The sequence below is a fragment of the Physeter macrocephalus genome, chromosome 21 (genome assembly GCF_002837175.3).
Source record: "Physeter macrocephalus isolate SW-GA chromosome 21, ASM283717v5, whole genome shotgun sequence".
NCBI classification, from domain to species: domain Eukaryota; kingdom Metazoa; phylum Chordata; class Mammalia; order Artiodactyla; family Physeteridae; genus Physeter; species Physeter macrocephalus.
The window spans coordinates 79,290,739-79,434,917 of record NC_041234.1 but is presented as its reverse complement, the minus strand read 5'-3'; the positions used below and the strand labels follow the sequence as shown (position 1 = coordinate 79,434,917).

At 41.4% G+C, this 144,179-nt stretch overlaps 6 protein-coding genes, 1 long non-coding RNA gene and 1 pseudogene across 12 annotated transcripts in view; 3 read left to right on the top strand and 5 right to left on the bottom strand.

The window, feature by feature from the left end:
* The window catches only part of LOC102977986 (glycine receptor subunit alpha-4), a 26,643-nt gene extending 18,496 nt beyond the window's left edge, over positions 1-8,147 (top strand). Inside the window, exons 8-9 of the mRNA XM_024117418.1 lie at positions 2,273-2,422; positions 7,857-8,147. Coding sequence (XP_023973186.1) covers positions 2,273-2,422; positions 7,857-8,147 — 441 coding nt within the window. The remainder of the gene's footprint in view (positions 1-2,272; positions 2,423-7,856) is intronic.
* Positions 8,148-25,845: 17,698 nt separating this feature from the next.
* Positions 25,846-38,990, top strand: MORF4L2 (mortality factor 4 like 2). 4 transcript variants are annotated; one of them, XM_007119893.4, is made up of 4 exons: positions 25,846-25,919; positions 28,663-28,751; positions 35,922-36,025; positions 37,441-38,990. In XM_007119893.4, exon 4 carries the CDS (start codon positions 37,465-37,467, stop codon positions 38,329-38,331), a length of 867 nt encoding a protein of 288 aa, XP_007119955.1. In that variant the 5' UTR covers positions 25,846-25,919; positions 28,663-28,751; positions 35,922-36,025; positions 37,441-37,464; the 3' UTR covers positions 38,332-38,990. The 4 variants fall into 4 exon arrangements, with proteins under 4 accessions (XP_007119955.1, XP_023973188.1, XP_007119956.1 ...); XM_024117420.1 differs by lacking the exon at positions 25,846-25,919 and adding an exon at positions 26,969-27,241; XM_007119894.4 differs by lacking the exon at positions 25,846-25,919 and adding an exon at positions 27,317-27,503.
* Positions 38,991-60,124: 21,134 nt separating this feature from the next.
* On the bottom strand, positions 60,125-62,179 carry LOC102973224 (adenosylhomocysteinase-like; annotated as a pseudogene).
* Positions 62,180-62,427: 248 nt separating this feature from the next.
* LOC112062599 (adenosylhomocysteinase-like) lies at positions 62,428-63,907 on the bottom strand. Its single transcript, XM_028482589.2, is given in 2 exon segments — positions 62,428-63,299; positions 63,301-63,907. Coding segments are annotated over 2 exon segments (1,329 nt in total). The 5' UTR covers positions 63,850-63,907; the 3' UTR covers positions 62,428-62,519.
* Positions 63,908-80,647: 16,740 nt separating this feature from the next.
* TCEAL1 (transcription elongation factor A like 1) lies at positions 80,648-82,122 on the bottom strand. Its single transcript, XM_007119898.4, has 2 exons — positions 82,061-82,122; positions 80,648-81,688 (listed from the first exon to the last, which is right to left on the bottom strand). Exons 1-2 carry the CDS (start codon positions 82,091-82,093, stop codon positions 81,197-81,199), a joined length of 525 nt encoding a protein of 174 aa, XP_007119960.1. The 5' UTR covers positions 82,094-82,122; the 3' UTR covers positions 80,648-81,196.
* On the top strand, positions 82,062-134,328 carry LOC102996972 (uncharacterized). Of its 3 annotated transcripts, XR_003677854.2 has the most exons (5): positions 82,062-82,151; positions 111,814-112,049; positions 112,177-112,244; positions 130,810-130,897; positions 134,150-134,328. It is a non-coding gene; the product is annotated as an uncharacterized lncRNA (long non-coding RNA). The 3 variants fall into 3 exon arrangements; XR_448593.3 differs by lacking the exons at positions 130,810-130,897; positions 134,150-134,328 and adding an exon at positions 114,019-114,649; XR_003677853.2 differs by lacking the exons at positions 82,062-82,151; positions 130,810-130,897; positions 134,150-134,328 and adding exons at positions 111,460-111,645; positions 114,019-114,649.
* Positions 112,080-114,015, bottom strand: LOC102996688 (transcription elongation factor A protein-like 3). Its single transcript, XM_007131169.3, is given in 4 exon segments — positions 112,080-112,109; positions 112,111-112,659; positions 113,028-113,097; positions 113,964-114,015. Coding segments are annotated over 4 exon segments (678 nt in total). The 5' UTR covers positions 113,993-114,015.
* TCEAL4 (transcription elongation factor A like 4) lies at positions 122,056-125,234 on the bottom strand. The gene is made up of 3 exons (XM_007119900.4): positions 125,078-125,234; positions 124,426-124,498; positions 122,056-124,063 (listed from the first exon to the last, which is right to left on the bottom strand). The coding sequence occupies exon 3, from the start codon at positions 124,035-124,037 to the stop codon at positions 123,372-123,374; it is 666 nt and encodes a 221-aa protein (XP_007119962.2). The 5' UTR covers positions 124,038-124,063; positions 124,426-124,498; positions 125,078-125,234; the 3' UTR covers positions 122,056-123,371.
* Positions 134,329-144,179: the final 9,851 nt, after the last annotated feature.

Genomic DNA, 144,179 nt, shown 5'->3' with positions numbered 1-144,179 from the left:
TTCTGCTGTCTGCCCTCTGGTGGATGAGGCTATCTAAGAGGCTTGTGTAAGTTTCCTCATGGGAGGGACTGGTGGTGGGTAGAGCTGTTGCTCTGGTGGGCAGAGCTCAATAAAACTTTAATCTGCTTGACTGTTGATGGGTGGGGCTGGGTTCCCTCCCTGTTGGTTGTTTTGCCTGAGGCAACCCAACACTGGAGCCTACCTGGACTCTTTGGTGGGGCTAATGACAGACTCTGGGAGGGCTCACGCCAAGGAGTACTTCCCAGCACCTCTGCTGCCAGTGTCCTTGTCCCCACGGTGAGCCACAGCGCCCCTCCCGCCTCTGCAGGAGACCCTCCAACACTAGCAAGTAGGTCTGGTTCAGTCTCCCTTGGGGTCACTGCTCCTTCGCCTGGGTCCCAGTGCACACACTACTTTGTGTGTGCCCTCCAAGAGTGGAGTCTGTTTCCCTCAGTCCTGTCAAAGTCCTGCAATCAATTCCCACTAGGCTTCAAAGTCTGATTCTCTAGGAATCCCTCCTCCTGTTGCCGGACCCCCAGGTTGGGAAGCCGGACGTGGGGCTCAGAACCTTCACTCCAGTGGGTGGACTTCTGTGGTATAAGTGTTCTGCAGTCTGTGAGTCACCCACCCACCAGTTATGGGATTTGATTTTACTGTGATTGCACCCCTCCTACTGTCTCATTGTGGCTTCTCCTTTGTCTTTGGATGTGGGGTATCTTTTTTGGTGAGTTCCAGTGTCTTCCTAGGGTTTCTCAATCTTAGCACTATCAACACTTTGGGTGAGATAATTTTTCTTTGATGTGTGGGTTGGGGGGGGTGTCCTGTGCACTGTAGGATATTTAGCAGCTTCCCTGGCCTCTACGCACTAGATGCCAGTTGCCAGCACCACCCCAAAATTGTGCAACCAAAAATGTCTCTAAACATTTTGAAAGGCCCCTGGTGGGGTGGGGTTGGGGGGAGTCAGCCTGGTTAAGAACCACTGAGGTGGAAGATTTCTCTAGTGAGACCTGCTCCTTACCTGGAGTATGCAGCAACCTCACTGTCCAACCCAGCAGAGGCTGATGAAAAAAGTTGCCTGTCATTAATCCTACTCCTGCTGGGGAGCCCCATAAGGTGAGCTCAGCTGCTCAAAACCATGTAGGGAGGTGATCTGATTGAGGAAGTGAAAGGACTTCATAAACCTGAGCTCTGGCCTCCCTTCTGGTCCCACCCAGCCACAACCCTGCTTCAGGAGAAGTGAGCATTCACTCTTCACAAGGGAAATGGGAGAGAAAAGTACAGTCATCCCTCAGTACCAGTGGGGGATTGCTTCCAGGACCCCCTGCAGATACCAAAATCAGCAGATGCTCAAGTCCCTTACATTTGGCCCTTCGTATCCTCAAATGCAGAACCCATGAATACAGAGGGCTGACTGTACTTAAAGGCTACCAAGGCAGGTAGTAGAGGAGAGCACTAAGGAATGGATAGGCGGAAGCCAGCAGTGCTTTGAAATGAGAGAAGCATCCATAGCAGGGGGTGGATTGTACACTCCATTGGGATCCCTGCCCTGTTCTGCTCTTCACTGTAAGACATGAGGCCCTCACTCACCACTCAGTTCAAATCCCCACCAGGGTCTCTCACAAAGAACAGCAGGAAAAAATCACAAGGTCAAAGAATAGGGTTGGAGGAAGGAAAGGAAGGAACTCCTAGTCTGATATTGAGACTACAGCCTAGGTAAAGGGCAGCACCACTGAATTGAAAGCCCAGGATCCCCAAGCCCTACTGCTATCTTCTCACTGGGTAATCTTGGCTAAGACTTTTCCCCTCTAGGCCTCCAATGTCCTCATGTGTCTCACATGGGAATAACGCACCCCACCCAATTACCACCACAGCTGTGGTGACCCTAGGAAAGAACAGAAGGCAAACAAATACAGCATTCATGTTCATTGCTTTTTATTGAAAGAAAAGAATCAGAAGACAAGAATGAAAATAATAAGAAGCAGAAGCAGAAGTATGGAAAGAAGAAAGAAAGAAAGGAAAAGAAGTGTAGGGAGGAAAGGCAGATGGAAGTGGAGGGTGGAGAGGGCAGAGAGGTGAAGGATGATGGGTAGCCCGATTTCTTTGACATGGGCCTTCAGACAATGGGACATATCATGGGAAGCTTCTTTAAAAACCAGAAGACATTCAGGATAAAACTGAAGAACAGCAGGCAGTTGATATGGGTTGGCAACTCAGTGGATAGGCCATGGAAGGACTCCTGGAAAGCTGACTGCTCCACTGGTGGGTGTTGCAGGTGTCCTACGTGAAGGCAATCGACATCTGGATGGCTGTGTGCCTCCTCTTTGTGTTCGCTGCCCTGCTGGAGTACGCTGCTGTCAATTTTGTCTCCCGTCAGCATAAGGAATTCATGCGACTTCGAAGAAGGCAGAGACGCCAACGCATGGTGAGTATAAATAGGGAGGGGCCCACTTCCTTTCTCCTTTGGACTCGTTCCTCCCTACTACTCCTCCCACAAACCAAGACTCGACCTAGGCTGCAAAGACTAGACAAGCAATCAGGACCCTGGATTCTAGTCCCAAGCTGGTCACAAATAAGCTAAGTACATTAACCTCTTTGATTCCATTTCTTTTTCTGTCCAATGGGACATTAATTCCTGTAGGGCAGTCTAGCAGACTGATTAAGAGCATGGGCATAGTAAGCACTGAAAAAATGTTAGCCAATATTAGAACCTTGTCAAGTTAGTTAACATGAGATTGCTTTGAGAATAAGTAGTGGTTGCTCCTGACTCTCCTCCCACCCAGGAGAAAGGTACCCCAAGTTGTCATATACTGTTTGGTGGTTAAGAATTCAGATCAGGCATTGTTGCCTTTCTAGGGGAGCACTATAAAAGGGTCCCCATAACTAAACTGGAATTGAAAAACCACCACTTGCCTCTTCTGGCTGTTGGATTTCTTCTCCTTGATCTTCATTGGGTGCATCAGAGTCGTTGGGCATGAGCTGTTGTTCTCCCTCGCTCTTGTTTGTTAACCCCATTTCTTCTACAGTAGAATGATCACCTGGGGAAATAGAGTAGGGATCTTGTCATCATGACAACAGAGGCAGTTCTTCCTCCCCACCATTGCCCAGACCATAGGTGCTAGGTACATTGCCATGACAACAGAGGTGCCTGGGCCACTCTCACAGAAGTCAGTGCCCAATTATGAGCAAAGCTAAAAGCCTTTGCTGAGCTACATACTGGTCACTTAATCATCAGACACACAGAGCTCTGGCCTGTCTTGAGCTCTGACTCCTTGTTTTCTGCCTTATCTGGAGGCTCCAAAGCCAAGCGGAAGGCACATATGACCTCTTGGGGGAGAGGAAACAATGTTCTATCTAAGCCCACTGGCTCTAGCGTGTCGGGGCCACTCTAGCACTAAGGTTCTTCTCTCAAGAATTCTTAACATCCCACCTCCCACTTCAGCTGCTCCTGGAGTACCCTTACCATATGTCTGCACTAAAATTATCCTCCGGGATTTCATGTTCCTTGCTAAGGTCCCTTTCTGCTGAGGGCAGGGCTCCTGCCTCACCTAGTGGTTTGTCGGAATTTATCAATTCTTGCCTGGCTTCAGTCCTTGAGTTGTGTCCTGGGAAACACGCCCTCTAGTGGATTGATCCATAACTACATCTCCTTGAGTAGGACCGATTCTTCAAGAGACCTAAAAGCCTTCGTATCCCATGCTGAGACTTAGAAAAAACACATGGACTTGGCAGAAGGGCAAGAAAAGCAGATGCACCCTTTTCTAAGCTAAATGTCCCCACCTCCTTTTTAGCTGTGTCAAGCCTGCCCGCAGGTACCAAAATCTTATCTTTATAGGGGTTTTGATCTTGATGCCTTCTCAATGCCTACCTTGGGAAAGAAGAGCAGGCTGCCAACCAGTCCCAGAGTCCTTTTGCCAGCTAGATTGCCTGTGTGGGTGCCCCAGCAACAGAAGACTGCTGCAGTTACTGTAGAGCTACTCCAGGTTGACACTAGTCCCACCCCCTTCCCTGGACCTCTCCAACCTCCAACTGCCCACGGCCTATCCCCTCCTGGTCATGTATAGGGTGATCCTGATCTCATAATGAAGTCTGTCATAACCAATGCTCAATAATTGCAAAGTTATAACATCAGCCTGGGCCCTGCTTAGGCACCTGGATCCTGCCTCAAAGTGGACTGGGCTTATGATTAATATAAATAAAACCTGCAAACCAAAACCTGTGCCATTAGTCCTGTCCCTTTTTGAGTTTCCTAAAGCCACTGCCATCCCAGAAGAAATGTAGCAGAATCCTAGAGGTCACTGAGCAGGCTGAAAAAGTTGATGCAGGGTTAATCCATTTCTAGAACCTCTCTCTGGACCCTGCTGTTCCAGCTAGAGGAGCAGTTTTTAGTCTTGAGAGGAGCCCTCTTAAGGGAGAGAGAGAATCCATATGATTTTCAGGAATCCCTTAGTCAAGAGCAAGTTAGGAGTATTCTAGAAGCCAGCCAGCTGTTCACCCAGCTCCAGACTTCATTCTGTTCTTCTCAAATCTCTCCTCAACCACCCATCTCCACAGCATGGTGATCTCCTTCCATGTCACGGTCTAAAATATTGGCTTGGCCAAAAACTTCGTTCGGGTTTTTGGGCGACCCAATAGCTCAATTTTTTTCCCCAGACATTTCCACTTTGTCTTCCCAACTAGTCTAGAAACCCTACAGGGAAGAGTCTGTCTCTCCTTTTTTATAATCTCAACAGGCCCTGGCACCAGGTTCTGGACACAGCAGCCACAGAATCTACTCCACCAACCTTTGCAGGCTGATTGGCAAGGGCTCTCTTTCAAGATGGAGAGAGAAAAAGCCTTACCATTATCAACAGAATAACTTGAGAAATGGAAGAAATTTCAAAATACTGCCAAATCCTCTCATGTGCTTGATCCCAGAATGCTGCTTGCCTCTTTCCATCCCCCAAGACCCTCCCCCATTCTCCAATTTCCTCTCTCACTTCAATATATATCACTCAATATCTATCCCTCCTTCCCATTTCCACATCTCATCTCCCACACCGTGCATTCCCACCCCAGCTTGGTTTTGGAATATCCTTCCTCTCTAGCTCCCCAGTCCTCCCCTATAGATATGTGCCACAGAAATGTTCTATTTCAACAGCCATGGAAGCCACAAAGTGGAGTTTAAGCCTCCATTGTCCCTCCCAAACACACACACACACACACACACACACACACACACACACACCTCTCAGAATTTGGCCTAAACAGGTAATACCCAAATCCAGGATCCCCACCCTTGAATTTTAGGCCACTCATGTTTGCTCCCCCAACTACAAGTGGTGCAACATGTTAAAATTAAAAAGAACCAAGGGTGACATTCTATTGGCCATATTTTCTCTCCTGTGTGAAATAGCTTTTTCCAGCCGAGGGATATTTCCCAATAATTCCCTTTAGATTTACTGTGATTGGAGAAAAGGGGAAATAATTAGATCTATAGAAACAGAAAGAGCAGTTGGATTCAACTCTTTCAGAGCTTTTTGCGAACAAGTATATTCCATGCTTGTATCTCTGGCTGGAGAGCTGAGAGGATGAGGAAGAGCGGCACGGAACAGGGAGTCTGAGGGGCTCTGAGCTGGAAAGCAAACGGAAAAATCATTTTATTTACCCCCTCATTCTTCACTTGTGTGGGAGATATTTTGTTTGCCTCTGGTTCTTCATCTATAAAATGGGTCCAGCACAACCTCTCTGGTGGAAACAGCGTGAAAATGAATTACAGAATACAGATGAGGTGAGCCAAGGCCTGTGGTGACAGGTTATGTAAAGAACTTTGAGAACTGAGGCTGCCTCACCACAACAACTCAGGGTCAAAGCATCACCACAGGAGTGAATTGCCTCTGGCCTACACATGTACAACTCTCTCCACAGAGACTGGCAAAATCGAGGATTGAATAGCAAGGCTCTCTGGTGGGCAAACTTAGAGAGACCCTTCCCTATGCCAAAGGTGCCACTCTTTCTAAAGGCCGAAGGGCATCACGCCCTTGTGCAGTGGTGGGGCAAGGAGTAATTGCTTTTTCTGCCAAGTACTCTGTAGCTAAGATTCTCTTCTGAGTAGACTCTTCAGTCTGAGATCCTGAGAGGAGGCTGGCTTCATGAGAACAAAGCCATTCCCTGTCCTGTACTCTGAGGCATGTGGTTCATCAGTCCATTCATTCATTCAACTAATGTCTACTGGGTGCCTATTGGATGCCAGCTCTGTGCTAGGCACTGGGGACACAGCAGTGAGCAAGACCGATGCCCTTTCCCACGTCTGTACTATGAGCCCACAGGAAGCAGAGAAAGAGGTGGGATCTGTTGATAAATCTCTGACCTGAGCTTGTCTGCCTCTGATGCCCAGTGACAGGCTAGGCCTTCTAGTGCTGTCATAATCAAGACTCACTGGGACCCACCACACCAACATCTTATCGATTAAACCACTTTTCAGTGGGTTACTATAGCTACAGAGATCTCATTATAAACACCCTATGATGTCCTTCTAACTGCATAGCATGTGTAAAATCCACTTTTATCTACACTTTATGTATATCTGTCACATCCATTCAACATACACGTGCCTTATTCTGTTTTAGTATTGAAAGCCCCTAGTCTCAGGAAGCCCCCAGCCTTGGACAAACTGAGAAGATAGTTGGCACCATCCCACAAGGGGGCATTTCACTTCAGGTTATTTCTTACATAGCTGAAGCTTTTACTCCTGTAAACATCAATACTTTACAAAATTATAACCATCTTTGAAAGAAGTATTTCTAAGTTTTGGCATATACTTACCTGTCCTCTGTCTAATTTCCAGGCTGTGAACCACCACTTTTGATAGTGGTATGTCCTTTAGAAGTAGCCAAAATTGGGCAGGTTTGGGTTATATAGAAACCAAGAGTAAATAGGCTCTGAGTGGGGCCCTGAAAGGCTCTTATATGAGTAAAGTTCTCTCTGTTGATCACTCAGGGGCTTTGGTTCTCTCTCTCTCTCTCTCTTTCTCTCACTCTCTCTCTCTCTCTCCTTTTCCCTCTCCTTCTCCCTCTCCATCTCTCTCTAGATCTCTATCTATCTTTGTGGCCTTACCTTCTGGCTCTCAGCTGTGTTATAGCTACTTAAGATTGTCAGCTGTCATTTATTAGACAAACTTTGTGTAGTCTGCTACATTGCTTAATGCTTATATAAAAGTTTACCTCTTCAGTGTTAATGTGTTCATCAGAATGCATATATTGTACATGAATGGAATGTGTATTGGGTAATAAATGTTACCCTAGAAGCTCACGTACCTGCAAGAGCATGATCAGCTTTACGATATTCAGATAGCCCACTAGGTTATTTGAAACTTTTGGAATTTTCAGCGTTAAGTCGAGATAAACATTTTTTTTAAGATACTATGTACAAGCAGAATTAATTTTGCAGCTTTTGGAAGTCATTAAAGTCAAGTTCCCAAGTCTAAATATCTCAGCTGTGCTTTCTAAAGGTTTCATTGTTCTGTTTATTCTGTTTATTACCAGTCAGAGATAACTTGACATTGAGATGTCCCTCTCGCGGTAAGGTGGCACTTCACTGGGTTTTAGATGGCTCTAAATGATGTTACGCATTTTTAAAAGGCCGCTCGGGGCTTATCTGCAAATGGAATCATAACATATACCATCCGTACCATGTATAGCTGCTTAACATACATCTATCTCATGAGTAGTTTTGTGGCCATAAAAAAACATGCAATGGGCCTGTGTACCCAGCCACCCTGTCTGCATAGCACCACCTGAGATATTTGTGTGGCCTGGTCTCTATTCCTCTGCCTTAGAGCTGTGACCTCAAATTCTGCCTTTTCTTCCATGTAATTCCAGGAGGAAGATATCACCCGAGAAAGTCGCCTTTATTTCCGTGGCTATGGCCTGGGCCACTGCCTGCAGCCAAGGGATGGAGGTCCAATGGAAGGTTCTGGCATTTATAGCCCCCAACCTCCAGCCCCTCTTCTAAGGGAAGGAGAAAACATGCGGAAACTCTACGTGGACCAGGCCAAGAGGATTGACACCATCTCCCGGGCTGTCTTCCCTTTCACTTTCCTCATCTTCAATATCTTCTACTGGGTTGTCTATAAAGTGCTACGGTCAGAAGATATCCACCAGGCACTGTGAATAGGAGCTAAAGAGTCCAGCTCTTGGCTTCCTGCTTCCTCCTGGGTGGGCTTTCCCCCTGCATTAGATTCCATCAAGGGCTTGAACAGTTCCTTCCTGATCTCCCACTCAGAACTTCAACAGCCAATCCCAAAGCTATGTGGGTCTACAATGCAGGGTGCCAATGGTGGCTTTACTTAGAAAGATGGATTACCTACCCTAATTCAGATTTTCTCCATACTATCCCATTTCTCATGCAAGTAAGGTTTGGCCATGTTCTTGGGGCCAGGATGACCTTCTTCCCTGACTGGAGCTTCTCTGTTTTTCAGTTCTCTGGTGGAGACTATTCAGACCACTGCTACTAGATTCTGGCATTTGTCATCTTAATCTGCACCAATCTTTGCCCTGCCACCTCCCACCCAGGGCCTGACCATTACTGTGCCCTCTGTACCTTTTACCACAGGCTCAAACAGGGAGTCTTTCCCATCCACAAGTGCTACCCTGTGTGACCCAGTCAGGTTTCCTTGACTGTGGGAGGAAGGCAAGGGGATAGATTCCCCACCTCTCAGCAAGGTTGGAACAGTCATCGGCTGCACTGGGGTAGGGCATTGCTATATGACCCAACAGAGAGGTCTTCAAGCTTCCTTGGAAGCTCAACACTGTCAGAATGAGGTCAGAAATCTTGGACTCTCAGAGAGACCACCCTTCCAGATCTACCTGAATTTCCTGGTCTCAGAAATATTTGTTTTATTCCCTAACTAACTAACATGGCGGCAGGGTGTGTTTGACTGCTATGGAGTGTAAAAAGAGAAAAATGCTTAGTCTTCAAGAAAGTGACTCAGCGATGCTAGAAACCTTTTAAGAAAAGTGAGATCCAAAGCAGTAGGACCTAGGAGGAGTACAGTACAGAAACTATCCTCAGAGAGTCTTCTGTTAGCTGTGCTTTTATTTGTTTCTTCTTCTTCTCCAAAGTCTCTTTATTTCCCAGGACCCCTCATTTCCAACTTGCTCCTTTTAGTGAGAAAATAATAGTGCCATGTAACCTAGTCTGGGATAAAGTGGGCTTCAAGCTTCCTAAAGGAGGGAGGAACTAGGTATATAGAGGACCCCTATCCTGGACAAATATTGACTTGGCCCATCTCAGCATGGAGTTGTAGAAGTTAGAAAAACATAAGTTGGAGTTATTTCTTAATCCTTCTCTTGCTTCCTTTCTCCTTCCACAGTGAGGAGGGGAAGCAGTCAGTTGAAGCTACCAGAAATGTCAGAATAGAGGGGGTGTGAAGGGCTCATCTCAGGCCTGACATACCACTGGGACACGGGGAAGCATGGGCGTGGTACTCTGAGTCCTCTGAAATGACCCACTGTGAAGAACTGAAAAAGGGAAGATTAAAGTGCTGAGCTAAACAACTGGAAGACGGACGTGATCAAATGATCTCTAACATCTTGACTTTTTCTCTGGACCTACAATAATTAACTATGTGAGTCTAATCTCTCTCGCGCGCATGCTCTTGCTCTCTTTTACTCCCTCTCATCTTCCTCCTTTCCCCTCCCTCCTTTACTCCCTTTCTCAAAACGGTGTTCAAAATGGAAAGTCAATAAATCCAATGACCAAAGCAAATCCTATAGTCAAACCAAGAGCTCAGTTTCTCTCCCCCTTTTTTCCTTTTGAGCTTGGCTGCTCTTTCCTGTTCACTGAGATACTCTTCTTGTCTCTTGGCTTTGAGGAGAGCATTCTGGGCTGATCAGGGTAGCTGGACCAGAAATTAACCTTATTGAAAATATTAATTATGACTCTGGTGGCCAAGGAGATTCAAAACTAAAGGACTGGCTAAAGAAAGGAGATTAAATTGAGAGGGCAGAGAATCCCTGTTTTCCCATTTCTGCCCAGGTAGTGCCAATCAATGAGAGGCCACAAGCAATACCCCTTTGAAAGGAGCAGAGAGTATCTCTTTGATACTCTCTATGGTGGGGCTGGGGTGTCAGGCTGCTGCAGCCCGAAGGCGGGGGTAGCGGGGGGGGGGTGGACTATGGAGATGAGCTTATTGCACAGAGCTCTACTTGTTATAGATCTTGTCCAGATGGGCCAACTGCACAAATCTGCCCTGTTGGAAGTCTCAAGAACAATGCTGTGGAGACAGCTACAGCACTGAGCAATAGAGCCTGCCCAACTGGGACTCAGCTCAGGGCATCAGCTGGTGCTGGGAGCCAAAGAAGCCAAAGTACCAGCCAACATAATAGCCCAAAGGAGTTCACAAAGCTACTCAGAAGCAATGCCAGGTGGAAGGTACTCTCCCACCCCATCGGAGCTGGCAAGTGGAGAAGGGAGACACAGGATGTCAGAATTCGGTGCAAATAGCTTTCATTCTCCTCACCCTTCCCACACAAGTTTGGGGGCGGGGGGTGGATGCGGGTCTCACTAGAAGTGTCTGACACCTAGCAATCCATTCCAATCATGGAATTCTTGAACTTGGACCCTTCTTACAGTGAGTTGGCAGGAGGCAATATAAGAGACTCATTTGGAGGTCATTTCCATCTACCGTCATTCTGATAGTACTCATCGCTAGAGATCCACACTGCTTTCTCCCTGGATCACGTAGGAAATTACTTTCAGTTTTAAAATAGCATATTTCCTAAAGGGGAAAAAAACTTCCTACATAAATAAAGTGTTTTCATTAATTCTTAATATTTAATGTCAGTTAAATATTTTATACATATGTTTTTTCCAGAGAAGGGGCTTTATTTCTTCAGTTGTTGTTGAGGCTATCAGCACCTTCATCTTCTCTTCAGTTTGCTCTGCTCTTTGGAGAGCCAGTGGTCTGTCTTCCTCTTTCCTCTCAATCCACTAGCAGGGCCACTTGCTCTCCCAAATTTCACAGTCATACTTCTTTAAATTTTCTATGTTGAAGAAAGGTAGTGAATAAAATGTATTCCTTTTACTTTCTCCCATAAGCCTCTTTCCCCACCTGTCACCAAAGAATTGACACTCTTCTAGCTGAAATGCTGACTGTTAACATTATTTTTCCTTTTCACTGAGCCATGCAAATATCCCAACTTAGTCCAGAACATATCACCTCCTAGGAACCTTTATATGTGTCCCCACTTGCCTCTCTCCATTCTCAGTTTACTATTATCAATGTTGTAATTATTATTAATATCTTGTCATTTCGGGCTGTCAAAATCTTAAATTCAAATTCACTATGTTGGGATTAAAGATCTTCCCAGGCTGCTTTGCTGGTGAAAAACAAATCAGCCAAACATGGGAACCACCAAGGGGTTAGGAACCCAGCTAGTATTATCCCTTGCTCAATGGAAGAAATGTAGAACAAGCTCTTTGAGGGCAGGGACTGCATCTTACACAACTTTCTAACCCACACAGATCCTGGTACATAGCAATGCTCAGTATGTATATGTAGAATGAAAGCATGACTTTTCATATGACCTATTATATACCACATTTCTATTCATTTGCTTTCCATTAACCTGTTGACCACAGAAAAATAGACTTGGAAGGGAACTTATAAAATCAAATAAAATTTACACACACGTGTGCATGCACACACACATAACCAAGCTGGTCCTTGGGTATAACAGAACCAAAGTTCAGAAGACATCAAAACCTGGTAAATTGCATTACTGAATAAAGAATGATAACGATCTGAATAAACATTAATAATATTCTAAATAGGAAGACCAGTATCAAGCTATATTTCAAAACCAATCACCAAATGAAAACTCTGGTAGTGACAAGAGAGTACAGGAGCAGAGATTCTGGCAGTACAAGCATCTGCCTCTCCCTGCTCCATATGCTGTCCCACCAGAGAGCCAGTCATCCCTGAAGGGATGGCAATTAGGCTGTTCTTTCCCACCTCACATTCCTTGCTTCATTATACTTCACATCTAGGATAGTGTTTATTTACAGTCTACAAACTTGGACTGGTGGCATCAGAACAACTTGTTATCAAATCTTAGGCCAGGAGGAGGAAGGACATCTGAGCCAGGGGCTTTCTTGCTCACAGAGCATTCTCTTCATGGAAGAACAAAGTACTACTGCTGTCATAAAGCCACCTGAAAAAGTCACATGAGAACTCAGCTATTGCTGCCCCACCTGAGTAGCTCTGTTTTTCTGTCTCTCCTTTCACCATGACGCTTTCTACAAATGCCCTGGCTGCATTATACCATGTACATAACCAAGGAAGTACATGCTCTCGCTAACAGCTCCCTGGAATAAGGGCAAGTTTTACTATTACTTAAGTTCAGGGAACATTTCGCCTTACAGAGCTGGATCTAGAAAAATGTGCACGTATTGTCTATTTTAATAGCTACCATTCATGACAGTGTAGTGATTAAGAGCGTGGCTTTGGTACCAGACAGAGCCTGGGCTTACATTACAACTCACTAGATATGGGTTCTTGGACAAATGGCTTCATCTCCTTCAGCATCAGTTTCCTCCTCTAAGGGGTCACTTGAAGGCTCTGAAAGATCCAGCACACAACAACTATGTGGCCTTGAATAAATCATTGAACACTTCTCTGATTCAATTCTCACATCTGTTCAATGAAGGCGATAACAGTACCTACCTCATAGGGTTGTTGTGGGAATTATATGTGTTAATGCAGATAAAGTGCTTAACTCAGTGCCTGGCACGTAGTAACTGCTCAACGAAGATTAGCTATTATATGACCAGACCAATCATCGTAGTCTGTCAGACTTTTAGTACATGGACCTGGTTGGAACTTCAGATTGCCATTTTGTGTGTCTCATCTTGCTGAGTCCACACTCACAAAAAAGGTCAAGTGAAAATCACCTCTCTTTTATATTTTCAGTCTCTCTGCTGTAACTGGGTTCTTCCTGCTGGCATATAACATGCTTATAAACTATGTAACCATGGCAAGTGGCTGAATCTCTCTGAACCTCAGCTTTTTCAGAGAAAGAGAAGGAGAAGGAAGAGGAGAAGGGGAGAGGGGGAGAGGGAGGAACAAAAGGGGAGGAGAGGGGAGAGAGGGAAAGTCTCCCCCATTCAAAATGAAAAATAAAAGTAAAAACTACCCTCTATTTGACCCTGAAGTTCTCTCTAGCTATTGATTTACTGCCCTCCTTCCATTCATCATCAAGTTTCTTAAAGGGATGTCCTTATTAGACATTTACACACCTCACAGCTACCATTTACTCCATAACACACTGCAGTCTATCCTCTGCCTTCTTCCCCCTCATTCCATCTCATGTTCCTCACACTGCCTTCCTATTTGCTGTATCAGGTCAACATTTTTCTGTCCTAATCTTTCATAACTTCCTGTAACATCTGTCAGAGCTGTCACACCTTCTTTGAAATTTTCTTCTCCCTTGGCTTTAATTCTCCAGTTTCCTCTCTCAGCCCTCTGGTCATTGCTTCTTGCTGTTCTCATACTCCAGTATTTCATCTTTGGCTGTTTGCACGCCTACTGCTTGGCTGTTCTCAACTATTTCCGTGGCTGTGATAACCTGTATGCTGATGATTCTCAAATTTCTATCTTCAGTTCTGAATCTCCACAGCTCTAGTCCTATTTTCCAATTCTCTGTTGAACATTCCGACCTGCGTGCCCACAAGGACCTCAAACTCAACATGTCAAGAGCCAAGCAGCTCACAATCTCCTTCAAACTTCCTCCTCCATTCTTCCCAATCTTCGTGAGTGGCACTTCCACCTACCCAGTCACCTAAGCCAGAAACCTGGGAGTCAGCCTTGACAACTCCTTCTTCCACGACCCTCAGATCAAATCAATCGCCAAGTCCTGTTGAGTCTACCTTTCAAATATTTCTGAAATCTGTCCCTCCTTTTCTATCCTCCCGGATCTCATTTTGGCTCAGCTTTTGATTCCAGTATGATTTCCTATCCTCCACACTAGTGCCAATTTGACCTAAAACAGAAATCTTTGGGAAACTCTTCCTTGCTTTTCATCCTTCAATAGCTTCCTATTATCTTCAGGAAAGAAGCCACATTCCTTACACTGACCTCCCAGAGATTTTCTGCTCTGGCCCCGACCAGCGCCTCCAGCCTCTTCTCTCGTCACTCCCTCACCCCTTTAAATGCAAGCTGCATTTGACCAAGCTGGTCCACCCACAGATCTCTGAACCCAATGACTCATCCTGTCTAATGCTCTGTGCCTTTGTACATGCTGTTCCCTAGTCTTTAAATGCCCTCCTCTGACCTCTTCCACCTGAGGTACCCCTACTCATCCATCAAGACTCTAACCAGATATCACATTTTCACTCAAACTCTGGTGACAACCCCAACATCCAGCCAGATTTGGGTTCTCCAATAATGCCTTCTACATAGCTCTATATTTGTACTTGAGAGATTATATAGAGTTTTTTTTCTGTTTCCCTCACACACAAATGTGAGTTTTAAGTAAAGAATTATAATGTATTTATCTTCCAATTCCTCATATCAAGCTCACATCATGAAATGAATTAGTTATTGCTAGCTAATTTTTCAAGTAGTGAGCACTTAAAGTTTTAAATTAAAAATTTTTTTTAAATTTTTCAACCATTCAATTGCAGCATTAGTGCAATATACTATATTGCACTAAATAACTATACTTACTTTGCAAGGGTTGTGTCATGAGGGACTATACTATCAAGGTAAAAAGCATCTTTGTAATCTTTTCCTTTTCAAAGCACTTAAGTGGCATGTCATCCCCAGAGCAACCTTTTAGGGAAAATAACTATGTATTCATGCAAGCGATGAGGAAATGAGGCTCAAAGATACCAAGTGACTTACCCAAGTCTCTCAACGAGTTAGTGACAAAACCAAACCCCCTATTTCTCAGCTTTCCTATTTCTCAGTTTAATGTCTTATTTACTGGGCCAGGAATTTTTTTTTTTTTTTTTTTTTTTTTTTTTTTTAAGGTACGCGGGCTTCTCACCGCTGTGGCCTCTCCCGTTGCGGAGCACAGGCTCCGGACGCGCAGGCTCAGCGGCCGTGGCTCTCTGGCCCAGCCGCTCCGCGGCACGTGGGATCCTCCCGGACCGGGGCACGAACCCGTGTCCCCTACATGGGCAGGCGGACTCTCAACCACTGCGCCACCAGGGAAGCCCTGGGCCAGGAATTTTTAAAGTCAGCTTCAAGGAGTCCTAGAACAGGTAACCACCTCCTCTCCTCCCCTCACATACACACTATTTGCACATTCCGTCAGAGTAACTCTACTTTCAGCTGATATACCTACTTCACCATAATACGGTAGGAGTGGGGGGGGAAAGAGAGTTTACTGCTGCTTTTATAATTTGGGGGAAAAAAACTGCATTATCTAAATACAAATTTCAGAGGTAATCCATTTAACAGGTCAATGGGTGTTACAACTGTTATTATTTGGATACTAGTATAGAAAGACCTTGCGTCTTAAAAATAAGCCAAAATGAAGGGCAGTCATGACAAAGGAATCTAACATTTGGGCATCTTTCTGACTCTAAGCTCCTCCTCAAATTATCAACTTACAGAAGTCCAGAATTCGTATTAGCCTCTCTTCCCTTACACTTACTAACAATGCCTTGTTGACTGATCCGTCTTATCAGTCCTCAATTTAACACTAATCATTAACTATTTCAGGCAGTGAGAATCATTGTTATAAAGACAGCCTTGACTATCAGGAGGGCAAGAATGCTTGGGAACTTTGGTCACAGCAGCACATTTGCTATCCTGACTGCATTTACCACTATTCCCACACAGAGAAACAAACAATTGGCTCTTTTAGAAAACTAATCTCTCATGGGATTTCCCATAAGGCAACTGGGTCAATGGATCACAATGTCTTGGAATTCTAGATGCTGGCACAATAGAGCTGGAAGGGCCTTCCCAGATCATTTTGTCTTGTCTGCTCATCAGACAACATGGGGACACTGAGAGCCTGATAGGATAAAGTCCAGGCCCTAAGTGTAACTCCCTTTTTTTTTTTTTTTCAAATTAGTTGAAACTGTTAAGGGAAAGGATGGAATAGAAGGTGAGGGACCAAAGTGTGTCATAATTTATTAGCTCCAGAGACTCATTTCTGAGACTGCTCTGACAAGCTGACTACAGCAGATTCAAGGCCAAATGGAATCTGTAGCTGAGGAAACTGTCCCTGTGATACCATTCAGTCCCCAACCTCTTCCATGTTAATCTATTTGCTGATACCCACATTAGATGTCCAAAGTCCCCATAGAAAGAGGATAGCACAAATCTTGCCAACACTTAGCATGGTACAGGTGTAAAACGGTGATGCCAAGCTCCAAATTCTACAAACTCAGGGTATCCTTCCTTGTCCAGGGTTCTTTTGTGAATTTGTGAAGCCCTTAGTCTTACACTTCTTTTACACTCTCCCTAATGGAAACATACCTATTATCGCCCATTTGATTAGCCTAAGCTTCAAGCTGTCCTTTAAGGAAGGAAATAATGTGACTTTTCACTAATACATCATTATCCTTCTTTGAAAAATACTCCATTGATTTTGGAGTTAACCTTTCCTGTCCCATCTCTTAGAATTTCAAATTTCAGGTGTATGAACCCTATTCACATAAGGTCACCTAACAGAGTAGAGTAATGAGTCATGGAAATTAATCTCATTCATGTCTATCTGCTACTTATATATTCCTCTCTCTCTGATATCCTGGTGGTGGATTCATTTTCAAGGTAAAGGATTCAAGGGAGAGAGAAAGGGTAAAAACTAATGAATATATCTTCAAAACTTCACTGGCACTATGTTTGATGTTATCCCTCAACCAAGAGATAACCAGTTAAGACTGTATCTACAAAACAGTATCCATTGCTTCCCTTTACTCTCCCTTGGGGTGGGGTCAGGGGCAGGAGTGCACTGCCTCTCTGACATTCCCATTTGTTATGTTCCTAACCACCTGGGAACCAAATCTAAGATGAAAAGGAACCATCCCCTGGCATTAACCTCTACCCCAGGGTGAAGGTGGGTGCTTTATGATGATCTTTGGAAGGTTTCTTGGAGCCACATTTTTGTTTCAGCTCACTTCAGGGGGCAGGCCAGCTCCTCAATTTTTATTGGGAAATCTAATTGCTTTTCCTGTGATTCCTTGAGCTCCTTCACTCTGTTTCACTCAAGGGGTGTACACTGGAGGCCCGTTTGCCTTATTAGGTACAACCACATAAGGTTAAAGAATGGCTACTGCCTGACTGCCCTTCCAGACATTCTTCACCCTGCTACTTAGCCTCCTCCTGGAAGGGTGAAAATCTAGTGTGGATTGGCATCCATTCTTTGTGTCTCACTGAGTCCCCAGTTTCGCAGAGGACCAACACCTGAGATTCAGCTCGTTTGCAGGCTCTTAGTGCCCTAAAAAATCTCCCAAATTGAGCACAGGTAAGGCAAAGTTCTTCACTCAGCAATTTGAAGGTATCAACTGAGTGATCAGTATGAGAGGTTCACTCAACTGTGAACCCCATTAAGGTAGGACTAAGGCCTTCTTCATCTGTAGCTAAGAGCACAGTGTTTGAAACAACCGAGATGGGCAATAAATGCCAGCCCAATGAACAACTGCACCTGTGAAAGTAAGTGCATTTGGCCCTACCACTAAATCTCTCTGTTTGGAAGGACCAATGAGTAAGTTTTCTTGTGTTTTAGGAGGAGGGAGTGGTGTAGGGGAGCAGGTAAGGAGGGAGTATGAGTCCACAAGATAATTGGGAGGATAGGGTTCAGGGTAAGCTGAGGTTGGAGTTCTCTGGGTATTGTTAGTTTGAACTGGCTTTTTATTTGCTTTGTTTTCTTCAAAAGTCAGTGTTGGACTTCCCTGGTGGTCCAGTGTTAAGACTCCATGCTCCCAACGCAGGGGGCACGGTTCAATCCCTGGTTGGGGAACTAAGACCCTGCATGCTGCATGGCACGGCCTTAAAAAAAAAAAAAGTCAGTGTTGTCTAATGATTTCTTCATCCCATAATCAAAAGCACTGAAAGTTTTTTACTTTGCCCATAGATGTGAGAACAATCCCTTCAGCTGGCTTTCATCTATGAATATTGCCTCATCCCCCTTGGATTCATTCATAAATTTTTGTGGAGCACCCACCACAATATGCCAGGCACTGTACTAACTATGAGGGCAACACAGTGAAGAAGAAACATAGCCCCTGCCCTCAGAGGGCTTATATTCTGGTGGAGGAGACAAACTGTAGTAAGTTAGTGGAGAATAGTAAAAGGGAAAAAGTATTATGAAAATATATGAGGGAGAATTGACCTGATTATGGTAAAAGCTGGGGGAAGAGGTGTCATGGAATGCTTCCCTGAGACAGAGACATTTAAGATATGACCTGAGGGGAAAGTGAGAGGGAGGGAAGCAGAAAGGACATAAAAGGAGGGAAAAGAGAACAAAGGGAGTTTTTTTTTTTGTTTTTTTTTTTTTTGTTTTTTGTGGTACGCGGGCCTCTCACTGTTGCGGCCTCTCCCGTTGCGGAGCACAGGCTCCGGACGCGCAGGCTCAGCGGCCGTGGCTCACGGGCCCAGCCGCTCCGCGGCATGTGGGATCTTCCCGGACCGGGGCACGAACCCGTATCCCCTGCATCGGCAGGCGGATTCTCAACCACTGCGCCACCAGGGAAGCCCAAAGGGAGTTTTTAAAAGGAAAAAAAATTGAAACAGATTTGCATTTTGCCAAGAACATTCTGAGTCACAGTGTGGGAAACAAATTGTAGGGAGACAAGAGTAGGACATTACATGAAGATGGCGATGGAAAAAGGGGAATGTAGTGGGTCCGAGGGGAACATAAAGCAAGGGCACTTCACCTGGTCCTGGAGGTCAAAGAAGGCCTCTGTGAAGAAGTGACATTTCATGTGAGACTTGAAGGCTGGGTTAGGCATGGTGAGGAGCTGGAGGGGGTGAGGAGTTGAAGAGAATTTCCATCACAATAATCTTCTGCTTTAGCCAAAGCAGTCCTCCTTTTTGCTAATGCTTTGGTCTCAACCTGGAATGCCAAGTGCCTTTTCTTTCTAGTCAAATCATGTCTATCTTTCTAGGCCCACTCAAATCCCACCTTTTCTTTCTTTTTTTTTTAACATCTTTATTGAAGTATAACTGTTTTACAATAGTGTGTTAGTTTCTCCTTTACAACAAAGTGAATCAGTTATACATATACATATGTTCCCATATCTCTTCCCTCTTGCGTCTCCCTCCCTCCCACCCTCCCTATCCCACCCCTCTCGTGGTCACAAAGCACAGAGGTGATCTCCCTGTGCTATGCGGCAGCTTCCCACTAGCTATCTAATTTACATTTGGTAGTGCATATATGTCCCTGCCACTCTCTCACTTCGTCACAGCTTACCCTTCCCCCTCCCCATGTCCTCAAGTCCATGCTCTAGTAGGTCTGTGTTTTATTCCTGTCCTACCATTAATCTCTTCATGACATTTTTTTTTTCTTAGATTCCATATATATGTGTTAGCATATGGTATTTGTTTTTCTCCTTCTGACTTACTTCACTCTGTATGACAGACTCCAGGTTCATCCACTTCACTACAAATAACTCAGTTTCATTTTTTTATGGCTGAATAATATTCCATTGTATTTATGTGCCATATCCTGCCATATCTTCTTTATCCATTCATCTGTTGTTGGACACTTAGGTTGCTTCCATGTCCTGGCTATTGTAAATAGAGCTGCAATGAACATTTTGGTACATGACTCTTTTTGAATTATGGTTTTCTCAGGGTATATGCCCAGTAGTGGGATTGCTGGGTCGTATGGTAGTTCTATTTTTAGAAAAAAATGGTCATGAATAACCTAGGGGCAAGATGGGAATAAAGACACAGACCTACTAGAGAATGGACTTGAGGATACAGGGAGGGGGAAGGGTAAGCTGGGACAAAGTGAGAGAGTGGTATGGACATATATACTACCAAACGTAAAATAGATATCTTTTCTATCTTTCTAGGCCCTCTCAAATCCCACCTTTTCTGATCACACCAAGATATGGCTTCTCTTGCTTCTAAACTCCTATTCCATGTTTGTCACTTAGCGTTTAAAGATACACTATTTAGTGTTGTTATTTAACTTTACACATAACCACAAACTCTTTGTAAGCTCCTTAAACTTATGAACTGTCTTCAATTACTTTGGCATCACCCAGGGTACCTAGCTCAGTGATGGGCACATACGGTACTCACTGAATGAATGAATGAATGAATGAGGCACTAGAGCCCCTGCAGGCCTCCTTTAGTAATTCACTATTATCTGTGAAGCTGACAAGGAAAAGGTTTTCTTTCCCTACAAGATTTCTGCTACTTGCATCCAAAGACCTAAGATTCGAAATCAACAGCTCCTTCCCACTGGTCACTGCTTCTCACCCCCCTTCCAATCCTGCGCCCTCTCCCACCACCACCTTCTATTGTTTCTTCTGTCTTCTGGTTGTCAGCCAGGATGAGAAAATGGTCTAGCTGTCCTCAGAGACTTACACCAGCCTGGACTGCTCTGCAGTGCCATGAAGGGCCAGGACTTTTGTTTACAGCTGGGACCATGGTGAGGCGGTGAGCACAGCTGACAGCCCCACGCTGGAGCAAACATCAATCTTCTTCTGTCCTCTCAGCCAAGTTTCACAGACCAGCTCTATTGAAAACTGGCTGCACCCGCCTGGGTCTCACTGACATCCCACCCACAACTCTGGCCTGGGAGCTGCTGGGTGAATCTTGGCTTTGTACCTTTTAGGCACTGCTCTTGCTCTCTTCTCTGGTCCCAGCTTCTAATCATGCTACCTCAACTTTAGGGCTTTGAAAGAACTTGTCCTCCTAGGTCCCCACACTCCAAACAGTGCCCCATCTCTCCAACCACATCTTCTGACTCCCACCAGTGTACCAACACCCTCGTTTGCTCAGTCGAAGTAAAAAAAAAAAAAACAACAAAGAACCAAACCACCCAGTTTTCAAAGTGTACTTTTATTGAGCCTGCCTTCCCAAGCTGAGCAGACAAGGTTGCAGGCCCTTGGACGCTCGCGTGCGTATGTAATCTTTGCCTTCAGACGGCTTTCCCACTTGTTTTAAAACTGCAAATCAGATGGGGCCTGGAGCCTTCAAAGACTAGCCTTTGAGATCCCAAGTGAGGGCCTCTTTGCCACATATTCTGCTCCCTGGTCTCCTCCTTCCCTAGCACCTTTGCCCTCTCCAGCACTCACCTGGGGTGAGAATGAAGCCCCTTCTCTTGCCCCCAGGTTCTTTTTGCCTGTGTTTCTCTGCCTACTGGCTAACAGTTTTCACCAGTTAGCTGAGGCCTGTTTCCTGGTTTTCACCCTCTCCCCACTCCCAAAAGCCCGAGAGAGATGATTCACTTCTCTCACTTGCAGTAGCTCATTATAGCAACACTTCTTCAGGGATCCGGTAGAGAGGGACTGCAGACCGGAGGAGTCTCCCCTTCTAGGAGCCCTTCTCAGGATTTCCAGCACAGAGGCTTTTTCAATCCAAAATACCCCCCTCCCCATATTTTTACATGGTACCTTCCTACTAAATGTTATCACCCAAGCCCTTGGTTAATAGAAGAGAATCCCATGTGTGTTCTTCCCAGGACTGATGAAGCACTTTTAACTTTTCTTTTTTTTTTGTCTTTTTTAACTGTTTTATTATGGAAACCTTCAAAAAACACACAAAAGTAGGAAGACTAGTATAATGAACCCCCATGTGCCCATCATTAAACTTCGACAATTTAAAGACACAGCACTTTAAGTGCTACTGGTTTGTCCTCTTTAATACGACAGCTGAAATTTTCAAAAGGCATAGCTTTTATCATTCCCAGTAAAATGGGGACTGTGAGTGCAGGTTATAAGCACGAACATAGTTATCTCTGAAAAAGGGCTCAAGGCATCCTCTCGAGGCAATGCTCAGATTGTAGGAGTCAGCACACACTGGGGGAAATCAGTGCTCATCTCTGTTGGTTGATGTGTACTATGGGATGAGTTGGCATGATGATTCCAAGTGAGGTGTGTGGTTCACAAAGCCACACATTTTGGTGAAATGCATGCTAAACTACTGACTCAGGAAGGGGAAACCAAGGGATTGTGTGCAAGTCTGGCATCCCAAGGCCACTCAAGGACTACACTGATTAGATTCAGGTTCTCAGTCATTTGAAGTAACCTCTTTCTGCCACATGGATGGGTCAGTTGGAGCAGGGCGGGGGTTGATTACAGAAGAGGAGAGGAGCTAGAAGAGAATAGATACCCCTAAAAGGATAAAACTTTCCCATGACTAGTTCCATCGTTGGCCCTGTCTATCATGGGCTAGCAAACTAGACTGATCCAGACTAATTTGCTGAACTGGTTTTATGAAATCCCTATAGAACAAGGCAGGTACAAATAGAAAAAACATCATTATTAAAGAAATACCATTTTGCTTAGCCTTGAAATATTAGGTTTTTAAAAAAACTTTTAAATTAACCAAGCATTCTTTTAAAAATCATCCAATAAGCTAGTCAGAACCAAATGAAAAAATATCAAATTAATCTTAGAATGGAGCAATTTCATCTACTACCCAGAAGCCATGGGAAGACACTGGTGTCCCTCTCCACCCTCCAGAAGACACTGACCACTACCTTCCAGACCTAGCCACGAGGTAAGACAAGCAAGGCCAGCAGATACTGTTGGGCAGGGCAGGTTGTACCCTGCACAAGGGTACCCAACTGAGACGGAACAAGTGGAGGCTGAAATTCATTCTTCAACTGCCCTGGCGGAGCTCCAATATACCTGAGAAAGAAAACATTTTTCTCATTGTTCCACTAGAGTGGACACTTCTCTGCAATTTGTCTGCCCCCAGGTGGCACATGTTTCTAATTAGCACAAAGGCAACATATGAGCAAATGGTGGCCTTGAAAATTAACTTAGAGATCTTAGAGCCATCAGGTGTTCTGTGAAGGCTGCGACCATAAATAGCCTGTTTGGCCTTGGGCCTTGAAACCAAACATTGACCAAAGCTATATTTCCCTTCCAGTTGACACAGATTGTGAAGACACTGATTCAGCTGTAAAATCAAAGGGAAGAAGAGTAACTCACATTTTCTGAGGATCTAATAAGAGTCAGGAATCTGCTGAAGCTTCATCCCACTAGTAAGTGGAAGGGGCAGGAGAGTATTCACATTTGAGAGGGTTCCATGGCATAATGGGAAAAAAACATGGGCTCTGAAGTCACAGAGAAGTCTGAATCTTTGGTCTGCTGTTTACTAGTTGGCAACTTGAGTAAATATTTAACTTCTCTGGGCTTCAGTGAGGAGTCACTAAGACAAATGATGTAAAGAGTTGAGCACAGTGCTGCCTGGCACACAGGAGGCATTCAGTTCCTATGTCTTTTTCTGCTACTAACCTGACTCCAAATTTAATTCACGTTATTCACACCCGTGGCCTTAGGACCTCACTCAGTAGAGCATAAGGACAGGTCTACCAGACAGAATATTGGAGGGAGAGTCAGGAGACGTGGGTCCCAATGCCAGATATATCCCCTGTTATATAGTATATTGGGTAAGTTACTCCCCTCTCCGGACCCCATCAATAAAACAGGAGAATATACCTAGCTCTGACACTGAAAGGCAAGAGCAGAGGAAATTACTTTTCTTGGGCACCTGCCATGAAACATACACTAAGCTAGGCCCTTTTACATACCTTCTATACACTAAATCAGCACTGTCCCATAAAACTTTCTGATGGTGGGAATGTTCTATATTTGCTGATATCTAATTTGGTACTAACACTAGCCATAAGTAGCTACTGAGCCCTTGAAATGTGGTTAGTGCAACTGAGGAACTAAATTTTTAATTTTACTTAAATTTAACTAATTCAAATTTAAATACCTATGTGTCTAGTGGTTACTGTATTGGATACTGCAGCTCTAAGATTATGAAGCAGGAATATTTGTTCCCATTTACTATATGTTGAAACTGAGGCTCAGAAAAATTAAAGAACTTGCTGAAAGTCACATAAATAGTAAATAACTAAATCAGATTCAAAACAAGGAGTAGAAAGTTTAGCAGGGTAATACTGTCAGATACACCAGGAATTACCTAGGCTCTACTACTTACAAGTTACATAACCAAAGAGAAATAATTATAGTCTCTAGAACTCACTTTCATCATCTATAAAATAAGGATAATTATCACCTAATTTATAGGCTTATTGTTGAGATAAAGGGGTTAGAGCTATATAGAGAGTGTCGCTTTCAACAACTGTCTTTCCTCACCATCCTTTTTCCTCCCCCACACATAGAAGAGGTTTAGACATAAACTAAAAAAGATAACTGTAGGGTAGAGAGAATTTGGGAAACATAAAAGCAAGAAAGGAAACACTTACGAGCTTTCATGTGATATTTTATTATAGAATGGAGATGAGGGAAGGTATGAAATCATGAAAATACTTCCATTTATTTGGTTTGCTTCCCTGACCTCTTCTTGATGCTCTAGTCAACGTTAGCCAAGGCAGGGAACAAGGTGTCGGTGATGCATTTTGAGGCCCAGAAAGACAAGCTACTGTGGCTGAACAACAAAGTACTGTCAAAGGCTTGGGCTCAAAGGACAGTTAAAGTTCAATTCTGGTTCCCAAACTTTTGTATGCACTGTGAAACGGGACAGATAACACACAGAGTGTCTCAATAAAACATATACAGCATTTATTATTTTCCTTTACATTCTGTAGTACCCTCTAGTGGAGTGTACAAAAATAAGCATTGTATTTCTGCCCTCTAAAGCAGTGCTTTTAACTTCAGTGTGCATTGGGATCACCAGAACAGTTTGTTATAACAGATAGTCAAACCCTACCTACTCCTAGAATGTCTGATTAATTAGGTTGGAGGTGAGAATCTAAATTTCTGACAGCTTCCCAAAAGGTGATAATGATGCTATTGGTGTGTCTGGGAAACACTTTGAGAACTTCTACTCTAAATCCTGCCCTTTCCAGGTGTGTGCTTGTGTGTGTGTGTTCATGAGCACACACGTGCATGCATGCACACATGTGTAAGATCTATAACTGAAAGAGGTATAACTTTTGTTGTTTGATGTTCATTTATTAGTATGCATCTAATAAGGATTTTGTGAAGAATAAAAGAATATCCATGTGAATGATATGACACAGCATCTAAAATACAGAAAGCATGAAAAAACCTGAGGATCACAGAACATTAATCCCAGGTTCTCCAAACTAGTAAGTGTAGAATGGGGTTTAAAATTAGGCCTCTGACTCCAAAAACATAATAGTTTAACAGGACCACTACAGAAAATAGGGTGAAAACACACATATCTAATCATAATTTCAAAAGTAAAAAGATCAGTTTTCAATACCAGGGTCCAAGTCCAATAAAGAGAAACGTCTTTACTGACAAAACAGCCATCTACATTTTCCCTTTGGGGAGGCAGCATTTGAAGAGAAGATCTTAACCCCACAGAAAGGGTTAGAATCTCATCAGCATTAGTGTCTGGGGTCATTTATCATTTCTGATCCCCCCACCCGCAAAAGGCAAGTAGGAAAGAAGAGAGAGATGGGGGGAGGATTTTTTTAAGGAGGAAAGAAGAAAAGAAATGAGGTAAAACATTTGAATCAAGGGCCATAGTCCCCTGCCTTGTAGGGCTAGTAACACAAGTTAATTTGATTTTTCCCTAGCAATGAAAGATATATATGATCTCTATAGATTGGAGAGTTCAACAAATCAGAAAAGGGGGGGAATCCCATAATTCCAGGGACCAAACAGCCAATCCTTTGCTGGAATTTGGCGGCATCTAGTGGCAAACTCAAAAGGTATAAACCTCACCCAGAGAACTTTCTGGAAATTTAAGAGTGCGTACTTGCCTGAAGAGCACTCTGCCTGGAGATCAGGACAAAAAGGTAAGAGAACCTCAGCCCCCACAGAAATTCGGAGTCCCTAGTGGAGGGGAAGTCTGTCGTATATAGATATTCTCAGCAGAAAATTGTTTGTGCCAGGAGAATTGGAAGCAACTTGAGAAGGGGAGGGCGGAGGGAGAGGGAGTTGGGGGCGAAGGCTATTAGGGAACAGCAAAGAAGCTGCTTCTTAGAATTGCTAATATGAGAATGGGAGGGTTTGGCTCTTCACCGCTGGAGGGCTACGGTTTAGAACAGGATTTTGGCATGGAGAAAGATGCGGGAAGAAAGTGTATTTTTAGGGTCTAAAATTAAATCGATAGGGGACACCGAAATACTTCTAGCTAAGACCCTTTATCTCAGTTACGGTCGCCTTGCCTTAATTACTTAATTTTCCTTTTCCTGAGAATAATTTTCAAACATACACAAATGTAGAAAACGATCCGTAGAGCGCGCGCACCTACGCGCGCACACACGCACATGCACCCGCTTCGGACACACACCGGCCCCAACGCTAGGGGCGCACGCCTGCGCACACCAGCTACCTCCAGCGCCACGAGGCCTGGCGTTCACGCACACGTCAACCCCAAGGCCACGTGGGCTCGCCTGTGCGCAGACGCCCTGACACTGCGCGCCCGCAGCGCCTTCCCGCACCCCAACTCGCACACACATCAAAACCACCACTCTACCTTATTTTTTTTTCCTCCAAGAGTTGTGCAACAGGTTCGGGGGCGTGGCCCCAGATTTGACCTAGCGCTTCTCCACTCGCGGGAACCTTAGCTCATTTCCGCCCATCCTGTTTCCGCAGGCCACGTAGACACTTCCTTTCCCAGTGGAAAAAAAAAAAACCCATAATGCCTCCCTGCAGGAAAAAAAAAATACCTCTGGTCTGGGGAACTCTGGGTCGTGAAAGTAGGCCACGTGAACACCCTGCCCTATAGACTTATGACCCAACTACTGTCGCGCTTTTGGAGGGCGGGCTAAGAACCTAAGAGGGCGAACATCATTGGCCAGAGCCCGCACTAAAGGAGGAAGGTGATTGGTTTGCTTCAAGCCTTAACCGTGAAGAAGCAGGCTGCTAGCACCCGCCTTTACTGCGGCGAAGTGTCATTGTTGACGTGGTGGGCTTCGTCCAATCATTTGGTTATAGAACATTCTAAAACTTAGACAAGACGATTGTGATTGGCTGGAGGGCATAAACCCGCCTCCAGGGTGACGTGTCTGCCTATGGATATCAGTTGCCAGAGAAACCTGGCTTTACTATGGCGGTTGGAGGGTCGGCAGTGATCACACGTCGGCTGCTGGAAAGAGCTGGATTCTCGTTTCAGGTTTCGGGGTGGGGGTGGGGAGAAACGGTTGACGATTTCCTCTTATCGTCGCGTATATAGGCAAGATTAACTAATGGCTTTACAATCGGGCAGAGCTAGATTCAAATTCCTACTCGCCAACGCCCAGCTTGGGCTGGCTGCTGTTCTTTCTGCGTCTCGGTTTCCATGTTTGTAAAGTGGTGATAATAATAGTATCTACCTCAGAGACGTGTGCCTCCGAGGCGTGTGCTGTATATTAGTGCGTGTAATATACGAAAGCGAGGTAATATAGTACGTATAATAACTTAATACGAAGCCTGACTCTGGAAGATATTAGCTATTATTGTGGAGAGAAAAAACCCGGGTAACAGAATGAGAAAAAACATAAAATTATGTAAAGTCTTTCATTACAGTGCTTTTCCTGCCCATCACCCCCTTCCTTAGAAGAAATTCGAGATATAAGAGAGACGTATCAATCTTTACCGATGAAATAATTTATTTGGGAATTACCTCAAAATAACGGGGATTGGAATTTTCCATATTGAAAAGTTTAAAAAAAAAAGCGGCGTGGGGGTGGGGAGAGATGGAGAATGAGAGCGAGCTGGAGGTGAACCGCATGCGAGGAGTAGGCCTTGTTTGGATCCTGATTCGGACACACCAACTATAAAAAAAATGTTTAACACGCATCGGGAAATTTTGAAGACGGATTCGATATTTGATGTTTTTTAAGGAATTAATGACGATGTTTTAGACGTTGTGATGGTATTGTGGTTATGTTTTCAAATTGTCTTTAGCTTGTAGAGATAATATACGAAAATATGGATTAAATAATAAAATGTCTCAGATTGGCTTCAAAATACGTTGATGTCTAGGATTTGCTTCAAAACAAGCTCAGCGGTAGGGGGAAGTGGGGAGGGGTATAGATGAAACAAAATTGGCCTTAAGTTAATCGTTTAAGCTGAGTGATGGCCATATGGGATTCCTTATATTATTCTCTCTACCTTGGAATATGTTTGAAATTTTCCATAATAAAATACAGAAAGTCAGCTCTTCAGTGAGCTTGAAAAAAACGGAGTGGGGGGGAGCAGTGGGTGGGGTTATAGATAAAACAAGATGGCCTTCAGTTGGTAATTGTTGAAGCTGGGTTATACATTCGCATAGGTTTATAATATTATTCCCCCTACATTTTTATCCATTTGAAATTATCCTTAATAAAAAGTACATTAAAAAAGCAAAAACAAATTACTTTGTCAAAAATCGGGGTAAATGTACAATAAGGTAAATTTGAAAATGTAACCACAAGAAAGGAAAAAAACACTTGTACATTATTTATAAGCTTTGGTGTCCTTTGTGTGTGATAAAACACATTGATGGAAAAGAAAACGTTCATCTCATATCTTTTTATTTTATGTCCTTTCCTGTCCCCTTGTTTGACCTTCTAGGCTACCATCAGAAAAGCTAAGTTTGCTGAATAGTGAGGATCAGAAGATCTGATCCTGATTGCAGAACATCCCTGATTACAGAATCCTGGGTAAGTGCCTCCCTTCTCCTGGCCTCAGTTTGCAATCAAGATAATTCCACATAACCTTTCTAACTGTCCAGGAATATTTTGAGGATTAATAAGCACCTGTCTAGGAAAGCACTCTACATTCTAAGAAGGGAAGGATGGAGCTAAGTCCATTTGTGCTTCCAGTATAGAAAGTGCCTAAACAACAGAGGGCTGTATAATTTTACCTTCCTTGATAAAAGGTACTGTAATTGATCCCCTATAGTTAGCTCCATACATCCTTTTTTTTTTTTTTTAACTTTGTGGCATCCCATATGCAGCATAATTTAGTGGTTAAGAGCAAATACTGACTTCCTGAATATAAATCCTGGCTCTGCCACTTATTGTGTGATCCTGGGCAAGATACTTACTCGCTTTGTCTGTAAATTTCCTCATATGTAAAATAAAGATAATAACAGTTCCTACTTCATCGGATTGTTGAGGGAATTACATGTAAAATTACAGGACATTGTTTGGCACATGTAAGTGATTTAATAATTATGACTCTTAGTCCTGCTTCATCCTGTTTTACACACACGTGCACATGTGCACACACATGTTAATAAAAGCAATGGATACCTTTTTGGAGTTGTAAAAAATAATAATACTGTTGGTTTCTCTCCTGATTTTCCAGAAGCAGCAGTTACTACTAGAACTGAATTCTGAAATTATAACTTCTGACTTACCCTAACAATCTAGAAAGATATTGAGTATGTTGATCTTATTTATTTATAAGGGAATTTCCAGGAGCTATAATTTTAACTAGCAAATCATAACCATATTCAGTCTGCTAACAGCTTTTATATCATTCCTCTTTTGTCTCAGACTCAAAAAATATCTGTTAAACATAAAGGAAGTGTTCCAAGATCCAGAATTGATGTAAATGTAACTGATATGGTGTATATGCATTTAAAGGTTTATTCCAACAAACTGTTGGAGATATTGTTCACACTCACTTGTGACACATTCATACACAAAAATGTCAGCATTTGGAGTCTGTATTCCTGAATGGCCCATCACTTGCATGAGGAGATGAAGGAAGGTTTTTCAGTCTCTTGACAGCTTTATTTTCCCATGGAGTCACAATATTTTCCTTTTTACTTTTTTTTCTTCTGAAAGCTAGGTTGCAGAGAAGGGCACTGCCCTGTTGGGAAAGATGCAACAGATGGGTAGGCACAGAACCCCTTTACAGGAGGCCATTTGGAGAATGATTAAAGGTGAAAGGGAGGGAGGTGTACTGTTAGGCCAGTAGCAGCTCAGAGAAGACAAGGGTCAAGGTAGCCTGAAATGGAGAAAGCCTCAAGGAGGAAAAGGACCTTGACCAGGGCGTCTGAGGATGGGCAGAACCTAGAAGGGGGGAAGGAAACCAGTTCTAATGGAATGCCTACAAAGTATACGACATACAATGATAATTAACTGAAAAGTCTAGCTGTGTGTTAGAACCATGGATAAGAATACATCAGAAGATCATTATGAATTTTAAATATATATGTGTATTTTAATATAAATCTTTAGTCACATAATTGATCATGTGAATCAGTCTCCTTATAATGTAAAAAGCTAAACTATTACAGAGTAGGCCCAGGTTTCCTTTTCTCATACCTCCAATTCTCTTAGTCTCCCCAGAGTTAACCACTATTATCAGTTCTACTTCCTTCGAGATCTCTAATTATGTACCTGTTTAAAAAATGTATATGGATACATATAAAATATTGTTTTGTGTTTTCTTTTACATAAATATAGTGTCACATTATAGGTATTGTTTTGCGCTATTTTTATTCAACAAATTGTCTTGGATGTCTTCACGTCCATTCATAGAGTTCTGATTCCATTCACAGTGGCATGCCTTTAACTAGCATTGTAGTCCATGTAGTGGATAAACCACATTTTGTTTTGCCAAATCACTATTGATAGTCCTCTAGGTTGACTCCAGTGTTTTGCTGTTTCAAATTATACTGCATCAAACATCCTTGGAACCCATTTACAAGTGTTGTTCCAGGGCAATATTTATATATTTAAACTATGATGATTAAACCAGTGTTGATACTGGGGTGAGAACAGACATCACTGACAGAACAGATGACCTAGAAACAGTGTTACCTTTAAAAATTGAATAATCAAAAATCATTGGGACGAGAGTATCTTGAAAGACCCATAGAACTCTAGGAATTTAGAATGTTATAAATCAGCAATTCAAATCAGTGGGGAAAGGATAGGCTCTAATAATTAATACTAGGAAAAATTAGCTGTATATTTGGAAGAAACTATAAAAATACTGAGAAATAATATAGGGAGTCATTTAGAATATTGATTTGGGAGCATTTTCCCCCAGCATGACATGCCAAAGTTCACAAAGGAAAAGGTTGTTGACACATGTGTTTCTTATACACACAGAGAGACCCACTTAGAAGAAAAATGACAGTTTGGAAAAAATATTTCCAATATACAAAAAAAATCTTAGTATTTAATTATTAGAAGTCAGTACAACCTAGTAGAAGGCAAAACAACCTAGTAGAAAGGAGGACAAAATATTTACATAAGAAAAAGATACATATGAATGTCTAAAGATATGCTCAATATCACACAAATGCAAATAAAAACATCTTACTACATACTAGATTGGACCCCCCCAATTTTTTTCCCAAAAAGATGTTTATCCAGTGTTGCTGAAGGTGTGGGTGAATGAACTTTAACGTTTTTGCTGGGAGTACAAATTAAAACAGCTCTTTACAAATTAATTTGCCTCTATGTCATCAAAGTTGTAAATAAGCAGATCCTTTGCGCAGTTCCACTGCTGAGAATGTCCTGAATACTTACCTAACGTGCTAATATGTCTGTACACTGACTGATGTCAGTTACACCATTTCTATAGTAATGAAGTATTGGAAACAACCTAAATGTTCCTTTATATGGAGCTGCTTAAATTATATTATGTAGAGATTATAGAGTGATGCGGATATTAAAAAGAATGAGCTAGGTATGTGTGGATATAGATGGCTGTGATAAAGTGAGAAAAGGTGGGGAGCAATATGTATCTCACATTTGTCAAGACAAATCAAGTAAATGCATGATACATACTCACAATATGAACAGACACATTTAGTTTTAAAGGTAGGTTTTTGTGTGAATGTGTACATAAAAAGATTTGAAAGCATACACACTCATTCTGGGATTGAGGTGGGGAGGGGAGGTGGTAAGGGGAGAATGCCCACATCTTTATATATTCTGGTATTTATAATTATGTAAAGGAACTATTACTCAAATACTACGACAAAATTAATTACTTGGGCAGGAGGAATATAGATTTTCAGTTCACAATTCAAATAATTTCTGGGTGGATTAAGGAATTAAAATATAAACAAATCCATTAAAATGTCATCTTAATCTTTAAGCTTAATGGAAGGAAAAACCACATATTTCATCATACAAATCTTAATCTTATCAGACACTAAACTAGGGGAACTATTTGCCCAATATGACAATTGATAAACAACTGTAAATGTTAAACTCATTAAGAACCAGCTCAAAATGAAAGAGCAGAGGACAAGTAAAATATAACTGGCCAGGAAACACATTTTTTAAATGTCAAAACCACTAATGAAAAATAAAAGCTGAGTAGATACACCCATTTTCCTTATCAGATTTACAGTGCTGGATAGCCGGTGCCAACCAGAGTTGTGAGGTTGAAAATTGGTACAACTTGTGGGGAAAGTAATTTGGCAACATATTACTTCTTAACCTACTAAATCTGCATCTGGGAATCTTAAAGGAATAATGAGGGCGAAAGATATTTTACTTACAGGATAGATTGAGGGGGAGGGTCACTTTCCAGAAAGGGGGTGGTTAAGTAAATTAAAAGTATGCCCATTTGGTGGATCTCCTACAGCTCTCAAGATGTATGCATATTATAACCTTACTAACATGGGGAAATGATCCGTTGTAATAGCAAGTTTTTTTAAGTGAAAATCTGATTTAAAACCAGGATGAGGTTACCTCCGAGTATTTACACAGAAATTGAAGATAGAAAACTAAGGCAAACATGGATGTGTTTTCTCAATATCTGGCATACCCTAGAGCTGACCTGTAGGGAACAAGTGGAAAAATATTTGATGACTGTCGCCCCTAATTTGTGCTTCCATTTTCCCCATGTGTTGAATCACCTCCTCACTGATTCACTAATGTATACCATACCCACCGGGGACCTAAGTGCTACTGCAAAAAGCACAAGATACATATTACACAAGGCCTATGGCAAATGGAGGTTAATGATGTAGTTCACACATGCAACATTTAAATACTAAGCTGTGGAGTACTAACGGCTTCATATGATACTGGCGATGGGAGTGAAAGGTGGGCTAGAGTAGTTAGGAAATTTATTTATTTTTAACATCTTTATTGGAGTATAATTGCTTTACAATGGTGTGTTAGTTTCTGCTTTATAACAAAGTGAATCAGTTATACATATACATATGTTCCCATATCTCTTCCCTCTTGTGTCTCCCTCCCTCCCACCCTCCCTATTCCACCCCTCTAGGTGGTCACAAAGCACCGCGCTGATCTCCCAGTGCTATGCGGCTGCTTCCCACTAGCTATCTTTTACGTTTGGTAGTGTATATATGTCCATGCCACTCTCTCACTTTGTCACAGCTTACCCTTCCCCCTCCCCATATCCTCAAGTCCATTCTGTAGTAGGTCTGTGTCTTTATTCCCGTCTTACCGCTAGGTTCTTCATGACATTTTTTTTTCTTAGATTCCATACATATGTGTTAGCATACGGTATTTGTCTTTCTCTTTCTGACTTACTTCACTCTGTATGACAGTCTCTAGGTCCATCCACCTCACTACAAGTAACTCAGTTTCGTTTCTTTTTATGGCTGAGTAATATTCCAAATGGGACTTTCGTGATATTTAGATGAGGGAGATGAAGGGAGGAAGCATGATTGGAGTTAAGAGTGGGTATACAAAGCCAGTAAACGATGTTAATAAAGTCAGAAACTGGCAGATTTGAAGTTTAAAACAGCTCAAAGCAATATATAGTGGTAACGTTTTTAATGAGGAATATGCACAGCACGTCTGCCACCAAGCCATGGAGTAGTGTAAGCTTCTAGGAAGGGAGGTACAAAGTACAGTGACCCTAATGAAACTCCATAAATTTGTATTACAAGTAGGAGCCAGACCTCAAAAGGATGGGTCTTCCCTCCGTTTGATATTTGGCTTTCTACTCCAGGTAGTAATAGTTGCTTGATCTGTAGAATACTCAGATGAAAATAAAGGTACTGAAACACTTAGAAAGGCTGCTTCCCTGGCTTTACTCAGTCTGGGCAAAAATCTTGACTCGTGTGGGTATTTTTCTGTACCATGTCAGGTATTTCATTCAACATGGGACTTTATATGAAAAATAGAATTTGTAGAGAATGATGAAACTCACCCACTTAATGAGAGCCAGGTAGAATTCCTTGTAATTTTCTTGTGCATAAATATATGTAAACAATGCCAAGGATATACAGTAGGTCAGGGATCTTTCTCAAGTTCCTCACTAAGGAATTGCCTGATGACCAGTGTGACTTCCAAAAGAGTTCCTATGCATCCTGGCTCTACTTCTGTGTGTTTTACAGTCTGGCTGGCACTGGGTCATCCTGCTTTCTTTAGTTGCTATTTTAACTATACCCTTGTTTTGTGGAAGGTCTGCCCATTATTAGCCCCCAGGTAGGTTTTCTGGATTTCACCTATATAACTTAACTAAATTCTCTGATATCCTCACATACTGTGGTCCCCTCTGTCCCAGTCACAATAAATTTTTTTTAGAAACACTTTGTAAGCTTGGTAGCTTACAATATAATGCCATGAAACACCGGCCACTCTCTGATCCTTCACAGGATGTGTCTATATATCCCTCTCAGCCAGAAAGTTTCTGATTCCCACAGGGTCACTGTCTGTATTCACAGATCTTGATGCTCTCCGAGGAGCACCTTTGCTCTGATTTCTCCCGAGAGCTTTGTGTTCTGTCAGAGGATATCATTTGCTTAGTGATAGAACCCAGGCCTCTCTTGCCAATAACTGGCTTCCCTGATTCACAGCTCTAGTTTTCTGGCATTTCTCACCTCATTTCCTCTTCAGGGATTCCCTGATACCTGCCCACATAATCTTAGGGGCTAGCAATTGGCAAAAGGGCTTTTCTTCTGTGGGTTAAAATTGTTACCAGAGAAACCTGGTTTAAGGCTTGCCCACCATCATATCTCATTCTTACCCCGAGGTTACCCTGGCTTTAATGGTGTGGTGTTTATTCATCTAGTTGCTTTCCTGTGTGTTTTTTAAAAATTTATTTGTTTATTTGGCTGCACTGGGTCTTAGTTGCGGCGTGCGGGATCTTTTTAGTTGCGGCATGCAGGCTCTTAGTTGCGGCATGTGGGATCTAGTTCACTGACCAGGGATCGAACCCGGGCCCCCTGCATTGGAAGCGCGGAGTCTTAACCACTGGACCACCAGGGAATTCCCAACTTTCCTATGTATTTTTATACACATCAGTTTAAAACATAGAAATTGGACCTCACTGTTCATAAAAACTGTCTAAAATATTGTTATTTCTCTACTTGTGCTATCTCTGGGATCCTCTTGTACACATTATTATGCAACTTTCCTATTTATCTAATAGTGTATAATTGAACATCTTTCCATGTCAGTGCATGGATCTCTGCTTAATTCATTTGAATGTTCTTCCATGGTGTGCATACATAATAATTTCTATTACCATTTCCCTGTTGAAGAATATTTGTTTCCAGTTCTTCCGTATTACAAGCACCACTGCAGTGAACATCCTTGTATCCATGTTCACATGCAGGTATTCCTGCAAGGTACCGTGCTAGCTGTTCAGCCACATCGTATTTATGAAATTCTTTTAACAAGAACCTGTGAAGGCTAGGGGTAATTTGCTACAGTCCATAGATGAAAAAACAGGCTAAGAGAGCTTACATATCTTGCCCAGAACCTCACAACCCATAAATGGCAGAGCCTTACAGAAGTAGAAGTAAGTCTAACAGCAGAACTCATGTATTTTCTTTGATATCACAATTGTAAACCACATGTTTTTAAATTAGATTTTTTCCCAGTATTTTAGAAAAGTTTATCTTCATTGCTGATGTCTGCTTTCCTTTCTAGGTTGTGTCTCCCACCTCATCTCTCCAGACATCCCAGAAGATCTGTAAGATTCCATCTGGGAAAACACTAGGAGTTTTTGGAAGGGAAAGAAGGAAGAGGATTACGTAAGTCAAAGGACTTGTTTAATCTGTCATACCATAAGAATCACAGAACACTGTTTTTTCATCTTTATCTCACTAACCCTCTCTGCTGCGTTTTACAGTGTAGATTATCTCTTTTCCTTCTTGAAACACTCAACTACTTTGGCTTCCAAAATAACATTCTTCTAATTCTCATATGGCTGCTCTGACCTTTTTATTTGTTCTCTCCCCCTCTCCCTCTCCCTCTCCCTCTCTCCCCCTCTCCCTCTCCCTCTCTCCTCACCCCTTAAATACCATTGTTTCTTAGGTTTTTCCAGAATTCTGTACTTGGTTCAGTTTTTCTTCTACTACCAGATATATGATGATTACTCTCAAATCTCCATTTCTGGTTTTGACCTCTCACCTAAGCTTTAAAGTCATTTGTTTAACTCCATACCTCACACTTACTACATCTAGTACTGAACTTCTTTCCTCTCTAATCCATTTCCTCCTCCTCTAGATGCAGTCTCATTTGGTGATAATACTATGACCTAATCACCCGTTCTCAAAACCCTGGCAGTCATCACTGACTTTATCCCTCACCAATTTATTATCTCCTCCAACAAGCTATTGCTGAAAGTGGTGTTCGGTAGCGTTTCTTGTTTGCTCCGAAAATATTCTGTGCCTATAACTATCACTTTACTAACCTTGTTGTTTTATAATTGTCACTTTAGATATTCGAATCCCTAGCGCCTAGCATAGTACATGTCCAGAAGCAGATAAGCAGTAATGTATGATGACTAACTGAATGGATGAATTACCCTATTTCCTATTATTTTATTGCTGATTCCAAACTAACCATTAAAAATTAGTGCTTTTATTAATTCATTAATTACTCAGGCTTAAAACTGTGGAGGCACCTTTGATTCCTCCCTCTCCTTCATTTACCAAGTTCTATATTCAGTTTCTCTTGACTCTGTCATCAGCTTAGTTCAGGCCTACTGGACTTACAGAAGAACCTTTGCTGTTACTCATTTTGCCTCCAGCCACCTAAGTTAATCTTTCTTGTTTCTTTCATCTTGTCATTTTCCCATTCAGAAGTCTTGAATTTCAGTTCCACTGCCTTTTGTAGTTTAATTCATTCTTTCGCTAAAATTATATTCCTGTCTTTTGAGTGGCATTGAAAAGCTAATTTATGGGCAGGTCTGATGAGTGATTGGGTGGGCTGAGAGTAGTGGGTGGGTGGTAGTAAGGATCAAAGAGAGAGAAGAGGTAGTAAGGATCAAAGAGAGAGAAGAGGTAGTAAGTCACTTACAATTAATTGGTTGGCCCTGAAATAGGATTTGAAATCCAAATTCCAAGAGAGTAGCGTGTGTTGTGCTTTGATAGGTTTTTAGGAAGCACGGTATGTTAAAGGTCGCCATAGAAAACAACCAAGTAAAATACTTTATATATTACAGTGGTTGGAATAAAAACAGGGTTGAATGAGTTCCAGAAAGCAGGGTTCTCAAACTCGTGGACAACAATCTGCAGACGAAGACAACTTCAAAAAACCAACTAGAAGCAACATGCAGAGAAGTAAGATGAGAGGGGCCTCCTCGGGAAAGAAGACAGCTGGTCCCCAGCAGAAGAATCTGGAAGCAGCACTCCCAGGCAGATGGGGGGGTCGCTCTGCAGAGAACCCCCCTTCAGGGTCCGTGAGGAAGACAAGAAAGAACAAACAGAAGACCCCTGGGAACGGAGATGGTGGCAGCACCAGCGAAGCACCTCAGCCACCTCGGAAGAAAAGGGCCCGGGCAGACCCCACCGTTGAAAGTGAGGAGGCATTTAAGAATAGAATGGAAGTTAAAGTGAAGATTCCAGAAGAATTAAAACCATGGCTTGTTGAGGACTGGGACTTAGTTACCAGGCAGAAGCAGCTGTTTCAACTCCCTGCTAAGAAAAATGTAGATGCCATTCTGGAAGAGTATGCTAATTGCAAGAAATCGCAGGGAAATGTTGATAATAAGGAGTATGCAGTTAATGAAGTTGTGGCAGGAATAAAAGAGTATTTCAATGTGATGTTGGGCACTCAGCTGCTTTACAAATTTGAGAGGCCCCAGTATGCGGAAATCCTCTTGGCCCACCCTGATGCGCCGATGTCCCAGGTTTATGGGGCGCCACACCTACTGAGATTATTTGTAAGAATTGGAGCGATGTTGGCATACACGCCCCTTGATGAGAAGAGCCTTGCATTATTGTTGGGCTATTTGCATGATTTCCTAAAATATCTGGCAAAGAATGCTGCGTCTCTCTTTACTGCCAGTGATTATAAAGTGGCTTCTGCTGAGTACCACCGCAAAGCCCTGTGAGGGTCTACTGACCACTCACTGTTGTGTCTGGTATCTGTAAACACTCTTTTTGTTCTTAGTCTTTTTCTTGTATAATTGATGTTCTTTAAAATTGTTAATGTATAACAGGGCTTATGTTTCAGTTTGTTTTCTGTTTTGTTCTAAACAGAAAATAAAAGGAGTGCAAGCTCCTTTTCTCATTTCAAAGTTGCTACCAGTGTACGCAGTAATTAGACAACGAAGAAACATTCAGTAGAACATTTTATTGCCTAGTTGACAACATTGCTTGAATGCTGGTGGTTCTATCCCTTTGACACTACACAGTTTTCTAATATGTGTTAATGCTACGTGGAAAAAATGCCCTGATTCCTAGTGCCAAAGGTTCAACTTAATGTATATACCCGAAAACCCATGCATTTGTGCTCTTTTTTTTATGGTGCTTGAAGTAAAACAGCCCATCCTCTGCAAGTCCATCTATGTTGTTCCTTAGGCATTCTATCTTTGCTCAAATCGTTGAAGGATGGTGGTTTGTTTCATGGTTTTTGTATTTGAGTCTAATGCACGTTCTAACATGATAGAGGCAATGCATTATTGTGTAGCCACGGTTTTCTGGAGAAGTTGATATTTTAGGAATTGTATTTCAGATCTTAAATAAAATTTGTTTCTAAATTTCAAAGCAAGAAATTTGCAGTGTGCCTTTAATGCTACTGAGGCTGAGAAGTCAGCAGGCTCAGGAAAGATCTAGGTGGTATTAAAGGAGAGAGTTCTGACCCCTAGTGAAAGAATTCCTTTTATTGGGTGGGGCAGCCAGGTGTGTACCCTGCCCGCCCAGTCTCCTTCCTCTCCCCTCTGTGTGGCTTCTCAGGGTGGGATTGCTTTCTAGTGCTGCTTGTAAGAGCCACTTTTGCTCCCGATGCTCCTTGCCTCTGTGAGTTGGGCTGGTACAATAGGATATTTCATGGGTACTGTAACAGCCCCTTATACTTATGCAGACCTTTGCTCTTGCCCACCAGGGGAAGCATGGGCAGCCACCTTCAGTATTGTATCAGAAATACTTGTAGATTTGGGGCCAAGGACGGCAGCTTTCCCAGCTCCAGCATTGATGCCATGTTCCCTATGCTTTTATAATCCCTTGGACATAAGATTGAGAATCCTAGAGTAGGGTATCTGTGGAGAAGAGGGATGGTGTTGGACGCCTATGATTATAAATCCATCTTACATGAAAATTCCCTAGTCAAACCAAGTTTTGCTTCATGAGAGTGTTTTTTTTTTTACTTCTTTAGTGAAAAAATATTCCATGGTTACTGCAGAAATTTTGGAAAATACACAAAGAACAAATGTGAGAATAAGAATCACAGATAATGCTACTGGATCCGTCAAGGTCCCAGCAGGAAATAAATGAGACCCAAAATGGATGATTTGAGGAGTTTACTAGAGAATTTTTTCCCAAGTTATCAGCAGAGGAGTCACCCACAGACTGGGTGACTTAAACAACAAAAATTTATTTTCTCATAGTTTTGGAGGCCAGAAGTCTTAAGATCAGGGTGTTGGCAGGGTTGGTTTCTTCTGAGGCCTCTCTCCTTGACTTGTAGATGGCTGCCTTCTCCCTGTGACTTCATATGGTCTTTTCCTCTGTACCTATCTGTGTCCTCCTAATCTCTTCTTATAAGACCAGTCATATTGGATTAGGGCCCACCCTAATGATCTCATTTTAACTTAGTTACCTCTATAAAGACTCTTATCTCCAGATACAGTCACATTCTGAGGTACTGGGGGGGAAGGGGGTAGGACTTTAACATGAATTTGGAGGTGACTCAATTTAGCCTGTAACAGGGTGTTACTACATCTAGACAAAGAAGAGTAGGAGAGGAGAGAACAGGGTGAGGGGAGGGAGCAGGAGGAGGGAGTGTGGGAGACTGTGGAGTAGGAGCTGGGGAGGAGTGGGAGTAGGGGTAAGAGGAAGGAGCAGGGTGAGGGGAGAAAATAGGAGTAGTGGGAGGGGGGAGGGGAGGGGGAATTACTAGAATGGTAGACAGCTGTGTGGAAAGGGCCACCTGACAGCAGCTGGGCTCTTCAGGATGCAGTTAGCTCACAGAAACCTCAAAGAAGGCAGAATCCAGGAAGAGGGGCTGGGGTGGTGTACCTGACCTCACTCTTCCCTGCTTTTTATCTCCTGCTGGGTATTTCCCTTTGGCCATATTGGAAACCAAAGGGCAAAGAAGACCTTTGATATATCTATATTGGTAAGCTTGGGGGACACGGCAGGGAGGAAAAGTAGATTGGTGGGGGTAGAGCAAATGAGATTTCTAGCACACACATACCTGAAATAACCATTGTTCACACTTTGCCATATATTCGTAGAATTATTATGTCCTCTTTGGGACCTAGGGCCTTAGCCAACTAGCGGGATTCTTAACAAGGCCATTTATCCATTGAACTGGAGGCCTAGTAAACAAATGGATGTTAGCTCACATGCTTGAACATGTTAGAAATATCACATTTTAAAACATCACATTTCTAAAACTCACATTGCCTCTAAACATAAATATGACCCTGAGATCCAACCGTAGCATGTTGGTGGGATAGCCACTTCAGTTATGATTGAGGATCCCCCATCTTTATTACTTGTACAAACATTCTATGGTCACATCAAAGCCTGAAGAGGTCCCCACTGACATCAGATGTCTGTCCACACTGGTTAGGAATGAGGTGCTCCTTTACTGAAGTGGCCCGGTATCTTCAGATCCCTTGTCCCTGCTGCTTCCGTCAACCCTCTGGGTAGGGGGGTCTTTAGTAAGACTAGGTGCCCAGCTTCTCTGAGCCCACCACAGAGTCTTCCTTGGGGCCTAATATGGAAAAACATGTCTCTGCTACAGGAAGGACCCATAAACCCTGACCTCTTTTCTCTTGCTGCCTTCAAATGCCCTCCATTCCCATCTAGGGAAACCGTGCTTGATTTTGTCAAGGCATATAGTCCTTTTCAAAATATAAAAGCCACTGGCTTCAAGCAGCTTTCACCTCCAGCTCTGCTATAAACCTCCCTCTCATGGATCCCTGCGGAAAATGGGAGGAGAGAAAAAATATAAGAACACAATACACATGTTAATATCTCAATGACTAATAAATTGAGTATTTTCCAGTTAGGTTCATAGGTAGTTTCTTTTTCTTTTAGCTGATTTCTTCTTGTGTCATTTTTTAAAAGCAACACCTTAGGAATATTCAGGAGTGCTTTATTAGGACCTAAACCAGGCCATCCTATTGATTAAAAAAAAAGAAGGCAATTATAATAAGTATATCCAAATTATTACCCAAATCTCTGTTGATTTAGCAAGTTTCTCTATTCTTAAACTACACAGGTGATGTAGTTTCATCTAGCCATCTAAATGACTAAAGGCTTCCCTTCTGAAACTGAAGGGTGGTTTTGAGAATATATTTACCGCATCAGATTCAGCACCTAGCTAACATGGTGGTTCCATAATAAATGCTATTATAATTGTTATTTATTATTTTCAGCAATATCATTAACAAGAAAAATAAGTCATTTTCCATTCAGGAGGATGTATGTGGATTTCACAACAGAAGCAGGTTGTGAAATAACTCTCATGACACCCATAAAACACCTAGAAAGTAAAGAAGGTAGCCATTAAATATAAGCCTTATCTTGCCTAAGAAAATTTTCCGGTACAGAATAAACGTTCAAAAATGATAATTCTCTCCTTTCACTTCCCAAAAGAAAAGGGTGAATAATATATTTATAAGATCCGTGGTTCTCAACCTGAGGTCCCCAGACTCTTAAGGGTTTTTAAAGATACCATTAAGAATTGAAGAGCTCTTTTCTCTTCGGGTCTTTCCTCTTCTTTCTTTTTTTCCTAATTCATTATGAAGTAACACCTAGCTGAGCTTTTTCTAGAATCAAAGGAGATAATATATTTTAAAATACATCATGAATTGTGAACTATAATAATAATAATGGTTAACAGTTTGCTTGCTTATAGAAATGTCAGTTATCAGAAGCTGTATATATATATATTTTTTTTGAAAGACCTTTCAAAATGTAGAAGTCTAAATAAGGCGGAGCATAGAAGTTGGAGATAGTTTAGATTTTGTTTAAAAATATAAAGTTAGAATTCCCTGGCAGTCCAGTAGTTGGGACTCTACACTTTTGCTGCCAAGGGGCTGGGTTCCATCCCTGGTCGGGGAAAAAAGATCCTGCAAGTCACGCAGCACAGCCAAAATAAATAAATAAAAATTTAAAAAGTTAGATAATCAATTTAGAAAAATCTTAGGACAAGCACTAAAAGATTAAAAATAGAGGGGCTTCCCTGGTGATGCAGTGGTTAAGAATCTGCCTGCCAGTGCAGGGGACACGGGTTCGAGCCCTGGTCCGGGGAAGAGCCCACATGCCGCGGAGCAACTAAGCCCGTGTGCCACAACTACTGAGCCTGTGCTCTAGAGCCCACGAGCCACAACTACTGAAGCCCGTGCACCTAGAGCCCATACTCCGCAACAGGAGAAGCCACCGCAATGATAAGCTCACGCACCACAATGAAGAGTAGCCCCAGCTCGCTGCAGCTAGAGGAAGCTCGCACGCAGTGACAAAGACCCAACGCAGCCAAAAATAAATAAATTAAATAAATTAATTTAAAAAACTAGAATGTGTAGGCTTCCCTGGTGATGCAGTGGTTGAGAGTCCACCTGCCAATTTAGGGGACACGGGTTCATGCCCCAGTCTGGGAAGATCCCACATGCCGCGGAGCGGCTGGGCCCCTGAGCCATGGCCAATGAGCCTGCGCGTCCGGAGCCTGCGCTCCGCAGTGGGAGAGGCCACAACAGTGAGACGCCCGCGTACGGCAAAAAAAAAAAAAAATAATAATAATAATGTGTAAATACCAAAATTCCAAAGAAAACTCCATTGGTCCAGCAGAAGGCAGGAAAGGAGAGGAGGGGACGGATGCAAAGAACAAACATTATAAACAGAAAACACAAAGTAGGAAGGTAGAAATAAATGTAGCTACAGTATGCCAATAATCAAAATAAAGATACACGGATTAAACTCAACAGGAATAAAACCTCAGATTGGATTTATTTTCCAGGCACAGAATCCAGTTCCATGCTTTTTCTCGGAGATACTCTTAAAATTATCCAGAAAAATTCAAAATAAAATGATGGAAAAATATATACCAGGCAAATACTAGTCAAAAGAAAGCTAATGTAGCAAAAGTTTTTCCCAGGCCCCATGGCTTTGTAGCTCACTCCAGAGAGCTCTACAGTCACTTTAAATCACAAATTGAGCCTCATTTCAGTGATTAGAACCCCTAGTCCCAAATAATAAAGGAGTCTTTGAACTTGATTCAGAGTTAAACCTCTCCTCCCTTAGCTAGCACCAACTTCTAGTGGGCCTCCCACTTTGTGGGGAAGGGATGTGCTGGGTTTCTTCTCTTTTCCTATCCTCCCCATTCTCTAGCCCATCAGATTTCTTATGCTGGAGTCAGATCCCATTTCACTGTGCCTCCAAACTCCAAAAGCTACATATCAAGCTTCAAGGGGTCCAGTTAAAGCCTTGGGGTGAAGGGCAAAGCACCGGAACTCTTCCCCCTTGGAAGCCCACTCCAAAGAAATCCTCAAAAAAATTCTTTCTTCATATCTCCTCTCTTAAACCTTTTAATCCTTTTAAGTTTTAGAGCTGCTTGGTTATTTCCTTTGAAAACCTGGCTTTAGAATTTCATATCTATTATATCTTGGTTGCTTATGAGAAAACTCAAATTTAACATGCTGTCATGCAAATTGAAACCAATAAATCCCTCAGTCCTGGAAGGTCACCATCTAAAGTTTAAAAAAAATTTAAAAGGTAGGGTATGGGCTTTGGAGTATAACAAAACCTAGGTTAGAATATAAACTCTATAATTTACTAGATTAAGGGCCTTGGAAAATACACCTAACCTCTCGGAGTTGTTTCTTCTTCATGTAAGGGAAATACTGTTACCTACCTCACAGGACTGTTATGGGGATTAAAGAGAATCAACCCAGGGCTTCCCTGGTGGCGCAGTGGTTGGGAGTCCGCCTGCCGATGCAGGGGACGCGGGTTCGTGCCCCGGTCCGGGAGGATCCCGCGTGCCGCGGAGCGGCTGGGCCCGTGGGCCGTGGCCGCTGGGCCTGCGCGTCCGGAGCCTGTGCTCCGCAGCGGGAGAGGCTGCGGCGGTGGCAAAAAAAAAAAAAAAAAAAAAAAAAAAAAAAAAAAAAAAAAAAAAAAAGAGAATCAACCCAAAACACCAAACACTGCATCTGGCCCTTAGTGAGCACTCATGAAAATGTTAGTTCCCTCCCCACCCTGCCTCTTCCCTTCCTTGAAAAATATGCCTGTGACACACTCTACCATAAAGAGTATTTGGTAAATGTAACAACAAGAAGAGGAATCACAGGTATGGTCTTCAGTGCCATTTCTGTATTCCAGAATAAGTTGTCTGATGGATACAATATAGGAAAAGGGACAATATTATCATACCATTCTCACTTTGGGAGTTACCCACCCAATGGAGTTGAAGGTAGGAGTCACAATCATCATGCCATTTAACTGGTTCATGTGTTTTCCTAAACCTTAATTTTAGCTTCTAGGTTAAAAATCAATAAAGCATATGTACTTAGAGCTGTAGAACCTTAAGACTGAGAGTTCCAGACCCAAGCACATCAATAGCTACAGATCCTTCCCCTCTTCTGCCTTCATCTACCAAAGATGGTAAAATAGCTGATATTATTTAATATGTGTGAGATACTAAGTGGTCTGTATAAAAATCATTCATATAAACCTCACAACAATCCTAAGAGGAAGTAATGTGATTATCTCAGTTTTAGAAAAGGGGCACAGAGGCCAAGGACACACAGCTAAAAGTAATAGACCTGGGACTTGAACCCAGTTAGTCAGGCTCTTAACTACTATACTACCCTGCCTCTCTGAAAAACAGTACAGCTATTGAGAAATGTGAAACGTGAGCTCTCATCTGTGAAAGTACCCTGAGCCTATGTACCAGTTCAGGCCTTCCTAGAAGCAAATGCCAAGACAAGATTAGGCAACATTAGAGATTTATTCGGGGAGCACTTATGAAAAATAAAAGAGGAAGGACCTGGAAGACATGGGGAAAGCCTTCAGACTGTGATTCACATCTCACACCTGTGAAAGAAGAGAGGGAAGGAAGGCAGACTAGGCAGGAAGAGCCTCAGACTGTGGTGCAATAAGGAAGTCTGGGGACTTCCCTGGTGGCGAAGTTGTTAAGAATCTGCCCACCAATGCAGGGGACACAGGTTCGAGCCCTGATCCTGGAAGATCCCACATGCCGCAGAGCAACTAAGCCCATGTGCCACAACTACTGAGCCACACTACTGAGCCCACGTGCCACAACTACTGAAGCCCGTGAGCCTAGAGCCTGTGCTCTGCAACAAGAGAAGCCACTGCAACAAGAGAAGCTACCACAATGAGAAGCCCACACGGCACGACAAATAGGCCCCGCTTGCCGCAACTAGAGAAAGCCCGTGCGCAGCAATGAAGACCCAACCAATGCAACCATAAATAAATAAATAAATAAATAAATAAATAAATTTATTAAAAAAAAATGAATGTCTGCACCAGGCCAGTGGGGAGGACAGGCAAAGATTAAGGGAATCCAAAGAGCAGAAACGGCCTGGCTCTGGCTGCCCAACTGTGCTCAGTTAGGGTATGGGAACAATCTGGGTAAAATGTGGCCTTAGCGTGAATGTCAGGGGAGATCCAAAGGTTCTTTTGAGGAAATATCTGAGCTATGTGACTCCATGGCCACCACAGACCCGGTGACTTTTTCCTGGCAGTCATCCACATACCTTCTGGCACCCGAGTGTTTTGCAAGAACCCTGAACCTGATCCCTCTACCCTGCCTCACCAGAGGGGCTCCCACTCCCAGGCATTGTCTCCCAAGGGCTTGGGCATCCTGCTTAGCAGACAGCTCTCTCCAGGGTCCTGGACCCTCAATGCTTTCTGCTCTGGAGTTGGCCAGGCAAGTAGCTTCTTGGAAACGTGATTGGGATATCAGCCTTCTGTGTGGGCAGGGAAGTGGTGAGGGGGCCAGAGAACCAGGCTTTGGATGCTGCTGACCCTCCAACATCAACGCCTCCAAAACATCTTCACACCAATCCACAGTCTGACTACCCTGACCTCCAAGTCGTGGGCTAGGCCTGCAGTGCATAGGGGTGTTCACACATGAAGTGCCACCCCTTTTCTCCTGAGCTGTGAGACCACATGCCTTTGTAGCTCCCTTCACCTGGGGGCTCCCGTGCCTCTGGGCCTGGGCTGACGCAGACATCAGAAGCGCCGCACCAGGCACACACAGACCTAAAGTCACCGCAGAACCACCCAAACAGGCCAGGGCACATCCGAGGCCCTTCTGGGAATCTGAGCAACGTGAGTGGGAGAGGGATGGGTGAGGCCATGTCTGAGGTCTAACCCCATTTCAGGGGGGCTACTTCACTGGACTCTGACAGAAGGGCCAGCCCCTTCTGCTTCAGCCCCAAGTTACCTGGTCAGGCCCAGCCAGGTCAGACATCTGTTTGCTCAAAGACTGTCCCGACCAATGTTTCCACTTGGGAATCACTGGGCTTTATCTCCTCCCCTATAAAAGGTTCCCCCGCCAAAAAAAAGGTTCCCCAAAAGAGACGGGGAAAAGGAAAGAGAGGCAAAGTGCTCTGACCTGCAATGGGACAGTCGTTGTCCTCCTGGTGTGTATGTTCAGGACAGCCTGGCCATCAACCTAGAAGAAGTCTGGTGCCTACTGCAGACTGGAGAAGAGAAACCAAAGTCAGACCACCCTGGAGAGTGTGCCTTGGGGGAGCCTTTCCACATCCTGCCCCAGTGTCATGCCTCAGAGCACCCAGGGGGCTAGATTCATCCTGTCCTATAGAACTGGCAAGTGAGTTGCTGGAACCCTCAGCTCACTCCAGCCAGAATCCAGCCCAATCAGCATCCATCAGGCTACCATAACCTTAAAGAATGGTCTGAAGATTCCCCCAGAATAACACCACTGAGAAAACAAAAAGCCAAGGGTACATTCATTCTTACTTTGCTCCATAGAAACTTAATTATACTTGTCACTTTTTCTTTACAATTTTCAATTTTTCGTTTTAGTGCTTTAGAAAGGCACTCCCCCTGGAATTTTTATGAATATTTTCTTTTAGTTTATTTTTCTCACTTTATAGTTTATACTGCCTCTGCACACACACAAAAACTATGCTTCCTAGTCCCATAGCACCCTCAGCCCCTTGCCATTAGGTGAGGCTACGTTACTAGTTTTGGCCAGTCAGCTGTGCAGAGCAGTGACTTATGTTACTTCTAGACTACAGTGACTTTAGAAGAATAAGAGATTTCTATGACCCTCTCCCTTTGCCACAGTGACCAGCGATGTCCCAGGCTGTGGAGCCTCTGTCAGCTGGGGTCCCTGACAGATAGAAAGCAGAGCCCCCTCACCCCTGACCTTCACCAACACTTGTTGGGCGCTTACTGCGTGCTAAAACTAAACCTTTGCTATGTTAAGCCGCTGAAGTTTGGGGGTTGTTACCCCAGCATAAGCTTAGCCTAACCTGACAAACAGCGATGGCTCTCAAAGTTTAGGATGCAATAGAATCACCTGTGAAACGTTAAAATACATATTTTGTGACAAAAATACATTGGGGGACAGACATGGATTAGTGATGATAGGAGAGAACTACTCAATTATCAGCTGATTTGACAAATCCTTTTGAATTTTATACTTTTCAGTTTGTTTAACTTTATAATAGTATTTGTTACCCAGGTGCTTGGAAAAACAGAAGACGCAAACAAAAAGGAAAAATTAAAAATACAGAACTCTACACAGATATTGCTAACCTTCTAGTGTGGCATGTTAGGAATTTTCTTTTGAAAAAAGTCCATGTTGTCCCTACAAGAGAGGAATGGAAAAAAGAATGCACAGCACTCCTTTCGCGAGCTCTGTCAACTCCCCTAATCACACGCACACGCACACGCACACGCACACACGCGCACGCGCGCGCGGCAGGGCAAGAGTGTGGGGAATGCAGTCCTGAAAAGGATTCGCTTCCATGTCTGCCCGCCCCCGCCCCTGAGGGCTACAGGCACCAGCCACTCGCACCCACCTGCAGGGATCCGGGGTGCTTACCTCTCTCCATCTTTCCCTCGACCCGCCCACATCCTCCGCAATAGGATGCTTGCACCCACGCAGGGTTCCCGCCCACCTCCCCAGCATTCCCCATTGCCCACCATTTACTGAATCAAAATGGATAGAAGGCGTGGATGTGGGGTGAAAACTGCAGTACGGGGTCCGCTTCCCACCCCACCCGCCACGCCCCTTTCCTTTCCAGTGGTTTGCAGGTGGCTCCCACCTGCACTTCTACTTCCAGGGAACCCTGGTGTTTTCCTCCTCCTCCTCTTTTTCTGGGCCAGAGGCCAGCCTGCTTTCAATGCAATAGGGAGCTGGTACTCAAACATGACCGCCGCCCCCTTCCCAGATTCCTCCCCCAAGCCCACCATTTTTTTTTTTGCCCCAAAATGGACCGGAGCAGGGGCAGGAAAGGAGCATAGGCAATGCAGTCCTGGACCCGCAACGGTGTTCGCCCTCGCCTTCGGATAACCTCTGCTCTTTCAAACCTGCTCAGATCCCCGGCAGGTGGTAGTCACTTCCTCTGGTCTAGTGTCCAGAAGAGCGCCCGCCTGCCTCCAAGGTAAGAGGGAGATGGTGCTCAGGCGGGGGAAAGAGGACTCAGACTACACAGTGACTGAAGTTCACGTCAGCCCTTTGTCCAGCGAGGCCCATGTTAACAGTGATTTCAGGTCCCCAGTTAACTCTCCCAACAGCGCTGAAGCTGGAGCCGGGTTGTTCCTCCCCGCCCCACTTGACAGTCTTTTCAGTCTTGGCCAGAAACTGGAAAAGTGTATCATCTCCTTGGAATTTCTACTCGCCTTTCTCAGATTATCAGAGAGGATCAGCCCCTGGCGGTTAGTCGACCCGTGTCTCCTTCCCCCGCCCCCACTGCTCCCTAGATTCTCCACCTCCCCTCCCCCAAGAACCCGAATGTCTACCATTTCCCTTGCAGTCCTGTCCAGGCACTGAAATGGGATTCAGGAAATAAGGATCGGAGTGAGAGATTTTTACTAGTTCTTTTTAACATTTGTCAGTTCTGTGCCTTGTAGTTATTATCATTACCGTTATTACTATCAGCCTATGTCCTGTTTACCATTAGAAGATAGAAAAGAGCTATCTATTGTCATTTGGGAAGCAAGAGGTAGATTCAAGTGTGTGTGGGAATAAGCAAACAACCCAGCCACCTGTTTTCCCTGCTCAGTGTTAATACAAATATAGATCCTTTAGGCAGCTACGTTTTTGGAAGTTTGAAATGTACAGGGCAGCTGGAGGCTCCCCTTGGGAGGGGCCCCTGTGTGTGTGTTTGGGGGGCTGGTCCATGAAGTCAGCCTCTGAGGTCACATAATTTCATAATAACATCTTGGAATTTCAGATTTTAAAAGCTGGTCACATGTCCTGGTCTTCAAGATTATTATTAATTTAACCTCTACAATTGCTCTGTTTCCCAGTTCTCTACCACATCCACATCCCTATTAACCCTTTCCAATTGCAACCAAAATTTCATACTACTTCTTACCATCTCAGGGACAGATCTAGGTTGTGAGGCCTGAAACTTAAGATTCAGGGGACCCTCTTTAAGAAAAAGGACATTAAAAATTTATGGGCAATGCAGGCAATTAGGTGCCAAAGTTAATATTTATTTATAATGAGAAATCACAAGAAATTATGAAATTTGAACAGCTGGTGTATACAAAACATCCCAATTTCCATACAAACAATATTTTTATTAATTACTGCCTGGCACACCTCTATGATATTTTCCCTACAATTTTTTTTATTATAAACTCTTTAATCCTCTCTTCATATGTCTGTGTAATATTTTTCCTAGAGAAAATGTAAAGATAATTCAATCTTTCCTTTGCATGGTTAATCAATTTATTATTATTATTGTTGTTGTTGTTGATAAAAGTTTCAGCTTTACAACTCATTATTGGTGATGGGTGAATTTTTAGTATTACCAAATTTGAGTAAACTGCTGTCTAACTCTGTCAAGTTTCTTTCTTATATGGGCTTAAGATTTAAGTTTTCTTGTGCAGATTCTTAAATAGTCTTAATAATGACACTTACAAACCAGTTTGATGTCAGTGTCCTGAAGAGGAGCAGAATTTGCCACTCCAAAATATGCCTCCTGGGCATAAAGATTATTTTAGGCTGATTATTTTTAAGAAACCCAGACCTAGTGAAACAGGAGGGAAGGGGGCAGGGCACAACCTTTAAAAGAATGACATAGACACGACATAAATGATTAGAACCAACTAGGTCCAAGATGGCAGACGAGACTTCTACTAGACCTTGAGCCTCAATATACGCTTACTGTAGCACATCAGCACGCTAAATGACACACCCACAGGCGCCATGACAATTCCAAGGCTGAACATAAATGTCAAAAAGTGGGCGGTGGCCCAACTCCTGGAAATCCCTACCCCTTCCCCAAAATAGCTGGAATACTCCTCCCACTCATTAGCCTATGAAATTACCAACCCCTATAAAAACTAACAACCCCATACTCTGGGGCCATTTTTGCCTCTGAGATGGCCCACACTCTGTCTGTGGAGTGTGTTTCTCTCTAAATAAATCCATTTCTTACTTATCACTTTGCCTCTCACTGAATTCTTTCTGCGATGAGACATCAAGAACCTGAGCTTCATTAAGTCCTGAGACCAGGTGTGTGATCTCAGTTAAAAGACCGTGGGTTCAAGTTCCCATCTGGGTTTTGGCTGGGTTCAAGTCCCAATCTGGGGTTTAGCTGGGTTCAAGTCCCAGCACGTGGGTTCAAGTCCCAATCTGAGATGCATGGTTTCACTAGCAGAGGCTCAGAAAACCGGTAAGTTACCCTTTTGTAAGAGAGATTTACATTTATAAGGGAAATCTCCATTTGTAGGGTGTCTCCCTCTAAATGCCTGGAAGAGAAGGATGACTAAATCTCTAGAAACTTATCAATGGAGAAGGCAAAGACTCAAATTTGCATAACAACCTTACTCTTGTTTACTGTGCTTTTCCTGGTCACCTCCCATAACTGGCCACCCACCCACCCCCCAGCAACATCCTTTGTCTTTAGAAGAAGATGATATTTAAAGTGGTGTCTTGGGCTATTTTGGGGAGTTATTCAGTTTCCTGGGTCTCTCCTCTGTATACACGGTTTTTTAAAAATATTTTTTTATTTATTTGGCTGCGCCCAGTCTTAGTTACAGCACGCAGGGTCTTCATTGCCGCGTGCAAGATCTTTGTTGTGGCATGCGGGATCTTTCTTGTGGCACGCGGGCTTTTAGTTGCAGCACGAGGGATCTAGATCCCTGACCAGGGATCAAACCCAGGCCCCTTGCATTGGGAGTGCAGGGTCTTAACCACTGCACCACAAGGGAAGTCCCTATATGTGTTATTAAATGTGTTTGGTTTTCTCTTATTAATCTGTTCTTTATTACAGGAGGGTCTCAGCCAAGAACCTAGAAGGGTAGCAGGAAAATTATTTGTCCTACCCCACAGTCCTCATTGTAGTAGTGATTTTGAGTTTTAAGGTATCTTAGTCAATGTCAGTATTTCATGCCACATCACCAAGAAATTAATATGAACCTGTGTGGATGTGATTGGGCAAAACCATACATGTGGTCGGTGTAGCAAAAGACCAGGAGTGCATTTTTGATAAATCATATCGTACGTACTTATAGGGCAGCAATGGGAGCCAAGACTAAAAAAAGTATCTTGGAATCAGGTAATGAAGTGGGAAATAGCATCAAATGCTGGCAAGTAGCTGGTGTTAAACCATCATGGTATTAATTTGAGCTGTAAAATTTGTTCATGGTTCCCTAAACATATGAAAGGCAATAAAGTGTAGCATTAGTTCATTAGCATTAGAATCAGACAACCCTAGTTTGAATCCTAGAGCTTCTACTCACTACACTGTGAAATCTTACTAGTAATTACTTAATCATACATGGAAGTGACTGAGAAACACATGAATAAATTATACAATTAAACCCAAACTAAATATAATTCCAAGTCAGCTTCCCCTTAGCTTGATCCCAGACATGACCACCTCCATCTCACTGTTGCAGGAAGGGGGACGCCTTACAGGGCCCAAGAGTGGGCTCTTATCTAACACTCGGAAAAGAATTGTCCGAGGAGACACACATGCTGACAAAGCAAGAGACTTTTATTGGGAAGGGGCGCCCGGGTGGAGAGCAGGAGGGTAAGGGAACCCAGGAGGACTGCTCTGCCACGTGGCTCGCAGTATCAGGTTTTATGGTGATGGGATTAGTTTCCCGGTTGTCTCTGGCCAATCATTCTGACTCAAGGTCCTCCCTGGTGGCGTTTGCATCGCTCAGCCAAGATGGATCCCAGTGAGAAGGATTCCGGGAGGACATATGGACTGGTGTCTCCTGTCTCCTTTTGACCTTTCCCGAATTCTTCCAGTTGGTGGTGGCTTGTTAATTCCGTGCTCCTTACCAGGACCTCCTGTTTAAGATAACTCATGCAAGTGGTTACTATTGGGCCTGGCCAGAGCGGGCAGTTTCAGTCAGTGGTTCCCCTAACAACTCCCCCATGAGAGACTTCATACTCAAGATACTTCTTGGGAATTGGGGCAGAAGTCTCTTTCTTCTGTAACTATTTCCTGCTGAGAGTGGGCATAGTCCTGCCTAGTAGAGTAGAAGTCTCTCTCTACCTGATCTAAATCGAGGTGTTATATGACTGAAACCAGTATTCACCCTCATGGTAACAACACTTTAGCCTGAAACTGTTGAACCCTGTCGGAGATGAAACAGACAGGGGCCAAACAGGAGGTCTAACTGGATGGTCATCACTGGGCCCAGAAAAGGCAGGCAAAATCTGCAGGATGTGTGACTTTCTTCTAATTGGTTGGTGGCAAAGTAACAGGACATTGCTCCAGGAATCTTGCACTCAGCTTGAAGTTACCATCCTCCACTTGGGTGGGGGCCTTAGTTCCTGCAGAAGAACTCAAAGGTATTGCTATGCATACTCCTTAGGAGGAGCCAGAAGCCTGCCCCAAGGCTGTACCACCACTTGACTCCCCTGTTTCTGTATCCCCTCCATTCTCTGATTAGCAGCTGTTTGAATCTGCCCTTTGGAATGGTCAAGGAGGCTGAATGAAGTCTAAATCCTACAAACAAGAAACAGGGGACACAGAAAGGATTTGTACTCCAGAGCCCCACAGAGTCCTGCTCAGCTTCAATTCAGGGAACTGGATAATGACGGCTCTGGCCACTTCCTGCTAAAATGGGGCATAGTCCTGCCTCAATTTGGAAAATAGACACTGAATCAGAAATATTTCTGAGTTCTGAGTTCTGGATCTGAGTCTTGTATGATTAAAATCTCAATCCCTGGTCTGCCATTTTAGTGTAACAGGCCCAATTAGAAGCAGTTGGAGGAGTGACAACTGGAATTTTAATAGGAAAAATAAATCTCATTTCATTTCAGGAAAATAAGCCTGAAACCCAATCTGGACCACCACTTTGGGGAGACTTGTAGCCAGATAGCCAGTTGTCTACTTTTATCTAAGTAGGTTTTAACTTTTAATGTGGTATTAACACATAAATAACAGGTGCTATTGGTCATCATACATGTCTCTTCTGTTTGTTAATGTATGATCTAAAGCAATTTCATTGTCTAAAAATGTAATAGTTACAAGACCTTTAAAAAGTAAGGTTGTAGTTACCAGCTGCCAGCTGACATTGTTGTGAGAATGGCTGGTGGCATCCAATTCTGACACAGCTCAGAAAACTCAAGTTCTTAGCAATACAAGGACTTGTCTGAAATCACACCCATAATGTTACCTAGTTATTTCATTGGGTGTCTAAACCATAGCTACTCCATTTTGACTTTTAATTGTAATATTCCCCTTAATGGCCAAAGCAGATGTCACCGTTAATGATGTTAGTGTTTCTCTAGGTATGAGAAGATGAAAGAATTTGGGCTCATAAGATCTTCTCCTGAAAACATCTAACTAGCTAAAGGCCTGTTCTTCCAGGTTTTCTCAGAGCACAGAGTGCCTCATCCTGATCTACACCCTGAATTCCTTTCAGAGGATGTTGAAGGTCAGTGGCTGCAGTGGCCATTGACTTAACCCTTGCAGAGGCAGATGGCAATTTTCAGTTGGCAGAGCCCCTTCAGGGTCATAAATTTGACCATGGTTTGGGGGGCATTTCATGACCATTTCGGCCCACGGTGCTAGGAATACCTATTCCCAGGTCTGGCGAAGATTTCACTGATAGGCCACTCAGTGTCCTGCTATTATTGGACTAGGCTTCATTAACAGTGCCACTAGTCTTCAGACCACCCGTCTCACTAGTCTCTTATGGTCCAGGAAAATATTCCCTCTTGTTGCTTCTTCCCATATCTAGAATTACACCATTAAATCATTGATCTTATATGGAACTATATATCATCATTTTATCAGAGGCTCAGTCACACATTTGGTAATGCAAGAAACAACAATTTTGTAAAACAGGCAGTATAAAAAACAATATAGCTAGCAGATTAGTAAGGTCATAAGCAAGAACATAAGTCAAGAACTTCCATTAGGTGCAGCCCAGTATATCCTAGGTCATCTGACTTAGTCTGTTCTGTACCAATCCTTATCTTTAAGGGAAATTATATATTGGCATTGTCCATAAGGCACCCAGCCCAGTTTCCTAGTGTTACTAGACTGAGTATCCCTAGTATGATTTAATTGTTCCCAACATATAGGAGCCTTAATTACCATAGTCTGGTGTTACATAACTACATAAATCCATCCCATAATTGTGGGAGGTCTTATTCCTTGGCTGAAATTTTGCTTGTTGCTCTGATTGAGCCTGAGTAATAGACAAAAACTCATATTTATAGCCAGGGTCAGAGCAGGCATTATTAATTGGCCAGGTGAGGGGATTCCATCTAGTAATATCAGTAGTGACCTGAACATGACTATAATTTTGCTTTTAAAGTAAATTTCCTCAGAGCCAACCAGTTAGAGCCTTGAAGTGGAGAAATTCACCGAGGTAACCCAGAAGTACTAGATACATGTAATTGGCCACAAACCCAACAATTGGATTGATTTTTAAAACTAGCATAGGATCGTGCTCATGATAGGAAAACATTTGATTCATATGCAAGGGTCCAAGAAGTCAAGAAAACATTATAAATGATCGTATGAGTCAGGCTGAGGATCTGGAGCAAGCTGTCTACTTCTGATGTGGTCTTCTTCTCATCCTAGCATGAGTAGTTTCTCTGTTTGAGCACTGTTTCAAGGTTATTTTGAGGTAAACCGTCCTCTCTACAGGCCAGTCCAGTGGGGGGGCCCTTTGTGAGTGGAAATTAATCCAAGAGTCAATTCCCTTCAGTTTCACTGTGCTTGAGCTAGTTAAAGAGCACCTGATAAGGGTCCTTCTGCCCAGGGTAGAGAAAGTCCTTTAAATTATGTCTTTTCCAGCATGCATAATCCCCTGGTTGCAGGTCGTGGGGCATCTGATCTTCATCCAAAGATAGATTATTGAGATAAGCTTCAGAAACAAACAGCGTGTCCTTCAATTAAACTTTACATTAATATAACGTAACAGCAAGGAACTATCTGGGAGGTGAGTCTTAGTAAATACAGACCTCCGTAAACAAAACTGGAATTTAATATTCACTGAAATATAATTTTTCTCTCTAAAATTACCCTCGTTTTTACAAAATATAACCAAATTAAGACTAGTTTGCTTGCAAAATAACTCTGGTCTTAATAAACTTGGCCTGATGATTTATATAACTATAATTGATCATATAGGCATTTTGCTTGCTGAAACTTTTATATGGAATCTCAGACTGGACTTTTAAAAGACCTCTCAGGGCTAGGAAATTCCCACCAAGAGCTTATCACAGATTTTGCCTAATAGATCTAGGTGAATTCCTCCCTTTTCAAGGTTCCTAAAATACCTTGAGATTTCTGTACCTGTTAGTGAGGTAGCCTTCCTAATTTATCTGATAAAGCTGCTGGGAACATAAGAGTTTTCAATCTCTGGAGGAAGCAGACAGAGAGAAAAGATAAATGTTTCAATTCTGCTTACAAAGGTATAATTTACCAAATTATTGTAAGTCATAATTAGTTTAAGGGGAAGGTTTTCCTTATACCTGGAAAACACAGATTTAAACCAGTAATTTTTCAGATAGAAACCATAAAAATTATAACCATATTCACCAGTTTACTCAGTCCTATGTAACTAATCCTTTTTGTTGACAGTTTTATGAAGCCATCAGGTTTCCCATTAGAATTCTTCAATTTCTTACCCAGTTCAGCATTATGGTCTGAAAGCCAGAAACTTGTATTTATCCAAAGGTCCTTTCTATAAATCTTGGGTAAGTCATAATTAGTTTAAGGGGAAGGTTTTCCTTATACCTGGAAAACACAGATTTAAACCAGTAATTTTTCAGATAGAAACCATAAAAATTATAACCATATTCACCAGTTTACTCAGTCCTATGTAACTAATCCTTTTTGTTGACAGTTTTATGAAGCCATCAGGTTTCCCATTAGAATTCTTCAATTTCTTACCCAGTTCAGCAATATGGTCTGAAAGTCAGAAACTTGTATTTATGCAAAAGTCCTTTCTATAAATCTTCTTGAAGAGGAAGCATTTTTGCAAAGGCATCAGAGTGAAATCATAACTGTCTATAATGACAAAAGACTTAAGAAGGCACGTTTAAATCTGATTACAATGCAATTGACAAAGTAACTTGGTTACTGCTGTGACATACAACACTTGCAGTAATAACTAGAATTATGACTGATAACATTTTACCAGGACATATCAGATTTTTAGGAACTCAATATAACCTCTAGAATATCTATATTAGTAACATTTACCATACAATATAACCTAAGAAAGTTTATTACTTATTTGATAATACTTCCCATGTAATTTAACCTACCAAATGAACCTAATTAGTTTAATATCTCTCATTGGGATGTTTCAGGGGCCCTCTGAAGCATCCCAAAGTTAGCTAGAGGTCAAAAGAACTTCATTAGAATTTGATTTAGGAAGTTTTGTCAAAAAATATCAAAAGGGTTTAGAACACTCAATCAGATAGGATCATAGGTCACTGTGAAACAACAGTTATTCACTTAGCCAAAGTAACAATAAAAGATTTCAAAGGCAAATATAGAACAGATCACTTAAAAGGTAAAGAAACTCAAAATCTGTTATCAAAAGCAGTTCAACATCTTATGAAAACTTGTCCTCTTAACAGAGAGAAAAGCCAAATTCAAGTTTTGTACCGCTTTACCTTTAAAATTCATTTACTTGGGACTTCCCTGGTGGCGCAGTGGTTAAGAATCTGCCTGCCAATGCAGAGGACACAGGTTTGAGCCCTGGTCCGGGAAGATCCCACATGCTGCGGAGCAACTAAGCCCGTGTACCACAGCTACTGAGCCTGTGCTTTAGGGCCTGCGAGCGACAACTACTGAGCCCGCGTACCACAACCACTGAAGCCCATGTGCCCTAGTGCCTGTGCTCCTCAACAAGAGAAGCCACCGCAATGAGAAGCCTGCGCACTGCAACAGAGTAGCCCCCGCTCACCGCAACTAGAGAAAGCCTGCGTGCAGCAACAAAGACCCAATGCAGCCAAAAAAGAAAAAAAAATCATTTACTCAATCAAATTTATTTTAAACTCAGTCAGTCCTAACCATGCACAAAACTCTTCTCAGGATCCACTTTCCACAAACCTTTTCATCACTTTCTGTATCCATCACTTTACTTTTCCATTCAGAAATAGCCAGCCCTAAGTCAAACCTACTTCCTTTTCCCTTAATAAAATGCAACTCCATTCCTCATACCTTCTTTACTGAAAACATACATCCTACTTTCCTACTGTATACTGACATGTTTTCTTATTATTTCTATTATCTTTTTTTTTAGGCACCAAAATTTTTATTAACCCAACTTCTTGCTCTCTTTTAACATTATAAACCAAATTAATCTCTTTTTGATCCAGAGTTGTGAGGGGAACATCAAGTTACAATGCACTTTTATGTTTCTCTGGCCCCTCTCAACCTCTGGCTGTCACTTCTCTCGTCCTTTCTTGGCTATCCCTTAACAATATATTCCAACCCCTGTAAAATAGGGACTAAAAGTACCAACCTCATTGTTCTGAGGTTTAAGAGAATGCCAAGCACTAAGCCGGGCTCTCAGAAGCATTCAAACTCCAACAGTTCCTCCACACCCTTTGACATAGCTCCTTCTCATCTGTCATGGGCTGAGGAACCATTTTTGTTGACAGTTTTATGAAGCCATCAGGTTTCCCATTAGAATTCTTCAATTTCTTACCCAGTTCAGCAATATGGTCTGAAAGTCAGAAACTTGTATTTATGCAAAAGTCCTTTCTATAAATCTTCTTGAAGAGGAAGCATTTTTGCAAAGGCATCAGAGTGAAATCATAACTGTCTATAATGACAAAAGACTTAAGAAGGCACGTTTAAATCTGATTACAATGCAATTGACAAAGTAACTTGGTTACTGCTGTGACATACAACACTTGCAGTAATAACTAGAATTATGACTGATAACATTTTACCAGGACATATCAGATTTTTAGGAACTCAATATAACCTCTAGAATATCTATATTAGTAACATTTACCATACAATATAACCTAAGAAAGTTTATTACTTATTTGATAATACTTCCCATGTAATTTAACCTACCAAATGAACCTAATTAGTTTAATATCTCTCATTGGGATGTTTCAGGGGCCCTCTGAAGCATCCCAAAGTTAGCTAGAGGTCAAAAGAACTTCATTAGAATTTGATTTAGGAAGTTTTGTCAAAAAATATCAAAAGGGTTTAGAACACTCAATCAGATAGGATCATAGGTCACTGTGAAACAACAGTTATTCACTTAGCCAAAGTAACAATAAAAGATTTCAAAGGCAAATATAGAACAGATCACTTAAAAGGTAAAGAAACTCAAAATCTGTTATCAAAAGCAGTTCAACATCTTATGAAAACTTGTCCTCTTAACAGAGAGAAAAGCCAAATTCAAGTTTTGTACCGCTTTACCTTTAAAATTCATTTACTTGGGACTTCCCTGGTGGCGCAGTGGTTAAGAATCTGCCTGCCAATGCAGAGGACACAGGTTTGAGCCCTGGTCCGGGAAGATCCCACATGCTGCGGAGCAACTAAGCCCGTGTACCACAGCTACTGAGCCTGTGCTTTAGGGCCTGCGAGCGACAACTACTGAGCCCGCGTACCACAACCACTGAAGCCCATGTGCCCTAGTGCCTGTGCTCCTCAACAAGAGAAGCCACCGCAATGAGAAGCCTGCGCACTGCAACAGAGTAGCCCCCGCTCACCGCAACTAGAGAAAGCCTGCGTGCAGCAACAAAGACCCAATGCAGCCAAAAAAGAAAAAAAAATCATTTACTCAATCAAATTTATTTTAAACTCAGTCAGTCCTAACCATGCACAAAACTCTTCTCAGGATCCACTTTCCACAAACCTTTTCATCACTTTCTGTATCCATCACTTTACTTTTCCATTCAGAAATAGCCAGCCCTAAGTCAAACCTACTTCCTTTTCCCTTAATAAAATGCAACTCCATTCCTCATACCTTCTTTACTGAAAACATACATCCTACTTTCCTACTGTATACTGACATGTTTTCTTATTATTTCTATTATCTTTTTTTTTAGGCACCAAAATTTTTATTAACCCAACTTCTTGCTCTCTTTTAACATTATAAACCAAATTAATCTCTTTTTGATCCAGAGTTGTGAGGGGAACATCAAGTTACAATGCACTTTTATGTTTCTCTGGCCCCTCTCAACCTCTGGCTGTCACTTCTCTCGTCCTTTCCTGGCTATCCCTTAACAATATATTCCAACCCCTGTAAAATAGGGACTAAAAGTACCAACCTCATTGTTCTGAGGTTTAAGAGAATGCCAAGCACTAAGCCGGGCTCTCAGAAGCATTCAAACTCCAACAGTTCCTCCACACCCTTTGACATAGCTCCTTCTCATCTGTCATGGGCTGAGGAACCAATGAACCTGTAAACCAAGAACATGGGTATAAAGTCCATAGGCCAAGTGAGGGCCTGGATAGTAAAGTGCATGGGCTTTGTGAACACCACTGCCAACTTCCAGCCTAAGGAAGGACTGACTGAGTGAGCAGTTCCATAACCCCTGGCCTCATGGCTCCCTGTGGGTAACTCCCGTGTACCTCTGTCATGACCAGGGCTTGAGGAGGGACTTCTCAATTCCCCCTGCCACACTTGGAACAGTATGAGGGATGCAGCAGAGGCCAAAGACTGAGTGACTAGCCCCAGGGAGTTGATGGGGAACATTATCAAACCAATCTCAAAGGTGGTGCCATTTGCTCTTGGGGAGGAGAGGTGGGACCCAGTGATCAGGTTTGAAGGGGCCATCACAGTACATGCCCAAGTACTGGGCCTGCTTCTCAGTCAGCTTGGTCAGCTTCACATTCAACTTGCCCAGGTGGGCTTCAGCCACTGCTTCATCCAGCTTCTTGGGCAGGAAGTGGACCCCGACGGGATACTTGTCTGGGTGGGTCCACAGCGCAATCTGTGCCAGCACCAGGTTGGTGAAGGAGTTGCTCATCACAAAGCTGGGGTGGCCCATGGCACAGCCCAGGTTGACCAGCTGGCTCTCGGCCAGAATGATGATGCGGTGCCCGTTCTTCAACAAGTAGCAGTCCACCTGGGGCTTGATGTTCACCTCCACAGTGTTCTCATTCAGCCACTTGATGTCAATCTCCACGTCAAAGTGTCCAATGTTACACACAATGGCGTCATCCTTCATCTGCTCAAAGTGCTGGCCGAGGATGATGTCGATACAGCCCGTGGTGGTGACAAAGATGTTGCCCTCCTGACAGGCCTCATCCATGATGGTCACCTCATAGCCCTCCACGGCAGCCTGAAGCACGTTGATAGGGTTGATCTCCGTGATGATGACGCGGGCCCCGAAGCCCCTCAGGGCCTGGGCACAGCCCTTGCCCACGTCGCCACAGCCCACTACCACTGCCACCTTGCCTGCAATCATCATGTCTGTGGCCCGCTGGATGCCATCTATGAGGGACTCCCGGCACCCATAGAGGTTGTCAAACTTGCTCTTGGTGACAAGAGTCGTTGACGTTGATGGCAGGCACCTTCGGGATCTCGTTGGCCATCATCTTGTACAGGTTGTGGACCCCCGTTGTGGTGTCTTCAGAGATGCCTCGGATGCCTGACAGGAGCTGTGGGTACTTGGTGTGGATGAGGTTGGTGAGGTCACCACCATCGTCCAGAATCATGTTGAGGGGCCCGTCCTTGAAGTACAGCATCTGCTCAATGCACCACAGATATTCCTCGTCCGTTTCACCCTTCCAGGCATACACTGGAATGCCAGCCTTGGCAGTGGCAGCTGCTGCATGGTCCTGGGTGGAGAAGATATTGCAGCTGGACCACCGCACCTCAGCACCCAGGGCAATGAGGGTCTCAGTGAGGACAGCTGTCTCCACAGTCATGTGCAGGCAGCCGGCAATGCGGGCGCCCTTCAGTGATTTGGAGGCCGAGTACATCCCCCGCATGCGCATCAGGCCCAGCATCTTATTCTCTGCGAGGTCCAGGGCCTTGCGTCCCCAGGCGGCCAGGCTGATGTCGGCGACTTTGTAAGGCAGCTTGTCCGACATGCTGGCGGCGTTTCCGCACGGAGTGATGGACACAGGCGAAGGGTCCCCAGCCGCGGACTGGGGACAGGCGCGGGGCTGGCGGCGCCGGGTAGGGCTCTTTCTATTATCTTTAATTACATGTTTAAATTAGAATCCTCTGCTCTTAAAACCTTAATTTCTTGTGAAAACTAAGAAGTAAGCAATTATGAACTGTCTTTTACATTAGCATTCTGTAGATTAAAACCCCTGAGCTCATCTCATGGCTCCCTGTGGGTAACTCCCATGTACCTCTGTCATGACCAGGGCTTGAGAAGGGACTTCTCAATTCCCCCTGCCGTACTTGGAATAGTATGAGGGATGCAGCAGAGGCCAAAGACTGAGTGACTAGCCCCAGGGAGTTGATGGGGAACATTATCAAACCAATCTCAAAGGTGGTGCCATTTGCTCTTGGGGAGGAGAGGTGGGACCCAGTGATCAGGTTTGAAGGGGCCATCACAGTACATGCCCAAGTACTGGGCCTGCTTCTCAGTCAGCTTGGTCAGCTTCACATTCAACTTGCCCAGGTGGGCTTCAGCCACTGCTTCATCCAGCTTCTTGGGCAGGAAGTGGACCCCGACGGGATACTTGTCTGGGTGGGTCCACAGCGCAATCTGTGCCAGCACCAGGTTGGTGAAGGAGTTGCTCATCACAAAGCTGGGGTGGCCCATGGCACAGCCCAGGTTGACCAGCTGGCTCTCGGCCAGAATGATGATGCGGTGCCCGTTCTTCAACAAGTAGCAGTCCACCTGGGGCTTGATGTTCACCTCCACAGTGTTCTCATTCAGCCACTTGATGTCAATCTCCACGTCAAAGTGTCCAATGTTACACACAATGGCGTCATCCTTCATCTGCTCAAAGTGCTGGCCGAGGATGATGTCGATACAGCCCGTGGTGGTGACAAAGATGTTGCCCTCCTGACAGGCCTCATCCATGATGGTCACCTCATAGCCCTCCACGGCAGCCTGAAGCACGTTGATAGGGTTGATCTCCGTGATGATGACGCGGGCCCCGAAGCCCCTCAGGGCCTGGGCACAGCCCTTGCCCACGTCGCCACAGCCCACTACCACTGCCACCTTGCCTGCAATCATCATGTCTGTGGCCCGCTGGATGCCATCTATGAGGGACTCCCGGCACCCATAGAGGTTGTCAAACTTGCTCTTGGTGACAAGAGTCGTTGACGTTGATGGCAGGCACCTTCGGGATCTCGTTGGCCATCATCTTGTACAGGTTGTGGACCCCCGTTGTGGTGTCTTCAGAGATGCCTCGGATGCCTGACAGGAGCTGTGGGTACTTGGTGTGGATGAGGTTGGTGAGGTCACCACCATCGTCCAGAATCATGTTGAGGGGCCCGTCCTTGAAGTACAGCGTCTGCTCAATGCACCACAGATATTCCTCGTCCGTTTCACCCTTCCAGGCATACACTGGAATGCCAGCCTTGGCAGTGGCAGCTGCTGCATGGTCCTGGGTGGAGAAGATATTGCAGCTGGACCACCGCACCTCAGCACCCAGGGCAATGAGGGTCTCAGTGAGGACAGCTGTCTCCACAGTCATGTGCAGGCAGCCGGCAATGCGGGCGCCCTTCAGTGATTTGGAGGCCGAGTACATCCCCCGCATGCGCATCAGGCCCAGCATCTTATTCTCTGCGAGGTCCAGGGCCTTGCGTCCCCAGGCGGCCAGGCTGATGTCGGCGACTTTGTAAGGCAGCTTGTCCGACATGCTGGCGGCGTTTCCGCACGGAGTGATGGACACAGGCGAAGGGTCCCCAGCCGCGGACTGGGGACAGGCGCGGGGCTGGCGGCGCCGGGTAGGGCTCTTTCTATTATCTTTAATTACATGTTTAAATTAGAATCCTCTGCTCTTAAAACCTTAATTTCTTGTGAAAACTAAGAAGTAAGCAATTATGAACTGTCTTTTACATTAGCATTCTGTAGATTGGTGAACATAAATACCAGTGATAATTTTTTTTTTTTGGCTGTGTTGGGTCTTCATTGCTGACCAGTGATAATTTCTAAAAACATTTGCTTTCTTATAGAGAACATCTCAGGGTTGCACCAAACATATTCATTAATAGTCCTAAATACCTTTAGTTTCTCTGTTTAGTAATTGATGTCTCAGTATCTTACTTTATTTGGGAAATACCCAGCTATTCAACAAACTTCCATCATTTAACTTAATTTAACACATTACCAAATATCTGGAGAGATGATCCTCAAGTAGACATTCCTAAAAGTTCACCCAAAACTCTTATCTCATTTGCATTTTCTTTCCTTAAAAGTCTCTTCACATCGAGTTACTTTCCTTGCTGACAAATTTGTAACAGCTATAACAAGATTTTATTTAGCTTATATTAAACCTAAGCACAGTAAAGGTATTACACTTAATGTTGGTGACTCTAAAGGCATGTTTATATTAATTAGATCAACAAACTTAAACATTAATACCAGATATTAATTTAATACTGAATATTTCCCAGTTCACGTGAACCTGAAATTCATTTAGCTTAATCTCTCTCGTATTTAGAATTGTTTGATTTGTAAGTGCTTACTTTTCTTTAAGCCAATTAAATAGAGCTCATTTACAAATTAACCTCAGCAATATTATCCAAAGACAAAGACATATACTGAGACATATATATATATAGACAGACACAACGAGACATGTAGCTTCATTTTCTAAACTTAGTCATGAATCAGATATCACAATATAAAATTCACTAGTTTATAAATAACAGTTGGAATAAGTAAAATTTGTAAAGGCTTCTTCCCATTTTTCCCTCAGTCTCAGGAATTAGAGGTAGTCTAGATAAGTGTTCCTGAGATCCCTGGTCTTGAAGGCACAGGGAGAGAAAATCAAGTTCTCCTAGTAGGACTTGTTCCCACAGGGTCAGAATTCTGAAAAGACGTTTGATCAAGCTTGCTTTTACTAACTGTATATGCAAAGAGAACCAGTTTTGGAACCAGTTTTCAAGAGTTTTACCTAAACCAGCTTTCTCTGGAGTCTAAACAATATGGTGGCCACACAATGTTATCCCATTTCACAAGGCAGAATGGCCATCACAAATCATAACACAGAACACAAAGTATAAAACACACGCAGGCCCGGCTGTACTAATCAGCCAGTCCCTTAAATACAAGATTTCAGTCTCTCAGAAAAGCTCCTACAGAGACACAGAACTTCAGATCCGAGTACTAACAGAGTAAAGGGAAATATCTCATGTCTTCAAAGATTTCAATGGTAAGAAAGGAGTCCAGGTTGAAAGAAAAGGGGAAGTAGGGGGAACAAAAGGGATGGCCTTACGGACGTCTCCTGCCAACTGCAGACACCCAGGCATTACGGGACTTTTCCCTGTGCTTCCAGGAAGGGAGGACAGGAACTCAGACCTAGCAGAGACCAGAACCAGAATTTCAGTTCTCTGCCCACCGGAGGTGATCAGGCTCCGACCCTCAGATCAGGCTGAGGCCCTTAAGCCACACTCTTGCGTCCAGGACGGGGACAGAAGAAAAAAGAGTAGGATAGGAGGGGTTGAAAAGAGGAAAGAGAGAGGAAAGGGGAAAGAGGTCAATAACATCTCTTGTTCCTTACCCGGTCAGGGCACTCTGGCCAGTCGTTCGTGTCAGGAGGAGACCAGGAACAAAAGGGTCCTAGTTGCAGCTGCTGGGTCTGGTCCATCACCGGACAAGCTGGTTCCCGAGTACCCCAAGTGGTGAGAATGTCAGTCGTAGTGAAGAAGAGGCCCCACCAGAGTCGCCATTTGTTGCAGGAAGGGGGACCCCTTCCAGGGCCGAGAGTGGGCTCTTGTCTAACACTCGGAAATGAATTGTCCAAGGAGACACATGTTCTGACAAAGCAAGAGACTTTATTGGGAAGGGGCAGCCAGGTGGAGAGCAGCAGGGTAAGGGAACCCGGGAGGACTGCTGTGCCACATGTCTCACAGTGTCGAGTTTTATGGTGATGGGGTTAGTTTCCAGGTTGTCTCTGGCCAATCACTCTGACTCAGGATCCTTCCTGGTGGCCTTCCTGAATTCAGACCAGACTGAAAATTTATAAATCTATATTTATAAATACTATATGGACACAATTTTATAAATCTGCTTTTGATCTCATTTACAGATGAAAAAATAGAGACAGAGAAAGATTAAATATATTGCTAAGTTCATCTAGTAAGCCAAGAAAGAGACTGGCCCTGGAACACACATCTGTGGACTTCCGGTTATTCTTACTAGATTCCTTGACTGGCTTATATGATTTAGGAGGGACTTGCTCCCCACATCTCACCTTCTAGAGGTTTTCAGAATATGTTTCAGGGATCTTCCCTTAGTGAAAGCTGCTTACAGAGAAATAGGCTCCAGCCACGTTTACATGCAGCCAGGGTGGGCAGCACAGGCCTTTTCAGGGAACAGGAGCAGAAGGTCCCAGAAGGCAGGCAGGGCAGCCATGCAGGCAAAGGGGGAAGGCAGTCAGCCCTGGCAGCTGCTGCCATGACAACAGTCTTCAGGGGTGTGCCTTTCTCTGGGGGATCTGAGGAAGCCCAGGGTGGGTTTCTGGTTCAGGGATCCCGTCTCCCTGGTGAGGCTGTACTTCTGTGGCAGATACAGAGTCCCCCTGCCCTCTGAGAGCCTCTCCAGCACAGACCCCACGGAGGTCTGGTTTCCCTTTGCAGGGCCCGTCTGTCTGGACTTGGAGTTGCAGAGTTCTGCCCTCTCCAGCCCAGAGGTTCCCCCTGCTGCTACTGCCTCTGCATTCTTTCCTAATGACACCCATGGCGGTACTTTGGTCTTAAGACTTGCTGCCTGGGACTGCAGCAGGCTCTGTCCAGCCTGGGGCTCTCAGGCTCACCTCCCCGACCCCTGCCCTGGGGGAAATAGCCAAGTGGGAAATGCAATGACAAGAGCCCCTCTTTTCTGCTTCTGGCCTCATCCTAACTGAGCCTACAGACAGACAGACAGACAGACAGACACACACACACACACACACACACACACACACACACACACCCTGCATATGCCCAGAGAAACAAGCAAGGGACTCTGAAGAAAGGTGGGGTGGCAACTCAGGCTGCTGGGAAACACTCAGGGACAGGGAAGGCTGGTCCAGACCTGGGCTGAAGGGAGGCAGTACCTGGCTCTGGGCTGGGCAGGACTCAGGCTGTCACTGGCTGGAGGGCTCTGGAGGCTGGGAGCCTTCTACCCCTCTCCATGCCTCTCTTTGTGTCCTCCTCCTTCTCCCTAAAAGATGGGGTCAGGGGCTGTGGTGAACGAGGTCCCTTGCAGCTCTAGGATGCTCTGACTCCACACTGCCCACTGTGGTGAGGTGAGAAGGGGCTTCTCTTAGGAACACCATTTGGCCTGAGTGGGGGCCTCTCCAGACTGGCTGCTGCTGCCTTTCCCAGAATCCAGATGAGCTCAGAGCACAGAACTCTTCCCTCCTGGGCCCCAGCATACTCACAGCCTTACTCACTCTTGGCTTCAGGGACTCTCAAAAGGGTCCAAAACAACCCTAGTTGTTGAAGTCGTGGTGATAGAGGTTGGAATAGAGGACACAGAGTCACAATCTCGTATATATGGTTCACCGAACTTATATTTAATGAGTGTTTGTTCTATCCTGTGTCCTATATAGGCCGACAAATAAGACACGAATGTCCCCAAGTAGATCACTGATTTATATGGGAGATAGACATCTAAACATAGTTTTAACACATGACGATAATAAAGTCTCATCACCTGGTGATTTAGGAACACCGGGAAAGAACACCTAACTCAGCTTGCTCTGATGAATGTCAGGGAAGTCTTCTAGGATTAAGTGATACTTTAGTTGAATTTTAATGATTGAATAGGATTTTGCTTAACAGAGAAGGGGAGGGCAATCTAGACAGAAGGGGCAGCAGGAGAAAGCTTGAGGCAAAGGCATGGAGGTTTGGCCTCAAAGATCTGACTGGACCAGACCAGTCAAAGTCTAGCAAGAATTCAGATGACACATGTCCATTACAGAGGCCAGTTTAACAGTGTACCCCATGACTCCACAATTCCACTTCTAGTCACCAATCCTAGAGAAATATTTACACACATGCACAAGGAAGCAGGCACGCAAAAGTTCATTGCAGCATGTTTGTAATAGCAAAGCATTGGAAACCACCTAAATCTCTATCATCAAGGAATAAACTATAGTATATTCACACTGCAATATATGCAGCAGTTACATATGAACTAGATATAGATCTAATGTGTGCTTTTTTCAACACACCAAGCAATTGACAACTCTGACACTGAGGGAGTGTCAGATCCCACAGGTTAAGGGCTCAGTCCCATAAAACTGTGCCCTCCCGCTTTTCAGATGCCAACCTTAAGTCCAGGTTGTCACCTGTGCTTCCGACCGACCAGTTATAGATCAGAGGTTCCCATGACCCCCCTCCTCCTCGGGTTCAATGCACTTGCTAGACTGGCTCACAGAACTCAGAGAAACATTTACTTAATGTTTTCCAGTTTATTTTAAAGAAATGAGATGGATAGCCAGATGAAGAGGCACAAAGGGCGAAGTCCCGAAGGGTCCTGAATGCATGAGCTTCTGTTCCCAAGGAAGTGGAGTGTGCCACCCTCCCAGCATGTGGATGCATTCACCAGCCTGGAAGCTCATCAAATCTTGTTCCCCTTCCCAGAGGTCCTTGGGGCTGAAAGTTCCAATTTCTGCTGACTAGCCCCATCTTGAGGCTATCTAGGGGCCCCACCCCCTTAAACTTGAATTATTTCTCCATATACTTTGCTCATTTTCTATTGGTGAGTGGAGATTTATATTTTTCAAAGATATCTCAAATCTGTAATATATGTTTTAAATATTTCATCCCAGTTTCTCATGTGCCCATTAATATTCTTTGAGCTTTTTCTAACTTTAAAGATTTTAAAAGAGATAATTCTTTATTAATTTTTCTGATTGCAAAAGCATTCTTGTGGTTAAAAAAAAATTCGAACTTAACAAGAGTGGGGCATGAGAGTGGGGTAGTGTTTATAACTTTTCTGAATTCCAAAAGGTGAATGCCCCTAGACTCAGCAGTAAGACAGAAGGTGTGAAATTTTGGAGCAAGCAAGGCATATGGTTAGGAGGCCTGATTTAAGAGTCAGACAAATTTAAGTTCAAATACAGGTTTCTCCACTTATTGGTTGTGTGACCCTATATAAGTCACCCAAACTTCCTGAGTTTCAGTTTCCTCATCTATAATAAGGATGAATGCCTTCCTCAAAAAGTTGTAAGGATTAAAGATCCCACAGGTAAAGTACCTGGCCCAAAGTAGGTTCTTGCTAGTTTTGAATTCTTTCCCCAACTCCAAACAAAGCTAGTGCTCTTTCCTCTACCTTATGCTTTTTGAGGGGACCTGTCCATTCATGTGGCCTTCAGACATAAGCCTCTGAAATCAGAGAACAATTTTATCTTCACTATAGACATTACTGTCAAGGGGTGTGGTTGATGGAATGCCCATGTGGATGAATGTCATGGCACATGTGCAAAGAAAAATAAAGGAATAAATAAAATATATGCTATATAAGATATAACGACAAACAGGGACTTCTCTGCTGGTGCAGTGGTTAAGAATCTGCGTGCCAATGCAGGGGACACGGGTTTGAGCCCTGGTTGGGGAAGATCCCACGTGCCGTGGAGCAACTAAGCCCATGCGCCACAACTACTGAGCCTGTGCTCTGGAGCCTGCGAGCCACAACTACTGAGCCCATGTGCCACAACTACCGAAGCCTGCACGCCTAGAGCCCATGCTCCTCAACAAGAGAAGCCACTGCAATGAGAAGCCCGTGCAGCAATGAAGACCCAACACAGCCATAAATAAATAAATAAATTTATATACTAAAAAAAGATATAACAACAAACATATAAATGAATACATAAAGGCATCTGAATGTATAATATATAAATATATAAAGTAATATACATATATACTATATAAAAAAGTAAACTGACAAATTATATAAAAGGAGATATATGTACACATACAATGTAAGTACATGCATGTTGTAGGGGAGGAAAAATAATTTTCCCTCTACCCTTCTAGGACCTTGGCTGAGACCCCCCTCTGTCATAAAAGATTAACAGGAGAAAAGCAAACAGAAGTTTGATACCATGTATACCTCCTGTATACATAAGAGATACCCAGGAAAACTGAGTAACTCCCTGAAATGGCCCAAACTACCGCCTTAAATACCATCTTCAGCTAAAGACAAAAGAAAGTGTTTTGGGGAGGGGCAGTTATGGGAGGCTATCAAGTAGAATACAAAACCTCAAAGACGTTTAACAGGATTAGAATCTGAAATCCACACAGGTGCATTATAGTTTCCACTGAAAACAATTTTACTCTCTACAGACACCCCCATTTCTATCGGAGATAATCAACATAAGACTAATTTGTTTGCAAAATAAGTCTAGTAAGGGAAATCTTTGTAAGAGTGTCTCCCTCTTGGTACCAGGAAGAGGAGGATGACAAAATCTCTAGAAATTCATTGAGAGGGAGCAAACAAAGCTACATAACAACCACGCTCTTGTTTACTGTGCTTTGCCTGATAATGAAACCATGCCCCATAGGGTTAACAGAAGCTGGCGCCTTAACAGAAATCCTTGAGTGTGTCTTACAGAACAGCAGATAAGGGAACAGCTTGTTAAAAAACCCTCTGCTTGTAATCTGCCTGTACTGATTAAGCTTGCTTTAGATATTTTTTTCTCTTTTTTTCCCTTTAATTGCATACCCTCCAAGCTTAGGTAATATATCATAAGACTTCTTAACCACCCCTACAGATAAAGCCTCTGACGTATGGGTCACTATAGTAACGAGGCTTAAGTTGTTTTCCAGGAACTTGGAGTAGGTCCTGTCCAGTTCAAGCTGGCTAAAACTGGTTGGGACCACCAATCCTAAAACTAGGCCTGTGCCGGTATCTGATGAAGGACCTTTTAACATCAGAGGGCTGAAAACTCCACCCTTAGATCATGCTAAACACCTCCATTTTTTTTTTTTTTTTTGTCATGAGACATTCCACCAAGATTTACTAAAGGAAAAGCAAGGATGAACATCTCTCTCCAGGTACATTCTATTGGTGTTTGATACCCCTAATGCCATGGTCAACTTTCCACGTTAACCCTTCCTTGACTCAGATTTTCTACTCAGTTCATCTATTTTCAGATTTTTGCCTAAAAGGAAAACATTTCTACTACATACTATCCTCAGTAAGAAGGTAGAATTCGATATACACTGTTTTGCTTTACAAAATCTTTCAGAAACTCACTGACTTTCTAAGTATTGGGATATTGCTTTAAAAGTACTTAGGTGTTTTGTTTTGGTCTTATTCATCACACTCATATAAAGCTATAGAATCATGCTTGTTACTATCATCTGATAATATGAAGATTGATAGAAGTCAGGAGGGAAGCTACCTGTCATTTTGTACTGGCTTAGATCTAGGACCATGGCTTGTCCTATTCTGACATAAAACATTCCCAGAGGATTGTCTTTCAGGACCCAGAAGAAAAACTATTTACTATTTATTATTACCCACCAAACTGGGAAAAGCCTTGACTTTTATTTTTTACTTATTTATTTATTTATTTTTAACATCTTTATTGGAGTATAATTGCTTTACAATGGTGTGTTAGTTTCTGCTTTATAACAAAGTGAATCAGCTATACATATACATATATCCCCATATCTCCTCCCTCTTGCGTCTTCCTCCCACCCTCCCTATCCTACTCCTCTAGGTGGTCACAAAGCACCAAGCTGATCTCCCTAGCACCTCCATTTTTTAACATACATCCCATGAAGAAGCACATAACTCAGATATGCCTGCACAGAACACTAGTTACCTAACCTTTTCCCTACCTCCAATCACCTTTCCCCATGCCTAAGACCACCCTGCTTCTTTATCCCATAAATATCTCAAGCCCCTCAACATTGGGAAGGTAGATCTGAGACTTGTTCTCCTGTCTCCTCACATGGCTGCCTTGTGAATAATCTTGTCCTCTGCTATAAAACCTCAGCATCTCATCATTGGCTTGCTGAACATCAGGCAAACGAGCCTGGTTCAGTAACAGTAAGCCCCCGAGACTGCCCCCACCCCCACCAACATCTTTTGTCTTTAGCTGAAGATAGTATTTAAGGTGATGGCTTGGGCCATTTGGGGGAGCAACTCAGTTTTCCTGGGTATCTCCTATTTATACAGGAGGTATACATGGTATTAAACTTCTGCTTGTTTTTCTCCTGTTAATCTGTCTTTTATTAACAGCAGATCTCAGCCAAGGCCTTAGAAGGGTAGAACGAATTATTTTTCTTCCCCTACACAGTTAAAGGCTTGTTAATATAACCAATGTTTCTAACTGTGTCCTGTTACAAGAACGGATTCTTATTGAACCAATGCAAATAACTACATTGCCATGAACACTACCCAGTAAGTTTCCGAACTCTGGAGGGATCAGACAGGTAGAAAAAGTAACTGTTTCACCTTTGTTCATAACGGTATACTTTACCAACTAGCTGTAGATCATAGATAGCTTAAGAGAAAGTAAAAAGAGGTTTCCTTAACTTTGGCAAACAAAACATTAGAGAACCAAGATGTTTCAAAGTCATAAAAAATTATAATCATCCTCGTTAGTTGATTCAATCCCACGTAAATTAACTCTTGTTGATCTTTTGTTAGCAGTCTTATGAATCCAGCTGTTTTTTACACACACACTGTATTTTATTTTTACAAGAGATAAATAAACTGACACCAAGCATTGTAAATGGATGACCACAACAAAAGCAACAATGACTGCAATTACCAAACACAAAACACACTCATACTATGTCATAATAATTTTTTGTATGATTTGAATCTTTTAAAATTTATTGGGACTTGTTTGATAGCATACAATACAGTTTATCTTAGTAAATGCTCTGGGTGCACTTAAAAAGAATGTGTATTCTGCTGTTGTTAGGTGGAGTTTTCTTTAAACGTCAATAGGGACAAATAGGTTTACAGTTGATCGAGTCTTCTTATATCCTTTCTGATTTTCTGTCTATCTTTCCTATCAATTTTTGACAATGCGAGTGATATTAGAAATCTAATATAACTATGAATTTATCTATTTCTCTTTGTAGCTTTTGCTTCATGCATTTTGATGTTCTGTTATTAGGTACATAAACATTTAAGATTGTGGGGAAAGGATTTTATTTTTAATAGAGTTAGGTCAACTGTACTCCACCTGGAAAAAACTTGTCTTCATCCTACTTTACATTATATATGCTTTTTAAAGTTGTGAGGTTTTTTTTTTTTTCAGATGGATTGTAAATCTAAATGAGAAAGGAAAAATCATACAGCTTTTGGATAACAAACACAGGAGCGTGTCTTCAAAACCCTGTGGTAGGAAAAAACTTCATTAAAAGTTTATAAAAACTAGTAATCATAAAAGGAAAACTGTTAAGTTAAAATACATTAAAATAAAGAATATTCATTAAAAAAATAAGAAAGTGAAATAGTAGCTGTTAGAATATCTATAAATCATGTATCTGTCAAATAACTTGTATCCATAGTATATAAAAATTCCTTCAAATCAGTAAGCAAAAGGCAGACAACCCAATTTAAAAAATGAGCAAAATATTTGAACAAGCACTTGACAAAAGTCAGTATCTTAAAAAAAAAAAAAAAGGATGTATTTAAAGTGTGATTCACATGATATAAAGACTGTTGGTATAAAAGTCAAAGCATTGTAAATGGATGACCACAACAAAAGCAACAATGACTGCAATTACCAAACACAAAACACACTCATACTATGTCATAATATTGACAATGAATCCAGTTTTTTCATTAGAGTTCTATAGATTCTTACCCAGTTCAGTGGTATGATGTGAAAGTTATCAGAAATCTGTACTTCTCAGAGTCCTTTTCATGAATCTCCTTGAAGTTGAAGCACTTTTGCAAAATCATCAGAATAAAACAGTAACTATCTATAAATGACAAGAGGCTTTAAAATGGCCATCGTTAAAGATCTGATGAGAGTACATTATAATGCAATTGATAAGGAAATTCGGTTATTTCTGTGACACAATATTTTAAGATAATAACTAGCAGTATGACTGATAACATTATACCCGGACATATCAGAAGTCTAGAATTTTCATGCAATTTCTGGAACACTTATATTAATAACATATACAAATATAACCCAAAGAAAGTTTAAAATATCAAATAAGCCTAATTAGTTTAATATCTCATTTTTTTTAAAGGAGAGAGAACAAATCTTTTGAGATTTCCCGGGGCCCCTTTGGAAAATTCCAAAATTAGTTTGAGGTCAAAAAGACTTCATTTAGAATTTGATTTTGGGAAGTTAGTCAAAAATAAGAACCTGGACGCTTGACTAAAAAGGATCAAAGATCATTATGAAGCTACTTAATTTCCAACTAACCAAAGTGAAAAAAGATTTTAAAGGCAAATATTGAGAAGACTTGGTTTTAAGTAATCAAAGACCTGATGATAAAGACAATATGAAAGCATAGGAAACTACCTTGGTAAGACACAAAATCTTTGCTTTCTAGGCAGATTATTTAAAAGGTAAAGAAAAACCTTTCACAATCTCTTATCATGAGCAGACTAATAGTCCATAAAACTTTCTTCTTATACCAGAGAAAAAGAAAATTAAGTTTCAGTTTTACATAAGTATACTATTGATACTAAAGCTTATTTTTTAAAAACCCTTATAATAAATTCATTCAATTTTAGCCAGCTTAACTACACAAGGTAAGATTATCTTCATCAAGCGGTGTGGTTGATAGAATGAATACCCATATGAATGTCATGGCACGTGTACAAGGAAAAATAAAGGACTAAATAAAATATATGCTATATAAGATATAAATACAAATATAGATATGAATACATAAAAGTATTTAAATGTATAATATATAAATATGGGCTTCCCTGGTGGCGCAGTGGTTGAGAATCTGCCTGCCAATGCAGGGGACACGGGTTTGAGCCCCGGTCCAGGAAGATCCCACATGCCGCGGAGCAACTAGGCCCGTGAGCCACAACTACTGAGCCTGCGCGTCCGGAGCCTGTGCTCCGCAACAACAGAGGCCGCGATAGTGAGAGGCCCGCGCACCGCGATGAAGAGTGGCCCCCGCTTGCCGCAACTAGAGAAAACCCTCGCACAGAAACGAAGACCCAACACAGCCAAACAAATAAAAAAAATATATATATATAAAAAAATAAATAAATTTAAAAAATATATATAAATATATAAAGTAATATACATATATACTATATAAAAAGTAAACTGATGAGTATATAAAAGGAGATATATATACACACAATGTAAGTACATGCATGTTAATATTAATTATTTTCTCTGGGTAGAGAAACTATAAGTAATTCATATCTTCTTTTATACTTGTCTACATTTGCAGATATTTTCTAGTAGAAACATGTAAATTCCACAATTAGAGAAAAAGTGAAAATAGTATAAGATCACTCAGTTTCGGGCTTCCCTGGTGGCGCAGTGGTTTAGAATCCTGCCGATGCAGGGGACACGGGTTCGTGCACCGGTCCGGGAAGATCCCACATGCCGCGGAGCGGCTAGGCCCGTGAGCCATGGCTGCTGAGCCTGCGCGTCCGGAGCCTGTGCTCCGCAACGGGAGAGGCCGCAACAGTGAGAGGCCCGCATACCGCAAAAAAAAAAAAAAAAAAAAAGATCACTCAGTTTAAACACACACACTTGCACAAACACACTTATCTTTACTTGAGACAGGGAAAAACCATCTAACTATAGGTTGCTTCTTGTGCCACCTCACCCCCAGGAAGAGGCTGATACTGTGCCAGTCCAGTGTGAGTCAGGATTGAGGTCTTCTCCCCTATCACCCAATAGTTTCTCTCCTTCCCTCTCTCGTTAGCTGTTTTCTGCTCGCAGTCTGGCTAAGGCCACCAGATGGCGCGCTTACCTCTAGTTTCTAAGTACTCTTCAAAACGTATTATCTTGGTAGAGGTCTAAAGAAAACGTTGATTTTCTACACACAGACTATGATTCAGTGAATTCAGTAGAATCGCACTTCTGTTTGAAAAATATATATTTATAGGAAAGGACAGAAGGATATACAATTGGATTCTTGCTCACTGTGCACCAGTACCACCAGCCAAAATCTGTATTTCCATGCCAATCTCTTTTCCGAATTCTAGACACATATATAACCGCCTACTAGACGGTTCCACATGGAAAAAGATAATAGTGTGGAAGCTCACCCAAATGCACAAACCAACAAGGATACCATACTTAGCAAGTCTAAATCAATTATTCCCTAAGCCCCAGAAAGCTACAATCTAAATTGGAGGCAGTGTGGCACAGTGGGGAGAACACAGAACTTGATTCAGACAAATCTGAGTTAGAACACAGGGTCTACTTCTTATTTATCTGTATAATCTTCCTCATTTGTAAAAATAATTGAGTTTATATTTCTGAATGGGAGAGGGAGGAGTCTCTGGGCATTTTGCAAGGACCCTGGACCCAGTCCCTCTACCCTGCCTCACCAGAGGGGCTCCCACTCGCAGGCGTTGTCTCCCAAGGGCTTGGGCATCCTGCTTAGCAGACAGCTCTCTCCAGGGTCCTGGACCCTCAATGCTTTCTGCTCTGGAGTTGGCCAGGCAAGTAGCTTCTTGGGCATGTGATGGGGATATCAGCCTTCTGTGTGGGCAGGGAAGTGGTGAGGGGGCCAGAGAACCAGGCTTTGGATGCTGCTGACCCTCCAACATCAACGCCTCCAAAACATCTTCACACCAATCCACAGTCTGACTACCCTGACCTCCAAGTCGTGGGCTAGGCCTGCAGTGCATAGGGGTGTTCACACATGAAGTGCCACCCCTTTTCTCCTGAGCTGTGAGACCACATGCCTTTGTAGCTCCCTTCACCTGGGGGCTCCCGTGCCTCTGGGCCTGGGCTGACGCAGACATCAGAAGCGCCGCACCAGGCACACACAGACCTAAAGTCACCGCAGAACCACCCAAACAGGCCAGGGCACATCCGAGGCCCTTCTGGGAATCTGAGCAACGTGAGTGGGAGAGGGATGGGTGAGGCCATGTCTGAGGTCTAACCCCATTTCAGGGGGGCTACTTCACTGGACTCTGACAGAAGGGCCAGCCCCTTCTGCTTCAGCCCCAAGTTACCTGGTCAGGCCCAGCCAGGTCAGACATCTGTTTGCTCAAAGACTGTCCCGACCAATGTTTCCACTTGGGAATCACTGGGCTTTATCTCCTCCCCTATAAAAGGTTCCCCCGCCAAAAAAAAGGTTCCCCAAAAGAGACGGGGAAAAGGAAAGAGAGGCAAAGTGCTCTGACCTGCAATGGGACAGTCGTTGTCCTCCTGGTGTGTATGTTCAGGACAGCCTGGCCATCAACCTAGAAGAAGTCTGGTGCCTACTGCAGACTGGAGAAGAGAAACCAAAGTGGACCCTCAATGCTTTCTGCTCTGGAGTTGGCCAGGCAAGTAGCTTCTTGGGCATGTGATGGGGATATCAGCCTTCTGTGTGGGCAGGGAAGTGGTGAGGGGGCCAGAGAACCAGGCTTTGGATGCTGCTGACCCTCCAACATCAACGCCTCCAAAACATCTTCACACCAATCCACAGTCTGACTACCCTGACCTCCAAGTCGTGGGCTAGGCCTGCAGTGCATAGGGGTGTTCACACATGAAGTGCCACCCCTTTTCTCCTGAGCTGTGAGACCACATGCCTTTGTAGCTCCCTTCACCTGGGGGCTCCCGTGCCTCTGGGCCTGGGCTGACGCAGACATCAGAAGCGCCGCACCAGGCACACACAGACCTAAAGTCACCGCAGAACCACCCAAACAGGCCAGGGCACATCCGAGGCCCTTCTGGGAATCTGAGCAACGTGAGTGGGAGAGGGATGGGTGAGGCCATGTCTGAGGTCTAACCCCATTTCAGGGGGGCTACTTCACTGGACTCTGACAGAAAGGCCAGCCCCTTCTGCTTCAGCCCCAAATTACCTGGTCAGGCCCAGCCAGGTCAGACATCTGTTTGCTCAAAGACTGTCCCGACCAATGTTTCCACTTGGGAATCATTGGGCTTTATCTCCTCCCCTATAAAAGGTTCCCCCCCCCACAAAAAAAAGGTTCCCCAAAAGAGACAGGGAAAAGGAAAGAGAGGCAAAGTTCTCTGACCTGCAATGGGACAGTCGTTGTCCTCCTGGTGTGTATGTCCAGGACAGCCTGGCCTTTAGCCTAGAAGAGTCTGGTGCCTGCTGCAGGCTGGAGCAGAGAAACCAATGTCAGACGACCCTGGAGAGGAATATGGCTTGGGGGAGCCTTTCCACATCCAGCCCCAGCACCACCCCTCAGTGTCAGGGGGCTGGATTCATTCCATCCTATAAAGCTGGCAAGTGAGTTGCTGGACCCTCAACTCACTCCAGCCAGAATCGAGCCCAATCAGCATCCATCAGGCTACCATAACCTTGAAGAATGGTCTGGAGACATGAAGATCCCCCCTAATGGCATCACACAGTGAAAAAATTAAAACAAAAGCAAAATTAAGGGCACAGGACTGGATTACCATTTTGAGATCTGATTACCAAAGGAGAACTTTGAATTTATTTCTGATGTACCTTACTCATATTGTAAGGAAGTAATGCAATGCATTACATAATGTCCACCATAGCAAATACATCTTGCTGTTTTGTCATCTCTCTTAGGTTTTTATTCTGTGTATGGTCTTGCTTTGTTGCAAAAAATATCTAAATTTTATGTAGTAAAGTTGATGAGGTTGTTTTTAATTCCTTATTTAAACATATGGTTGGACAAGCCTTTCACCTCTTTAATTCTGATATAATCATCTGTACTTTCTTCTATTTATGTCATAGTTTATTTTTACTAAAACCAGGAGTATATTGTATATAGATAGCAGTGTCTTTCCACCTTGTGTGCTCATATACAGAAAAGCAGATTTAGTGGGTCTGGGGTAGAGCCCAGGTCTCTGCTTACTTTATAGGAAAAACACTGATACCTGAAATATTTGAATAATTTTAATGTTGAATTTGGGGAAAGAATCCCTCCCCCTAACATGATCCCTTTGGAATTGCAATTCATGCTTTCTAGAGATGTGAACACACTGAAGCTAACATAGTCCATCAGACAGACTGGGTTCAGGACTGGGTCATAATTCAAAAATTATTAGCCACTATCTGTGTTTCTAGAATTAACATGATCAATAAAACAAAATCTTAGAAATCATATCTGATACAGACACATATATATGTATATGCATATATATAGTACTTTAATTACTTACAAATCTTAGATTTTTAAAAAGGAGTTTAACAGAAGTCATAACACCTGATACACACACACACACACACACACACACACACACACACACACATATAGCGCTTTAATGACTTTTGCATGTTTCTTGTTGATGTGGGGTAGGGCAGAAGGGAAATGTCCTAGTTTGAGCTTGTCTTTTTTGTTTTTTTAATATTTGTTTATTTTGGCTGTGCCAGGTGTTAGTTGCTGCACGCGGGATCTTTAGTTGTGGCATGTGTGCGGGATCTAGTTCCCCAACCAGGGTTCGAACCCAGGCCCCCTGCATTGGGAGCAAGGAGTCTTACCCAGCGGACCACCAGGGAAGTCCCTGAGCTTAGGTCTTAATTTCCGCTTTAACTTATTACATATTGAGTAAGTCAGATGAATTGGTAAGGCAAGCCTGCCAAATCCCCTGGGAGAGAACTCACCCTAAGGCAAGTGTTGGGCAATTAAAACCATAGTTATCCTTGGAGATTATTTGAGAGGGGGTTCCAATTCTGAGCACAAAGCATTGTGTCTGGCTCACATATTCATCTCCAAGCCCAGGTCCCAGTAAACTCATGTTTGTGCCCAATGGAGAAAAGGGAGGCTTTTGGGGAAAAAATAAATAGGAAAGACTATTCTGCTAAGAATTCTTTAAGACATAGAGGTCTAAGCAGCACTGGGATGGTATCCACCTGGACAGGTGTAATATTAAAGCTAGAGGAGGGGCATCCTTCATATATCTGTTAAGAGACACAGTTCAGCTTTGGCCCAGCAGGGACTCCAGAGCAATCAGTAAAGCTTTGCCCCTGGAGGACTGTGGCACCTCAGCTGTGATGGGGGCCATGAAAGGAGCAGGACCCAGGAGAAGGGGCAGCTGTACCCAGCAGACATGGCAGTATCTAAGGGAAGAGAATAGCAGGACAGGAATAGAATGTGGCACTCACCTGGAATCGCACAGGATTTGTGAGTGCAAACGAGACCTCCTTTGGGTACTATCCCCAGTATCTGAAGGGAATCTATAGGGGATGGGGTCCAGCATGTGCAAGTAGGGGGAAAAAATACAGCTCACATGACCTTTACCTCATTTGGTTCCGCAGCAGCCCTGTAAATTGTCCTATTCCTATTTAAATGGGAAAAGAATGACCCTTAAACAAATATGAGTACAGTACCTGGTTTACATTTCTGCCTAAGAGATTCAGAAAAAAAACATGGGATTTAAGTTCTGTCAAGTATTTATTAAGTGCCACATTATCTTTATAAGCTGATTGACATTATTTTTAAATTGCTTTACAATTTTTCCATTATATTGGGGGTTTTTTTTTGCAACACATGTAAAATGTGTTCATCTTGAGAAAATGAGAAATTCAGATGCAGCAAAAATGAAAAACAAACAAATCACCTGTTATCTTACCACAGATAGCCACTGTTAAGCCTTTGAAGTATATACTTTCAGTTTTTTCTTTGCATATTAATATATAAATATACATTTTTTACAAAAATGGGATACTACATATACTTTTTGAAAATTGCTTTTTTCACTTCACAATATATAATGTACATCTTTCCATGCAAATGGAGAAGACTCATGATTGAAAGAGGGGGACTTGCAGATGGGGGGCAATTTTATGCCAGTTACAAGCGAAACACCTCAAAGCCACGCAAAGTTAAGATTAGGAAGACGGGGTAAGGTATATGAGAAAAAGCAAACAAAGGTCAGGTGCTAATACTCATACCAGGCAAAACAGAATTAAAGGCCGAACACATTAAATAGGATAAGGACGGTTCCGCCTTGCCTTCCAATGCATGATCATCAATTTGTTTCGTACTCGCTTCATCTCTTCCATCTCCTCTGCTACCTTTATCATCTCCTCATTGCTTAAATTTCTGCCGTGTATGTCCCCTCTAAATTGCGGGCGGGAGCGAGCCAGCCTTTCTTTAAAGCTTCCCTCTTCTAGCTTATGTTTGCCCACTCCGCAAGGAGGCTGCTCCATGGGAGGGCGCTCCTCAAAAAGGTCCTTCCTAGACAGGCGTTCCTGAGGAGGGCGCTCTTCGGACACGAGCATCTCAGGAAGGAGCTCAGGAAGGAGTTCCTCAGGAAAGAACTCCTCCTCCGAGGATTGCTCCTCCGAAGACGGCTCCTCCGGAGACGACTTTTCGGGAGAGTGTTCCACAGGAGGCCGCTCCTCATCCGCCTTGGGCGAGCTTTGTGGCTGCTCCTCAGGCTCTTGGCAGGCTTTTTCCATGTTCAGGATGGTCTTTTTTAAGCACGGTTATTCACAGGAGACAGGAAAGGCAAAGGCGAGTCAGAATACTCGCTGTCTGGACCAAAACCCCGCCCATGGGTTCCAATACCTGCCTCTAACCGTGTCTGGGCCCGGGTATTCCAACCTACGCTGGCCGAGGGGCTCTTCGGCCCCCGGGACCCCGCCGCGTCTGGCCGTTCCCCCGCCCCCCCGCACCTTGTCACCCCCTCCTTCCGAAAGCCCACCATTTTCCCGGCAGGCCTTGCCACAGAGGCCTCTCCCGCTGGGGCCGCGGCGCGGCGGGCTGGCAGTGCCGCGGACCCGGCTCCCTCCAGCGCCCTCCCTCTCACCCCATCCCGGCCCGCTGCCCAACCCTTCCCCGACCTGGACCTCTCCCGGCGGCTGGCTCCTAGGCATCCTCTCCTCCAGGTGCCCCGCTGTGACCTGCGGAGCTGCAGACAGACGCCAAGACAGGGTAGGGGGCGGGGAGAGGGGATGAGGGAAGAACTGACTCACACGTCCCTTTTACAGGCACCAGCTGCCTCCCCCCGTGTTCCCCTCCCCCCCGCCCCATCTCAAAGCTTCGTTCTCCCCCTGACCCCCGCCAACCCCGCAATGCTCGCCATTTGTTTCCAGGCGGGAAGTGTAAGCGAAGGACTACTTAGAAGCTGTTTCTAAGTGTCCGTGTTTCCTTCCCGTGGGGGGGACCACTCACCTCCCCTCCCCACCCCCTAGACCACCATTTTCTGCGCCGAAATATGGGCGCGGGGGCGGGGCGGGGCTGGGCACAGGGGAAGGCCTGAACTCTGTGCCATCCCAATCCCAGGGGTTACTGGGCAGCACCGACACTTACACCGATTTAAGAGGGCGGAGGGGACTTACTTCCTTCTGTTTTTCCCCTCGACCAAAGGGCAATAGGAAGATGGTGTCTGGACAGGGAAAAAGGACCAGGACGAGAAGGACTTGGGCAGACACAGGCTCTGGTCACGTGATGGCCGCGCGTCACCGCCAAGCTCAGATCCCCAGTTACTTTGACCGGCGGCGGTGCTGCCGCAACCAGCCGATATTTCCTGACCCCCTAACACACCAGACATCGTCGTCACTCACCTCTCTGTTTATATTTGCCTTTTCCTGGTTACTAGAGGCGGTCAGCGTCCAGTCTTGAGGGTTATTGCCTCTTCCTCTCTGCCTCTTCCCCTGATAACACCTCTCTCCCTCATTCTCCTGTCATCAGCTACCAAGACCCATTATTTCCCCTACAGTTCAGATCCTGTACTGAAATTTGACTGTTCCTCCTTAATGAGTCACTATCATATGCCACCTCTTCCAGGTTTAATCCACATCCATAACTCCATCATGTCCGTTTAGGCTCTATCAACATGGTTTTCATCTCTTGTCACTTTCATGGGAGATAAACTTTCACTTTTCCATGACTTAAGGATTTTCTTTTGAGTCTCCAGACCTAAATCACAAATAGAAGCTCCAGTCTAAACTGGTAATCATTCAGTTCTAGAGCTCTAGAAAGAGTAAAGTTTGTGAAGTATCAATACATAAATTTAAAAAGACTGAGTACTTTGATTTTCATAAATCAAAATACACATATGTGCATCTATGTACACATAGTTTGAAAACTTATTTATTATCTGAAATGGAAGCACTTTTGGTGGAGAGCATGGCATTATTATATATATGTAGGTATGTATTTATATTACATATGTACCATATATATACTATTGAGTAATTATTATTTATAATAGAAGAAATAGATTTTGCTAGGGGTCTAAATCTTTAACCAGCAACCTACTGGTGTTGCTGGTTGAGGAAATTTATATCAATTCATTAAATCTGCAAATATTTGGGTCCTGGGACTGCTATACCCAAAAAGATAGATTCAGCACAGAGGACATTCATATTAAACTATGTAATAATTCTTTGGAGCACACACAATGTAGCAGGATTAAAATCATGCTAACACAGTTGTTATTACAAGCATGTACTTTTGGATCTAATGGTGTTTTATGATCTTCAGCTTCATACCTGCATCTCACAGCAGCCTGGATGCTACTTTATCATGCAGATGGCCTTTCTTCCAGAGAGCAGACTATACCTCTCCTTATAATTTACACTTTCAGGGTAGGTGACCATCAGATCTGTGAGGATCCTGGGCTGTTTAGTAAGTTTCCAAACAGAAATTCATACGTGGAATTTCCCATTTTACGAGCTTTTTGTCACTTTTCTCCAACATCTAGTTTACTTGGTGTTGAGATAGCAGCAAGACAGATAGATATTAGTTCACCTTTATATATTTTCCATAACTGTTTTACCTTTCAAGTTTTCAATGATATGTGTCTTTTAAACCAAGTTTCACTGTACCTTCTTTATTCTTTTCACCAAGGGTTGGCTTCATCATTTGTATGGTTTCTTTCCAAGAGGAGCCCCATTTATTCATTCTTCATTTTTATCCTTTTTTTTCCTCACATCCTGTGATGGAGAACTCACTACCTTAAGAGATACTCCAGTGAAATTTCCGACAGTTCTAATCATTCAGTGTTGTTTTTTGTTCCCCCTTTGAGCTGAAATCTGCCTCCCTGTAGTTTATGCACATTGGTCCTGGTTCTGCCCTCTGGAGTGTTACAAAACAAGTGTAAAATAACAAAAGTGCCTTTTACCCTTGACAGCCTGACACTGCCAAAGTTAATGTTCTGGTTCTTTCCCCTGCCCATCTGTGAGATACACTGGGCAATATACTTGACCTTTCTGTGACTCTCTACTTCCCATCTGCAAAATTGGAGACAAAATAGTACCTACCTCATAGGATTGGTAAGAAGAATAAATGAGTCAGTATGTGTAAAGGACCTGGAGTAGTGCTAGTAATAATAATAATAGTATGACAGTACTAATAATACTACTAATTATCATTCTTTTATTATTAACGTTAATTTAGCCCGTGTGCCAGGCATTGAACTAATCACTATCTCATATACTATCTCATTTAATCCTTCAACAGTTATGTTCTCACCAAGACTGTTTTTTTTAGGTTTAACCTCCCCAGTTCTTTCAGCTCCTTCTGACGTGATATATTTGTTCAAAGTCACCCACCATCCTACATGCTCCTGAATTTGTAAATGTCTGAAAATACTGTATATTCTTCCTGGTGTAGCATGGAGTGATCTTACCACACCCTTCATTCTAGAATAGCCACAATACATCTACAGATGCATCCTAAGATCGTAGTAGATTTTGTGGATGCCATATAACACAGTTGAATCCACTTTAAGTTTCAGTCAACTGAGATCCCCAAATCCCTGTTAATGCACTTCTGTAAATCAGTTTACTTTTAACCCAAATGCAGAAGCTTGTATTTTTCTGGGTTAAATGTTCTCTGTTAGATTCACTCCCTCATTCTTTGTATTCAGATTCTGTCATTCAGTACATTAGCTACAAAATATTAATTTACAGCACACCATTAGTACTAAATGGGATGATAAATTCAGCAAGCTCAGGAAAGATCTAGAGGGAGATCTTCAGCAAAGATCTCTGACTCCAAATGAAAAAATTCCTTTTCCCTTTGGGTGTGGCAGCCAGGAGTATGCTCTGCCAGGCTTCCTTTCCTTTCTCAAGGTGGAATTACCTTCTGCTGCTGCTGATAGAAGACATAGTTGCCTCTGAAAGCTCCCAAACCAGTATAAATTAACCCTTGATGAGCATTTGGTAAACATGGGGGGTAGACAAGGGAGGTATGAGGAACTAGAACCGGAAAGAAGAAATGAAGACAATATCTTCATATTGGCTTTAAGTCTGCCTGACAATAGCTGATTTGAGATTCCCTTGAGAGAAAGGGCTCTCAAGAGAGCATAAGGTGAAGGGGGTTCTGCCACGGTGACAACCATTTGGTACAAAGGGACTGTGGTCTGCTACTTGGCTGCATGTGGGGGGAGGGAGGGTGGTGACGATGAAATAATCCTTCCCATGGATTTGATTTGATACTGCTGATTTAGGGTTCTTTGAGGGTTTAAGTCTAAGGAACTCCATTTTAAAAGTGAGATACCTAAAGCTCTGAGAGGTTACAAATTGTTTGCACGGAAACAGATGATAGTAAATAGCAGACATGGGATCTAAACCCTGGCAATGTGGCATGAGAGACTGAAACTCTAACCATTTTGTAAAACTGCTGCAGGGCAGTGGGCTCTAGCCATGCTTACAAGCAGCCAGGGTGGGCAGCACAGGCCTTTTCAGGGAACAGGAGCAGAAGGTCCCAGAAGGCAGGCAGGGCAGCCATGCAGGCAAAGGGGGAAGGCAGTCAGCCCTGGCAGCTGCTGCCATGACAACAGTCTTCAGGGGTGTGCCTTTCTCTGGGGGATCTGAGGAAGCCCAGGGTGGGTTTCTGGTTCAGGGATCCCGTCTCCCTGGTGAGGCTGTACTTCTGTGGCAGATACAGAGTCCCCCTGCCCTCTGAGAGCCTCTCCAGCACAGACCCCACGGAGGTCTGGTTTCCCTTTGCAGGGCCCGTCTGTCTGGACTTGGAGTTGCAGAGTTCTGCCCTCTCCAGCCCAGAGGTTCCCCCTGCTGCTACTGCCTCTGCATTCTTTCCTAATGACACCCATGGCGGTACTTTGGTCTTAAGACTTGCTGCCTGGGACTGCAGCAGGCTCTGTCCAGCCTGGGGCTCTCAGGCTCACCTCCCCGACCCCTGCCCTGGGGGAAATAGCCAAGTGGGAAATGCAATGACAAGAGCCCCTCTTTTCTGCTTCTGGCCTCATCCTAACTGAGCCTACAGACAGACAGACAGACAGACAGACAGACACACACACACACACACACACACACACACACACACACACACACACACACACACACACACCCTGCATTTGCCGCAAGGGACTCTGAATAAAGGTGGGGTGGCAACTCAGGCTGCTGGGAAACACTCAGGGACAGGGAAGGCTGGTCCAGACCTGGGCTGAAGGGAGGCAGTACCTGGCTCTGGGCTGGGCAGGACTCAGGCTGTCACTGGCTGGAGGGCTCTGGAGGCTGGGAGCCTTCTACCCCTCTCCATGCCTCTCTTTGTGTCCTCCTCCTTCTCCCTAAAAGGTAGGGTCAGGGGCTGTGGTGAACGAGGTCCCTTGCAGCTCTAGGATGCTCTGACTCCACACTGCCCACCGCGGTGAGGTGAGAAGGGGCTTCTCTTAGGAACACCATTTGGTCTGAATGGGGGCCTCTCCAGACTGGCTGCTGCTGCCTTTCCCAGAATCCAGATGAGCTCAGAGCACAGAACTCTTCCTGCCTGGGCCCAAGCATACTCACAGCCTTACTCACTCTTGGCCTCAGGGACTCTCAAAAGGGTCCAAAACAACTCTAGTCTGAAGTCTGGGTGACAGAGGTAGGGACAGAGGCAGGGTAGGCTACATAATTTGCAGGGCCCAGTGTAAAATGACAATGCAAAGCCCTTTGTTCAAAAAGCAAGGAAAAAAGTGCTATTAAAGGTACTAACATATAAAGCTTTTCTTTTTTCTGTGTTCTCTCTTTTGACTTTTTTTTTTAGTAGACTTCATTTTTTAGAATAGTTTTTGATTTACAAAGAAACTGAGAAGATACTATAGAGGATTCCCATATACTCCGTACCCAGGAGCATCTTATTAGCATGGTACATTTGTTGTAGTTAAGGAACCAGTATTGACACATTGCCATTAACTAAAGTCTACTTTATTCAAATTTCCTTTTTTTTAGGTAATGCCCTTTTTCTACTCCTGGATCCTATCCAGAATACCACATATTTTTAGTTGTCATTTCTCCTTAGGCTCCTCTTGGCTGTGACAGTTTCTCAGACTTTTACTGATTTTGATGATCTTTATAATTATGAGTACTAGGCAGGTATTTGTAGAAAGAATGCCTGTCCACTGAGATTTGTCTGGTGTTTTTCTCTTTGTTAAACTGGGGTTATGGGTGTGGGGGAGGAAGATCACAGGATAAAGTGCCATTTCATCACATCATATCACGGCTGCATGCTATCAATGTGATTTATGACCACTGATGTTGACCTTGACATGGTGCTTTCTATTATTTAATGTTGTTCTAAGTAAAGGACAGTTGAAAATTTTAACTATTAGCATAAATGATATAGTCCGTCTTTATATTGCACAATGTCAGTTTTAAATGCAAATATAAGAGCATTTGACTTATATGCAGAATCACCAAAATTGCATAATTCATATTTTGTATATGTATTCACTTCTTACCAGAACAGTGGAATGCTGCACAAAACTGACTCAACTGTTTTTATTTTACTTCTTGGTACGTGCACACGTGCACATTCTGCACACATAGAATGGAACTGGAACTGTGGGTTGTTCTATCTTTTCTTCTTTGTCATCATTTTCAACAGTAAGTGGTTGGCAAATACAAGGAAGTAATACATGTCAATAAGGATATGATTGGGTTTCTTGGTCATGTGTGGTTCTTGGAATGTGACTATGTGTTGGAAGTGAGGTTTTTTTTTAATATTTATTTTTGGCTGCGTCGGGTCTCAGTTGTGGCACGCGGGATCTTCGTTGCAGCGCACGGGCTTCTCTCTAGTTGTGGCATGTGGGCTCAGTAGTTGTGGCATGCGGGCTCAGTAGTTGTGGCGTGCAGGCTCCAGAGCATGTGGGCTCTGTAATTGAGGCACATGGGTTCTCCACTTGTGGCCTGCGTGCTCAGTAGTTGTGGTGCACAGGCTTAGCTGCCCTGTGGCATGTGGGATCTTAGTTCCCCAACCAGGGATCGAATTCGCGTCCCCTTCATTGGAAGGCAGATTCTCAACCACTGGACCACCAGGGAAGTCCCTGGAAGTAAGTTCTGAGTGGAACCAAAAAGGTGGCCTCTCCTTGCTATCAGCACTCATAGTAAGGAGATTGCCATTTTCTTGCTTTGAGTCTTGCTAAGCACCCATTCATCAAGGGTCCACTTGAATTTGGTGCTCATGGGGTATGGGGAATGCAACAAGCAAACTGGACAGCAAGAATGGCAGACACACATACTGTGTATCTTCACTCCCATCCTTTTGCTGATACTATGCTGTCTTGGTTACTGCAGCTTTATAGGAAGGCTCAAAGTCGGTTATTGTCAGTCCTCTGATATTCTTTTTCAAGATTGTTTTGACTGCTACAGATTCTGTGCATTTCCTTACAGATTTTAGGATCAGCCTGTAGATTTTCACACACAAATAAAAGCCAGCTGGGATCTTAATTGGAATTATAGTGAGTATTCAGATCTGGGGAGAATTGCCACTTTGACAATATTGAGTCCTCTGATACATGAACATGGTATACTTTGTCATTTTTCAGGTCTTCCATGATTACTCACACCAATATACTGTAGTTTTCAGTGTATAAGTCTTCAGGTATTTCCTAAAATTTATCCCTATTTACTTCACTCATTTTGATGCCATTGCAAATGGCATTTAAATTTTTCATTTTCTAATTGTTTATTTCCAGTACATAAGATATATACTTGACTTTTTTGTTTTTTTTTTGTTGTTGTTTTTTAACATCTTTATTGGAGTATAATTGCTTTACATTGTTGTGTTAGTTTCTGCTTTATAACAAAGTGAATCAGCTATACATAGATAGCTGATTACATATATACCCATATCTCTTCCCTCTTGCATCTCCCTCCCTCCCACCCTCCCTATCCCACCCCTCTAGGTGGTCACAAAGCCCTGAGCTGATCTCCCTGTGCTATGCAGCTGCTTCCCACTAGCTATCTATTTTACATTTGGTAGTATATATATGTCCATGCCACTCTCTCACTTTGTCACAGCTTACCCTTCTCCCTCCCCGTGTCCTCAAGTCCATTCTCTACGTTTGCATCTTTATTCCTGTCCTGCCCCTAGGTTCTTCAGAACCTTTTTTTTTTTTTAGATTCCATATATATGTGTTAGCATACGGTATTTGTTTCTCTCTTTCTGACTTACTTCACTCTGTATGACAGTCTCTAGGTCCATCCACCTCACTACAAATACCTCAATTTTGTTTCTTTTTATGGCTGAGTAATATTCCATTGTACATATGTACCACATCTTCTTTATCCATTCATCTGTCGATGGACACTTAGGTTGCTTCCATGTCCTGGCTATTGTAAATAGAGCAGCAATGAACGTTGTGGTACATGACTTTTTGAATTATGGTTTTCTCAGGATATATGCCCAGTAGTGGGATTGCTGTGTTGTATGGTAGTTCTATTTTTAGTTTTTTAAGGAACCTCCATACTGTTCTCCATAGTGGCTGTATCATATACTTGATTTTAAAAAAATAAATTTCTTTATTTTATTTTTGGCTTCATTGTGTCTTCGCCGCTGCACGCGGGCCTTCTCTAGTTGCAGCGAGCAGGGGCTACTCTTCGTTGCGGTACGCAGGTTTCTCACTGCGGTGGCCTCTCCTGTTGCAGAGCACGGGCCCCAGGCACACGGGCCTCAGTAGTTGTGGCACGTGGGCTCAGCAGTTGTGGCTCGCGGGCTCCAGGGCGCAGGCCCAGCAGCCGTGGCGCACAGGCTCAGCCGCTCCGCAGCACGTGGGATCCCCCTGGACCAGGACCCAAACCCGTGTGCCCTGCACTGGCAGACTCCCAACCACTGCACCACTAGGGAAGCCCCCATATACTTGATTTTTGTATAGTGACCTTTTATCCTGAGACCATGCTAAATTCACTTATTAGTTCTATTAACTTTGTATAGATTCTTAGGGCATTCTATGTACATGCTTGTAATATTCCTGCAAATAAAGAGAGTTTTACTTCTTTTCCCACCTGCACACTTTTTTTTCCCCTTGCCTTACTGCACTAGTTAAGATTTCCAGTACATTGTTGGATAACAGTGGTGAGAACAGACATCCTTGAATTGTTCCTTTCATAGGAGGAAAGTGTTCAGTCTTCCACTATTAAGTATGACGTCAGCTGTAGTTTTTTCATAGATGCCTTATTTCAGGCTGAGGAACTTCCTTTCTATTCATAATTTCCTAAGAAATTTTATCATAAGTGGGTATTGTCTTTTATCAAACGCCTTTTATGTATCTATTAAAATGGTTATAATTTTTCTCCTTTATCATGTTAGTATGATGAATTACATTGACTTTTTTTAACATCTTTATTGGAGTATAATTTGCTTTACAATGGTGTGTTAGTTTCTGCTTTATAACAAAGTGAATCAGTTATACATATACATATGTTCCCATATCTCTTCCCTCTTGTGTCTCCCTCCCTCCCACCCTTCTTATCCCACCCCTCTAGGTGGTCACAAAGCACCGAGCTGATCTCCCTGTGCTATGCGGCTGCTTCCCACTAGCTATCTATTACATTGACTTTTGAGTGCTCAACCAACTTTTCATTCCTAGGATAAACCTCACTTGGTCATGATATATTTATTATACTTCTTATATATAGATGGATTTTATTTCCCAAAATTTTTAAGAGAATTTTTGCTTTTATGTTCATGAGGTATATTGGTCTTAGATTTCTTGTAATGTTTTTGTTTAGTATCAGAGTAATTCTGGCCTCATTATATAAGAGGAGACCTGTTCCTCTACTTTCTGAAAGAGTCTATTTAAAATTGGTATTATTTCATCCTTGAATGTTTGATAGAATTCACTAGTGAAGACATCTGGGCCTGGAGTTTTCCTGGAAGGTTTTTAATAACAAATTAATTTTCTTTTATAGATAACAGACAGTGTCATGCTGGAGCTGGCTTGTACCAGCTAATGAGAGCTGATTGTTTTCATCTCTTAAGAAATCTTCATTCAGTGATGTTGCTTTGATAGCTTGAAATTGGCCATGGTTTACACCGTGGAAGTTAGGTATGCTTATGAATTAGGGGCCTTATTTTCTTCTAGAGACATGATGGTTAAAAACCATTCTTCTGTTCAGGTTTTCAATTTATTTTCTGAGTGAGTTTGGCAATTTGTATCTTTCAGGGAATTTGACAATTTTATCTGTGTTATTGAGTTTATTGATATAACATTACTCATAATATTCCCATTACTATCCTTTAAATGTTTGGAGTATTTATAATGATGGCTTCTTTCATTCTCTTTTTAAACAGTTTTATTGAGATATTGTTCACATATCATACAGTTTACCCATTGAAAGTGTACATTTCAGTGTTTCTTAGTATATTCTCAAATATGTGCAACCATCACCACAGTCAATATTAGAACATTTTCATCATTCTCAGAACAAAAGCCCATACCCTTTAGCTATCACCCAGCATCCCCCGTCATTCTCCCCAACCCAAGGAAACCACTCTTCTACTTCCTGTTTCTATGGATTTGCCTATTCTAAACTTTTCATATAAATAGAATCATGTAATATGTGTCTTTTGTGATTGACTTCTTTCACTCAGCAAAATGTTTTCAAGGTCCATAAATGTTGTAGCATGTATCAGTACTTTATTTTTTATAGCCAAATAATATTCCATCATCTAGATATACCATATTTTAAAATCCATTCATCAGTTAATGGACATTTGGATTGTTTTCACCTTTTAGCTATTATGAATAATGCTGCTATAAACATTCATATTCAAGTTTTTGTGTGGACATATGTTTTTGTTTCTCTTGGGTATATAACTAGGCGTGGAATTACTATGTCCTATGGTAGCTCTATGTCAAATATTTAGAGTGATCTTGTCAGTTTCTACAGAGATGTTCACAGGGATTCTGATAGGGATTGCATTGAATCTGTAGATCAGTTTGGGATTATTGTCATTTTAACAATATTAAGTCTTCTGATCCATGGACATAAGATGTTTTTCCATTTTTAGATCTTTAATTTCTTTCAACAACATTCTTAATTTTTTAATGTACAATTCTTAAACTTCTTTTGTTAAATTGATCACCAAGTATTTTATTTTGTTGATGCTACTGTAAATGGAATTGCTTTCTTAATTTCATTTTTTGGATTGTTCATTGCACGTATATAGAAATACAATTGATTTTTGTATATTGAAATTTTATCCTGCCACCTTGCTGGACACATGTATTAGTTGTAATAGTTTTTTAGTAGATCCTTCAGGATTTTCCATATAAAATCATGTCATCTGTGAATAAACATAGTTTTACTTCTATCCTTTCCAATCTGGATGCCTTTTCTTTCTTTTTCTTGCCTAACTGCCATGGCTAGAACCTCTAGCACAATGATGAATAGAAATGGAAAGAGCAAACATCCTTGTATTGTTCCTAATCTTAAGGGGAAAACATCCAGTCTTTCACCATTAAGTATGTTAGCTGTGCATTTTTCCTAGATGTCATTTGCCAGGTTGAGGAAGTTGTCTTCTATTTCTAGTGTGTTGTGTGTTTTTATCATGAAAAGGTGTTCGATTTTTTAAAATGCTTTTTCTGCACCTCTTCAGATTGTCATGTGGTTTTTGTGTTTTATTCTATTGATATGGTGTTTTACATTGATTGAATTTTGGATGTTAAACCAACCTCACACTCCTGGAATAAATCCCACTTGCTCATGGTGTATAATTCTTTTTATATGTTGCTGGATTCAGTTTTGTTTTGTTTCGTTTTGTTTTTTGTGGTATGCAGGCCTCTCACTGTTGTGGCCTCTCCCGTTGTGGAGCACAGGCTCCGGACGCGCAGGCTCAGCGGCCATGGCTCACGGGCCCAGCCGCTCCATGGCATGTGGGATCTTCCCGGACCGGGGCATGAACCCATGTCCCCTGTATCGGCAGGCGGACTCCCAACCACTGTGCCACCAGGGAAGCCCTGGATACAGTTTTTAGTATTTTTGTGATGTGTTTTTGCATCCATATTTATACAAGATATTAATCTGTAGTTTTCTTTTCATATGATGTCTTTGTATGGTTTTGGTAACAGGACAATACTGGCCTTATAGGATGAGTGAGGAAGTATTCTCTACTCTTGTATTTTTTAGAAAAATTTGTGAAGAAGTAGTATTAATTCTTCTTTATATGTTTGGCAGAATTCACCAGTGAAGCCATCTGGGCCTGGACTTTTCCTTCTTGGTAGCTTTTTGTTTACTAATTAATTATCTTATTATAGGTATGTTCATATTTGCCATTTTGTCTGGAGTCAGTTTTGGTAGTTTGTGTCTTTCTAGGAATTTGTTCATTTCATCTAAGTTATCTAATGTATTGGCATACGATTATTCTTAGTATTCCTTTATAATCCTTTTATTTCTGTAAAGTCAGTAGTAATGTCCTCTGTTTCATTTCTGGCTCTAGTAGCTTAAGTTTTCTTTCTTTTCAGTCTATCAGTTTGTCAATTTTGTTGATATTTACAGAGAATCAGCTTTTAGCTTTATTGATTTTCTCTGTTGTTTTTCTATTCTCCATTTCATTAGTTTCTGTCTAGTCTTTATTACTTCCTTCTTTTTGTTTGCTTTAGGTTTAGTTTGCTCTGTTTTCTGAGGTCTTATGTTAAAAGGTTAGGTTATTGATTTGAGATCTTTCTTCTTTTCTAATATAGGCATTTATGCAATACATGTCCTTCTAAGCCTTGCTTTAGCTGCATCTCATAAGTTTTGGTATGTTGTGTCTTCATTTTCGTTCATCTCAGTATAATTTAATTTCCCTTTTGATTTCTTCTTTGATCTATTGGTTATTTAGGAGCATGTTGTTTAATTTCCATGTATTTGTGATTTTCCCAAATTTCGTTCTGTTTTTGTTTTCTACTTTCATTCCATATTATCGGAAAACATACTTAATATTATTTCTAATCTTTCAAATTTATCATGGTTTGTTTTATTACCTAGCATATGGTCTATCCTGGAGAATGTTCCATGTGTACTTGAGAATAATCCTGTTATTATTGGGTGGAGTATTCTATAGATGTCTATTAGGTCTAGTTGGTTTATAGTGTTGTTCAAGTCTTCTATTCTCTTGTTGATCTTCTGCTTAGTTGTTCTATCCATTATTAAATATTGAAAATCTTCAACTATTGTTGTTGAATTGTCTACTTTTTCCTTTATTTTTGTCAGTTTTTCTTCATGTATTTTGATGCTTTCTTATTAGGTACATATATGTTTATAACTGTTATATCTTCCTGATAGATTGACCCTTTTATCATTATAAAGTGTCTATCTTTGTCTTTACTAACATTTTTGTTTTAAAATCTATTTTGTCTGATATTACTATAGCCACTTCAACTTTCTTGTGGTTGCTGTTTGTATATCTTCTTTATGCTCTTACTTTAAATCTATTTGTATCTTTGAATTTGAAGTGTGTCTCTTGTAGAGAGCATATTACTAGACTTTACAACTCTGCCTTTTATTGGATAGTTTAATCTATTCACACTTTCTGGTAATACTGATATAGTTGGATTTACTTCTGCCATTTTACTTTTTGTTTTCTATGTCTCATATCTTTTTTGTTCCTCTATTCCTCTTTTGCATTAAGTGAATATTTTCTAGTGTTGCATTCTAATTTCATTAATTTTTTTGCTATATTTTTAGTTAGTTACCATATACATATTAACTTACCAGAATCAACTTCAGATTTATAACTAACTTAATTCTAATGAGATACAGAAAAATTACTCCTGTGTAACTCTATTCCCTTTCCCCCTTTCTGTGATTTTATTGTTATAGTGGGTTGGCCAAAAAGTTTGTTTGGGTTTTTCCATAAGATGTTACGGAAACACCCAAACAAAACTTTTGGCTAACCCTATATATATATATATATATATATATATATATATATATATATATATATATATATATATATGACACCCATACATCTTCAAACCCAACAATACACTGTTATAATTATTACTTTATGTAACTTTGGAGAGAAGAAAGGAAAGCTAGTATATGTTCATAGCTTTTGTTATATTAACCTTCTAATGTATCATTTTGTTCCCAGTGAATTTAAGGTTCTTTCTTCATCATGAAAGAATTCAGAGATGAAGCAGAGAGGTTAAGAAAGTAAAGTGAGAGTTTATTTAAGCAAGGATACGCTCTCAGAGGGAGAGTGGGCAGACAGATGAGGAGCTGCTGCCCTGGATTTCTTTGGTAAGCCAGTTTTGAGGGGCATACAAATGAAGGGGTGGAATATTCACTGGAGAATGAGGAGTTTGGAGGTTGTATTCCCTGATTTTTCATCCCAGCTCCATCTTCCTGAGGGGAGGAGGGATTATTGTACTTATTTAGCTTAGATCAGGAGTGTCATGGCATCGGTGCATGATGGGTACTTCTTATCTGTAAGGCTAATTTTATTGTAATGAGAGCATAATGGTTACATTATTTTTATTGTAATGAGAGCAACAGGTTACATTCTGACATAGGAGATTCCAGTCTTTCCTCACTTTTCTTTGTCTGCTACCCGGACACTTATCACCTGAAATGTGTGGTTTCCTGTCAGTCTGGAGGTTCCTGCTTTCCTTTGTCTGCCTGTGGAACCCCACTGTTTACAAGGTGCATGCTTCCTGCCACCTGGCCCCTGCCCCCATTTCTCTGCTCATAGCTAGCTACCTGCCTGCTGTAATAATTTCTGAATCTGTTCACTTGGCTCCTCTGGATTCGAGTTACCATTGGGAGTCATTTCCTTAACCAATATAGCACTTAATAGTGTCACACATTTCTCTGAGGCTCTGTACATTTTTCTTCAACCTTCTTTCTCTCTGTTGTTCAGATTGATTAATATCTATCAGTTTATCTTCAGATTCACTAATTAGTCTGCCAGTTTAAATCCACTGTTGAATTTCTCATTTCAGTTATTGTACTTTTCAATTCCTGAATTTCCATTTGTTCTTTTTTTAAAAAATAATTTCTCTTTATTGGTTTCACATTGTCATCATATCTTCCTTTACCTCTTTAATCATGGTTCCTTTTAGTTCTGTGATTACATGTATAGCAGCTACTTTGAAGTCTTTGTTAAATCTGACATCTGTTCATTCTCATAGGCAATTTATGTTACCTGCTTTTACTCTGATGTATGACATACTTGCCTGTTTCTTTGCATGTCTCATAATTTTTTGTTGGAAACTGGACATTTTAGATAATATATTGTAGCAACTCCCCCTCCCCATCTGGGGCTTGTTATTGTTATTTTCATGTTTATTTGTTTAGTGACTAGCTAGAGAATTTTAGAGAATTTAGATTATTTTTGATGATCCAGCTGGTTTCTAAATAAATAATGCCTGTGCCCACATGCATAAGAGGTGTGAAACCTCTTGTGTTACTCCTCAGTGGGCACAGCTTTAGGTATGCCCACAGTCATCCTGGGATGACTGGTTTTGACAGGGCTCTCTATGTCCCTGACCATACACAGCTGTAAAACGCCACTGATTGCCTGCTGACTGCTCTCTTGTTTTCAACAAGGCCCTGAGGCATAAATTGTTCTGCAGACTGAGATTAATTCTGCCCCCAGGTCTCCTCCTAGCTCTCTCTTTCCCAGTTTCTCTCTGTTAAATGAGCTGACCTACAGTTTAGTCTGTATCTCCAATGAATCTACCAATGTCCTCTCAATTGCTTTTCACCATCTGTGGTGTTGTCTGACACCATTTCTGATACCAAAGGCAGTGTGTTTTTCAACACCAACCAATATTCTGATTCTTCAACTGGGTGTTCTGCAATTCAATTCAATTCTGACACTAACTCATCACAGGTTAAAGGCTCAGCCCTACAAGAATATCCCCACTTCAGACACCAGCCACAAATGGGGTGCCCTGGCTACCTACACTTCTGCCTAGCTGACTACAAATTTGGGGGTTCGCATGACCCCCTCCTCAGTTTCGATAATTTACCGGAACAACTCACAAAACTCAGGAAAATGCTTTAGTTACTAGTATTGGTTTATTTTAAATGATACAACTCAGGAACAGCTAAATGGAAGAGAGGCATAGGGCAAGGTATTGGGGGGAAGTAGAAATGCAGGGTTTCCTTGTCCTCTTTAGGCACACCACTTTCCCAGCACATTCATGTGTTCTCCAACCCAGAAGCTCCCCAAACCCTGTCATTTAGGGTGGTTTATGGACGTTTCATTACATAGGAATGATTGATTAAATCATTGACCAATGGTGATTGAACTCAATCTCCAGCCCTTCTTCCCTCTCCAGAGGTCAGGGAAGAGGGGCAGGGTGTTAGGACTGAAAGTTTTAGCTGTTGATTGAAAAACAATGCACAGCCTAACAGAGGAGAATTGTGTTTTATTCAGTGGCCTTACTGAGGACTATAGCCTGGGATACAGCCTCTCAGATAGCTCTGAGGAACTGTTCCAAAGAGATAAGGGAGGAGGCAGGATATATAGGAGTTTTTGCTGAAAAAAAAACAAAAACAAAAATAAACCCATGTACTCAAACGTCAAAAAGTTATTGCTAATCACAAAAACAGACATCTCAAGTTAATGATTTTAGTGCTTTTCTATATATCGGAAGATGCAAGAGTCTGGGCTCATTGAAATTTTTCCTTTGATATGAATCTTAACTACCTAGGGCCAATGTCCTGTTTTTCTTCATCCTGAATTCCCCTCAGGGTGCACTGTTGGGGGTGGCTGCAGTGGCTGATGGCTTGATAGTGGGCAATATCTTGTTTACCAGAATGGCAAGAAACTTTTTTTCTGTCCACACACCCCTCTAATAATTTATTTGGTCTTTGTGGCGGCCAGCCCCCATCCTGAAGCTATCTGGGGCCCCACCATGAGTCACCTCATTAGTATAAACTCAGATGTAATCAAAAGGGGCTCATTATGAATAACAAAAGACACTCCTATAAGTTAGGAAATCCCAAGAGTTTTAGGAGCCCTATGCCAGGAACTGGAGACAAAGACCCAATGTATATTTTTATTATACCACACAATACAACCTCCACTGTTTTCAAGAGCTCCTTTAGGCTTGATCTTCTTCACACTGTTAAACAAAGTCATTTCCTTTGGAATCAGATTTAGAGCTCTCTGTTTTACAGTCTGCTTCTCCCTCCAGGTAAAATATCTGAGCCATGCCTCTGGAGTTTGCAGTATTTATTTTATATTATTATAACAGGGAAGAACAAAATCTGACTCCATGATGGATCTGTTTCTTTTACTTTGACCTTAGCTTTCCATTGCTTTTGTTCTGTCTATAGCTATAGGCATACATGATGGCCTGCCTCGGGTAACCCTGCCCCTCTGCCTGAATATTAAACTAAAGTACCTTTGTTCAGCTTACAGGAAAACAGCCTAACCCTGCCCACCTGTGAATGGCTGCAGAAAAGAACAAACTAACACATACCCTACCTGAGACTGGCCAAAACCAGGAAATATTTTACAAGCCTTATGGCCTTTTTACTACTTCCTCACCTCCTCCCCATCTCTGTTCTATAAAAGAAACTAGCATCCAAACCCCGATAAGGACACTAGTCTGCCATCTTCTTGGATACCTGGCTTTCCAAATAAAGTCATATTCGTTGCCTCAACACCTAGTCTCCCGATTTATTGGCCTGTCGTGTGGCGAGCAGACCGAGCTTGGACTCAGTAACATTATCACATGATATCTTCAAATAATATTATATGACTTTGTGGATAATGGAATAACTTTACACCTGTGTATCCCCCTTCTGATCCTTTTTTCTATTGTTGTCTTACATTTTACTTCTACATGTGTTATAAACCCACAGTGCGTTATTATATTTATTACATAATAATTTCTCTTCAACAGTGTTATTGAATTATAATTTATATTCCATAAAAGTCACCCATGTACAGTGTACAAATCAATGGTTTTTAGTATATTCATAGGGTTGGGCAACCATCACACAATCTAATTTTAGAACATTTTTCGTTATTCTGAAAAGAAACCTGGTATCCATTACCAATCATACCCACCCTGCTGCCAGCCCCAAGCAACCACTAATCAACTTTCTGTCTCTATAGCTTTGCTGATATGACAATATCTTATAAATTAAGTAATAAAATATGGAGTATTTTGTGACTTCTTTCACTTAGCATATTGCTTTCAAGGTTCATCCATGTTCTAGCATATATCAGTACTTCTTCCATTTTATTGCCAGATATATTCTATTATATGATATACCACATATTGTTTATTCGGTTGATAGGCATTTGGGGTTTTCTTCCACTTTTTTATTGGCTATTATAAACAATGCTGCTATGACATTTTCCCTCAGGTATATACCAAGGAATGGAATTGCTGGGTCATATGAGAAGTCTATGTTTAACATTTTGAAGTACTGCCAATCTATTTTCCAAGTTGGGTTCAACATTTTAGATTCCCACCAGTTATGTTTGAGGGCTCCAGTTTCTCATTATCCTCACCAAAACATGTTATTTTCCATCCTTTTCATTTTAACCACCATATTGTATATGAAGAGTTTTCTCCTTTTGGTTCTGATTTGCATTTCCCCAACAACTAATGATGTTGAGCTTCTTTTCATGTGTCTATTGGTTATCTATATGTCTTTCATAAATACCTATTCAAGTATTTTGCCCATTTTTAATTGGGCTATTTGTCTTTTTATAGTTGAATTTCCAGAGTTCTTTATATATTCTGGAAATCAGTTCCTTATTGAATAAACAATTCACAAGTATTTTTTCCCACTCTGTGGGTTGTCTTTTCACTTTTCTTTCTTGCTTGCTTGCTTTTGGCTGAGTTGGGTCTTCATTGCTGCGTGCGGGCTTTCTCTAGTTGCAGCGAGCGGGGGCTACTCCTCATTGCAGTGTGTGGGCTTCTCATTGCGGTGGCTTCTCGTTGTGGAGCACAGGCTCTAGGCATGTGGGCTTCAGTAGTTGCAGCACACAGGCTCAGTAGTTGTGGCGCACGGGCTTAGTTGCTCTGCGACATGTGGGATCTTCCTGGACAAGGAATTGAACCCATGTCTCCTGCACTGGCAGGCGGATTCTTAACTATTGCGCCACCAGTGGTATCATTTGATGAACAAAAATTTTTTATTTTGATATCTCCTAATATATCTTACCTATTGTCACATATGCTTTTGTTGTCATATCTAAGAAAACATTATGAAACCTAAGGTCAGGAAGATTTACTTTTCTTCTAAGAGTTTTTATAATTTTAGCACTTGCATTAATATTTATAATCCATGTTGAGCTAATTTTGGTGTATGGTATGATGTAGTGGTCTAAATGAAATCTTTGGCATCTGGATATCCAATTGTTCTGTCACTATTAGTTTTAAAACAACTCTTTCCCCCTTTGAATTGTCTTGTTACATTTGTCAAAAATCCATTGACCCTAAATGTGAGGGTTTACTTTTGGACTCTTAATTCTTTTCCATTGATCTATATATCTATGCTTATGGCAGTACCACCCTGTCTTTTTAAAATTTATTTTTTATTGAAGTATAGTTGAATTACAATGTTGTGTTAATTACTGCTGTACAGCACAGTGACTCAGTTATACATATATATATGTGTATATACATATATATTCTTTTTCATATTCTTTTCCATTATGGTTTATCACAGGATATTGAATATAGTTCCCTCTGCTATACAATAAGACCTTGTTGTTTATCCATTCTATATATACCAGTTTACATCTGCTAATCCCAAACTCCCAATCCAACCCTCTCCCACCCCCCTCCCCCTTGGCAATCACCAGTCTATTCTCTATGTCCCTGATTCTGTTTCTTCTTCACAGATAGGTTCATTTGTGTCATATTTTAGATTCCACATATAAGTGATATCATATGGTATTTGTCTTTCTGACTTACTTCACTTAGTATGATAATCTCTAGTTGCATCCATGTTGCTGCAAATGGCATTATTTCATTCCTTTTTATGGTTGAGTAGTATTCCATTGTATATATGTGCCACATCTTCTTTATCCATTCATCTGTCAGTGGACATTTAGGTTGTTTCCATGTCTTGGCTATTGTGAATAGTGCTGCTATGAACATAGGGGTGCATGTATGTTTTTGAATTATAGTTTTGTTTCCAATGTCTTGATCTTTTACAATATCTGTAAGCATTTTTGAGATGAATAGAGCAGGTTTAGGATATGGTAAAAAGGATAGGTGAGCTTTAAATTGCTTCTAGAGTCACATTTCTGTTCTCGGAAAGACTCAATTTGTAAGACAAGTACAATTGTTTTTAATTCGTCAGAGAATTGGGTTGAAACCTGAGTGATATCAAGGGGCTAACCCACCAATCCAACTACAATACAATTTGCTTCTTTATATCAGGGAGAAGATATCCAACTAAGATGGAAATCAAAAGAGTCCTATGTCCTAGATTTAGAGCTGTGTATCTTTGGAATGTTTTTTTAAAATAAATAAATTTATTTATTTATTTATATTTTATTTTTGGCTACACTGGGTCTTTGATGCTGCACATGGGCTTTCTCTAGTTGTGGCGAGCAGGGGCTATTCTTTGTTGCGGTATGCGGGCTTCTCTTGTTGTGGAGCACAGGCTCTAGGCACATGGGCTTCAGTAGTTGTGGCACATGGGCTTAGTTGCTCCATGGCATGTGGGATCTTCCTGGACAACTAGGGCTCGAACCCGCATGTCCCCTGCATTGGCAGGAGGATTCTTTTATTTATTTATTTATTTTTCTATTTATTTTTGGCTGCATTGTGTCTTTGGTGCTGCACACAGGCTTTCTATAGTTGTGGCGAGCAGGGGCTACTCTTTGTTGCAGTACGCAGGCTTCTCATCGTGGTGGCTTCTCTTGTTGCGAAGCACAGGCTCTAGGCATGCGGGCTTCAGTAGTTGCAGCACACAGGCGCAGTAGTTGTGACTTGCCGGCTCTAGAGCGCAGGCTCAGCAGTTGTGGCACATGGGCTTAGTTGCTCTGTGGAATGTGGGATCTTCCCAGACCAGGGCTTGAACCCGTGTCCCCTACATTGGTGGGTGGAAGGGAAGTCCTGGTGTTTTAGTAAATCTTTTACTAAATCTGTCTGTTTTAGTAAATCTTTCCACAAAGACTTCAGAATGTTTCATTTTGTTTTTTCCACTCTGGGTACATAGTTCCATTTTAGCTTAGGGGAGAAGGCCTAAAAATGTTCCTGTCAGGCTGTGAATATCAGCTTCCAATTTGGCAAACTTCTGACCAGAGTTCTTTTAAAGAAAACTTTTCTCAAATATCTTGTAAGGTTTTTAGGTTTTTGAGGTTTTTAGAAATATTAAATATTCCTGGCAGTATTGAACTCTTTTTAAATTTATTTTTTCCTTTTACCTTTAAGCCGAATGTATTCCTATCAAGTTACTTCCAACTAAAATCAATAAGCCTTTTATGGCTTAACTGTGGACACATGAAGCTTCCCCAAAGATGGTGAAAAGATATAGTTCTCCCATGATCCAGGCCCACTTGCAAAGATAACCAAAAGAAAGAAAGACTTGGACAAGTCCCCTGAGAGCTGGCAACAGTCAGTAGGACACTAGCCATAAATGGAGTGAAACCCACATTTCTGTCTGGTCATATTCTTCGGGGCCCAAACCTGACGGTTGACCTGCCTGTACATGTAAGCAATGACTTGTGTGCCCCAACAGGAAGAAAGCCAAGCCAAGTCCTCAGTACACAAAATGAGAGACACACGGGAAAGTAATAGTTGTTCCTGGGATGGAAAGGATTGATAACAAATGGGTACCCCAAAACCAAACTCACAGGAGTCCGAATTTGGAAAAAAAGGGACACCATGAAATTTTACCTTCCTCTCTTAACTGGACACTACAGACTGAGATCCAGGAGAGCTGACTTTGGTCAGAATTCTTACCTTTCACTGGCTTCTGTCAGTTTTCCTGCGGTCTCATCTATAGGCTCCAGAGCAAGTGAGGTGTCCCAGAGGGTCCCATCTGTGTTATCAGAAATTGTAGGGGAGGAAAAATAATTTTCTCTCTACCCTTCTGAGTACTTGGCTGAGAATCATTTTTCTTTAGTGCACCTTGTAAATGGATGAGCTCATCTAGGTTAAAAGTTTCTCACTGTGGCCACTGTAATTAAAGATTGTCTTTGGTAAGGTTAAACCATTTTTTCAGACAAACACAGGTTCTGGGCCCATAATTTTTATACATATAGTTAGGTGGAATCCCAGATGGAGTAGTCCCTGACTCCTTGGACTCGAATGAACCAATATATTCTTTTTTCCTCTTAAAACCAAATTTATTTACCTGAGGCCTCACACTGGCCCAGTCCAGTTTAAGTCAGACCAGTCCAACTGCAGACCCAGTCTGGAAAAATAAATGCTCAAGTAAAGTCAGATCCTCATAATGCAAAAGCTATAGAGCTTGGATATCCATGAGGGACTTATTCACGACCTCCAGACACAGAAAGAAAGCAATGAGCACAATGGGATCAGCAGGTATCTACTCTTGCTAATTGCTCATTTCTCCTTAGGGCCATTGTTGATCTCCTTTGGATCCCACTTCTGACACCAGGACAATTAAAAGATCTGAAGAATATTAAAAATTTTAAGAGTTTATCTGAGCAAACATTGATTCAAATTGGGCTGTAAAAAAACAGAAGTTGTTAAAAGCACTCCACCAATGGGACCTAGGGGCAAGGATTTTATAGAGAAGACACAGAAGCAAAGCAAAAAAGTTATCTGATTTGCTATAGCTTAAGTGGTTGCATTATTTGGGAAAGCCTAGTTGGCTGCTTGTGATTAGTTGTTCTTATTTTATTTTAGTATTATTTTTTTTAATTTTTGAATTTTATTTTATTTATTTTTTTATACAGCAGGTTCTTATTAGTCATCAATTTTATACACATCAGTGTATACATGTCAGTCCCAATCGCCCAATTCATCACACCACCACCCCCACCACCCTGCCACTTTCCCCTCTTGTTGTCCATATGTTTGTTCTCTACATCTGTGTTCTTCTTAACTTTGAGAAACTTACAGGAACTGACTCTGGCTTAGGTTTTTATTTGCTTACATAGATTACCAAGTCATTAGAGCCACCTCAGTTTAATGGTCTCCTTGATTCATTACCATAACAGTATAGAAGATGAAAACTTCCCAATTGATTCTATGAAAGCAGTATCACTCTGATATCATAACCAGACTAGGTACAGCAACAACAAAAATACAGACCATTATTTTTCATGAATATAAATGCAATCCTCAACAAATTACCAGCAAGTTGAATCCAGCAATATATAAAAAGGATTATACACAATGACCAAGTGGAATTTATCCCATGAATGCAAGTTTGGTATAACACAAAATCAGTCAATATAAACCACCATATTAACATAATGAAGGCCCCAAACCACATGAGCATCTCAACAGATACAGAAAAAAAAAAACAACTTTTGACAAGAATCAGCACTTTTTCATGATAAAAATATTCAACAAACTAGGAATACAAGGAACTTCCTCAACTTGATAGAGGAAACCTACAAAAACATGCAACTGACATCATACATAAGGGTGAAACACTAAAAACTTTCCTTCTAAGAACTGAAACAAGAAAAGGATGTCTTCTATTGCCATTTCTAGAGGTTGTACTAGAGGTCTGGCCAAGGTAATTAGGCAAAAATAAATAAATAAATAGGCATCCAGTTAACAAAGGAAGAAGTAAAAGGATCTCTATTTGAAGATAACATAATCTTGTACATAGCAAATCCTAAGGAATCCATTAAAAAACTATGAGAACTAGGGCTTCCCTGGTGGCGCAGTGGTTGAGAGTCCGCCTGCCGATGCAGGGGACAAGGGTCCGTGCCCCGGTCCGGGAAGATCCCACATGCTGCGGAGCGGCTGAGCCCGTGAGCCATGGCCACTGAACCTGCGCGTCCGGAGCCTGTGCTCCCCAACGGGAGAGGCCACAACAGTGAGAAGCCTGCATACTGCAAAAAAAAAAACAAAAAAAAAAAACTATGAGAACTAATACATGAGTGGAACATTGTGGCAGGATACAGTATCAATATACAAAAATCAATTGTATTTCTTTACAATAGAAATTAACAATCTGAAAATGAACGGAAGAAAATGATTCCATTTACGATGACATCAAAAAGAAAAAATATTTTTAGGGATATGTTTAACAAAAGAAAGTCCAGGCTTATAAATTGAAAATACAGAATGTTGTTGAACATATGTATATGTATAACTGATTCACTTTGTTGTAAAGCAGAAACTAACACACCATTGTAAAGCAATTATACTCCAATAAAGATGTTAAAAAAAATTAAAGAAGACCTAAATAAATGGAAATAAATCCCATGTTCATGGATTAAAAGACAGTATTGTTCTAATGGTAATATTACTAATTGACCTACAGATTCAATGCAATCCGTATTAAAATCACATCTAGCTTTTATGTAGAAAATGACAAGGTGATTTCAAAATCAAAGGATCCAGAATAGACAAAACAATCTTAGTATAGAAAGAATAAAATAGGATATCCTGTACTTCTTAATTTCAAAACTTACTACAAAACGACAGTAATCAAGGCAGGGTGGTACAGCAACTAGAGATTATCATACTAAGTGAAGTAAGTCAGAAAGAAAAAGACAAATACCATGTGATATCACTTATATGTGGAATCTAAAATATGACACAAATGAACCTATCTATGAAAAAGAAACACAATCAGGGACATAGAGAATAGACTGGTGGTTGCCAAGGGGGAGGGGGGTGGGAGAAGGTTGGATTGGGAATTTGGGATTAGCAGATGCAAACTGATATATATAGAATGGATAAACAACAAGGTCTTACTGAATAGCACAGGGAACTATATTCAGTATCCTGTGATAAACCATAATGGAAAAGAATATGAAAAAGAATGTATATATATATGTATAACTGAGTCACTGTGCTGTACAGCAGTAATTAACACATTGTAATTCAACTATACTTCAATACAAAATAAATTTTAAAAATTTAGTTATAGAATTTCTATTTCATGTTTTTTATAATTTCCAGTTACCTGCTGAAATTTTCAATCATGTCTTTTATCTCCTATTTAGTAAGAAAAATTATTATTATTATTATTATTATTATTATTTAATTTTCTTGTTTGGCTGATCCGCAGAGCATGCGGGATCTTAGTTCCCCAACCAGGGATCAAACCTGCACCCCCTGCAGTGGAAGCGTGGAGTGTTAACCTCTGGACTGCCAGGGAAGTCCCAGAAAATTTATTTTTAAATTGAGTCTTATAATTCCAGTGTCTGGAACTCCTATAGATCTGTATTTGCTGTGTGTTGTTTCTGGTGAGTTTTTTTTTTTTTTCATGTTGTTTGTGATCATTTTGTACCTGTCTACCTTTTACTGTGTAGACAGACTGTTGATCAAATTGACTGTAGGCTTAGGATAATGTAAACTTGTTGCAGAGAAAATTTACTCTTGTTTATGCCATGTGCCTGTAATCATGGAATTCAGAATCCCCTGAATCTTAATATAGGAATTTGGATAATTAAAAGTTGAGCTGTTGAGCTGTTGATCCAGTAAAAAAAAAAAAAAAAAAAAAGTTCTCTCAGAAATATAGAAACTAGCCCAAAAGTTTTTCAAGTTCATGTGGTCTAGGATAATCTTTGGTAAATAAAAGCTAGTTTAACTTTGTTGGTTTAATTAAAACAGGCACGTCTTCAGGGTTATCAGCCTTAAATATAATGCAAACATACAGCTTTTATTCTAGCCAGGTTTACTAAAAGTCATGTTATTTCTGTTACAGGATTTGTTAGCAAGAAAAATAAGTTGATGGTTAGCTGTTTAATGCCTCATGAAATTTTCATGAGTAACCTAAACAGATGAATTATATAGCTGTAATTAAAAGTTTATATGTGAATTTTTCAACAGTAATTATATTTTATGGTATGTCTACTTAAAAATAGTTTCAAAAATCTTTTTGATAACTTGAAACCTTAAAGTTACACTAACTAATGATGGATATGCATTGAATATCTAGATCATTTTCAAATAAAATAAAATACTGAAACTACTGAGCATAGGTTTATCTACTTTGGCATCTTCTTATAAAGGAACTGAAGATATTTCTATCTATCAGCAAACATGTGTTGTGCCATACTGCAAATTTTACTATCAGGAAGGATATACTTTTAGAAATTATGAAATATATTTTTAAATTTACCAATCCATAGAATGGTTGTGTAACAGGCAGTCCACAATTGCTTACTTTTTAGTTTCACTAGAAATTAAGGTTTCTAAGGGTTAAGAAAGCTAATCAATATATGTAATTAAAAATACTAGGGCTTCCCTGGTGGCGCAGTGGTTGGGAGTCCGCCTGCCGGTGCGGGGGACGCGGGTTCGTGCCCCGGTCTGGGAGGATCCCACATGCCGCGGAGCGCCTGGGCCCATGAGCCATGGCCGCTGAGCCTGCGCGTCCGGAGCCTGTGCTCCGCAACGGGAGAGGCCACAACAGTGAGAGGCCCGTGTACCCCGCCCCCCAAAAATAGTAGAAATAATAAGGGTGAAAGGAAACAACTGTGTATGAAAAGTAGGTAAGGAAAATAGGATGTGTGTTTTGGATAAGAAGAGGTATGAAAGACATGTTTTTGTTAAGGGAAAAAGAGTAATTTTGTTCTAAAGTAGAATTACTGGGTGTTCCAGAATGAGAAAGAGGAAAATACAGGGGAAAAAAACCTGAGTGGGTAGAACATTTGAGGAAAAGGAATCTTGGGAAAGGAATTTTATGTGTGGTCCAGCTGGCTAAGATTAGAATGGATTTATTTGTAAGTTTTTAAAGAATGAGGCTTAATATCAAAAGTACACTTGTGCAGGGACTTCCCTGGAGTTCCAGTGGTTAAGACTCCGCACTTCCCCTGCAGGGGGCACAGGTTCGATCCCTGGTTGGGGAATTAAGATCGCACATGCCACGCAGCGCAGCCAAAAACGAAAAAAAAAGGACACTGGTGCAAAATTAGAGTTTGGTTTTCTCTCTGTTAAAAAGAAAAAGTGTTTGGACTATTGGTCTTCTCTTGATAAGAGATTGTGAAATGTTTCTCTTTACCTTTTGGGTAATCTGCCTGGAAAGCAAAGATTTTGTCTTACCAAAATAATTTTTTGTGCTTCATATTATCTTTATCAGATCTTTGATTACATGGGAGAATTGAGTCTTCTCAATGTGAAAAGAGCTATATTTTTTCACAGTTTTGTAACCTTCTGTATTTACCTTAAAAATCTTTTATTGTCACTTTGGTTAAATGGTTAAATAGATAATTAAGTATTGTTTCATATTGATCTGTGATCCTGTTTAATCAAAGGTTCAAACTTTTGGAATTTTTGACAACTTCCCAAAATCAAATTCTAAATGGAGTCTTTTTGACCTCAAACTATTTTTGAGATTTCCCAGCGGGTACTTAGAAAATCTCAAAAAAAATCATATCTCACCTTATAAAAGAGATATTAAAACAATTAGGTTTATTTGGTATGTTAAATTACGTGGAAAACATTGTCAAATAAGTATTAAGCCGTCTTAGATTATATATGTATGTGTATATGTTATTAGTATAGATATTCCAGACTTGTTTGAAGTTCATAGAAATTTTTCAATACCCTCATTGTTCCGTTATTATCTTAAATTGTCATATGGCATGGATTCAAGTCATATGCTAATCCAGGATTACCCTTTTTTCCCTAATTTTTTAATGATATCTTAAATTTTATTGTCCGCATATAAATGTTTTATCATTAGCATTTGCCTTTTCCCCTTTCTTAGTAGGAGAAATCTCTGGAGCCTATTAAGTATATAGTGGCAGAAAGTTAATTTCAAAAAAAAAATCATTAAACCACTTCAGAATTAATAAGCAATAATATTTTACTCTGAACCTACAAACTATTCCATATTTCTCCTATTTTTAAATGAAGTTTTAATTTTAATTTAATTTAATTTTATTTTTCTGGCCACACCACATGGCTTATGGGATTTTAGTTCCCCTGACCAGGGATCGAACCTGGGCCCTTGGCAGTGAGAATGCAGAGTTCTAACCACTGGACCACCAGGAATTCCCTAAATGAAGTTTTTATAATTTTGCATTTCACATTTTGTTCTGTAAGCCATTTTGAATTCATGCTTTGTATATGGTGTGAGGTAAGGGTACTTTTTTGTATATTGATGTCTGCTATAGACTGAATGTTTGTGTAACCCTGAAATTCATCCAATTGGATGGTATTTGGAATTACCAAATAATTGGATGGTAATTGGCAATTCGGCCATGCAGGTGGAGCCCTCATGAATGGGATTCATTTCATTACAAAAGAGACCCAGAGAGCTTCCTTGCCCCTTCTGCCATGTGAAGACATCTGGTTATGAACTAGGAATCTGACCCTCACTAGACACCAGATCTGCCAGCATCTTGATCGTGGGCTTCCCAGACTCCAGAATTATGAGAAATTCCAGTCTGTGGTATTTTTGTTATAGCAGCCCAAACTGACCAAGACAACATTCAATTGTTCCAGCATCATTTCTTGAAAAGTCTTCACTGAATTCCTTTGGGTCCTTTTTAAAAAATGAATTGACCATATATATGTAGGTCTACTTTTGGACTGTGTTTTATTCCATCAATCTATATGTTTGTCCTTATGCAAATACTACAGTCTTGATTAATGTAGCTTTATAGTTAGCCCTGAAATCAGGTAGTGAGTCCTCTAACTTTGTTCCTTTGCTTTTCCATAGAACCTTTAGAATCGCAGTTTGCTGAGGTTTCTATTGGGATGGCATTGAATTTTTTTATAGATCACTTTTGGAGAGAATTACCATATTAACACATTGAGCCTTCTAATCCATGAACAGTGTATCTTTTTAAACTCAGGGCTCCTGATTCAATCATAATTTATTAAGTATATGTGTCAAGTACAGTGTAAGGGATGTTAGGATGAATAAAAAAGTGTTTGGAAAAAGCAACATACTAGTGGGTTAAATAAAAATGCCGAACATTGAGAGTTTTTAATATTTTTAAGAGCACTGTTACACTTCTCAGTTGGAATTGGTTTGGAATGGGAAGGGATATTTTCAGCTTGAAACTCACTTGTGTAACCCTCTCTGATTATGTGTGGACAAGTCCTTTGATTTTGTGTAGGAAGCCAACCAGGAGACTTTTTAGAGCGAAAACTGACACTAAGAAAGGTATGTAAATTTACATGTGGCTTCCCTGAGGTACTGTGGTGTGTAGTTCAAATAATCATCCACTATCTCGTCCACAGATTTGTCTCAGGATACAACCCCCAGTGGACCCAAAATATATGAGTCAAGAGATAAGAAACTACTATAAGCAAATATAAAATGAACTAAAAATGTTAATGACTACTTTGTTAAGAACTATGCAATATAGTGGAGGCCAAACAGGCCTGGGGCAGTACCACCAGGGTAGATACAACTCTGAAGTTGGAAGAGGGGGTTAACCTACATTCCTATAGGAGTCAAATAGGGGCTTTGGCCCTTTGGGAACTATAGGGAATCAGAGGGGCTTTGTCACCATGAGGACTCCATCATATCAGTAGCTGTCAGCAAAGGGTACAGGGCACAACAGGAGTGCCCAGCAGATATGGTAGTATCCAGAGAAGAGTGGCAGTCTCTTCTCAGCTACTTGGACTTGTTCCTGGGCATAGGTGAGACCTACTCTCAGCCCTCCCCTGAGTGTCTGACAAGGTCCAAGGTCCTACTGCTACAAAGGAGCCCACCCAATACAGACAAGTTTTATTCCCATTTCACAGATGACAAGACTGACCTTTAGAGCACTGGATCTGTTACAACTGTCAGGTTGATTCCTCTAGCTATGAGTCCCAGAGGTAATGTTTTACTTATCATTTTACATTCTGACAACAGGAATTTTAAGTGTCTTCATTGCCCTCATAAGCTCACTGAACATTTCAATTGTTTATCATGTATTGATTTCTAGATTTTTTATTATGACAAACATAATCCATATCATTTAAGAAAAAGTGGAGATGAGTGAGCAAAGAAAAAGAGAATCATACATGTTGGGAGCCATAGGATGGTAGAGGACCCAGGAGAAGGTGTAGCAGTGCCCACTGACATGGTTACAACTAGGGGAAGACAGGGGATGGGCACACCTGCAAGGGAATGGCATGGAGGTACCATCAGGCGATTGGATTCATTTTTGAGTGCAGGTGAGACCTATTTTCTGGCAAAAACCATTGCCTCCTTTTTAGTGCAAACATTTTCCGAGTTTTCTCTGTGCACAAATGTATTGTGCAAATGTTTATATTTTTACAAAATTGGGCTGATACCATATATTTGGTTCTGAAAACTGTTTTTTCTTTATTGTTATTTTACAGTGTACCATGAACATCTCTTCCATGCACGTGGGTGAAAATCCCCTACTGAAACACAGAGAGCACTGTAGTTGGATCAAAAGCCTGCTGGTAACGAGAGTGACACCTAAAGCAAAGTATCAGCTTAAGGTTAAAGCACATAGCCTGGCAAATGCCTGCCAGGGAAAGCAGGGTCAGCGATATTCTCATCAGAGGAGTCAGAATTGAAGGCCAAAGGCATTAAAGATATGGGATATCATGTAAGCCCCTCTGGCCTCTACCTCCACCCCTCATTCCCCTGGCACCCCGTTGGGCCCTTGGGGTGAATGGATCCTGTACATCTCTTTGCATCCAATGAAAGTCACCTATTTTCTGTCTTTTCCTTAGCTCTTCCTGAGCCCTCGACATATCTGCACATTCTCTCATCATCTCTTCACTGCCCAGATGCCTTTCCTGTAAGTTGTCCTGATAGTCCTTGGGGGAATCGTCCGTCCCCCTGACCGTTTTTCTTTTTGCTTTCCGGGGTACATAGTCTTCAGCAGGGCACTTTTCAGCAGCCCGCGGCTGACTCTCTGGCTTTGCCTGGGATTCCCGCTTGCCTTCACCGTGTGGTTTTCCCTCAGCTTCAGACTTGCCCTGCTTTTCTCGCTTCCCCTCATCTTCTGGCTGTCCGTCCTCTTCTGGCCGTCCCTCATTCTGGAGCTCTCCCTCGTGTTCTGACTTCCCCTCCACTTCTTGCTTTTCTTCCTCATCTGACTTTCCTTGATTTTCAGGCTCCACTTCATTTTCTGGCTTTCCTTCGCTTTCCAGCTTTCCTTCATTTTCATTGCAGAGTTTTTCCATGTTGAGATGTCCCCTCGTTTTCCTGTCCTGGGGGATGGGATGGGGTGGGGTGAGGGGAGAGAGACAAGAGGAAACAAGGGAGACTGAGGGCTTGGGGGTGGAATGCAGGTCCGGATAGTACTGGCATCTCACCCTTGTCAGCGTTCCCCTGACCTGGCCCAGCCTAGTGTGCCTTCTGGCCACCCTTTACCCCACCATTCCTCCTGCACTGAGAGCCAACCATTTCCTTGGCAGGCCCTGCCACCTTGTACCATCCTTCAGCGTGGCAGAAAGTGTGTATATTACATATGGTGGGGGGATGGGCAGTGGGGCCCTCAAATTCTGCCCAAGCTGTGCCCTCCACACCTGGCCCCCAGCCCTGTGCCTGTCCAGTGCCTCTCCCTCCTTTCGCTGACCTGCAGGGATTCTGGACAGGTTCCTCCTCCTTTTCTAGCCTTGCAGAGTGCTGGGAACAGACATGCAGACCTGTAGACAGAGAGGAGACAGAGAGGGGCTGCAGGGTCAGTGGACTGAAGTCCCTTTCCTGAATTTGGGCCCTCCTCATGCAACGTTTCCTCCCCCACCTCCCCTGCATCCAAGCTGCCATTACTTTTCAGGCCTCAGGCACCAGACCAGGATGCTTTCCAAACTATTTTGGATCTCTGGGTCTTCCTCCCCTGCAAGCAATCTGCCCCACCCCCAACCCTTTACGCTGAAGTCAATATTTCCTCCTGGGTGGAGAGTGTGAAAGGGAGTTATTTTCAGAATTTGTCTACGTTTCACTGTCGCACTGAGAGGGCGCACTCCCCCCGCATTTCAGGCTCAAAAATGGATGGAGGGCGCAGAGGAGGGGCGTCGAAGAGGCTGCGGGGCCAGTTGCAGGGTCCTCCCTCCCCACCTGCCCACGCTGCGCCCCGTGCCCCTCCTCACCCATCTCGGGACCCCTTCCCCTCTCCCCGCTGCTCCCGGATCCTAGTCCCATCCGCTTCCACCCCCACCCGGGCCGCCAGCAGCGCCCACCTTCACACTGACCTGCAGCGCCTGGGCCGGGCCTGCGCCTCCTCTAGCTCGCCTAAGCCCGCCACCCGGACAGCTTGGGGAGCTGGTTCCGCGCGGGCGACGGGACCAGACCTCCGGGCGGGTGGGGGGGCGCGGGGGCTGCTGCCCACGTCGGCGCCCTGCCGGTCACGTGAGCGCCGCGTCACCCGAGCCCGTTTCCCCCCCGCCCCGCCCCCTCACCTACATCCCACAGGGACCGGACAGCTGCGGACGAGCTAGGGGGGAGGGTGTGGAAAAGGGGGAGTTACCAACAGAGCAGGTCGGGGGAGGCTTCCTGACTGCAGGTGCTTTACCTGGCGCAACTCAGGTTCTCGCTCAGCATCCATCTGAGATGCCCTTTATCCCCAGTTGTGACAGCTGATCACAGGGAGGGTACCCGACTTCGCCAAGAGCGTTCCACACGGAGCCCCACAGCCCGCTTTCAAGACCAGCTCCGTCTGACTCCAGAGCCCTGGTCGTGGTGCCCGCCAGGAAGCTGTGCTGCCTCCTTGAGTAGCAGCTATGTCCTGAGCCTCTGCTCTTCTCAGTCCATGTGTTCTCGCTCCCTGGCTGATCTCTGTTCATTTCCCTCTAAACACAGATGATTTCCAAATCTACATATCCAGGTTATTCCCTCCCTGAGTCTCAGACCCATTTTTGCTTTCCCACCAGCAATATAGGAGAGTGCTTTTTTCCCCACACCCTTTCCATCATAGTGTGTGACATACTTTCTATTTTTCACTAATATGGTAGGTGAGAAGTATTATATCAATGGCATTTTATTTTGCATTTCTGTTTAACAACAGTTTAAATATCATCGTGAATTGTCTGTTCATGTCTGTTCCACATTTTTCTATTGGGTTGTTGGTCCTTCACACTTTTCAAGTGTTCTTTACACATTAACTATATTAGGCCTTTATCTGTTATATAAGTTGCAAATATTTGCTTCCAGTTTGTTAGTTGCCTTTTGACTTTATGATGTATTTCTGCCATGCATTAAAAAAAGTAGTCACATTTATTAGACTTTTCTTTTATTGCATCTAGATTTTGATTCATAGTTAAGAACTCTTTTCCTACATGAGGTGAAAGAAGAATTCACCATGTCTTCTTTTAGTACTCATAAGGTTAGCTGTATTTGTCTTGAGGTCATCTGTGGTTAAGGAATAAAGGTGAGGAATAAACCAGTGTCAAAGTGAGTTGAATAATCAGCAGACTCAAAGCACTAGAGTAACAAAAATCAAAGCCCAAGGCTTATTAAAAGGGGAGGGGTTTCCTAGGAACTTCAAATGTTTCACTTTAAGGGTAACTGTAAACTGAAAATAAACTAGCCCTCACAAAGTTTTTTAGCTTGGCTTTGCAACATCTAGGTGGACTAGTAAAGTTTAAGTTTTGAGTATAGATTAAGGTGGTTTTAGACAGGAAGCATCCTTACAGACCTGACCAATGCAAACAAAATCTTCTCTGGAGGACGATTCCATCATCCTAGGCCTCAAATTATTTCAACGAACAGTTGTTTAAATACAATGCCCATACACAAAGATAAGCAGCAACACAAAGACAAAACCCATCATAGGTAAAAAGCACCAGAGAGAATAGACAACACAAACAGATCCATTAGCTTTGAATTATTTGAATTATCAGATACAGACTACTAAACCACAATGCTTACTGTATTCAGATAAATAAAATCCAATCTTGAAAATTTCAACAGAGAACAAGAAATCAGAGAAAGTAAGAAAAAAAAAAAACCTCCAAAACTAAAAAGTAACTAAGCTGAAATTAGAAACTCAGTGTATGGCCTTAACAGCAGATTAGATGCAGCCCAAGAGAGAATTAAAGAACTAGAAATTCTATTCAGATGAAATTATCCATAAGGCTGCAGGGGTAGTCAAAAAGATGGAAAATACAGACAGGAGGGTATGATAAGGTCTGATGCATGTTTAATTGGAGTTCCAGAAGGAAAAGAGAAATGGAATTGCTAAGAGGCAATCTAAAGAATTAATGGCTGAGGATTATTCAAAACTGATGAAAGACATTGATCCATAGATCCAAGGAGTCCAACAAATCCGAAACAGCATAAATAAAAATAAACTCACATATAGAATGCATAATAGTGAACTTACAGAGAATCCAAGACAAAGAGAAAAATCATAAAGGTAGCCAAAAAAAAAAAAATAGAGTATGCCTCAAAAGGAACAAAAGTTAGGCTAATTACTAGCTTTGCAACAGCAATGATGAAAGCATGAATATGGTGAAATGACATCTTTAGTATTCTGAAAGAAAATCACTGCCAACCAAGAAATTAATAACCAGCAAAAATACCCTTCAAAAATGAAGGTGAAATAAAAGCTTTACAAATAAAAACAGAGAGAGTTTCCAGCAGCAGGCATAAACCAAAGTAAGTACTGAATTCTACAGGGCATTTTTCAGATAACAGGAAAATGATCTCAGATGGAAGACTCGGGGTGAAGAAAGGAATAAAAAGCAATTAAAAGGCTAAATATCTATATAAATTTAAATCAATATTATATAAAATAATATTGTTAATTCATATTGACAACATAAGAGTCAAGAGAGCTAGAGTAAAAGTATTTAAAGTTCTGGCATTATCTAGGGAGTGTGTAAAAGTATAAGTTAATATTAGTCAAGACTTTAATAAGTCAAAACTGTATGCTATAATTGCCAGATAACTATTAAGGAAGAGTAAGAGTGTAAAACTTCTAAGCTAATAGAGGGGCAAAAATAAGAAAATAACCAATCCTAAAGAAGAAAAAACTAACATAAATCAGGTGGGACATAGAGACAGAACTTGGTACAATGGTTATATCCAGTATTAATATCAGTAAGTATATTAAATATAAATGGTTTACAGGAAACAATTAAAAAACCAAGATTTTCAGACTGGAAAAAACCCAACTATATACTACTTACAAAAGACTATCTGAAATATAAAGATACATAAGGACTGAAAGTAAAAGCACAGAAAAAAAAAACATGAAACCACTAACCAAAAGAAAGCCATTATAGTTAAATTAGTAACAAAATAGACTTTAAAGCAAAAAGCATTACAAGACATAAGGAGTGTCACCTCATGATATTTAAAATTTGTATGCATTTATTAAATTGACCTCAAAATAAATAAAATAAAATTTGACAGAAATACAAGGAGAATAAATAAATCCTCCATTTCAGTGTTAACACTCCTATCTCTCTGTGTAAATAAAGTGTTGAAAGAAAAAAACACTAACCTAAAATTCTATACCCAGTGAAATAATCCTTCAAATGTGGAGGAGAAATAAAATACTTTATCAAACAAACAAAAAGTGATGGGATTCAGCATCAGCAAACCTTTCCTTCAGGAAATGTTAAAAGATTTTCTTCAGGCAGCAGAAAAATGGTACAGGCCAACAACTCAGATCTACATAAAGGAAGAGCAATGGAAATGCAATAAATGAAAGTAAAATGAAATCTTTTGTCTTATTCTTAATTGATATAAAAATAACTCTATCTAAAGTAATAAAGTAATAATGTATTAAGTGACTGTAGCAAATGGATGAATGAAATGAATGATGAACATTCTGTAATAAGGTATCTGTACTACATATAAGTGAAGCAAAAGAGTGTTATTTGAAAGTGATCTTAGTTAAAAATGTAAACTCGAGGAAGGTCATTGAAAATTCTTTTAAAAACATATAACTGATACACTAAGAGAGAAGACAAGTGGAATCATGTAAAATACTCAATTAAGGGCTTCCCTGGTGGCGCAGTGGTTGAGAATCCGCCTGCCGATGCAGGGAACGAGGGTTGGTGCCCCGGTCTGGGAAGATCCCACATGCCGCGGAGCGGCTGGGCCCGTGAGCCATGGCCAACTAGAGAAGGCAGGGGGGCTTCCCTGGTGGCGTAATGGTTGAGAATCTGCCTACCAATGCATGGGACACGGGTTCGAGCCCTGGTCCGGAAGATCCCACATGCCGCAGAGCAACTAAGCCCGTGCGCCACAACTACTGTGCCTGAGCTCTAGAGACTGCAAGCCACAACTACTGAAGGCCCTGCACCTAGAGCCTGTGCTTCTCAGCAAGAGAAGCCACTGCAATGAGAAGCCCCACAAAAAAAAAAAAAAAAAAAAAAAAAAAAAAAAAAAAAAATACTCAATTAAAACTAGAGAAGGCAGGGGGGCTTCCCTGGTGGCGTAATGGTTGAGAATCCGCCTACCAATGCAGGGGACACGGGTTCGAGCCCTGGTCCGGAAGATCCCACATGCCGCAGAGCAACTAAGCCCGTGCGCCACAACTACTGTGCCTGAGCTCTAGAGACTGCAAGCCACAACTACTGAAGGCCCTGCACCTAGAGCCTGTGCTTCTCAGCAAGAGAAGCCACTGCAATGAGAAGCCCGCGCACCGCAATGAAGAGTAGCCCCAACTCGCCGCAACTAGAGAAAACCCACGTGCAGCAATGAAGGCTCAACGCAGTCAAAAATAAAAACAAATAAATGTATTAAAAAAAACTAGAGAAGGCAGAAGAAGCCTCTGGCAACAAATAGAAAACAGTTATACACATGGTTGATATTAAATCCAAATATATCAAGAATCATTTTAAATGTGAATGGTCTAAATACACCAATTAAAGATAGAAATTATCAGAGTGGATTAAAAAACCCCAACTATATATTGTGTACAAGAAGCCCACTTTAAATATAAAGAGTGAGAGGTTAAAGTAAAGCAACAGAGAAAGATCATAAATAAATAAATGTATTAAAAAAAACTAGAGAAGGCAGAAGAAGCCTCTGGCAACAAATAGAAAACAGTTATACACATGGTTGATATTAAATCCAAATATATCAAGAATCATTTTAAATGTGAATGGTCTAAATACACCAATTAAAGATAGAAATTATCAGAGTGGATTAAAAAACCCCAACTATATATTGTGTACAAGAAGCCCACTTTAAATATAAAGAGTGAGAGGTTAAAGTAAAGCAACAGAGAAAGATCTGCATTAATCAGAAGAAACCTGGACAAAAAAATGAAAGCTGGGGTAGTTACATACATTCAGACAAAGCAGAACAAGGAAAATTATCAGAGATCAGAAGAGGCACTACATAATGATAAAGGGATCAATTCTGAGAAAAACACATAATAATCCTAAACATGTATATGCACCTAACAAAAGTGTCATAATATATGAGGCAAAAACTGAAAGAACTGAGAGGAGAAACTGACAAATCCATTATTAGAGTTGAAGACTTCAATGCCGCCATCCAGTAATTGACAGATTAAGCAGGCAGAATATCAATAAGGGTATAGTCGAACAGTATTATCAATCAACTTGATTTAACTGACATTTATAGACCATTCATCCAACATCATAACATATTTACTTTCAAGCTCATATAGAACATTCACCAAGAGAGTCCTATTCTAGGTCATAAAACACACTTTAACAAATTTAAAAGAATAGAAATCATAAAAGTATGCTCTCAGTAGAATTAAACCAGAAATCAATAACAGGATAGATGGAAAACCCAAATATTTGGAAATTAAACAACACACTTCTAAATAACACATGAATCAAAGAAGAATTCTCAAGAAAAATGTAAAAATGCTTTGAACTAAATGAAAATACAACATATCAAAATCTTTGGGATGAAGCAACAGTAGTGCTTAAAGGGAAATTTCTAGCTTAAATGCATATATGGAAAAGAAGAAGGTTCTAACATCAATAACCTACACTTTCTCCTCAGGAGACTAAAGAAAGAAGAGTAATTTAAGCCTAGAGCAAACAGGAAAAAAGAAATATTAGAGACAAAATCAAGGAAAGTGAAAAGAGGAAAACAACAGAGGAAATCAACAAAACCAAAAGCTGGTTCTTTGAAAAGATAAATAAAACTGTTAAATCTCTTACCAGGGTAACAAAGAGAAAAAGAAAGAAGGCTCATATTAAAATATCAGAAATGAAAGTGGGGTTATCACTCCTAATTCCATGGACATTATCTTCTTAATGAAGGAATACTATTAACAACTCTATGCCTACAAATCTGATAACTTAGATGAAATGGACTAATTACTCAAAAGGTACAAACTACTAAAACTCACACAAGGGGAAAAAGATAACCTGAATAGTTCTGTATCTACTAAAGAAATTGAATCAATAATTAATAACCGTCCAAAGATAGAAATCACTAGGACCAAATTCTACCAAATATTTAAGGATCACCAGTAAACATTTAGAAATCACCAGTGACTTTTACCTACCAAACATTTAAGTTAGAAATAATACCAATTCTCCACAATCTCTTCCATAAAATTGAAGTAGAGAACACTTGACTCTGTGAAACCAATATTACCCTAATTCCAAAACCAGATAAAAGATACTACAAGAAAGCAAAACTACAGACCAATATTTCTAATGAACGCAGACACAAAATCCTCAACAAAATATTATGAAATTGAATCCAATAATGTATAAAAAGTTAGGCACCAAACAAGTGAAATTTATTCTAGGTATTCAAGGCTGACTCAACATTTGAAAATCAATCAATATAATCCACCACATTAACAGACTAGAGAAGAAAAATCATATGATCTTTATTATTTGATGCAGAAAAAGCATTTGACAGAATCCAACACCCAATCATGATAAAAGCTCTCAAACTAGGATTAGAGGGGAACGTCCTCAATTTGATAAAGAATACAAGAAACTAACATTATACTTAGTGGTAAGAAAGTAGACACTTAACCCTAAGGTCAGGAACAGGCCAAGGGTGTCCTTTCTCATTGTTCCTATTAAACATCATACTGGAAGTCCTAGCTAGTGCATTAAGACAAAAAAGAAATAAAAAGTATACAGATTGGAATGGAGGAAATAAAACTATATTTGCAGATGACATGATGGTCTATGTAGAAAATGCCAAAGCATTGACAAACTCCTGGCCACAAGATCGCAGGATGTAAGTTAATATATAAAAGTTACTTGCTTTCCTATATACCAGTAATGAACAATTGGAATTTGATTATTTAAAAGTGCCATTTATAATAGCATTCCCACAACACAGGATGTGATAAAAGACTCTAAGTGTATCACAAATGCATGAAACAACTTCATTGAAAGGGATGGAAAAATAAGGCACTGGCATAGGTAACTTTGGAAATGAGTGGAGTCTGTAAGACTAAAGACAAAATTCTCTCTCTATATAAATATATTTTAAAACATATAAAGACACACACACACACATATATATATATACACATACATACATACATATATATGGAGAGAGACAGAAAGAGATGCATATATATGCATGGGTTATTATATACCCATATATCTTCTTTCTCTGTCTACCGAGAGGGCCTGTAAGCAATGATATCCCAATATTAACGAGTACACCTAACACCCAAATCTTGGTTTTTAATACCATTCTCCAACCAAAGGTACCAGGGCTCCTTGGAGAAATGGTTGATTCTAGGACTTGGGCAGGAAATATGCAAGGTAAGACTAGAGCATCTTGTAGTGCCAGAAAGAGTTTTTTTAAAAAAAGCACACACATACACAATGATGGAAGTATGTCAAATAGATCCAAGAGCCAACTGAAAGAGCTTCCAGTGGCCAAAAGTGGAACAATTTGAGCAATGAAAATATATAAAATAGTATTAGATTATAGTCCAAAGAATAAAATTAATGAGCCCATACTTATATAAATAAATTGAATACATTAATAAACGGGGGAGAAATCAAATATCCTATGCAGAATTCCAAATAAATGTTGGAGATACTCCATCCTCAAGGCGGTAACTTTGGAAATGAGGTAACTTTGAAATAACACCGCATTCTTTAAGTGTGGACTGTGCAGAGTGACTTTCTTCCAGAGTACAGTCTGGAAAGGGAGAAATAAAAGGGTAACTTTACCATGGAGAATCCTGACAAACACTACCTCAGCCAGGTGACCAACGTTAACATCAACAGGAATAATATTGATAGCATATATCCTTTATATGATGCCACTTTACCTGTGTGATCTTCTTCCCAAAAGCACTTAACACCTGTCTAACCACAAGAAAAAAATCAAGCAAACTGATATTGTGGTACACTATACAAAGTACCTGACCAGTACTTCTCAAGAATGTCAAGGCATAAGAAACAGGGAAAGTGTGAGAAACTGTCACAGCCAAGAGGAGCCTAAGGAGACATAATGACTAAATGTAAGGTGGTAACCTGGATAGGATCCTGGAAGAGTAAGACATTAGGGAAAAACTGAGGAAATATGAATAAAGTATGTACTTGGTAAATAATAATGTATCAACATTGGTTCATTGTGACAAACACTTCAAACTAAAGTAAGCTGTTAATAGGGGATATTAGGTATGGGGTAAACGGAATCTATATATCTTTGCAATAATTCTGTAAATCTACAACTGTCCTAAAATAAGTTTATTTAAAGAAACACTATAAGGAAATAAAAGGCTAATGAAGAGCCAGAGGAAAAAATCACATAGGTAGATGGGTCTGCTGAAATGATAAGCCAGGGCTTAACAGGAATTTCCTAGGGGACAGCTCCTTCTAAGAAGAAAATGTCAGCAGACAAGAGATTAACGGGTGAGACTAGCACAGCATCTGGTCACTCAGATTTTTCTCCTGGCTCAATCTCCTGTATCTAAATCCAGTGGAGAGGGCTGTATGCAAAAACACACACAAACCAACAAAAAACTTGGAAAGGTGTGTTTTATAAGAACTTCATAAATATCAAGGCCCAAGCGACAATTGGGTGCTACCCACCGGAGTTAGGGAAACTCTACTGTAGGTAGAGAATTCTCCACCCTTCTGTTGTGACACTGTGTTGCTTTAGTCCATCATGATCTCCAGCACATCAGCAGCAGTGGGGGCCTTAGGAGGGTACAGGACAAACTAGAAGAGGCACAGCGCCCAAGAGTCATGGCATTACCCAGGGTAAAGTGGCACCCACCTCTCAGCTGTCTGGACTTAATCCTGGACACACGTGAGAGCTCCCTCGGCCCTCTCCCAAACATCTGATGGGGTTCTGGTCCTGCTAGTGCAGGAGAGAGGGTAGGAGCCAGCCTAACACAGTTCACACACTCAGCATCTCATCGGATATTCTCCACAGCCCTGGAAGGCAAGTTTTATCCCCAATTCACTGATGCTAAGACTCTCCCTTACAATAATGGATCTGTAATAATTGCCAGGTTGATTCTTCCAGCTTTGAGTCCCAGAGGTAATGTGACTTTTACTTATCATTTCATGTCCTGACAACAGAAATTTTATGTGTCTCCACTGCCTTCATAAGCTGAACAGTACTTTTGATTGCTTGGTATTGCTTTCCTATTTTTTTATCTTTCATTATTGTTATGATAAAAGTAATCTGTGTTTTTTTAAGAGAATATAAACAGATGAACAAAAAAACAGAAAAAAATCACCCATAGATAACCACTGTTAATCTTTTAGTAGACACAGCTTTCCGCGTTTTTTCTGTACATGGATCACTAGGTAAGTATCTTTGTAGTTTTACAAAAATGGACTGATGCCATATATATGGTTCTGAAAACTTTTTTAAACATTTTACAATGCATCATAAACATTTTTCCATGCAATGGATGAAAATCTGCTACTGAAACACACAGGGCTGCAGTTGGATAAAGAGAGTGACACCTAAAGCATAGTATTAGCATAAGGTTAAATACAGCACAAGGCCTTGCAAATGCCTGCCAGGGGCACTACACAAAAGGAATGTCTTCAAAGCCCCTTTGTGGGGCCCTGCAGCCACCCCTGAGTTCCCTTGGGCCCCTCGGGTGGAAGGGGTCCTGTAAACTTTTTTGCATCCACATAAACCCCCCCAATTTCTGTCTGGTTTTCTTCACCTCATCCTCCACCCTGGCCATCTCATCAAATTCTCTTATCATCTCTTCATTGCTCAAATGCATATCGTGTATGGCCTCCTTGTATTCCTTGAGACACTGAGCCAGCCCCTTGTTGGTTTTTCTTTTGGCCTTCCTGGGTACATCATCCCCAGCTGGGCGCTTTCCTGCTGCCCTTGGTTCGCTGGCTGGCTTTTCTTCTTTTGGCTTTCCCTCGCTCACTGGCTTTCCCTCACTTACTGGCTTTCTCTCACTCTCTGGTTTTCCCTCACTCACTGGCTTTCCTTGGCTCTCTGGATTTCCTTCTTTTGGCTTTGCCTCACTCTCTGGCTTTTCCTTATCCTTTAGTACTTCCTCATCTTCTGTCTTTCCCTTGAGATCTGTCCTTCCCTTGTTTTCTAACTTTTCCTTGTCTTCCACAGTACAAGCTACTCCCGGCTTTCCCGCATCCAGTGGCTGTTCTTTGTTTTCCATCTTGCCTTGGTTCTCAGGCTTTCCTTCATTTTCACTGCAGGGTTTTTCCATGTTGAGTGTCCCTTCCTTTTCCTGTCCTGGGGATGGGGCAGGGGGAAGAGAAGACAAAGAGGAAACAAGGGAGACTGAGGGCTTGGGGATGGAATGCAGGTCCGGATAGTAGCAGTCGCTTTTCGCCCCTTGTCAGGGGTCCCCGGACCTGACCCGGCCCTCCTAGTGTGCCTTCTGCCCACCCTTTACCCCACCATTCCTCGTGCACACGTGAACCAACCATTTCCCAGACAGACCCTGCCATTTTCCCCTACGCTTGCTCAGCATGGCAGAGTGTGTGTAAATGTGTTGGGAAGTGGGCAGTGGGGCCCCCAATTCTGCCCGGACCGTGCCCTCCACACTCCCCACCCCTCTGTGTCCCTGTCCAGTGCCCTCCTCCTTCACTGACCTGCGGGGATTCTGGACAGGTTCCTCCTCTTTCTCTAGCCCAGTAGAGCACTGGGAACAACAGACAAGTACACCTGCAGACAGACAGGAGACCGGGGATGAGGCATCGGTGGATGCACAGGGACTCGGGTCCTTTTTCCGAATCCCGGTCCTCCTCACCCAACGTTTCCCTCCCCCACCTCCTCCGCCCCCACAGCACCCCAGCCGCCATTTCTTTTCACTCCTCAGGCGCCAGACCAGGCTGTTTTCCAAACTAATTTTGGATCTCTGCGTCCTTCTCCCCCAGAGGAAACTCGCCCCCCCACCCTTGAGGTCAACTTTTTACTCTACGCACGGAGTGCCAGAGGGGGTTTATTTCCACTGTCTCACTGCTGGGGCAGCCCCCAACTCATCATCTCCGGCTCCAAAATGGACGGAGGGTAGAGAAGAAGTGTGCAGAAAGGAGAATGGGTACTTGGGGTGTCCGCCTTCCCCACCCTCTGCCCAATGGCCGCTTGCTCCCCCTTAGCCGTTTTTCCCACCGCCATCTCTATCTACATTCTGGCCAGCTCCCCTCGACCCGCACCCCATCCCCAACCTTTTTCCTTTCCGCGCCCGTTCCTCCTCCCCCATTCCGGTGTCCCGCAGGCAGCGACGAGAGCTCTCACACTGACCTGAAAGAACCTGGAGCAACAATTATGGGCTCCCAGACGGCTCCGAGTCCGACAGCAGGGAGGGAGGGCTGGCACCCGGACCGGTGCCCACTTCGGAGCCCGGCGGTCACGTGAGCGCTGCGTCACCCGAGCTCCGCCCTGTCACCCCGCCCACCAGCCGGAGTCGGCCAGCCGCCCACCCCCTCCCTCCGGCAGGTTCCCCCGCCAACCTCTCCCGGCCCTTTTGTCCTTTTCCTCTTCTTGAGAAGTTGGTCAGAGAAAGAATTTTAATAAAAAACACAGAAGCTTTTTTTAATGGACTGGGCGGTCCGGGGGAGGAGTCTATAACGTTGCTCTTAAATTCCGTTGAGAGAACGTAGACTCACCAATGAAATCTTACGAATGTGAACTTTAATATTGTACAAAGGGTAGAATATTGCACTTTAGAAAAAATTAAGAAAAATGTTCCCGTCAAAATGAAGTTGTCCCTTCTTCCTGGTATGCGCAAACATAAATTTTCTAATGAATTAAATATTTAGATCTGAAAATGAAATTATATTTGAAGCGGAATGAAAATGATTTTTTTAAGTGAGAGACTGAATACACAACGGACAATGACCAGACCATATATGACCATAGAATTGTGACCGACAACCTCTGTAGCAAGCAGCCCGGCAAGCCAAACAACAGCCTCTACAGCAATCTTCAGGACTTGATCAATGACTGCCAGCCTCCCTATTTTTGCCCTGCCCCAACTAGAGAAACCTAAATATGCTCCCCAAACCAGTAACATAAAATACCGCTGCTTCTAGTTACCTGGCTTCTCGCTTTTCCCTGACAACAACTTCCAATCAGAGAAAACCTGGTCTTCCTTTTTTTCACTCTAAAGCTTTCCCATTCCCTTGCCTGTCTTTTAAGTCTCTGCCAAACACAAGTTAGGGTAGCTAACTCCCTTGTTATAACAAGCTGTGAATAACTAGCCTCTGCTTTTACTAAGCTTTCTGTTTAGAAGGTCTTTAAAAATATAATAACTGAAAGTTAAACAATTAAGAACAGCATTGATGGATTTGATTACATTAAAATGTGTAACAGATTTGTTAAGGGATTGGGGACACATGCATTTCTCCCTGCTCTTGTTTTTTTTAATTTATTTTTATTGAAATATAGTTGAATTACAATGTGTTAATTACTGCTGTACAGCAAAGTGACTCAGTTATACATATATATATATATACATTCTTTTTCATATTATTTTCCATTATGGTTTATCACAGGATATTGAATATAGTTCCCTGTGCTATACAGTAGGATATTGTTGTTTATCCATTCTATAAATACCAGTTTGCATCTGCTATCCTAAACTCCTGCTCCTACCCTCTCTCACCCCCCTACCCTGCCTGCTCTTGTTGAGTGTACTGGTAAAATTTTCTGAAGGGCAACTTTGTAAATTGTTTAAAAATAAAAATATTTTATACTTTGGCCCAGAAATTCCACCTCAAATATTTACCCATGGAGATAATTAGTAAGGTGCTAAAATAGAATCTTATGTTTTAAAACGTTTTATGGTTTTAAATTCCCATAACAATTATTTATTATGCATTTATCCTTTGCTGGAACTGGGGCTCCAGTAGTGATTCTGTAGGCTTTGTTTATAAAGGGAAAAAAATGGAGCATCACAATTGTCCATTGGTACAGATTTAGTTACATAATCTTCTTAGTACATTTGTTTACCCTGGTTATCTTTGGACATTTGGTTAGAAAAATAATCTTTTTATGTTGGGTGCTCAATATGCAGTAAAAATAATTATTAACTATCCATAATCCCAAATTACTGTGGATGGTGGGACACAAAGGATAACCAGAGGATGTGGTATTGACCTCTAGAGAATACCACCTATCTGCCAGGCATTATGCTAGCTACCTTATCTGGTGTAGATTTCATTTATATCTGATGGAAGAACTCATACTTCAATAAAGTGGAATGATTTATAAAGCTACAATCTTAACTCACTGTAGTACTGGAATAAAGATAGTAAAAGGAATAAAACAGAGAGCCCACTAACATCCCCAGGTATAAAAGATTTTAGTATATGATAAGGAAGCATTTCTGATCAGTAGTAAGATATAGGTTATTATGGAAATTAAACTTGTATAATTACTTTAATAGTTAAAGGAAAATGAAGAGCCATATTTTCTGACATACATTTAAATGCTTTTCAGAGTAGGCAAGAAAAATGAAACAAAAGGTATCCAGATTGGAAGGAAAGAAGTAAAACTATCTCTGTTTGCAAATGACATGATCATGCATATAGAAAATCCAAAGGAATCCACTAAAGAACTATGAGAAAGAAAGAGTTCAGCAATGTGGTAGAATACAAGATCAACATACAAAAATCAATTGTGTTTCTATATGCTAGCAAAGAACAATTCAAAGAGGAAAGTAAGGAACCATTTCCATTCAAAATATCATCAAAAAGAGGAGACTTCCCTGGTGGTCCAGTGGTTAAGACTCCACGGTCCCAATGCAGGGGGCCCGGGCTCAATCCCTGCTCAGGGAACTAGATCCCACATGCATGCCGCAACTAAGAGTCCACATGCTGCAACTAAGTGTCTGCATGCTGCAACTAAAAGATCCTGCACGCAGCAACGAAGATCCCATGTGCCGCAACTAAGACCCAGGGCAGCCAAATAAATAAATAAAAATTTAAAAACTTGCTTAGATTTCAAAAAAAAGTCATCAAAATGGGTAAACCATTTAGAAATAAATTTATTTTGAAAGTGCAAGACTTGTATACTGAAAACTATAAAATATTGTTGAACAAAATTATAGAATACCTAAATAAATGGAAAGATAGCCTATGTTCATAGATTGGAAGACTTCATATTGTTAAGATGGGCAATACTTCCTAAGTTGATCTACAGACTCGACACAACCTCTATCAAAATCTCAGATGGTTTCTTTGCAGATTTTGATAAGCTGATCCCAAAATTCATATGGAAATGCAAGGAACTCAGGATAGACAAAAACAATCTTGAAAGGGAAGGATAAAGTTTGAGATCTCACACTTCTAGATTTCAAAACTTATTATATAGCTACAGGAATCAAGACAATGTGATACTGGCATAAGGACATATAGACCAATAGAACAGAATTGAGAGTACAGAAATAAACCCTCAGATTTACAGTCCGTTGATTTTCAACCAAAATGCCAAGAAAATTTAGTGGTGAAAGAAGAATCTTTTCAACAAATGATGGTGAGACAACTAGATATCCACATGCAAAAAATGAATTTGGACTCCCATTTCACACCACATACAGAACTTAACTCAAAAAAAAATAAAGTCCTAAATATAAGAGCTAAAACCATTAAACTCTTAGAAGAAAATAAAGGTGTTAATTCTTCATGATCTTGGATTAGGCAATGGTTTCTTAGATATGACACTAAAAGCTCAAGCAATTAAAGAAATATAGAAAAATGGGGCTTCACCAAAATGTAAAACTTTTGATTTAAACAACACGATTAAGAAAGTGAAAAGACAATCCACAGAAAGGGAGAAAATTTTTGAAAGTAATATGTCTGATAAGGGACTTATATCTAGAATATACAAAGAGCACTTACAAATCAATAAAAAAATAAACAATTTAAAAATGGGCAGGGAATTCCCTGGCACTCCAGTGGTTAGGACTCTGCCCATCACAGCCAAGGGTGTGGGTTCAATCCCTGGTCGGGGAACTCAGATCCCGCAAGCCAAGCAGTGTGGCCAATAAATAAATAAATAAAATAAAATAAAAATGGGCAAAGGATCTGAATAGATATTTCAGCAAAGGAAATATACAAATGACCTATAAGCACGATGTTCAACATCATTAGCTGTCAGGGAAATGCAAATTAAAACCACATTGAGATACCACTTCATACCCACTAGAATGGATATAATAAAAAAAGGCAGAAAATAACAAGTGTTTGCAAATATGTAGAGAAATTAGAACCATCACACAGTGATGGTGGGAATGGGAAATGATGCAGCCGCTGTGGAAAACAGGCTGTCTGGCAGTTTCTCAAAATGTTAAACCTTAAGTTATCATATGACTTGACAATTCCACTTCTAAGTAAAGATCCAAGAGAAATGAAAAAATACGTTCACACAAAAACTTGTAAGCAAAAGTGCTTGGCATCATTATTCATAATAATTAAAAAGTGGAAATATCCCTAATGTCCATCATCTGATGAATGGATAAATAAAATGTGGTATAATAATGGAATACTATTTTTCAATAAAAATGGAATGAAGAGCTGATATATGCCAACAGGCACATGAAAAAATGCTCAACATCGCTAATCATCATAGAAATGCAAATCAAAACCACAATGAGATATCACCTCACACCTGTCAGAATGGCTATTATTGAAAAGACAACAAATAACAAGTGTTGGCGAGGATGTGGAGAAAGGGAGCCCTCATGCACTGTTGGTGGGAATGTAAATTGGTGCAGCCACTATGGAAAACAGTATGGAGTTTCCTTTAAAAACTAAAAATAGAACTACCATATGATTCAGCAGTTCCACTCCTGGGTATTTATCTGAAGAAAACAAAAACACTAATTACAAAAGATGTGCACCCGTATGTTCACTGCAGCATTATTTACAATAGCCCAGATATGGAAGCATCCCAAGTGCCCATCAATAGACGAATGGATAAAGAAGATGTGATATATAATGGAATATTACTCAGCCATAAAAAAGAATGAAATCTTGCCATTTATGACAACATGAATGAACCTAGATGGTATTATACTAAATTAAATAAGTCAGACAGAGAAAAGCAAATACTGTATGATTTCACTTATATGTGGATTCTAAAAAACAAATGAACAAACATAACAAAACAGAAACAGTTATAGATACAGAGGACAAACAGGTGGTTGCCAGAGGGGAGGGCGTTGGGGGGAGGAAAGAAATAGATGAGAGAGATTAAGAGGTACAAACTTCCTGTTGCAAAATAAATGAGTCACAGGTATGAAATGTGCAGTGTGGAATATAGTCAATAGCAATGTATTATATTGGTATGGTGACATATTATGACTTGACTTATTGTAGTGATCATTTTGAAATGTATAGAAATTCCAAATCACTATGTTGTGTAACAGGAGCTAACTTAGTGTTGTAGGTCAGTTATACCTCAAAAACAAATAAACAAACTGATAGAAAAAGAGATCAGATTTGTAGTTGCCAGAGTGGGGGGAGGGGGGGAATTGGATGAAGGCAGACAAAAGGTACAAAGTTCCAAATATAAGATAAATAATTACTAGGGATGTAATGTACAACATAAATATAATTAACACTGCTGTATGTTATATATGAAAAAGAGAGTAAATCCTGAGTTCTCATCACAAAATTTTTTTTTCTATTTCTTTAATTTTGTATGTACATAAGATGATGGGTGTTCACTAAACTTATTGTGATAATCATTTCATGATGTATGTAAATCATCAAATCATTATGCTGTACACCTTAAATTTATACAGTACTAAATGTCAATTATATCTCAAGAAAACTGGAAGAAAATAGTGGTAATAATAATAATAAAGAACCTAGCAGCTGAATACTTCCTGAATATAAAGTGATCATTTTAAGCTACTAATTTTTGGAGTAATTTGTTATGCAGGAATAGTAACCAGAACAACCTAAAGAAAGGATATGATAATATATAGTGCACATAGCCTAAAATATTTACTATCTGGTCCTTTACAGAAAATTTTGTCAGTCCATGTCTTAGACCAAAGGGAACAACTAAACCTCCACCACCACCACAACCATCATCATGAAGATATGATGCTGAGTAAGTACTAATATAGATGCATATCAGGGTACAGGTAACATTTCATTCATTTAAGGGGAGTAACTTTATTTAACACAATTTTAAACTTACAAAAAAATTATTCTGTGTATTTTTGAAACAACTAATTCTTGAGTACTGGAAACCCATAAAGTAAAAATTGATGGTCTAGTGGAAAGAGTCTAGAATTCAGACTTTGCACTTTAAACAAAGTATTTAACTTCTTTTAGGCCCAGTTGGTTTGCCCATCTGTGAAATGGGAGAATGGATAACAACCAAAAGACTGACAGTATCAAGTGTTGGCAAGGATATAGAGTAACTGGAACCCATATACCTACTCTAGGAAGTGTAAATTGATACAGCCACTTTGGAAAACTGTCAATATCTACTAAGGCTTAACACTCAAATACGTTTTGACTCAGCAGTTGCACTCTTGGTATATTTCAACAGAAATATGTCCTTGTTTACACCAAAAGACGTGAGCAAGACTGATTATTAAGCTCAAAACTTAAAGCAATGCAAATGTCCATCAACAGAAAAAGAGTGTTATAGTCCTATAATGCATTACAATACAGACACGAAAATGAACAAACTACAACCACAAACAACAACATGGGATAAATATCACAAATATAACACTGATACTTCCATTTTAATTCCTCCATCGCTCTCCTCCCTACAAAAACACATACGTGTGGAGTCACAAATGGGGGCAGATTTGAGGCCACAAGAAAGAATTTAAGGAGAGGGAAAAGCAGAAGCAGCCCCTAGAACTCAACCTGATGTCTGACATCCCCAGCTGTTGGAGTTTGTTAAGGGAAAAACATTATGCATTTTATGCTTATGAATTTTAATTTGAATTAATTCTCCAAATGGAGACTGAGATGGGTCAAACAAATTAATACTGTATTAGCTTTTATTTTAAAGTTATTTCCTGTCAAGCAGATTGATGCAGAGAAGCACAGTTTCTATACACTTCTAATAGGTTCAAACACTCAAAGGCTAATACCATGTCTGATAGACCAGACAGTAAAGTGAGATTCAGGAGATCACCTGGATCCTGGGTCAGTTCTGACCCAGTAGCTGTGTGACCTTGGGTAATGCCCTTCACCTCTCTGTGAAGATCCCATCTGGGAAAAGACACTGTGTTCCTAGAAGGGATAGAATTCACTATGCCAGTCCAATTATTTTAACAAGAACAATAACTATGAATCGTATGCTTTCTTAAAACAAAATTCCCAGTGGTGTATGACAAAATACCTGGTCGAACATCATGTCCACCCAAAGTCATATGGTCACCACCTAACTTCAATTCCCAAGAGCTGACATTGTTCACACGTACCTCTGTATAAGGAACCTTTTGAAGGAATACTTAGTGACATCATGGGCAGGTTTCAGGATTTCACAAGAACTTTAGGGCAACAGCAGAGCGGTGAGGGGCAGGAATGAGCATGTCACGACCCCCAGATGGACGCTAGGAAGCATGGCAAGGACTGGATTGACAACCTGCTAGAGGGGAGTACAGAGCTCCCACGCTCCACTCATGCCCACCAGTAATCCTAGATTTGCTTTTAAAGTCCCTCATATTAAGGAGAAAGCATAAATGGCCATTTTTTCAAACTTCCTCCTCCCCGACACCACACTCATTCCATTCTCTTCTTATCCAGGAGTGACCAGTCGTGATCGAAGAGGAGGAGGGCGATGATGGGTTAGGAATCACGACCAACCCCATTTTATTGGCCCCTGTCCTGGAGACAATTTTAGTGAGATTTCCATCATGCCAAGTTAACGTGGTGGGTTTTATTTTGTCAGGCATATATGCTGGAAGGTGAAAAAAATAAAATCAACTTAATATTCAGATAGCTTGAGGAAAAGGATGGTGGGGGAGAGTCATATTTCTCTTGATCTATTACCATGGTTCATTTAATATGATTAAGAGGCAGGTCCTTCATTGGCTGAGCCAGTGGAGAATGGGGCATGAACTGCTCTCATTGGACTCTCCCATCATCAGAATGATGCATAACTGCAGGTCATTAAGGTTTAGGTTTTTTAAAATGAAAGATTATAGATTGGAAAAGAATAAAAGCAAATAAATCTGAATGTAATAGAATAGTAATTTCAGAGACTTGGAAGCTGGACAAAGATACTGTTTTTCGAAATTTTTGATTTATCTACTTCTGGGCTTTTAGTTTGTTTCTTTTATTTATTAAAATCAATTCAAAATAAGTTTTATTCTGTTAACACTCTTTATCCCTGATTCATGCTTACAATATGTTATTTACTGTAGTTAAAGCCATTTCCCTTAGCCTTTTTTTTTTTTTTTTTGCGGTACGCGGGCCTCTCACTGTTGTGCAGCAACAAAGACCCAACGCAGCTAAAAATAAATAAAATTTTAAAAAAGTAAAGACAAACAATTTTAATCTTGGTTAACTTTTAAGGATATTTTACATTTTTCATAAATATACTTATTTTTGTTTGTGTTCTGTATTTGGAGACTGGTTTTGCCATTTTTCCCTTTTTGGCAATTCACTAAGGCTTTTGTTCAGAATTGGAGCAGTGGCTTTCCAGGCAGGTCCCTTGTTTCCCAGGAGCTCATCCCCTAAGTCGGAGAGTTCCTGTTCAAGTCAGGGTGGCTTAGCGCAGGATATTAGATTCTGGGTTGGTGGACAAATGGCCCAAACGTGGCCAGCGTCATTGCGCTGGCATTATGTACCTGGGTTACAGAAGTCATAGTCTCAAAGACCTGAAGCTGAATTTTCCACAATTTAGGTGCTGCAAAGCAGTTTCTCAGTGGAGGCTACAGGAAGCTTTTAGATAGTCGGGTTATTCGATGCCTTCTTATTGGCTCTTGCCAGGTAGAACTACCCAATCACATTTAACCTCGTAGGGCTTATTGATAGGGTTTCCTGCATTACATTTCATCCAGTCAGATGTTGCTGGTACTCAATACCTCATCTGCATACACGGTGTATAAATAGCTCGCGGTCACTACCACATTTCTCTTTCATTCTAAGGTATTGGAAAACTATGTCCCTCATGGCTGAGCATTCTTCTAAATCTGTCTTTGCCAAGAAGGGCTTCAAAAAAGCCACTTCGAAAACAGAGAAGGGGGAGACGGATAGAGATACTCTAGGAACTATTACTCCACCCCTGTCTACAAGGCTCTGAAGCAGGTCCACTCTAACATTGGTATTTCATTAAATGTCATGCACAGCATGAATTATTTTCTTAACAATATCACTGGGGGTATTTCAGACTATGCCTCCCTCCTGGCCCGCTCCACCAAGTGCTCCATCATCACCTCCACAGAGATCCTCATCTCTTTGTGCCTGCTGCTGCCTGGGAATATCGGAAAGCATGCCGTGTCAGAGGCCACAAAAGTAGTCATCAGAAACACCACCCGCAAATGAGCTGCCTCCAGACCAGCTGAGCATCGCCAACCAAAGGCTCTTTTTAGAGTCACCTCAGTTTTCTTAATAACTGTATTCTAATAAAGTTTGATCTACTTTATTTTTTAAAGTGTGGCATCCTGCTAATTTTTAAACATATTTTTACAAAGAACTAAATATTATCAACTACATTTTCATGTATCTATGGTCTAATTTACTCAAAATGAAATAGTGAGTTTTGTTCAATAATGTTGCACTATACCACTTTACTAAAGAGTCAGTTCTTTTATCTTTCTAGGTCAACCTTTCACAGGGTCTGTAAGATAAAGTTATTTATCTTTTTCACTCTCATTTTCTCATGAATGTATGGCAAAATTTTCCAGAGATTCATTATGTCCCATAATGACAACAAATTAAGTGCAGGAACATGTATAAGAATTCAACAGACATATTAGAACAGATATTAAGGAGATTTTCTTTTTTTGAATTGAAGTATAGTTGATTTACAACGTTGTATTAGTTTCTGGTGTACAGCAAAGTGATTCAGTTATACATATATATAATCTTTTTCATATTATTTTTCATTACAGGTTATTACAAGATATTGAATATAGTTCCCTGTGCTATGTAGTAGGACCTTGTTGTTTATCTGTTTTATATATAGTAGTTTGTGTCTGCTAATCCCAAATTCTTAATTTACTCCTCCCCGCTCCTTTCCTCTTTGGTAACGATAAGTGTGTTTTCTATGTTTGTGAGTCTGTTTTGTAAATAAGTTCATTTGTATCATATTTTAGATTCCACATATAAGCGATATCATATGGTATTCATCTTTCTTTGACTTACTTCACTTAGTATGATGATCTCTAGGTCCATCCATGTTGCTGTAAATGGCATTATTTTATTCTTTTTCATGGCTGAGTAGTATTCCATTGTATATATTCCACATCTTTATCCATTTGTGTCAATGGACATTTAGGTTGCGTCCGTGTCTTGGCTATTGTAAATAGTGCTGCTATGAACATTGGGGTGCATGTATCTTTTCACATTAGAGTTTTCTCCAGTTATATGCCGAGGAGTGGGATTGCTGGATCACATGGTAACTTTATTTTTATTTTTTAAGGAACTTCCATACTGTTTTCCATAGTGGCTGCACCAATTTACATTCCCACCAACTGTGTAGGAGGGTTCCCTTTTCTCCACACTCTCTGCAGCATTTATTATTTGTAGACTTTTTGATGATGGCCATTCTGACTGGAGTGAGGTGATACCTCATTGTAGTTTTGATTTGCATTTCTTTGATAATTAGTGATGTTGAGCATCTTTTCATGTGCCTATTGGCCATCTGTATGTCTTCTCTGGAGAAATGTCTACTTAGGTCTTCTGCCCATTTTTTTGGTTGGGTTTTATTGTTATTGAGTTGTATTCAAATATTTTTTAAAAATTCCTATCTCCTCATGACTCTTTTAGGAAATACATTTTGTGTGCAAATTTATAATTTAGGTTTATATGATGTAATAGTTACTTTATTGTAAGCTTTGAATGAATTAAAAATAAATATATTAAAATTCTCCATGTTAATATTTAATACAGTAAATGTTGACAGATATAACCCACACAAAAAATTTAAAACTGCATAATTTTTAAATCTATAAAGTGCTCTGAGACCAAAACTGCTCCAGGTATTGTTTGCAGGTAATCAGATCAACTGAAAATTCCTGACCTCTTTTTCAGCGGTTTTTCTCCGGGAGGGGAAGGCCTTTCCTTCCCAGTCTTGCCAAAGTCCATTTGCATATTTCTAGTCAAGAGTTATTTCCATTGCTTAAGTTGCCTAAAGCTCTCAGTTATAAATAGCTCCCATAGAATGAGAATTAAATAAACCAGAAGGTTTTATACATAATTTTCCTTTGAAGAACAATTTTTCCCTGTAGTTCTCCCATTTTTGATAAACAATAATCTCAAAGAAAGATTTTTTATTTGGGTATAATTAACATACTTTATATTTTAGTTTCAAGTGTACAACATAATGACTTGATATTTGTATATATTTTGAAATGATCACCACAGTAAGTCTAGTTAACATCTGTCAACATACATAGTTACAGAATTTTTTTTGTAACTGGAAGTTTGTACCTTTTGACTCCCTTCACACATTTCACCCACCTCCTACCCACCACCTCTGGCAACCACCAATCTGTTCCTTGTAACTGTGAGCTTGGTTTTTTTGAGATTCCATATAAAAGTACGATCATACAGTGTTTGTCTTTCTCTGACCTATTTTACTTAGCGTAATGCCCTCAAGGCCCATCCATGTTGTTGCAAAAGACAATATTTCTTTTTTTTTGTGGCTGAATAATATTCTATTGTAAACTTTTTTTTTTTTTTTTTTTTTTTGGCTGCGCTGCACGGCTTGTGGGATCTTAGTTCCCGGACCAGAGATTGAACCCACACCCTCGGCAGTGAAAGCATGGAGTCCTAACCACTGGACTGCCAGGGAATTCCCCACACTGTTTTGATTATTGTAGTTTTGTAGTAAGCTTTGAAATCAGGGAGTTTGAAACCTCCAACTTTGTTCTGCCTTTCCTAGATTGTTTTGGTTCTTCAGGGTCCCTTGGTATTCCATTATGAATTTTAGGATGGATTTTTCTATTTCTGCAAAAAATATCATTGGGGTTTTGATAGGAATTGCTTTGAATCTATAGATCACTTCGGGCAGTATTGCCATCTTAACAATATTAAGTCTTCCAATTCATGAACACAGGATGTCTTTCCATTTCTTTCTGTCTTTAATTTCTTTCAGCAACATTTTGCAGGTTTTTAAAAATTGAAGTATAGTTTATTTACAATATTGTGTTGGTTTAAGCTGTACAGCAAAGTGATTAAGTTATATATATGTATATATTTTCAGATTCTTTTCCATTATAGGTTATTACAAGATACTAAATATAGTTCCCTGTGCTATACAGTAAATCCTTGTTGTTTATCTATTTTATATATAGTAGTGTGTATCTGTTAATCCCATACTCCTAATTTATCCCTCTCTTCCTTTCCCCTTTGGTAACCGTAAGTTTGTTTTCTGTGTTTGTGAGTCTGTTTCTGTTTGGTCAATAAATTTATCTGTATTATTTTTTACATTCCATGTATAAATGATATATAATATTTGTCTTTCTCTGTCTGACTTCATTTAGTATGATATTGTCTAGGTCCATCCATGTTGCTGCAAATGGCAATATTTCATTAATTTTTATGGCTGAGTAATATTCCATTATAAATATGTACCACATCTTCTTAAGTCAGTCATCTGTTGATGGGCACTTGGTTTGTTTCCATGTCTTGGCTATTGTAAATAGTATTGCTATGAACATTGGGGTGCATGTATCTTTTTGAATTAAAATTTTGGTCTTTCCAGATATATGCCCAGGAGTGGGATTGCTGGATCATATGATATCTCCATTTTTAGTGTTTTCAGGAACCTGCATACTGTTTTCCATAGTGGCTGCACCAATTTACATTCCCACCAACAGCGTAGGAGGGTTCCCTTTTCTCCACACCCTTTCCAGCATTTATTATTTGTAGACTTTTTGATAATAGCCATTCTGACTAGTGTGCGGTGATACCTCATTGTAGTTTTTAAAACCATGAACCTCAGATTGGGACTTGAACCCAATCTCACCTCACATGAGACTCGAACCCACCTGACTTGCACCTCAGATGGGACTTGAACCCACAATCTCTGGCTTAGGAAGGTACTCAAATCCACAATCCCCCAGCTAAAACTGCACACCTGGTCTCAGGACTTAATGAAGTTCAGGTTCTTTATATCTCACTGCAGAAGGAATTCAGTGAGAGGAAAAGTGATAGGTAAGAAGTAGATTTATTGAGAGAGATACACATTCCACAGACAGAGTGTGGGCCATCTCAGATGGTGAGAGCGGGCCCCCAAATATGGGGTGGTTAGTTTTTTATGGGCTGGGTAATTTCATAGGCTAATAAGTGGGAGGATTATTCCAACTATTTTGGAGAAGGGGTGGGGATCCCAGGACTTGGGCCACTGCCCACTTTTTGGCTTTTTATGGCCTGGGAACTGTCATGGCGCAGGTGGCTGTGTCATTTGGCATATGCTAATATATTACAATGAGCATATAGTGAGGCTCAAGGTCTACTGGAAGTCAAACCTTCTATCATCTTGGGCCTAGCCTAGTAGGTTCTGAGACAGGAAGGAAGGAGGCAGGGCACAACCATTAAAAGAATGACAGCCAATGGGAAGAACAGGATACCAAAAAAAACCGGTTAGAACCTACCTGGAAATTGTTCATGACAAGAGGCCCATATTCCCCTATAACATTTTCCCCATTATAATTATACCCAGTCACAGTTCCTAACCATTTGATGTTCTTAAAAGATACCATTATTACTCACCAAGGGCATAACATCTTCCCTTAATGAACTATAATTCTGAGGGAACATAGTTCACATTTATTTAAATTTTTAGCTGTATCCACTGAACTTGATTTTATTTTTTGCATTTTTAGATCATAAACCATATGGAGCTAATTATCGTTCCTGCATTAATTTTAGTGGAAGGATGAGTTAGACAAATGTGTTTTAAGTGTATAATGAATATTATTTTTATTCTCCTCAGTACCCTCACTGTCTATCAGAATATCTCCCATATATATTGTTTCATAATGGATTATAAATATAAATAATTTATGTGTGGTTTAAAATGCCTCACAGCCGGACAAAGTGAAAGTCTCTTTTCTAATCAATGTTCCTGCATCCCACTCCCCAAAGGTAACTACTGCTATTGTTTGATTTGTATTTGGCATGCATTTTTCTGTGCATATTGAAATACACATACATAAATAGATACAGCGTTTTACACAACTGATTTATTTGTTAGATATGAAATTGGAATCACAGAATAACACTGATCTGCTACTTATGTTCTTCATTTAACAAGATGTGTGCTTTTTAAATTGTTTTCATTAAGGTACAATTTAGAGAAAATAAAATTCACTCCTTTCAGTGTCCAGTTCTATGTCTTGAAAAGTACATACACTTGTATATGTACACTTGTATACAGTTGTATAACCACACCACAATCAGGATATACGAGTTCCATTATGCCAAAAAATTAATTATCCTGTGCCTTTTTGTAGTCAACCCATTCTCCCCACCTCAACCCTGACAATGACCTATTTGCTTTCTGACTCCCAAATTTTGATAGCTGTAGGTTTCCACTTTTATTTTCATTTTAATTCTGTTCTATGTATTTTTAATTGAAGTATAGTTGATTTCTGTTCTACGTATTTTTGATTTCCCTTGAGACTTCCTCTTTGATGCATGAATTAATTTCATATGTGTTGCTCAGTTTCCAAGTTCTTAGAGATTTTCCTGTTATCTTTCTATTATTAATTTCTAGAATTTTATTCCATTATTTTCAGATAACACATTCTGTTTGGTTTCAATTTTTTGAATTTGTTAAGGTTTGTTTTATGACTCAGGATATAGTCTATCTTGCTGAATGTTCCATGTGCACTTGAAAAGAGTGTGTATTCTGCTGTTTTTGGGTGAACTGTTCTATAAATGTCAGTTAGATCTAGTTGGTTGATGGTGGGGTTCAGTTCATCTATAACCTTGCTGATTTTTTGTCTACTAATTCTATCTATTACTGAGAGAAGAGTATTGAAGACCCCAATTATAATTGTGGATTTGTCTATTCTCCTTTCAGTTCTGTCAGTTTTGCCTCTTGTATTTTAAGACTCCATTGTTAGATATAATACATATTTAAAATTGTTGTATCTTCCGGGTGAATTGACTGACTCTCTTTATCCCTGGTAACTGTGTTTGCTTTCAAGTCGACATTGTCTGATAATGTAAAGACTCTATAGATTCTCCTGCTTTCTTCTGATCAGTGTTTGCATGGTGTATTTTTATTCATTGTTTTACTCTTAAGCTACCTATATCATTATATTTGAAGGGAGTTTCTTGTAGACAACATATAGTTGGGCCATTTTTTGTTTTTTGTTGTTTTATAAATCCATTCTGATAATCTAAGTCATTTAGTTATGTATTTAGACCACTGACAATTAATTATTGATATGTTTCTATTTAGATCTACCACTTTATTTTTCATGTTTTGTTTGTCCTCTCTGTTTTTCATTACCCTGTTTCCCCTTTCTTTGGCTTATCTGAATGCCTTTTAGTATTTCATTTTAATTTTCTATTCTGAATTTGAATATATCTCTTTGTATAATATTTTTGTGGTTGCTCTGTGGATTACAAACTACCTACTTAACTTTTCACAGTCTATTCAGAATCAGTACTCCGAATCATTATGTTACCACTTCAATTGATATGTAGAAACCTCACCTTAATAGATCCCCTTACCCTCTCCCCTTTACATTACATTTGCCTTATGTATTATATCTATACTGAAATCTACATAGATACCTACTATAGCTACTTTATTGAAAACTCCATCTGTCAATGTTATATTTTGCTGTGATTTTCCACTATTTACCATGCTTTTGGGAACCCATTCAGCTGCATCTTCATATTCACTTTCTCCCTAGATCTCCATGAATCCTAAATTGGTGGAAATGTAAATTGGTACAGCCACTATGAAAAACAGTATGGAGGTTCCTTAAAAAACCAAAAATAGAGTTACTATATGATATATCAATCCCACTCTCTGGGCGTATATGCAGAGAAAACTCTAATTCAAGATACATGCACCCCACTGTTCATAACAACATTCTTTACAATTGCCAAGACATGGAAGCAATCTAAATGTCCATCTACAGATGAGTGGATAAAGAAGATGTGGTATGTATATACAATGGAATACTACTCAGCCACAATAAAGAACGAAATAATGCCATTTGCAGCAACATGGATGGACCTAGAGATTATCATACTACGTGAACTCAGAAAGAGAAAGACAAATACCATATGATATCACTTATATGTGGAATCTAAAATATGAAACAAATGAACTTATTTACAAAACAGAAACAGACTCACAGACATAGAAAACAAACTTATGGTAACCAAAGGGGAAGGGGTGGGGAGGGAGTGATAAATTAGGAGTTTGGGATTAACATATATCACACTACTATATGTAAAATAAACAACAAGAACCTACTGTATAGCACAGGGAACTATATTCAATATCCTGTAATACACTATAATGGAAAAGAACATGAAAAAGAATATATGTATATATATCTATAACTGAATCACTTTGCTGTACACCAGAAATTAATACAACATTGGAAATCAACTATACTTCAGTAAAAAAAAAGTAATATAGGTCATTATTAATAAATTAAGCAATACCTTGGACAGCATTGAATGTCAGTGTCCAGAGAAATTAGAGCATTTAGAGCCCTGGTGGCTTCAGGATACAATGGGAAAAGCTTTAGAGTAATTTCAAGCTCACGTGCTGAGCAGGTGTCCAAAGCAGTTCCCCTGATTTACTTCACCTCTCCTAACTTCTTACCCTTATCTAAATTATAGGATTAAATAGGGACTTCCCTGGTGGTGCAGTGGTTAGGAATCTGCCTGCTAGTGCAGGGGACATGGGTTCGAGCCCTGGCCCAGGAAGATCCCACATGCCTTGGAGTTTCCTCTTTCTCAGAGGAAACATCTGTTCTGACTGATCCCTTTCTACCCACCATCTTAGAAAGCAGTCATTCACATAATCCCCATACTTAATTCTCATCATCATCAATCATCATCACCAACACCAAAATCTACATAAGAGATCACTGTGTATATGAAGAGTTTGTCAGTCTTCTTTCATTATCACCCTCCAGGAGCCCTTTCAGACATTTTTTGCCTAATTACCCCCAACCCCACTCCCCAGCGGAATGTGAAATTTTTAATACTCCAGATGTAGTTTATCTGTTTATGTACTGTGGTCCTTTGGAAGCTCACAGACCGTTGTAATATCTATGAAAACCCTAATCTCAAGAACCAATCTTTGACCTCTTGGGGATGATGTCATCTGTTGAGAACGCATGGCATATTGTGATTAGGGCAAAAGCTGGAATCCCATTCCTGCTCCATACTTCCCTAGATCCACACTAGAAAATCTGTCATGATTAGGTGCCCAGCCTTGATAGACCATCCATGGAACCACCTTCATCCCTCTCTGGGAGAAATCTCACTTCCCTCTCTGTGTCCTCAGATGCCCTTTCCTCCCTACCAGTTACAAGCAGCCTAATCATTTCCATAAGTTTTCACAAAGGACAGAAGAAACACTGGCTTCAGACAGCTTCTGCTTCCAGCCTGGTCACAAACCTCCCATGCGGCAGGGGAAAGGAACACCAGGCTTGGCTTCCTGCTGCAGGGAGGGTAAACACAGGGAGAACAGAGATTAACCACCTCAGCAGTACACGTCCTGATACCTTTTCTAAAGCTCTGCCACCAGCAACTAAAGGTGACCAGGCTGCCAGGTCCCATCCCTGGCTCTGGCAGTTGGCATGGGGAGCAACCTCTTTGCCATTTGTCTCTGTGCTCAAGAGCACTTGCTTTGTAGTCACACACATCCATGAAGAGAGGATAGTGATACATCACTAGTGGGGCTGTTGCGAGATTAAATCCAGTCACTAACATGAAGAACCTAGATCTGGGCCCCTCTAGGCAACCTGCTTCATAAATAGTAGCTCTTTCCTCCGTCAATCAGAGAGCTCATGTGGTCCTCACCCACCCCTTCAGTTGGGGCCCCTTAACCAGATTGCAGGTCAGAATCACCTTGGGGATCTTTTTCTAAACCCTCATATGAATTTCCCTTGTTGGTGGAAAGAGGGCTGCTGTATCAAAAGCCATTCAAGTTATTCAGCCATGATAATATGGGCCTTAAAAAACAGATATGCCCATTTGGCACCAATAGTGTGTGGCAGTGTCCAATTCCCTTTCATTCCACCAGCATCAGTTATTAACAGCTTTTGTCTTTATTGCCAAATATGATCTCTTATTTTTTCCAGACCAGTCCCAGTGGAAGAGTCACCTCAGAAGGTCTGTCCTTAATGTTATAGATTCACAGGCTCCTCCCCTAGGGTTGCCAGATTTAGCAAATAAACATATTGGATGCCCAGCTGAACTTGAATTTCAGATGAACAAAGTAATATTGCATGTGACAAATTTACACCAAAAAATGATTTTTTGTTTATTTTAAATTCAAATTTAAATGGTTTAAATATAATCTGGTAACCCTACACATGGAGGGATCTGGAGGGGAACCAAGGTGCTCCAGTCAACAACCGCAGCTGAGCCCCTAGCAGAAGCCAGAACCAATGCTCATCCATGTGAGTGAGCTCTCTCAGATGTACCAGCCTAATGGAGCCTCCAGCTGATGGCAGCCCCAGGTGAGACTCCACATGGAGCAGAAAACCATCCAGCTGAACCCAGTCAACACACATTATCCTGAGAAATTAAAAAATGGCTATTGTTTTGGTGGTGTTTGTTAAACAGAAATGGATATCTGAACCATGTAGTTTTGGTGAACTCTCTTTTTCTATAGTCTGTAATCTTTGGATAAGATAGGGGTTTGCTGATCTTTGAAGGTTCGATAGGACGTCATTATAATTTTGGCTATAGCCTGTGTGTGGGTTTATATGTGGGTATAGTTTTTGAAATTTCCTCAATTTCTTCTTGGATTCCCAAGATAAATTTTCAGGATGTATGATTTTCATCATACTCTTGGAATTTTAGAAATTTATTCCTAAATTCCCTTCCACAGATGAGGCTCCACTGCAGTCATGCTTGTGAAGGGAGGGAGAGGTATTGCTACAAACTGCTCCCTGAGACACGTGGAAAGCCGTATCCTCAGAAGGCGCCTTGGTGAGTACGCTGTCAGAACAAGGGGTGTTTACTCATTTTAAGAAGGG

What these genes read in the sequence shown, in the direction of transcription:
- TCEAL4 (XM_007119900.4), bottom strand. Translation starts at nt 124,037, where the DNA reads ATGGAAAAACCCTGCAGTGAAAATGAAGGAAAGCCTGAGAACCAAGGC.
- TCEAL1 (XM_007119898.4), bottom strand. Translation starts at nt 82,093, where the DNA reads ATGCCTAGGAGCCAGCCGCCGGGAGAGGTCCAG. An exon ending in AGCCGCCGGGAGAGGTCCAG is followed by an intron (nt 81,689 to 82,060) that starts GTCGGGGAAGGG and finishes TGCTTAAAAAAG; the next exon opens with ACCATCCTGAACATGGAAAA.
- MORF4L2 (XM_007119893.4), top strand. Translation starts at nt 37,465, where the DNA reads ATGAGTTCCAGAAAGCAGGGTTCTCAAACTCGTGGACAACAATCTGCA.